Consider the following 126306-nt stretch of genomic DNA (forward strand, 5'->3'; position numbering starts at 1 on the left):
ATCAAGTTACCTTTTATGATTGCTGGTTTCATTATCGGTGATTATGTTATTAGTTGATTGGTTAATGAGTTCGATTCTAGTTGCCTGTCAGCTGTTAAAGTTGGTTGATTTTTGACGAGTAGTTGTGCTCAAACTGGGTTTTTTCTCATAGTTGAAATTTAGCTGCAATGATCAAAAGAAGATATCGTTTAATGACAAAATATTTCAATAAGAATTAATCGTAATAATTTCATTTATATCAAGTTACCTTTTATGATTGCTGGTTTCATTATCGGTGTGGATCATCTAAAGTTGTTGGGTTAATGAGTTCGATTCTGTTGGCCTCATCTGTTCGCTGTTCCAGTTGGTCGATTTTGGACGAGTAGCTGATCTCAAGCTGGCTTTCTTCTTATAGTTGAAATTTAGCTGCAATGATTAAAAGAAGATATCCTGTAATGACAAAATATTTCAATAAGAATTAATCGTAATAATTTCATGTATATCAAGTTACCTTTTATGATTGCTGGTTTCATTATCGGTGATTATGTTATTAGTTGATTGGTTAATGAGTTCGATTCTGTTGGCCTCATCTGTTCGCTGTTCCAGTTGGTCGATTTTGGACGAGTAGCTGATCTCAAGCTGGCTTTCTTCTTATAGTTGAAATTTAGCTGCAATGATTAAAAGAAGATATCCTGTAATGACAAAATATTTCAATAAGAATAAATCGTAATAATTTCATGTATATCAAGTTACCTTTTATGATTGCTGGTTTCATTATCGGTGATTATGTTATTAGTTGATTGGTTAATGAGTTCGATTCTAGTTGCCTGTCAGCTGTTAAAGTAGTTTTATTTTTGACGAGTAGTTGTTCTCAAACTGGGTTTTTTTCTCATAGTTGAAATTTAGCTGCAATGATCAAAAGAAGATATCGTTTAATGACAAAATATTTCAATAAGAATTAATCGTGATAATTTCATGTATATCAAGTTACCTTTTATGATTGCTTGGTTCATTATCGGTGTGGATCATCTAAAGTTGTTGGGTTAATGAGTTCGATTCTGTTGGCCTCATCTGTTCGCTGTTCCAGTTGGTCGATTTTGGACGAGTAGCTGATCTCAAGCTGGGTTTCTTCTTATAGTTGAAATTTAGCTGCAATGATTAAAAGAAGATATCCTGTAATGACAAAATATTTCAATAAGAATTAATCGTAATAATTTCATTTATATCAAGTTACCTTTTATGATTGCTGGTTTCATTATCGGCGATTATCTTATTAGTTGATTGGTTAATGAGTTCGATCCTAGTTGGCTGTGCGCCGCTCAAGTTGGTTGATTTTTTACGAGTAGTTGTTCCCAAACTGGGTTTTTTCGCATAGTTGAAATTTAGCTGCAATGATTAAAAGAACATATTCTGTAATGACAAAATATCGCAATAAGTATTAATCGTAATAATTTCATTTATATCAAGTTACCTTTTATGATTGCTGGCTTCATTATAGGAGATTATCTTATTAGTTGATTGGTTAATGAGTTCGATTCTAGTTGCCTGTGAGCTGTTCAAGTTGGTTGATTTTTGAAGAGTAGTTGTTCTCAAACTGTGTTTTTTGCATAGTTGAAATTTAGCTGCAATGATTAAAAGAAGATATTTTGTAATGACAAAATATTTCAATAAGAATTAATCGTAATAATTTCATGTATATCAAGTTACCTTTTATGATTGCTTGGTTCGTTATCGGCGTGGATCATCTAAAGTTGGTGGGTTAATGAGTTCGATTCAGTTGGCCTCATCTCTTTGCTGTTCCAGTTGGTCGATTTTGGACGAGTAGCTGATCTCAAGCTGGGTTTCTTCTTATAGTTGAAATTTAGCTGCAATGATTAAAAGAAGATATCCTGTAATGACAAAATATTTCAATAAGAATTAATCGTAATAATTTCATGTATATCAAGTTACCTTTTATGATTGCTGGTTTCATTATCGGTGATTATGTTATTAGTTGATTGGTTAATGAGTTCGATTCTAGTTGCCTGTCAGCTGTTAAAGTTGGTTGATTTTTGACGAGTAGTTGTGCTCAAACTGGGTTTTTTCTCATAGTTGAAATTTAGCTGCAATGATCAAAAGAAGATATCGTTTAATGACAAAATATTTCAATAAGAATTAATCGTAATAATTTCATGTATATCAAGTTACCTTTTATGATTGCTTGGTTCATTATCGGCGTGGATCATCTAAAGTTGGTGGTTTAATGAGTTCGATTCTGTTGGCCTCATCTGTTCGCTGTTCCAGTTGGTCGATTTTGGACGAGTAGCTGATCTCAAGCTGGCTTTCTTCTTATAGTTGAAATTTAGCTGCAATGATTAAAAGAAGATATCCTGTAATGACAAAATATTTCAATAAGAATTAATCGTAATAATTTCATTTATATCAAGTTACCTTTTATGATTGCTGGTTTCATTATCGGCGATTATCTTATTAGCCGATTGGTTAATGAGTTCGATCCTAGTTAGCTGTGCGCTGTTCAAAGTGGTCGATTTTTTACAAGTAGTTGTTCCTAAACTGGGTTTTTTCGCAGAGTTGAAATTTAGTTGCAATGATTAAATAAAGATATCCTGCAATGACAAAATATTTCAATGAGAATTAATCGTAACAATTTCATGTATATCAAGTTACCTTTTATGATTGCTTGGTTCGTTATCGGTGTGGATCATCTAAAGTTGTTGGGTTAATTAGTTCGATTCTGTTGGCCTCATCTGTTCGCTGTTCCAGTTGGTCGATTTTGGACGAGTAGCTGATCTCAAGCTGGCTTTCTTCTTATAGTTGAAATTTAGCTGCAATGATTAAAAAAAGATATCCTGTAATGACAAAATATTTCAATAAGAATTAATCGTAATAATTTCATGTATATCAAGTTACCTTTTATGATTGCTGGTTTCATTATCGGTGATTATGTTATTAGTTGATTGGATAATGAGTTCGATTCTAGTTGCCTGTCAGCTGTTAAAGTTGGTTGCTTTTTGACGAGTAGTTGTTCTCAAACTGGGTTTTTTCTCATAGTTGAAATTTAGCTGCAATGATCAAAAGAAGATATCGTTTAATGACAAAATATTTCAATAAGAATTAATCGTAATAATTACATGTATATCAAGTTACCTTTCATGATTGCTGTTTCATTATCGGTGATTATGTTATTAGTTGATTGGTTAATGAGTTCGATTCTAGTTGCCTGTGCGCTGTTCAAGTTGGTTGATTTTTTACGAGTAGTTGTTCTCAAACTGGGTTTTTTCTCATAGTTGAAATTTAGCTGCAATGATCGAAAGAAGATATCCTTTAATGACAAAATATTTCAATAAGAATTAATCGTAATAATTTCATGTATATCAAGTTACCTTTCATGATTGCTTGGTTCATTATCGGCGTGGATCATCTAAAGTTGGTGGGTTAATGAGTTCGATTCAGTTGGCCTCATCTGTTTGCTGTTCCGGTTGGTCGATTTTGGACGAGTAGCTGATCTCAAGCTGGCTTTCTTCTTATAGTTGAAATTTAGCTGCAATGATTAAAAGAAGATATCCTGTTATGACAAAATATTTCAATAAGAATTAATCGTAATAATTTCATTTATATCAAGTTACCTTTTATGATTGCTGGTTTCAATATAGGCGATTATCTTATTAGTTGATTGGTTAATGAGTTCGATCCTAGTTGGCTGTGCGCCGTTCAAGTTGGTTCAATTTTGACGAGTAGTTGTTCTCAAACTGGGTTTTTTCGCATAGTTGAAATTTAGCTGCAATGATTAAAAGAAGATATTCTGTAATGACAAAATATCGCAATAAGAATTAATCGTAATAATTTCATTTATATCAAGTTACCTTTTATGATTGCTAGGGTTCGTTATCGGCGTGGATCATCTAAGTTGGTGGGTTAATAAGTTCGATTCAGTTGGCCTCATCTGTTCGCTGTTCCAGTTGGTTGATTTTGGACGAGTAGCTGATCTCAAGCTGGGTTTCTTCTTATAGTTGAAATGTAGCTGCAATGATTAAAAGAAGATATCCTGTAATGACAAAATATTTCAATAAGAATTAATCGTAATAATTTCATGTATATCAAGTTACCTTTTATGATTGCTTGGTTTCATTATAGGCGATTATCTTATTAGTTGATTGGTTAATGAGTTCGATCCTAGATGGCTGTGCGCCGTTCAAGTTGGTTGATTTTTGATGAGTAGTTGTTCTCAAACTGGGTTTTTTCGCATAGTTGAAATTAAGCTGCAATGATTAAAAGAAGATATTCAGTAATGACAAAATATCGCAATAAGAATTAATCGTAATAATTTCATTTATATCAAGTTACCTTTTATGATTGCTGGTTTCATTAAAGGCGATTATCTTATTAGTTGAAAGGTTAATGAGTTCGATCCTAGTTGGCTGTGTGCCGTTCAAGTTGGTTCATTTTTGACGAGTAGTTGTTCTCAAACTGGGTTTTTTCGCATAGTTGAAATTTAGCTGCATTGATAAAAAGAAGATATTCTGTAATGACAAAATATCGCAATAAGAATTAATCGTAATAATTTCATTTATATCAAGTTACCTTTCATGATTGCTTGGTTCGTTATCGGCGTGGATCATCTAAGTTGGTGGGTTAATAAGTTTGATTCAGTGGGCCTCATCTGTTCGCTGTTCCAGTTGGTTGATTTTGGACGAGTAGTTGTTCTCAAACTGGGTTTTTTCGCATAGTTGAAATTTAGCTGCAATGATTAAAAGAAGATATTCTGTAATGACAAAATATTTCAATAAGAATTAATCGTAATAATTTCATGTATATCAAGTTACCTTTTATGATTGCTGGTTTCATTATAGGCGATTATCTTATTAGTTGAAAGGTTAATGAGTTCGATCGAGTTGGCTGTGCGCCGTTCACGTTGGTCGATTTTTGACGAGTAGTTGTTCCCAAACTGGGTTTTTTCGCATAGTTGAAATTTAGCTGCAATGATTAAAAGAAGATATCCTTTAATGACAAAATATTTCAATGAGAATTGATCGTAATAATTTCATGTATATCAAGTTACCTTTTATGATTGCTTGGTTCGTTATCGGCAATTATCTTATTAGTTAGTTGGTAAATGAGTTTGATTCTGGTGGCCTCATCTGTGCCCTGTACCAGTTGGTCGATTTTGGACGAGTAGCTGATCTCTAGCTGGGTTTCTTCTTATAGTTGAAATTTAGCTGCAATGATTAAAAGAAGATATCCTGCAGTGACCAAATATTTCAATAAGAATTAATCGTAATAATTTTATGTATATCAAGTTACCTTTTATGATTACTGGGTTCGTTATCGGTGTGGATTATTTAAAGTTTGTGCGTTAATGAGTTCGATTCTGTTGGCCCCATCTGTGTGCTGTTCAAGTTGGTCGATTTTGGGCGAGTAGTTGTTCTCGAGCTTCGTTTTTTCTCGGAGTTGAAATTTAGCTGCAATGATCAAAATAGATATCCTGTAATGACAAAATATTTCATTCAGAATTTATTGCAATAATTCCAAATATATTAGTTACCTTTTGTGATTGCCGGGTTCATTATCGGTGAGGTCTCCTAAGTTGGTTGTCTAATTTTACATTTCTTTGCTCTTTTTTTGTGTAAATAGTCCGAAAGTTTACAAGGTTTAAGATAATTTTGTCTAATTTTTACATTTCTTTGGTCTTTTTTTCATGTAAATAGTCTACTAAGTTTACTAATTTTAAATTTTTTGTAGTTTAATGTTTTTTCAAAATCGGAAATCGAAGTACAGATATAGTTGTGTGATCGGCGGTTGATTTCACATAAATTTCTTTTTCTTTACATCCGAGCACACAATTGGGAAATTCAGTTCCGGTTCATTCAATTAATCTTCCAACCAGTCTGAACCGGCAAGCAACTGATTGGGGTCAATAAAGTTGACTGCCTATTTTAATACATCGAGATTTGGAATATCTATATTACAAGGATGAAGATCATTTTGTACATTTTATGACTAGTTTATTAGTAGTATAGCTGAAAAAAAGAGCAGAATCTTGTGAGCATAAAACCCTTTCGAATATCACTTATCATAATTAAGGTGTCAATTCATAATATAAGATCAGCAATGTGGACCGGTAAGTAGATTTTGATAATAGTCAATTATTAAACAATATCTATATGAAATTCAACTCATATCGTAATTCATCTATATTCTAGATATCTAAGCAACGGTTGATTATTATAGTTTAAAACAATTCGACTAAAGCATCTATAGTCATCTCTAGGAATACCAGAGTTACAAGAAATTTAGTAATGCATAATCAATCTTATCAAATTGTTTTTATACTGTTTCCCTATATACAATTCGATTGTCAGCTAAACCATGTTCATATTATCAAATTAACTTCATCGTCAATTAATAAACTTTAAGAGATATGTTTTCTACCCATAGGTGGTGACATCTGTGCCCAATGTGTTATTCTAATCCATTCCAGTAATTCTAAATATTGCTCCTAATATATACAATGATCTTGTAATTATGATAATATAACTAACTGTGCGCTGCCAGCATTGAGCACACTGATCCTGGTCAACATGGTTCTACAGATTTAAGAAACCTTGAATCATTCCAACGCCTTGACAAATCCAGAATTATGCAAAGCCTAAAAAGATTCAATAAATCCCACGTCTAAGAGACAGAGTTTAAACACACCCTGTTTTCTTTAGATATCAACCAATCAGATTATACAGTTTTCTTATCAACCCCTACGGTTTAGATTTGAGCACTTTTACCTTATATGAAGATGCTAAATTAATCTTCATCTTAGATACCTAATCACTCAATTGATTTCCTAGCTATAATTTAAAATTGTCTCTGACAATATTTTATACGGGGCTTGATATTTCTACACGACAAGAATTTCAGATCTGGTTTCGATTGATCACTATTTCAAAATGCTTATTTTGCATCAGAGCTTTTGATATCTAGTTTGACTTATACAGAATTCCCCAAAACCTAACTGATTCAACAGATCCCACACACATATCACCCAGTTATGACGCAGGTGACATTGCTCGATACAGTCGTCTCATCCACTGCACTATTTTTTAGATAATTTTCACTTATAATCATTACATTGAATTAATTTTAATTAATCTTCTAGATATCTAAGCGATCCGTTAATTAGTAATCATACTAGCTACATTTAAATAGTCAGTTGAATATGGAGCCTGATAAATCTACATGAGTAGAATTTCAGATGTGGTGAATTCATCACTATTATGAATTCATCAGAAATTAAGATAAAAGCACATTTAAGTGGTACATTAGAAATTGACTTAAAGCCGAATTGCTATATAATCTTTATTTCCCTTTTATAGTACACTGTGTATAAGGACCGAAAGACCTTGTTATGACCGGACCTCCCTGGTGCGGTGCAAGACATGATGCTAGAAAATAGTTTGAAGGAGAGGGGTTAGTAAAAGAGAGCTATTAGCAAGAGGAATAAGACCTAAGTTTAGGATAACCTGTCAGAATAAGGCTCTCAATCTGACATACACAGTGAAATTGAAATATTCTCCCTTCCAAATTCAGGAATGTATTTGTGCACGTACAGATTTGTTTTATCTCCCTTCCATCAGAAGTAAATCTGCGTGAAATGATTTTGGCAATATGTATCAAAACTAATACAGCTGTATGAAGACACAATAGGTTCACTTAGATACAGATAAATAAATGTGCTCAGATACACATGTATCAACTACATTTTAAATGTCCATGAACCTGAATGAAAAACAATTTCACATAACATATTGAATTTACCTTAATTGTAGATATCTAATAGTAATATATTAATGAGTTATTCACCTTTGATTCTCAGTTAAACAATATCTATTATGCATAACTTGACACACAGTATGGCTTTTAGATGAATCAGTTAGGTGTAGGTAAATTTTGGCTATTGTGAAGAACATGACTAGTTGCCATAAGCACGGCAGTTGGAGATGTAAATACCGATCAGTCGATGAGACTGATTCAGATGTGCTTATACATATATCAGCTATATTTAAAATTTCAGTACTACGACATTTATATAATGGGCCTGTATTACTTACCGTATAAATAGTTTTTGATCTTAGAAATATTGAATTCATCTTAATTGTGGATCTAAGCCATTGGTTAATGAGCAATTTTTCCTAGCTATACATGATAATTGTCAATTAAACAATAATCATAGCGCAAAACAAGGTACAGAGTATGGCTGTTGGGAATGATTTTAACCAATTAAAGCTTTGTTTTATTCTAGATTTGTCAAAATGCTGAGACCTAATCACAGTTTCTAAAAGACACGCCCGCAGTCCATAGTTTCCCCATATATATTACACCAGATCTTGATAGAGCCCAAGACACTATTTTATACATCTTTCCCCCAGAAATTCATTAATGCAATGGGTAAAGCAGCATATAATATATACTGTAAAGTGCCTGAATGTTTATAAATGTATCAATATACTTTTGTAAAAAAATCTATTAACTGACGATAAAGTTTGATTGATATATATCTTTACAGGTAAAGCCAGCCTAAATGTATATGGGGCCCTAAAATATCTACACCAGAAGAGTTTCACGTCAAACATTTTAAGATATTGAATGATTGCTAATATCTAAGCGATTGGTTATCTTGATTGTCAGTTAAACAAGCCATACGAGGCCTGAAATATCTACGGTACATTTGAAAAATTTCACATTAGATATTGAATTTATCTTAATTGTACAAATCTTTTAATCAATAACTGACCAATCTTCATTTTAATTATCAGACCAAAGAATATTCAAGGGACCTCACTCAATCATTTCGTCTAATATTGTAAATATTCAAGCAATCATTGCCCTAACTATATTTCAATTTACTTTTAATAATATACCGGCCATAGAGCTTCAATAAAGTAGTGCGGAGATGGTTAGCTTGACCAGCGTCTCTATCCTCACCAGTGCCTATGCATTCTACCCTAGATATGAAAAATCAACTTAGCTTTATGTATGTATGCATTCCTGTTGCCATGCAGGATGAGACTGCCAGGTTTGGTTGCGGCAGGTCTTTCGGTGTTTGGTTCATTCAACGTGGAGTCTTTTGTGGGCACTTCTAGTGGGTAGATTTTAGATGGGCCTTTCCGGATAAACCTAAAATGAGTAAAAGAATGTTATTCTGTAGTTACACTATCCTTTCTGTATCATACATCGTAATTTACACATATATCAACTTAACTTTCAATATTGCTGAGTTCAGTGTTCTTTTTTCGCCATCTTCTGTAGTCGCCTTCAGCATCTTCTTTTTCATCTTGGGAGTCCTGAAATGAAAAAAAAGAGAAGAGCGATGAAAAACCTGGTACGGAACAAAACTAATGTCCGAAAGCTTTTCAGCTCTCCGTCGCTGGTCACATGCCGAGAACACCAGACAAAGAGCCAGCCAGGAATATACTGCCCTCTACACGCCCTCACACAGAACACGAAAACCAGGATGACGACGCCTTACTTTCACCATTTACCGACAGGGTGTGCCGGGTGACGTCAGTAACTGACAAACCTATCAAATTACCCAAGCCAAAAATAGGGCAGCGCAACTGGATTGCCCGCACTAGCACTCAAAGGAAGACAAGACTTAGCCCTGCCCGAAGCAACCCACGCGGAATCAATGAATACTAACGCTCAAAGGAAGACAGGAAAATCAATCCCTGCCCGAAGCAATCCCTTAAAAGGAATCAATGAATGCTAGCATGCAAGCGATCCCGCAGTGAATCAATGAATCTCAGCACGCAAAGGAAGACAGGGAAATAAATCCCTGCCCGAAGCAATCCCTTAAAAGGAATCAATGAATGCTAGAACGCAAAGGAAGACAAGACTAAATCTTTGGCCGAAGCAATTCCTGAAAAGGAATCAATGAATACTAGTAGACAGTCCAGCTTTACCACTCCATTTTTAACCTTTGCAATCCGACCGACTTGCCCGTCATTGACGTCACCCAGCACGCTCTGTTGATACGTGGGGAGAGTGAGGCCTCGTCATCCTGGTTTTCGTGTTCCGTATGAGGGCATGTAGAGGGCAGCCATTTCCTGACCGACTCTTTGTCTGACATCCTCGACATGTGACCGGTGAAGGAGAGCCGACGCTTTCGGACATTAGTTTTGTTCCAGCAAACGTTGAAATTCGACAGAGAAATCGGCCCTGAAAAATAAAACGGATTAAACCCTGAAAAATAGAACGGATTAGTTAACACGGAACAGCACAGGACAGTACGGAGACGAACAGTAACACATAAAACATAAAGACGTCGTTCCTCAGGAAGCAGGAACAGGAGCAGGAGCGGGAGCGCAGCGAAGATCACCAGGAGGAGAATCCACAGTAGCATGTTCACAGTGTGAGTAAGCTGAGGTGAATGGCCTATGCTTGTGTACACCGTGGTCAGCCGGTGACGTATTCAATAGCGCGTATAACTGATATCAACAACTCTGAAAAACCGCAATTGTGTCCCTATTGTTGAATGGTTTTACATTATGAAAGGTTCCACCACCGGGTTGAATACGCGCCAGTAGCCAGCTGAACAATATAGTGGAGGAACTTTAATAAGGCCATGAAATAAATAAATAACTTGATATCCAACCTGCCAACAGCTACTTCCGAATTTTATAGCCGCCGCCTGCTTTTTTTTCTTAAATTCTAGAATAATTTATAAATTATACCGACCGATAGCTCTTCAGTTAAAGATTCACACCAACACAGGTCTTCATATCAAAGAAACCGCGTAAACATTTACTAATGAAATTAGTTTATTAGTCACAACTACGTAAGGACAGTTCATGCACCCCAAGATAACTAACTCACACCATGCACGAGGAAAGCGGTCTATTTGAGGCATTGGGGGAAAACCCACTAATACATGTATTCATGATTAATCATCATTCATAGGGCCTACTGTTATCACGGAATCCCGTCAATAGACAGATTTTCATTTTTTTTAAACTCCTTGATTCAATTGAGGGGAGACATATTAGGCTTTTTTTAAATACTTGGAGCACTGAACTTCTGAAATTCTGCCAAAAAACTTCATGTTTACCACTCATAATTTGAAAAAAAAAAACAAATTGTTTTCTTTAATTTTGATACTGGATTAAACGGAACATCATCATGTAAATTTAGGAAAGTACATATTAGAATTTCGTTTCTTGTTCCAATTTACTCTTATCCCATTTTTGATTTTGGTCATAGAGTATGGCGGTATCAAATCATGCTTACAGGGTCAGTCTGTCCATGAGGATACCAGTTGTGATTAGTCAGACAAGTCATGATTAGGCATTGATACAATTCACTAAGTGAAAAAGTGCCACCTGCCACTTTTTCCGCATTAAGTGTTAAATTCTACTTAAGCCTACAAAAATCATGTCATCATTGATGCCGGTCCTCTGATAGAAGAAAAATAAACTCAAAAGAACCATTCAGTAAATGATAATAATAATATTGAGTTTATTAAATCACAATGCAATAAAAGTGGTAATTTTCAATTTGCCTCGCACAAATTCATACGCTCACTGTTGTAATGTGGTCACAATTCTCTGGTGAAATTAATCCCTTAAGTTCCTAATCTTTGTTTCTTGGTGAAATAATGTACGTTCGATATTGAACCTCGCCATCAATGACTCTCGCCTTTCTTTCCCACTACCAGAAATAATAAAAAGAAAGTATTTCTTAGTGGTTAATTATTGATGTCGAAAAGTCTGTACAGTCTTTGAATTTAGAAAATTATACAGCGAAACCACGTTGCAACCAACTTCAGGGCACTAGAAAATCTGTTAGTTATAACTCGTTATATCAAGTATGGAAATAATTGATATTGTCTTATCTGGAATGGAATTCTAGTTTTGTATTAACTGATAAATTGTTAAAACGAGGTTCCGCTGTAAAAAGAGTTCTACAGATGGTGAAAATATCTCAGAATTCATTGTCTCAAAATTGAGGTTGGAATTCCAAATAAATCTGTGACTGAAATATCAGTAATAGGGATAATAGGCTTTCAGATCAAAGGTCGAAGGGTCGAGTGAGTAAAAAATGAAAATAACAATAATTTCCAGTTGAATTAGTCGCGCACACTCCTAATTCAACTGGAAATTATTGTTATTTTCATTTTTTACTCACTCGCCCCTTCAACCTTTAACCTGAAAGCCTATTATCCCTATTACTCTTAAAATATTCATATATATATAAACATAATTTACATGAATAACATTTAAATTGACAGATTATTCAATATAAAAGTGTAAGCTCTTATAGAATAGATATATAGATATATTTACAACATTATTTCAATATTTATATTTGTATGAGTTAGATTTTTAAACATTAAAAGTGTTAGTAAAGTGTGATTGAAATAATACATGATATAAATCATTGAACTTCTAAAATCAATTTTAATAAAAAATTTAGTATTAAAATGGAAGCAAATAAGTACTACTGCCCAACATGTAATATCAATATAGATAAATCCCAAAAATCAAGACACAATAAAACTAAAACACATTTAGAGAATAAATTGAAACTAGAATATAAAGATGATATATTAGAAACTAAATTAGATGAATTAAAGAATGAAAAAGAAACATATAAATGTGATACATGTAATCAATCATTCAGTGATAAAAGATATTATAAAGAACATTTAAAATCTAAAAGTCATATTAGTATTAAGAATAATGACATTTTAAGGAATGAAAAAGGATGACGTTAGTCGAAGAAATGGAAGAGGATTCTAAAATGTTAATCAATTTTAATAAAAATATATATTATAAATGGAGGAACAATCACAAGCTATAAATATAAACAATAATGGTGTAATAAATATATATCAGAAGACATGTTATAAGTGTAAAATAAATAAGCCATTTACAGAATTTAATAAACATAAAAAAACTAAAGATGGTAAAAGTTGTTATTGCAAAACTTGTAATAAACTATATAATAAACAATATCGAGCAAATAATCCAGAAAAATATAAAGAAAAAGATAAACAATGGAGAGAAAATAATCCAGAAAAGTGGAAAGTTTATAATAAACAATGGAGAGAAAATCACCCAGAATATATGAGAGAATGGAGAGAAAATCACCCAGAATATATGAGGGAATGGAGGGAAAATAATAGAGAGAATATTAACAATTATCAAAATGAAAAATATCAAACAGATCTAAATTTTAAAATGAAAAAAATGTTTGATAAATAGATTAACACAATTATTCAGTAAAGAAAACCACTCAGTTACACTAGCACATTTATTGGATTGTTCAGATAAATTCTTCAAATCATGGATAATATTTCAATTCGATGATAAAATGAATATAAATAATTATGGTAATTATTTTCATATTGATCATGTGTTGCCTATTTCTAAATTTGACATGAATGATGAATATGATAAAAAGTTAATTTGGAATTGGAAAAACCTGAGACCTCTTGAAAAGAAGGAAAATATGATTAAACATGACAAACTAGATTTACAGTTATATTTAGAACAGTTAACAAAAGTAAAGAAATGCATTGAATTATGGAACAATAATCCAAATAATGAACAATACGTTGAATCTTTATTGAGTGGTTAAAGATTAATATATCTCAAATAAAATATATTAAAAAAACAATAACTTCAACTAGCCATTATTTCTATTTTAATTTTTAATATTTTCTTTTACAATTCTTTTCAAAAGAGAATACTTTATATCGCAAATGAAAAATACTAAAAAAACAATAACTAATACTAAAATTCTTTACAACTAACTAAGTTAGTATTAATCTAAAGAGATGCTGGTATCATTTTATAATACTTATATTTTTTTTTCTTATTAAATTTCTCTAATATAAATGTCAAAGAAATCGAGTAAGAATAGTATTGATATTGAAAAGACATTAGATGATTTGGGTATAAGTGATAATAAAGATACAGTTGTAACTAATTGTGCTCAAGTGAATTGTTATATAGATTATGAATACTATTTATATTGTAAACACTAGGATTATTAATTGCTGGCGGGAAATCTAAGGATTTCTTGGGAAAAATTTTAACTTATCAAGAACTAGATGCTATGAAACCCGATAAAGTAATAAAATATTTTAAGATTTATGAAGAAGCAAGATTAGCCCGAATAAATGATTCTATTTCAGATGGTATTGTCAAATGTTATTCTAAGTTATGTAACCAGTTAATACCAATTAATGATGAAAATAAATTATATAGTGATTTAAAAAATGACTATTTAGTTATGACTGAATTAAAAAAATGGGTTGGTTATGCTTCATTCCAATTAGGATCGGTTATGACATTAATTTCTACTGGTGTCATAACATTTTCGAATATCAAGCCTATGGAATATAAATCAGGTAAGAACGAAACAGATGTACTACAACCAAACGTCGAAACAGAAAATGAATCAGAACAAAAATTAACTAAATTAAATGAGTGATGGCGTTAAGAAAAAGGCTAGATCCGAAAAACAAATTAAATGGGCAAGAGAATTAGGTAAAAGATCTTCAGAATTAAAAAAAGCTAAGAAAAAGAAATTAACTGATATAAATGAATCACAGAAATTATCTGATATTGATTCAAATAATAATCCATCTAATTCTTCTAATGCTGGAAGTAATTATAAATTATATATTACAATTAGATTAGTAACAGTTATTATATTATCCGGTGTAATATATAAATCAAAATTCAAATCTGATGATAAATATGATTCCAATGACAATAAACCTATTATACCAGAAAATAAATCAAATGATAAAGTCATTGAAAATAAACCAAGATTATTATTAATGGATTAAAATAAGATGAAAAAAGAACAATATTTAAGAGATTTATATTATAACCCAGAGAGTGAAGTATCATATTCTAACGTTTCAGAATTATGGAATAAAATTAAATCTGATAATGAAAATGGTGCCGTACGGCGCCCACACGGTGATATAAAATATAGTGAATTAAAATCATGGTTACAAAATCAACCAACATATCAAATCCACAAGAAAATGGATAAAACTTATTTAACAAGAAAAGTTATGGTTTCATATATCGATCAACAATGGCAAGCAGATTTAATTGACATGAAGAACTTAGAAGAATACAACAAAGGATATTTCTGGATATTCAATGTTATAGATATATTCAGTAGATACGCATGGTCAATTCCAATCAAAAATAAAACTGGTATAGAAGTGACAAATGCTTTTAAGAATATATTTGAAGAAGCTATTCCAGATAAGATACAATTTGATGAAGGTAAGGAATTTTATAACAAACATTTTAAAAAACTATTATCTGATAACGATGTAGACTATTTTTCAACACATTCAGATAAAAAAGCATCTATTATAGAAAGATTTAATAAAACATTGAAAACTAGAATGTGGAAATATTTTACTGCTAATGAAACATATAAATATATCGATGTATTAGATGATTTAGTGAAAGGTTATAATAATTCTAAACATAGTTCTATAAATATGAAACCTATACAAGCTAGAAAAGAAGATAATTCAGAAATAGTTTGGAATAATTTATATGGCGCATTTGTTACACATGATTTCGGCGAACCTAAATTTAAAATAGGACAACATGTCAGAATATCTAAATATAGAAAAACATTTTATAAAGGTTATACCCCTAATTTTACAGAAGAAATATTCAAGATTAAAAAGATAATATTAACTAATTTGTTTATAAATTAGAAGATCTAAAAGATGAAGAAATATTAGGTTATTTCTATGAACAAGAATTATCACTTGTACCAAATCCAGATGAAATAGAATACAAAATAGAAAAAGTATTGAAAACAAAAACTCTTAAAGGAAAAAAGTATTCTTTGGTGAAATATAAAGGATACGATGATAAATTTAATGAATGGATTTTATCTAGTAAAATCAAAAGAATAAATGAGTAAAGATTTATTTATATTTGAACCGCATAATATGTTAGTTACTGGAGTAACCAATTGTGGTAAAACACATTTCATATTAGATTTGTTAGAAACTATTTATAAGAATCATTTTGATAATATAATATTATTCTGCCCCACTTATGAAATGAATGAAACATATAATAGAGATATAGTTAAGATAAAAAAGTTTATTATATCAGATCCTAAAACAGTAAAAGAAAATTTAGATAATTGTATTAAAATAGCAATTGATACTTATAAAGGATCAAATACATTATTCATTATAGATGATTGCGCAAATTTACATGATTCAAAAGTGAGAGAAAGTGAGTTATGTTATTTAGTTTTCTCTGGGAGACATTTTGGGATAACAACATGGGTTTTAAATCAAAAATATAATTCAATTGTTAAAGACTTTAGGGAGAATATAAGATTTCTAGTTTTATTTTATAACAAAGATAAAAAATCTATGCAACAATCATTGGAAGAAAATCAAATTATACCTACTGAATTACATGATGAATATATGAATAAATTAAAGAATAATTAAGGTTCAAAATTATTACTGAGATTACAATTTCCATATGAATATAAATTTATAAAATAACTATTTATAATTTGGAATATTATAGAAACTAATTTATATATCTATATACTAGACGTACGAGTAAGAAAGTAAGATTCTTACCAAGAAAGTAAGATTCTTAGATTCTTACGTACGTCTAGTATATAGATATATAAATTATTAAATGAATTATATAAAAATGAATAAATTATATGTTTTCTCTTAATAATAATAAAAATAGATTATATTATAACTATTTCTATACTTAGATTAATAATTTTATGTTTTTAATTATTATAAAACTAATTTATATAACTATATACTAGACTTCATCTTTTAGATCTTCTAATTTATAAACAAATGGTTTAGTTAATATTATCTTTTTAATCTTGAATATTTCTTCTGTAAAATTAGGGGTATAACCTTTATAAAATGTTTTTCTATATTTAGATATTCTTACGTGTTGTCCTATTTTAAATTTAGGTTCTCCAAAATCATGTGTTACAAACGCTCCATATAAATTATTCCAAACTATTTCTGAATTATCTTCTTTTCTAGCTTGTATAGGTTTCATATTTATAGAACTATGTTTAGAATTATTATAACCTTTCACTAAATCAACTGTTACTAATCCAATTGTAATATATAATTTATAATTACTTCCAGCATTAGAAGAATTAGATGGATTATTATTTGAATCAATATCAGATAATTTCTGTGATTCATTTATATCAGTTAATTTCTTTTTCTTAGCTTTTTTTAATTCTGAAGATCTTTTACCTAATTCTCTTGCCCATTTAATTTGTTTTTCGGATCTAGCCTTTTTCTTAACGCCATCACCCATTTATTTTAGTTAATTTTTGTTCTGATTCATTTTCTGTTTCACTGTTTGGTTGTAGTACATCTGTTTCGTTCTTACCTGATTTATATTCCATAGGCTTGATGTTCGAAAATGTTATGACACCAGTAGAAATTAATGTCATAACCGATCCTAATTGAAATGAAGCATAACCGACCCATTTTTGTAATTCATTCATAACTAAATAGTCATTTTCCAAATCACTATATAATTTATTTTCATCATCAATTGGTATTAACTGGTTACATAACTTAGAATAACATTTGACAATACCATCTGAAATAGAATCATTTATTCGGGCCAATCTTGCCTCTTCATAAATCTTAAAATATTTTATTACTTTATCTGGTTTCATAGCATCTAATTCTTGAAAAGTTATTATTTTCCCGATAAACTGATTACATTTCCCGCCAGCAATTAATAATTGAAGATGATGCTTACAATATAAATAGTATTCATAATCAATATTGTAATTAACTTGAATAGAATTAGAAACAACTGTATCTTTATTATCACTTATGCCCAAATCATCTAATGTTTTTTCAATATCAATACTATTCTTACTCGATTTCTTTGACATTTATATTAGAGAAATTTAATAAGAAAAATATTATAAGTATTCTTCAAATGATACTAGTATCTCTTTAGATTAATACTAGCTTAGTTAAAGGTAAAGAATTTTAGTATTAGTTATTGTTTTTTTAGTATTTTTTATTTGTGATATAAAGTATTCTTTTTTGAAAAGAAAATATTAAAAATTAAAATAGAAATAATGGCTAGTTGAAGTTATTGTTTTTTTAATATATTTTATTTGAGATATATTAATCTTTAACCACTCAATAAAGATTCAACGTATTGTTCATTATTTGGATTATTGTTCCATAATTCAATGAATTTCTTTGCTTTATCTAATTGATCCAAATATAACTGTAAATCTAGTTTGTCATGTTTAATCATATTTTCCTTCTTTTCAAGAGGTCTCAGGTTTTTCCAATTCCAAATTAACTTTTTATCATATTCATCATTCATGTCAAATTTAGATATTGGTAACACATGATCAATATGAAAATAATTGCCATAATTATTTATATTCATTTTATCATCGAATTGAAATATTATCCATGATTTGAAGAATTTATCTGAACAATCCAATAAATGTGCTAGTGTAACTGAGTGGTTTTCTTTACTGAATAATTTTGATACTTTAGATCTTTCAGCTTTTGCAATATGTTTGTTTGCCATCTTTTTTAGTTTTATTTTTTTGAAATTCTGTTAATGATTTATTCAATTCACACTTATTACATTTCTTATAGCATATATTTATTACACCATTATTGTTTATATTTATAGCTTGTGATTGTTCCTCCATTTATAATATATATTTTTATTAAAATTGATTAACATATTTGGAGTTATGATATTTTGATTTAAGATGGTGTGATTTATTGCTTCGAGTATAATATTTTCCACAATTACATAAAACGCTTTCATTAGGATTATATTTAGGCGCAACAATTTCATCATCTGAATTACATTGAATTCCAATATCTTTATAAGAATTATTATTATCTAATTCACATTGAATACCAATATTTGATGAATTTTCATTATAGATAATTGGTTTATCATCAAAATTTAAATAATATTATTGTCTTTTTTCAATTCTTAAGTTAATCAAATTATTGTAACCTCTAGAAAGTATTAAATCATCATTTCTTTCATTGAAAGGAGTTTCAAGAATATTTATAATTTTTTCATCTAAAGTTCCTTTATGATTTAAAACTGTATTAAATATGTTTTAAAAATGATTTTTGATTCCATTATCTATCAGTTCAATAATTAAATATGCTTTATTTGATAATATTTGATTGATTATAGAAATTTTATCAATTTTATATTGTCTTCCATACACTAAATTTGTTGCTGAGATATAATTTGTAATGTTAAATAATGAAAATAAGTTATCATTATTCATATTTCTAATATGACTTTTAGATTTTAAATGTTCATTATAATATCTTTTATCACTGAATGATTGATTACATGTATCACATTTATATGTTTCTTTTTCATTCTTTAATTCATCTAATTTAGTTTCTAATATATCATCTTTATATTCTAGTTTCAATTTATTCTCTAAATGTGTTTTAGTTTTATTGTGTCTTGATTTTTGGGATTTATCTATATTGATATTACATGTTGGGCAGTAGTACTTATTTGCTTCCATTTTAATACTAAATTTTTTATTAAAATTGATTTTAGAAGTTCAATGATTTATATCATGTATTATTTCAATCACACTTTACTAACACTTTTAATGTTTAAAAATCTAACTCATACAAATATAAATATTGAAATAATGTTGTAAATATATACTTTTATATTGAATAATCTGTCAATTTAAATGTTATTCATGTATATGATTATTTTAAGAGTAATAGGGGTAATGGGCTTTCAGGTTAAAGGTTGAATGGTCGAGTTCATTAAAAACAAATATTAAAAGTAATTTAAAACTATAATATATTTTCATAACCGTGTGTATTTCAGTTGAATAATAGAATAATTATTATTATTAAAATATATTTGATTATATGAATTTGTGTATTGTAAATAAATCAATTGGTCGCGGAGCGGAGCGGTAGCGAAGTGGAGCGACCAATTGATTTAATACAATATGCTTTTAAAATTTAAATTATTGATATCTTAGAATAAATGTTTAGTTATAATATAAAATACACACGGTTATGAAAATATATTATAGTTTTAAATTACTTTTAATATTTGTTTTTAATGAGCTCGACCGTTCGACCTTTGGCTTGAAAGCCCATTACCCCTATTACTAATATCTAAACATACGTGAAATAATCAATCACCAAATTTTACAAAACGTGTCCATTAGAAAAATGTAAATTTCAAAAATATCTAATCTGAATGGAGAAGGAAGGGGGAGCCTAACATCCACCAAATATCCTCATAATCAACCCTTTCGGAAATGTGTTTATAAACTCTACTAGGGCAGGGAGAAATAATGACCTAAGAAATTCGGTTATCTAAATTCAATATCAAACCACATTAAAATCATTTGAAAACGCGTTTAAATGAATTCATGTTCTTCCTCATCGGTTAAATAATCATCATTATCATCATTGTTATCATCATTTGCGTTGCCGCAGCAACCGCATCCACCGTGGGCATCGTCAGCGTCAGTTATCTAAATTACGCGAAAATAAAGATCTTCACCAATGGAAATAACATCTGACGAAATCATCTTGAAAATAACATCTTAAAATTGATCTACGCTGCTCGACGAAAATAAAAATCTTCAAATGTTAACGAAAATATCATCTTTCTGAATGATCTTGAAAATAACAATCTTAAAATTAATCTACACCGGGCGACGAAAATAACAATCTTTCGACGGGCGCCTTCGTCGGTATTTGAAACTTACTCGTTTGAAGCCGGACATGCTCGTAGGCATCACAGGTGAAGCGATAAATCCTAAATAGTTAATAACGGTCGTCTCTTCACCTCCTTGATTATCATTTACGAATATCTGGAAAATTAACATAATGCATAATCAACTCGAATTATACTAAAAAATATGAATGACTATTATACGGACAAATTTATTTAGAATCTTGCACGAGCTTAGTATTGTTGATATTGAATTGTTTTGTTTTTTTAATCAGTATTGTTGATTCTACTATGTTCTTCAAACTAAGAAAACTATGGTTAAATACGAAAGAACAAGTTTACTTCCGAATTGAATTTCACAGTTTAAGCCAGGTCGAATTTATAGGGTCCAGCACTACGGTTCATCGTACTAAAAAAATATTCCACTTAGAATTAAATTTAAAATCATTATACTATTTATTCAAAACTATATCTTAATTTCCTGACGGTGTTACCTCTGTCAGAGTTCATGTTCACCCAGTCCTGAGAAAGGCCGGTTCGCGGAGCTCCGTATACTGCCTATACTAAACAGCTCGCGTGAACCACCCGCGTTAGCGATATACCACTGACACTAAGGTTCTCAGTGAAAGTTCATGACGGTGTCGGGCGGCTTCCTGACGGTTTCAGGCGCTTCCCTGGCGGTTTCTGGCGGTTCGTGACGGTGTTTAGTATGACCGTGGAAACTGGAAGCTGACACTACTGTCGAATTTTGGTTTGATTTTTAACAGTTTCGGAACTACATTTTGCTGAAAGATTGAAATAACGAGCATGGCACAATCACAGGAAATCGTCGCTAGTTTTAAGGTATTTTTAACCATTATTTTTCATTTATTTCTCTGGTTTTTGAGTTCATTTTGATTAATCAATCCAATCAAATTGATTGACTGCTAGCAGTCAGGAACACTTTCCAAAAACGGCTTATTCTGCCAATTTCGGCGTTTTCCGCCAATAACGGCGGAATCAGCCATTTATGGATTACTCAGTTTTAAACTGCTTCTGCCAATTTAGCCGAAATCGGCGTTTTCTGCCATTTTTGGCTTGTTCTTAAAAAACGCCATTTCCACCGTTTTCAGCTGTTACAGTTTTTAAAACTACATCGCCAGAAACGGCGTTTTAGCTTAGTTAGTTTTACAGGTGCTATTTATAGTGCTTAGTTCGATGGGAGTCCCTATTATGACATCATCGCTTTTCTGCTGGCATACATTTGTATATTTGCGCCGAAAAATTAATCTCATTGATCCATTCCAGGCTTCAAGAAAGAATTAAATATAAATGTACGGGTTTCCGATGGCAAATGTATTTGAATTCTGTTCTTTCTTTATACCTGTATTCTATGTAATAAATATATACATACATGTATCCCAAATTGTTTCGAAAATGTTTGTTGTATTTTGAAATGAATCTAGATACAGCTGTATTGATTTTGAGTGTTGTAACGTCATCGGCCACCAAATCATTCAATCACTACCCATCACAAGTCCAATTAGCTGGGAGGCATCGAAGATGTTAATTACCTTCAATTAACCAACATCATATGCAGTCCAATATATCCCTCAACCATTCTATGCTTTATTAGGCAAGATAAGACCATGGGCAAAACTTAAAACTAGATTTTTGATACACTAGTTTATACATCCATGATTGATTTGTCTTATGAGAATGATAATTATAATAATAATTTTATTTTTATTTTTAACATATAATATTTACACATCCGTTCACCTCAGCAAATTAATTATTTTATTCCGAAAAAAAGTACCCTGTAGACACTAGGGAAAACGTCTAAGCGGGTGGGGGAATCCTCATATATAACAAGTGGACTGCCAATAATGGCTTAATAGTTTATGATTATAAAACTAGCTACGCCAAAAACGGCAGAATACGCCAGAAATGGCGAATGTTTTTATGTGTACCCATGGCAACATTTAATTGAAAACTTTATAATAGTTTTTAAAACTAGTTCCCAAATTTATTTTTAACAAAAATCATGATTAATAAACTTGTTTCATGCTGTAGTAGTTTTGAGAGTTTTCCCGGAGTTTTTGGGCTGCATATGACGTAATCATTTAGAAAAACGTGAAGCAAAACTCGAAACTTAGTGAGCTGAAACTGGCTGATTAAGCCATAAACGACTGTAAAAGTTTCAAAACTGAGTGATCCATAAACGGCTGATTCTGCAGTTATTGGCGGAAAACGCCGAAATTGGCAGAATAAGCCGTTTTTGGAAAGTGTTCCTGACTGGCTAGAGACAACTTCACCTCACGCGATGAAAAAGTTTCTTGGTTATGCCTCATAGTTAGAATTATCAGTTAACCACTTTTAAAAGAATCATCCCAATCGAAATCGATTTTGAAGAAGTCGTATTTCATGCGGTGCGTTTGTATTATCTTGATTGTTTCAGCTTGTTTTGGTTGGGGATGGCGGTGTCGGTAAAACCACTTACGTCAAGCGCCATTTAACGGGAGAATTCGAAAAGAAGTACATTGGTAAGCTTCATTAGAGCGAATGGTTTTAACCTTTGTAGTAACTGGCTTGACCCAGATTGTATAGATTTCGTCTTCAAATGTTTCCAACAACAGGTACATTTTTTCACCGAAATATTAATCAGGCAACCTAAATTCAGATCAGTATTGTCGGAAAACTATAGTGATAGAAATCTACGAGCTATGAGAAGCTGTTTGTAACAACCTAAGATAGCACACTTTATGCAAAGCTGTTGGATTTTTCTATTTTCTAAAAACTACAGTTCATTTTTGGTAGTGTAGTTGTAATAACAAACTTCCAATGTTCTCACAACCATAGCATAGTAATAAACTTAGATATTCATGTAATCACATAACTTAGTGAAAACATTTTTCAGAAAATTTTGTAGTTTCTCCAGTTAATTTTTGCTTACCCGGCAAATCAAGATGTGACTTTTACGCCAGTACCAGGGTCCGATCTAAGGAATAAGAACCACTTGCCCGGGGCAAGCATATCTGAAATTTTACTTGCCCCCTCAAAAATCTACTTGTTCTACACAAGCATTCCAACTGTTGTATCAATTGGCAAAAAGCTTCGAGACATAAAATTGCACTAGCCCGGAGGACAAGTGATAATGATAACCTACTTATGATAATATACTTGTCGCGGGCAATCGGACAAGTGCTTAGATCGGACCTTGCAGTACTCGTTCCAAGTCTGCTCAGGCCAGCTTACAGCGAATTCAGGCTTGAGAAGTACTAAATTGTTTACGCGAACACCAGGAACTATAATGTCGCAAATTTACAGCACGGACCAGATATGAAAAATTTCTAATTGTCTCAAATTTGCAACAGCACACCGGTTATTGGTTAAAGTATTGTATTTCTCGAGAAGATGCAAGTTGTAATTTAAGTTTAAGTCCATGTAAAGCAAAGAAGTCTAAATCAAAGATTTTTCCTTGGTCATGATTTCAGCAACTCTAGGTGTTGAAGTTCACCCGTTGGTGTTCAATACAAGTAGAGGTTGTATCAAATTCAACGTATGGGACACAGCTGGACAAGAAAAGTTTGGTGGACTTCGAGATGGTTACTATATCCAAGGTAAGGCAGTTACCTAACCATGTAAAAATCGGGGGGTACTTTTCTTGGGATTGAACAGGGTCCCTACAACTCCTTGATTCCTTAAAACCTCTGGAAATGCTTATGAAGGTGCTTGAAACTCCTTTAATCTGAGCAAAATCTTCCAGTATTTTCAATCGACACTTCCATATCTTTCAAGCCTGGTTTACTCATAAACAAGGCCCTATATCGTTGAATAATCAACTGTATCATTTTGAGTGCTTTATGTTCATAATTTCAGGACAATGCGCCATAATCATGTTTGACGTCACATCCAGAGTTACGTATAAAAACGTGCCGAACTGGCATCGAGATTTAGTGCGTGTTTGTGAAAACATACCGATCGTTCTCTGCGGAAACAAGGTCGACATCAAAGAAAGGAAGGTCAAAGCCAAATCTATAGTATTTCATCGTAAGAAAAACTTGCAGGTATGTAATTTTATTTGTGAATAGTCAACTCAGTGAATAGTCCCTACAACTCCTTCAAAACAGAAAATGCTTTAAAAGGTGATTGAAACTCCTTTATTTTGAACAAAATGCCCAAAACTCCTTCAATTATGCGATATACCCGATTTTTTTTTTGGTGTAGTTTGTAATGGTGCAGAAGTCTATGCCTAAATCAGTTGTGACCTGCATTTTTGTCCAATTAAGCGGTTACTGTATTAGAAATTTAGTTTAGGATAAAAATTTGCTCCGTGGAATTTCACCAAGAATCTTAGTGTCTGATGTACCACAGACACTAAGATGCGAACGACATTTTCTCAATACTCTTAAATCACTGTGACTTTAAACCACCAGAAATCCAGTTTCACCAAACCGATTGTGAAAAATAAACTCTCTTTACAAACCTCAAACATTCAGTTTTCTTATTATTATATTCATTTGGAGGTTCCTTCATCATAGTCCGTGCTTGATGCGATATAAATACAGAAATAGTAAAAATGACACCATTTTTTCACTTTGAAACTAGGCATTGTAACACTGTAGTTCGTTAGCAACAAGACACTTCAGCGATGCGTGTCTCATCGCTTAACAGCGCATCATTTTTGTATCTTAAATTTAATCGTACCAAAATCAGATTTATCGTCAAAATGATATAATGAACAAACGTAAGACATCATAAGGTTAGTGTAGATAGTTTATTTATCAAAATCGGTTGTTTATTTGCCGAGATATCGCAGTTTGAACACGGACAAAAAAGCCGACCAAATTCTGGTCGGCAACTGTACAGCGAATTTGAATGCACGCATCTGGGTGGTTGGTTACACTAGGATCGTAGAGCGACGGAGATCACTGGTGGAGACAACCACTGCCAGTGCTGGGTGAACGTGGAATTACCTATTTTACCGAGATACTACTGATTTAGGAGGATGGTACCGGATACGAGATATGAAAGTGATGCAGATGCAAATTTTCAAATTTAAAACTGTTTAGTTAAAACACACTCAATTTTCGCCGACAGAGAACTGACTGTTTGCCTCTGATTATCATCATCATCATTAATTGGAAAATTGACTCCGTGACAATCACGATCTACTGAAATATTTTACCGGTTGTAATTTAATGTGTATAAGACAAGTCTGGTACATGAAAGATTTGTTTTCCAATTTATTTGACACCGTTCTTCGTTGATTTTCAGTACTACGATATCAGCGCGAAGAGTAATTATAACTTCGAAAAGCCTTTCCTGTGGCTGGCCCGAAAATTAGTCGGCGATCAAAATCTAGAATTCACTCTAATGCCAGCTTTGCTTCCGCCAGATGTTAACATGGATGCGAAGCTTATTGAACAGTATGAAAACGATTTAAAAGTACGTAGTTAATTTCATTCGGTGATTCATCACAAACAAGGCCAAAATCATCTCTGTACATGTGTATGAACTGATGCGGTGTGCCTCTTAATTTTGTAGGAAGCGCAATCAACGCTTTTACCAGAAGATGATGAAGACAACTTCTAACGTAGAAATACTAGATGTTTCATCAATTCGCCAAACTGCAGGGTAGAATAGACAACTTTAAATGCGTCGAGTTTCTGCCACCTTGCGATGATGCACGATTTTAACGATAACTTTTGTACGGACTTAATTATGATCATCTCGTCGTCTACCCTGTTGTCACGTCTACAGGATCATCTGCGTACAAAAACATCAATTACCCGCGCGTAAGAACTATAGAGGAACATTTTAGATTATCTAATTTGCGAGAGACTGAAACAGCAATGAATGCCTTGTGTGTTTAGAAATTTGCGTTCGGAATTTGTGCGGTGGTACGTGTAGAAACAAAGTTGTTGTTACTGTAAATTGTGATTTCGTCGTCTAAGACAGATTGGCATGTCGGTTCTCAACTTGCGGTGGCTGTCATCATGCCTGTGCTTTTTTCATTCAGTGGCATTTCATATTTGTTACGACTGGTACTGCGAACTGTTGTACTTTTATGGATTTAATGAAAGTATGTAATAATAAAATAAACTGTAGTTGCCAAAGTTATTCTTCTAAATTCTGTCAATAAAAATGTTACAGTATACCATGCCTCTTAAGATTTATAGCTGACAAACAAAATATTCTGACGACTGAATCTATTTGTAGACACCAGGATTTTGATGCTGTTACCCCACAAAAAACTTTGCTTTAAGATATATGGAAATGACGTTCCAACTCAAGAAATTATATCTTCTTTGATTGAACAAGGGTTCTATATCGTTGTAGTCCTTGGTCATCCGCTGAACATCCGTAGAATAATATAGAATAATATTTGGTACTAAAAATGTAGGACTAGTAGCATTCAGAAACAAGGCCCCACTCGCTGGTTCGAATAACTAGTCGCCAAATAAGGAACAATTAAGCAACTTCACTGGGGTCAGAAAATTTAGAAGAGATCGGATAAAAACTAGGACTAGTAGCTCTCAGAGATATGGGCCCCACTCACTACGGTACCTCCTGGGGGGTCAAATCCAAAAAAAGACTATACACATGTATAGTGTTTTAGCCCTTAACCCGCAGATCATTGATAGCAAGTTTCATCTGGATTAGAAAATAACTGTAAGGGCAGTTGCAATATAAACCAACAGTTGGCGAGGAAGGATGACGATGATGGCTGTGACCAAAAATAGATAAGACCAATCATTTGCTCTGGAACTTTGAAAAATTGAAGAAAAAACGCATCAATTGTACAGAAAATGTATACATATATTAATGTACTATAGGAAAATATTAAGAAAAAGTTCAGCAGCTGATGATGCATAGATTAAACATAAAATATCGTCTTAAAAACATAACGATAAATGATGGATGGACAAGATACCTAGATCTACTAATGACAGTAGAAAAAAATCATTGTTTTACACATAATTTAACTACGTAATGAGATTCTTGATAACGTCGAATATCAATCGCTGTCGATCTTACAAGCGACGGATAACGGATCACAGTTCTTGTACAGCTGAAAGTGCGGGTTATTCAAGTCGCCATTTTCGGTAGAAGCCTGCGGATCATTGGACGGTTTTCCGGTGGTTTTAACGCACGCGCATCGAGCGTGCTTGCTGCCCGGTTTGAAATAACTACGCGGAACTCCGACCCAGTCTCTTTTGATTCCACCGCTGAAAGATGAAAAGGTATAACCATTCAAACATACGCTAACTATCACAATAACACCACACACAATTTTAGTAAAATATTTCAGCTGTTTTCAACGACATGATATGAATTTTGATCAGAGTAATCAGAGTAAACCCAGTTTGAAAATACTCAAGTAAAGGCCTCATCTAAGTAATTCATTACCAACCTTTCATTCGAACACCACACAGTGCTTCCCTTTCCTTCTGCCCAGGCTGCATTACACGGTGGATACAGATTATTGTCGTCAAGCTGTTCAGTGCGTAAACCTAGCGCTGTATCTAATCTCTTTTCAAAAGTTTTCAAGTTATTAGTAGGCTTTCCGAGTTTGTCATAGAAATGACCAACCAATTTACCTGTACAAGTGGAGAAACAAAGTTATCAAATCGTTGCCCACACTTGATGATGCGTCTCTTGAGAAAGTCCGAAACATTGTGTTGTATTTTCAATTCTTCAGAAATAAATTTCACTTAAAAGAGTTGATACCTTGTTTCTCATTTCTGCTCAGCATAAACATTGACCCGGCGGCCCACCTCTACTTGTTCATTATTTCTTTTTTCAAATGTGATCAAACTAACAATAACAGACCCGGCAGTCATAGAAATGAACCAATTACAAATTGAATTGCGATTTACAAAATCGTAATCGTTTAGGAGAAACAAGGAATCATTTTTTAGCCTCATTTTTTGAATCTTGTATATAATGGTTTTAATCTTATCTATTTTACACATCTGTGAATGGCTACACTATTCTATTATGCCACTATGATCAACGGACATGAGTCCCATTTTAATTTACACTGTGGAACTTATGCTCTGACTGAATCAACAAATCATAATTACCAGGATATACCGATAAACCAAACACCCTAATAGGTTGCAAAAGGTTGAGATGATACACAATTTCCGAGTGAGATGAATACGTAAAAAATCCCACAATAATACGACCAGAAAGAGACAAGAATTTCTTACTAACAACAAAACCATTCTCAGGTTAGGTTGGATGGTTTCATCTGTTCAAATGTTCATTTGTTCGAACTACTGGAATAATCTTATCTAAAAAATACCTATATATTTGTATTTTTCCTCGTAGAAATTCTGCCATTCGTCGAGTTGAAGCATGTCGGTATCTTGAAGTTCGTCGAGATTATCGGTGAGATCGGTGTCGAACTGACCAGTTACATACGCCCGACTCGCATCCTTCGCTGCAAAAATACACACATTTTCATTTTATTAAATGAATATGCGAGCTCATCAAACTTATTTATCGGCATAAAACATCTCAACAAATATTTTTTGGAAAAAGATAAATTGATAGGATAAGTACCTGCGAATGCATGGTATCCCCCATTGGGTCCGTAATGCTTCGCACCAGCGCTTACGTCGTAAATTTTTCCTAGAACAGCCAGGTACAAGCCTCGACTTTTGGGCCCACCGTCATACGACAAAAGTTGTTGCTTAGTCATCACGATGTCACCAGTCGTCGTTGACTCGTTGGGTTCGTCATCGCCATAGAGCAGATTCCTGCCGAGACGCGTGACTCTATTTCGATGCTCTTCGAATGCCGGAAGCAACGCGAATACGGCTAGAATGGCTACCATTAATGACGAAATCGATATCGCCTTGTAATACATGGTTTTTATCTGAAAGATTCAAGAGTCAACGTCGCGATGATGCAATGGGTCATTTTTTTATTACTTTCACACATTAGGAGAGGGTTAGTGCAATTGAGTGCCGTAATGCTGTGTACTGCAACAAGTGAATGATCCCCAAGGGCCAAGTAACATATGGCAAGGCGTATCAAGGAATTAGGCCATTCGACGTCCATAATAGGGATAAATAGATCTGCAATAGCACTGGACCAATATGGCAATCATAAAACGTGACAATTGTTGGATATCACACCCACTTTTCTTTTGACATTTTTAAGTCCAGAGAGGATTGAAACAATAAAAGATTGAATTGTTGAATATTTGTACATTGATGGGATTTTCGGCACGATTCTACGCTATTGAACTTAGTGACATCGGTTGAATTGTGGGGTTTTATGTGTCATTGATATAATGGAATATATAGAAAATGCAGATATACACATGAAAACAAGTTCTTGCCTGTACAAAGGTAAAAAATTCCATCTAGGGCAATCTTAAGACCTGCTGCATATGGCGTCACAAGCCCCGAGGCTTGTCACGCCATATTGGGGCCTGACACGCCATGTGGTAAACGTAAAATGAAAATCAAATCCTATGCATGAGATGAAACGTCGACTAAGTCTCGCGGGTTTTTCTTCCGAAGTTGAAATATTCGGTTGGATATTAATTTGTCTTAGATGATTTACAACGTATTATATATACATAATAAGAACTACATATTACATCGCATTTACACTAAAATGAGTTTTACAGAATAGAAATTGATCGTTGTTTGTTAATCTAATGCAGTGTACACACATTTTGAAACACAATTTAAACAATCATATATTTCGCCAGCATATGAAAAATACAAAAACATTACATATATATCTACTGAATGAGTTTTACAGGATAAAGATTTTAATTAACTATCTTACATTTCAATGAATCATTCATCTATTTCACATGATTTGTTGATCAATTAGTCTTAGAAGAACATGGATAATGTTAGAAAAACATATATGGTGAGCCAGGCTCCAATCTAGTGTGATCTGCAGTCATATGGCTCCTAAAATCGCTAAGCCTTCTATATGGCGTGTCAGGCCCCAAATGTTCTGCAGCCAATATGGCGTGTCAAGCCCCAAATTGTCTGCAGAATAGCTTCAATAATTGAAACATGGTTTGTCGAACGGTTTTCTATGGAAGCAATTAAATTATATCTTTAGTTTCAATTAGTTATATATTGTTCATGATTTGATAATCACAAAACAAATACTGCTAGAAAAACCGCGATTTGTCTTCTATATGGGGTGTCAAGCCCCGAATGTTCTGCAGCCAATATGGCGTGTCAGGCCCCAAATGGTCTGCAGATTAGCTTCAATTGAAACATGGCGTGAGAGGACCCGATCAGTTTTCCTATAATTGTCACTAATTATCATAAATATTCAAAGATTTATCATTCTACATGGTTTGTCAATCGTTTAGACTTAGAAAGAAAGCAAATATTGTTTCAAAAATAGCTCCTCAAATCACGCTGTCTTCTACATGGCGTGTCAGGCCCCAAACGGTCTGCAGCCAATATGGCGTGTCAGGCCCCAAACGGTCTGCAGAATAGCTTCAATTGAGATATGGCGTGAGAGGACCCGAACGATTTTCCGTACAAACAAATGAATAATTGTCACTAATTATCATAAATATTCAAAGATTTATCATTCTACATGGTTTGTCAATCATTTAGACTTAGAAAAAAGGCAAATATTGTTTCAAAAAGCTCCTAAAATCACGCTGTCTTCTACATGGCGTGTCAAGCCCCAAACGGTCTGCAGAATAACTTCAATTGAGACATGGCGTGAGAGGACCCGATCGATTTTCCGTACAAACAAATGAATAATTGTCATTAATTATCATAAATATTCAAAGATTTATCATTCTCCGTGGATTGTCAGTCATTTAGACTCAGAAAAAAGGCAAATATTGTTTCAAAAATAGCTCCTCAAATCACGCTGTCTTTCACATGGCGTGTCAAGCCCCAAACGGTCTGCAGAATAACTTCAATTGAGACATGGCGTGAGAGGACCCGATCGATTTTCCGTACAAACAAATGAATAATTGTCATTAATTATCATAAATATTCAAAGATTTATCAGTTTGTCAATCATTTAGACTTAGAAAAAAGGCAAATATTGTTTCAAAAAGCTCCTCGAATCACGGTGTCTTCTACATGGCGTGTCAGGCCCCAAATGTTCTGCAGTCAATATGGCGTGTCAGGCCCCAAACGGTCTGCAGAATAGCTTCAATTGAGACATGGCGTGAAAGCTAATTTGCAAGCTAATTTCAACAGAAGTCTTTCGGATATTATTAAACGTTTCCCCTCCGATAAAGAAACTCTGAATAAGTTCCATTCACGTCTTCCCTCTTTACCATATATCTATGGATTGCCTAAAATTCATAAAGATAATGTTCCACTGCGCCCTATAGTCTCCAATTGTAATTCTCCTACATACCGGTTATCTAAATTTCTCACGAAACAGTTATCTCCGGTGCTCGGTTCGTTCTCTCCGTCGCACCTTCGCCATAATCAACACTTACTTGAACGTATTAAGAATATTATCCCTGGCAACGACAAATTTATATCATTTGATGTTACTTCCCTTTTTACCAATGTTCCTCTTGGACCTACTCTTGATTTCTTAAATCTCTATTTGTACGACGGACTCCTTTTTTGAATTCAACAATTGTTTTTACGAACAGACATTCGGTATCGCTATGGGAAATCCTCTTAGTCCTATTCTAGCTAATTTATTCCTAGAACATGTTGAATCTGAAATATTGCCTCTTTACACTGATATTAACCCTAAAATCTGGCTCAGATATGTTGACGATGTTCTGGCTTTGGTTCCCTTTGACTTCAATGTTGATAACTTTCTTATATATTTAAACTCCCTTTACCCGTCTCTGGCTTTTACGTATGAATGGGAATCTAATAGTAAAATACCTTTTCTGGATGTTTTGATTTTTAACTGTGGATCCTTTTTGAAATTCGCGGTTTATAGGAAACCTACCAACGCTGAATCCTACCTCCATTACTTCTCTTTTACTTCTCCGGATATTAAACTCGGTTTAGGTCAAGGATTATTTCTTCGCGCTTTGAGAATTTGCGACCCCTCATTTCTACCCGATGAAATTCACCATATTAACCAATCTCTCAAAAAACTTGCCTACCCCGATTTCCTATTGAAAAAAGCTCTACTTAAAGCTCGTACTACGCATTTTAGAAATAACAACCTTAGAACTCCTACGTTGGCTACCGATAAACAGCCTATCATTGTACCGTATGTACCTTTCCTCGAGAATTCTAAAGTTTCTCTTCGGTCACTAAATAAACAACTCATCTTTAAATACAATAATAAACTTAGTAACATATTGATTAACAACAAACCGAAAACCGAATCCCTAAACTGTGGAATTTATAAAATACCTTGTAAAGTTTGCGACAAAGTATATATAGGAGAAACAGGTCGGAATCTTAATCAACGCATAAAAGAGCATAAATTAGATGTAAAAAACTTTAAACCTGAAAGCGGAGTTGCTAGTCATGTTTTTCAGACTTCACACAATTTTGATTTTGCTAATGCTGAATTAGTTTACCCTTGCAGCGATAAAACTAGAAGACATATTTTGGAATCTGCATTAATTATTGAAAATTCGAACAACGTTGTAAACCATAACAATGGTTTTTCACCCCATAATAAACTTATATCAAAATTCCTCTGTAAACTGGTTAAACTCAACACTTGATTTCCCCTTTGATTATTTGTTATTTGTTCTCTCATCAATTTCGTCTCTGACTTAACTTGTATTCACCTTTGTTTTAATTTAAGATCCCCCTAGTTTGTCTTTCTTTTTACTACTGACTTTAAGTTTCATTTATATTTATACTCACTATTGTTGTTTATAATCACCCCTTAGTTTGCTTCCCTTTAATCTATTTTAGCGTGTAACTGTTTCTACGTTAATTTTCCTTTAGTTTGTATCATCTCTGATTACTTGAATTAGTCTCTTTGTCTCTGGATTGTATATATATCTCATAATTTCTGTAGTATCTCATTATTCCTGAAGATGACTATTAGGATATAGTCGAAACGTTGAAATAAACTACTATCTCGAAGTTTCATTTTCGGACTTTTTATTATCATTGTGGGATTCTCTCCTCATGGCGTGAGAAGACCCGAATGATTTTCCGTACAAACTAATGAATAATTGTCATTAATTATCATAAATATTCAAAGATTTATCATTATACATGGTTTGTCAATCATTTAGACTTAGAAAAAAAGGCAAATATTGTTTCAAAAAGCTCCTCAAATCACGCTGTCTTTCACATGGCGTGTCAGGCCCCAAATGTTCTGCAGTCAATATGGCGTGTCTGGCCCCAAACGGTCTGCAGAATAGCTTCAATTGAGACATGGCGTGAGAAGACCCGAACGATTTTCCGTACAAACAAATGAATAATTGTCATTGATTATCATAAATATTCAAAGATTTATCATTCTACGTGGATTGTCAATCATTTAGACTCAGAACAAAAGGCAAATATTGTTTCAAAAAGCTCCTAAAATCACGCTGTCTTCTACATGGCGTGTCAGGCCCCAAACGGTCTGCAGAATAGCTTCAATTGAGACATGGCGTGAGAGGACCCGAACGATTTTTCCGTACAAACAAATGAATAATTGTCACTAATTGTCTTAAATGTTCAAAGATTAATCCTTCTATATGATTTGTCAATTATTTAGTCTTAGAAAAAAAAGCAAATACTGTTACAAAAAGCTCCTAAAACCACGCTGTCTTCTACATGGCGTGTCAGGCCCCAAAGTGTTCTGCCGCCAATATGGCGTGAGAGTACGCGATCAGTTTTCTATGGAAGCAATTAATTGTCACTAATCATATCTTCAGTTTCAATTAGTTATATATTGTTCATAATCATTAAGTCTAAGAAAAAAAAACAAATACTGCTAGAAAAATCGCGATTTGTCTTCTATATGGCGTGTCAGGCCCCAAACGGTCTACAGAATATAGCTTCAATTTACATGGCGTGAGAGGACCCGATCAGTTTTCCGTAGAAATAAATGAAAAATTGTGACTGATTATCTTAAATTAGTACAATAATCATTAAGTCTTAGAAATAGGTTTATAAATCGTTGTTTCTCTTTTGTTCATATGTAAAAATATACAAAATCGCTTATGTAAATGTAGCTGATGATCTCCTGATCGTCTCGCACCATAACGGAAACCTGTAAAAAACATATTCGAAGAATTTTACATAAAAATCTTTCGATATATATGCATCTGAATATAGTTAAGAAAATAAGTTAAGAAAAAATAGAAATTCATTACACATTGACATACCGGTACTTGAAATTATCTCATTCAGGTTTTACACGTCGTATCGGACTTAAAAACGTGGTCCGTTCGACGCGAACATACATCTTCGTTCCGCGTGAATTATATATAGTCTGCATTTTACTCGGGGCTTGTGACGCCATGTCAGATATGGCGTGACAAGCCCCGGGGCTTGTGACGCCATGTTCTGCTGATTCTTAAGATTGACTTCACTCAAAAATTCGTTAGAGTAAAATAAAAATAGTAGGACCGGCGACCTTGAGAAATTAAATCGGGGTCTCACCGTAGACTGGTTACCGGTTTCTATCAAATTTAAATCCACCTTTATTGAATAATTTACAGCCTGAAGACATATTTGCTTCCCATCCCTAAATCCCAAACTATGCAAGAAGTAAATGAGATTGTCAAGTTACCGTTTTGATTTCTGGTTTAGGTAACGTTACCCATTTTTATATCGGTTGAATAATTTGTTTTCTTAAGAAAATGCCAAAGGGCAACATTTTTTTGGATAAGCAGTCAGGAACACTTTCCAAAAACGGCTTATTCTGCCAATTTCGGCGTTTTCCGCCAATAACGGCAGAATAAGCCGTTTTTGGAAAGTGTTCCTGACTGATAAGATTCATTCATTCATTCATTCATTCATTTAAATACTCCATCCAGCACACTCGCATTCGCGAGTATTTTTTGGAGCGTGCGCGTCTGTGTTAGAAGAGAAAGAAAAAGGGTGTGCACGGAAAATCCGAGATGCTTCTGGCTCGCTCTACCAACACAATTTAAAATGAAAGTAGGCCTATGTAAATTTCAGGTACTGCAAGCTCCACTGGCCGCAATAATGAGTTCAGCTAAATCGGAATGTAAAGAATGTCACGAATTGGACTTGTTCGGAAACGATGATCCGAAAAAGGACACTAAAAAAATATCGAAACGAGGATGGCTTATATTGAGTGTGTCTGGGGTTGCTTTCGGAACATTTTATGCCGTTGCGACTCCGTTCGTGATGCCAGCTTTACGGAAAATATGCTTGCCATATGTTCCAGCAACATCGAAACAAGTCAGAAATGTGATTAAACTGCTGAAAAGTTCATCCTGCTCAACTGCAAGCGCGAAAAAAGTAATAGACCTCGGAAGTGGAGATGGAAGAATAGTTAGTACATTTACTATTGATTTCAATAGTTTTCTCGGCCAAAGGTGGATGTGCAAATGATGGGTTTTACCAAAAAAGCTTATACTCGATTCTATCTTTGTGATACTCTTTTCTAAATATTTTTCTCAAAATTATTAGAAAAATACACAATTCATGGTTTTAGGCTAAAAAGATGACACCTTGAATCCTCCTAATCGGCTGGACTATTTTGTAAAGCTGCAATAAAATGTGTACCCGGGTGATCAGTTCATTTCTATGACTGCTGGGTCTGTTATGGTTAGCTTGATCATGATTCGTTATTTAATGTATCTGGGAGACAGTTAAGCGGGTCAACTTTTTTAAGGGAAAGCAAGGTATCAATTTTTTAGCCTAAATACGCAGTAATCAAAATAAGTGAACCTTAAACTGGATTTTTAGGGCCTAAGTTTTGTCATGAACCACCATGAGATTTAAGATTTATGATTTATCTCTAGTGTTTGGTATAGTTAGTTTTGATAAGTGATTTGTTTACCCTTACTAAAAAGAAAAAGTTTTATATTGGTTCTAAATCAAAGGAATTCAATATCTGAAAAATAGCATTACTAGACAAAAGGCATCATCAATAATTGACATATGAGCTAGTCTGAACGTAAAGCACTTGCTCTCACTGTTCAATGATTACAAAAAGTCACAAAAACGTTCATCGCTTGTATTGTAGGTTATCGATGTAGCTAAACAAGGATACCAGGCAGCAGGCGTTGAATTGAACCCATGGCTTGTCATGTATTCCAAGTGGAACTCGTGGAGAGAAAATGTACATAGACATACACAATTTTACAGGAGCGATCTTTGGAAGGTGAATATTTCAAAACCGTTTCCTCGAAATTTTGCAAAACAAAAGGACTACGTGTATTTTGTTTCTTTGAATTTTAAGAAAATTTACTCAAATTTGTAGATGAACCTTTCTGGATACGGTCATGTCGTGATATTTGGTGTTGAACAAATGGTGAGATTTTCAGTATTTTCACTAGTCCACTAGAAACTTTGAGGGTAATAAGAAAGATTTAGGCTTGTAATACCTAACACTGAGATCCCAGTGTTGTCTTCGGTGTTGTCCCAGTGTGTATCTGATTCTGTATCAGATCCGTTACCAGTTTTTTCATGTTGTACAAACATCAAACAAACATGTTTTTCACTTTCATATCTATATTTTTAGATGCCTGACCTTGAAAAGAAATTAGCTAAAGAACTGAATGATAAGGGATATGTAATCGCTTGTAGATTTCCACTTCCGACCTGGCGACCTATTCAAACAATAGACGAAGGCATTGATACAGTGTGGCTTTACGAAAAACCAAATAGATGATATATTTACTTATAATTGTATGATTAAATGAAATAAATTCTACTATGTTATGTGTTTAATTCATTTGTTTGTGATATTAGGGTTCAACAAGGCAAATTCCTTTTGAAACCACCTTTGGGATCTGGTTCTGCAAGTCCAAAGTTCTAGCCAATTCAATGATAATCCATGACCCCAAGTCCTAATTCCCAAGTTGTGCGGCTAGTCAAAGAAACCTCTTGGGGCAACATTTTGGTAGGGGGGTGCGGGACCCAATATTGGCTTTCTTATCCCTCCAATGCAATGGATGTTAGGCAAAGGACTTTGAGGGAACGATGGAACGAGCCTTGTAGCTCGTCGCATATTTTAGCCCCAATTATCAAAAGTAAATAATGTATTTTTGCTATTATACTTTATAGCCTCGCACCGGTGTAACCCCGCAGCCCCCGAATGCGTCCGTGCAGCTGTCTGTACGGCGTCAACCTTCCACGGCTCTATCCGCAATAACTGAAGAACTGAATACACACACCGCATATACGGAAACTTTTACGTCCTTTTAATCAACGGTTTTCGTTAAAATTATCGATGTTTTCGTTGACGAACCAGCCGCAGGTATGTGCTTATATCACCTGTTGCATGAAATAGTCGTTATTTGAATATACAGATTTGTATAATGAAATGTTTCGAAACAGACAGAGTGAAGAAGGTAGTAGTCTGTGCCTTTTATGCTAAGTTTTATATAACTCAATACCGTATGGGCACAGGCACTTGAATATGGGCTTTGATAATGGATAAATATTTGATAATTTACCAGTGATACGTTAATCCTACTTTAATAGATCCGCCATGTTTTATAATAAATTTACCCGTGATGCAACGCGCGCCGGTCGTTTAGCTATACTATACAGAAAGGCTGGAAACGATCCTATCTCCGAAACACAGGGACTTGTCACAATTGATAGTGAATGAATAAAACCAATATCAATGACCAGGTCCACTATCCCTGTATAATATAAAAACAAGGGTGGCAACAAATTGTCAATCTGACAATGACTTCTCCACTTCAATCGACTGTAATTCCAAAAATTCTCAACCGATTCACATGAAATAAGCTTTAATACAACCTAGAAGACTTTCTGCTTCGAACGAGCCTTCAACCACCACTCTCCGACAATTATCTCACAACGAAATCACCTTTTTTTGACGAGAGATAGCTCAAAATGGAGGTCTACCGATTCTATGGTGGACAGCAAAATGGTAGTTTTTTTCACTTCAAACGATGATTTCTATGTGAGATCTTAGAGAAAACCCCAACAAACCATACATTTTTTTAAACTACGCGGTCATACCTGTACGTTTATCTCATTTAATTGTATAATCCACGCGATGGTTGAGCTCACAAGCTCAAAATCGAACAAATATACGAAAAAGTCACCTCGCACTATCGCGCTGGCGGCCATTTATCACGTGACGTGCAGGTTCGGGCTATGTCAATAGAACCGCGACAAGTCTACGTCTGTAGACTTGAAAAAAGGAAATATTTGCTAATAATACCACCCCTCAGACGAATGTTGCACTATATTTTCATAATACGGATATTTTATTAATTAACAGAACTTTTAATAAATTTTGTAATGTTTTTCGAAATCTCTAAGCCAATCAGTGCGCGTGAAATATTTAGCACGTTACTACGATATCACGTGATTAATGGCCGCCCAGTTGATGACAAGTTGAACGCTGTGTTCGTCCTCATTTTCGATTTTGAGCTTGTGAGCTCACCCATCGCGTGGATTATACAAATAAATGAGATAAACGTACAGGTATGACCGCGTAGTTTTAAAAAATGTATGGTTTGTTGGGGTTTTCTCTAAGATCTCACATAGAAATCATCGTTTGAAGTGAAAAAAACGACCATTTTGCTGTCCACCATAGAATCGGTAGACCTCCATTTTGAGCTATCTCTCGTCAAAAAAAGGTGATTTCGTTGTGAGATAATTGTCGGAGAGTGGTGGTTGTAGGCTCATTCGAAGCAGAAAGTCTTCCAGGTTGTATTAAAGCTTATTTCATGTGAATCGGTTGAGAATTTTTGGAATTACAGTCGATTGAAGTGGAGAAGTCATTGTCAGATTGAAAATTTGTTGCCACCCTTGTTATTTTATTATACAGTTGCAGGGATACTGGTACCCCCATCATTGGTCTCATCCATTATCAGTCGTGACAAGTCCCTGTGCTCCGTGATGCTTAAATCTACCCGCAGTTATCGGGACAGATGACGTCACAGCAATCCCGAAGAGGCATCGCGAATTTTCAAAAATCAATTTTGTTGCCATTTAAAATCTTTAATGGAGCTAAAACAGTGTCAATGTTTCCAAAAAAATCATCTACAATTGAAATTATGGGCGCTCCTATATTTCAGGATTAAAATTGACACTAAGGACGTACTTCGGCAATCATCGGCAGTGTTCGGCTGTCCCGATAACTGCGGGTAGATTTAAGCATTACGGAGATAGGATCGTTTCCAGCCTTTCTGTATAGTATAGCTAAACGACCGGCGCGCGTTGCATCATGGGTAAATTTATTATAAAACATGGTGGATCTATTAAAGTAGGATTAACGTATCGCTGGTAAATTATCAAATATTTATCCATTATCAAAGCCCATATTCAAGTGCCTGTGGTATGGGGTTCGTTAGATGAACCGTACATGGTTTGACTGCAGTAAATACCTTTAGCTTTTGACATATAAAATTCAAGCTCAATCTAAACAGAAATGCTTTAATTAAACTCCTTTTATTTGACCAAAATGCCCAATAAATAGGCCTTCTGTTTGCGAAGTGGCTATTCGTACGGACACGTACAAATAATTCTGTAGGCTATTTGTACGCACCCATGGGGATTACTCTGGAATGTTCGTATGGGAAGAGATAGGGTTAGGGTAAGGTGAGGAGGCTGTATGTAGTTAAAACATTCGGTCGACTGTCAGCGAGCTCGGTGGTATGATGCTGCGCTAGTAATTTACTGGCCCCGGTTCGAGTCTCGCACGATCCGCTCTATTTTTCTCTAACTCTATTCTCCACACTGTCCTTGAATTTTCTAAGAATTTTCTGAACTGAACAAATGACTGAGGGGCCTGGTCAATTGAAAACCGTGAGATCTGGAAACTTGCGCCTGACAACGGGTAACTTGCGGGTAATTTTGGGATTGTTTGTTCTGTAGATTCTGTTACCAGTTGGAGCTTTAAGTCAACTACTCAACAGTCGTGCAGCTGCGTCCAATGTTCCACAAGCGAGAAAATCATCTGTCAACAAACAAAGACAAAAGCAGATAGAAACTAAAAGGGTAAGCTATGGATTTATCTTACTGTCAATGAGTTTCTATGAATCTTACAACACGGTTAGGTTCAGGGAAAGCTATGAATTTTACTAAGGTGAAGGCAAGAAGGGTAGAGAAAACTATGTATCTTTCCTTAACATAGTTATCTACGAATCTTCCTTAAAAGGGTTATCTATGAATCTTATCAAAATGGTAAGCTATAAATCTTACCAAAATGGTACTTAGAAAAGGGTAAGCGTAAGGGGAAGCTAAGTACAATGTACGGACAAAGGGTATCTTAGGCTATGAATTGTTTAGGCATGAATCTTAATATCGTAATAATTATCATAATATGGATTTTATCTATGATTAAGTATGAATATTTTGATTATTTGATTTGTTTCTTTTTAGGTTTTGGATTGTCTGTCTTCATTGGGAATTGATAATGTCGATAGTTTATCGAACGTAACGGAGCTGGCAGTGGATCACAATGTCTCAAATCTACGTCACACGTCTTCGCAAAATTTCTTCAAAAATAAAAACGGTAATTCATTGATACGTAACGACTACCTGCTATTCCACAAAATGGGGCAACAAATGGTTCAAGTTCTGATTGAAATTGTTTTCTTCGCTTAACCCTTTAAGTGCTGACTAATCAATACCCTATTGTGCTGGAGATAATTTGAAAATTTTTAAAAATTCCACCCTAGTGTGTTGTATAACGGGAATACCACTAAAGTGCGTCTACACCGCGGCGCGGTGTATCGTTAGTTACTAGTATTTCACTATGTTTAACAGGTGCTGCCATCTTTCAATAGAATAGATATAAAAACTAATTACATCAATACACCGCAGTGCGGTGTACTAGCAAAATACATCACCGATTCATACACCGCGCTGCGGTGTAGACGCACTGAAAGGGTTAACTAGACTGAAATATTATCATACAAGCCTCCATTATTTGAGATCTGATTGACTTTTCTATTCCCATTGATTGGTTCAGATTACGTTGATTCTAAACATCATGATTTGATTTCGATTCAAGAAATTGAAGTTCCGAACATCAACTAACTAAAATTCTTTATACCCCGCTTGCAAGTGGAATCCTCAATTGCCGCAGCACCCACCGTTTAATGACGTACCTTGTTGCCTTTAGGGTTCGATGAAAAGGAGCTGAAGGTCGCGGTGCTCAGCGACCCGTACCCGAAACTATGGTGGACTCAAACATTGTTCAAACAGTTGGTGACGGCGACCGCTCAATTTCAACCGAGTCGTGGTTTTAAAACGAAACGTTCGGGCAAATCGGGTCTCGGCACGAAACAGTCCGACGATGTCCAGGATGAAAGCATCGGAAACATCATCAGAAATTCGGTAATTTCAATATATTTTAATATAACGGGATAGACAGCGGCACTCACCAGATGGCGCAACGAAACATCGGGTCATTTGTAGTGAGAATCAGTTCATTTTCGATGAAGTTTGCATGGTATTGATTTCACTGAAAATTGATTTACTATTTGGAAAAGTTGACTCGAATTGAATTTGAATGTAGAAGAAATTGACGCACGGTAACCCATTGCCACTTACGGATAAGTGCCAAATCCTCGCTTCCCTCAGTAGCCTTGCTGGTATCCCATTATGTACCTTGCATTGTCAGCGCATGAATATCGGTTAATGAATGTAGCTATTTGAACGCATAGACTTACTTTGTTAAACTATGATGTTTATCCAAGGCCAGAATTCAAAACTGTCATGGAAAATCATAAAATTAACATGGTTCCCACAGAACAGGGAAATTGGGAAAAACTTGGGAATTTTGAAATAATAATTCCCGGTTTGGAAATATTTGGGAATTTGAAAAATTTTCCTCAAATAAGGGAAATATTTGAGAAATTCATTACATTCACGTATTGCATTTGCCAAGGGCAACTATCTTCGACGATTTCCCTTGAAAATCACCTTTATCAACCTGTCTCCACTAAAATGTTGACTGTTGCATGATGACATGTGTTCATTTCCATTTGTGAAAATTGAAGAATCACCCATGATATACTTGGGAAAAACTTGGGAACTTTGAATTCATTTAACTGTGGGAACCACGAATTAAGTTTTATAAAAAAATAAAACCATTAAATGATTTAGGTAGGTCATGGAACTCAAACCGCGGAATTCGGCTTAAAAAGTCATGGAGGCTATGTACCCTGCAGGGCCCCTGGCCTCAGTTGTATTATAAATGTTTCAAGTATATTCTCATCCTGTATGTGCCCGCAATCTTCCTCTAATCGCGTCTTTTTGCATCTCAATTCAGGTGTGGGATCGCGACGCGACGAAATTAAAAGAAACCGATCAATTCAAATCGATGTTGTCGGAACTCGAAACGGCGCCGCATCTGCAAGATAAACTGAAGATCGCGTTCGCCGAGGGTTACGCGATCAACAAAAAGAAAGACACATCCGGAATTCGATCGCCGCTCGTACAACGACTGATGAAAGCATTTCTCTACGGTTTAGCGTTCTGGTGTATTATACAGATCATACAGCTTTTCAGCACAGTTGGCGGAGGTATGTCCCGTTTTCAATGTCATATTCCTGAGTTTCATATATCAGGGTTCCTACGGATCAGGGAATATCAAAGAATTTAGAATTTCACATTCCCTGCAGGGAATCTGGGCATTTTCTTATGGAAATTCTGAAGGGAATTCTGAGATTGAAGATCCTTGTTCTTAAACCTTTCAATTGCACGCATAGCCTGATGTAGGCCTATTACCTAAAACAATAGACACTAGGCCACACCTCATTTGTCTTTTCTTTTGCCTATTGTATAGTGCTTATGATAAATCAATAGATGTATTTGTCTTTTCTTTTGCCTATTGTATAGTGCTTATGATAAATCAATAGATGTATTAGTAGTTATGATGATATTAGTAATAATAATAATAATAACAACACTGGGCACTGCTGTATTGCATCATACCAAAAATGCATAAAGTAGGCCTATATTATGTATTTTTGATCATACATTAGTCTTCATTTGCTACAAAGATACTTGCCTCGTATTATCCACATTCCCCAGACAAAAATGTTTTCAATTTTCCTGATTCATAATGATGACCCATCATCATTATCAATGTAATATCGGTCCTTCCAGATCACCAGCAAATATAGTCTACTGTAATATATACAGGTATTTCCATAATTTGGTCTTTTTGAGCTTGTACAGTCGGCTATGGATCCCATCGATATTGAACGACCTCGATAATGCCTGAACAATTTTGACGAATCTCTCAAATTTGTAGTAAACGATTTGCGGTTTTTTGCAATGGCTGATATTGAATTTCTTATTGATCTGTAGGAATGCGAGGTGTCGGCTTATTACAGCGGGAACAGTATGAAATCAACCCCGAAGAAATAAGCGTTTGCTTCGACGATGTCAAAGGAGTAAGTTATACACACCTCTCTACTTCTAGCATTACTTCGAAATTATGTCATAGTATCTCTCATTACTGTAGTAGTAATTCAGTGCAGCTAATAATTTATCGGTACAGCTTTATCAGCCACACGTATGAAGTCCACCCCTACTCCGGTTAATTCAAACTTGATTCACAAAATATAAAAATCCAATAGCGAGAATGAAAAAATACTGAGTTGTTTACGAGATCTATACATTTTAGATTTTATTTCTCAGTCTTAGGATGGGATTTTTATGTCATCGTTACAACACGGACATTGAATGATTTCATATGTATACGTGTTTCAGGTCGACGAGGCTAAACAAGAACTACAGGACGTTGTCGAATTTCTGAAAGATCCCGAGAAATTCACGTCGCTCGGCGCCAAGCTGCCGAAGGGCGTGCTGCTGGTCGGACCGCCGGGAATAGGGAAGACTCTACTCGCGCGGGCGGTCGCCGGCGAAGCGGGCGTTCCGTTTTTCCATGCGTCCGGTTCCGAGTTTGACGAGATATTCGTCGGCACTGGCGCGAAACGAGTGCGCCAGTTATTCAGTAAGTCTAAGCGTGGTTTTCACTTCTTACAACGGTGCAAAGATTTGAAAAGAGGGCTGCGAAGATTAGGGTCGGTCATCAAAAACAAATTGGTCCTCCTTGATGTTTCAAGTGCTTTTCCAATTGTTTTTCTAAGAAATTTTGCAGGATCGGAAATTTGTTGAAATACATCTTGCAGTTAGGGAAATATACACTATCGTTATTCTTGGTGTTAAAAATGGTTTCAAAGTGGTAGTGAATTTGGACCAGCAATGCAATAATGAAACCTGTTGTTCCATAATGTTCACGTATGATATTTAAATGAGTGAATTATCATCTATTTTCAGCCGCTGCTAAAGTGCGAGCTCCATGCGTGATATTTATCGATGAAATCGATACAGTCGGTGCTAAACGTACGAGTTCGCAAATTCACCCGTACGCTAATCAGACCATTAATCAACTCCTGTCAGAAATGGACGGGTGAGTTATATTTATAGTATATTTTAGTCATGCATCTATCTATCGGCAGTTGATTCCGGATTTTCAGTATTTGTAATATCATTTTGAGTACCGACGTCAGAAGTACTGATTAGCTTTGTTTATTTTGCGCTTTCAGTGCATATTCCTGCGGTGCTGTGTATAAATAATCCACTGACCCTATATTGCACCTACCCCTCAAATCTATTGAAAAATTGTCACGAGGCCATCAGGTTTGAATGCCTGTCAAGAGAGGATGTCCTTTGTGGGTAGTCGTGTAGAATCTATGCCATTAATGAAGGCAGGCAGCAAATCTCTAGGTATAGCATGTACCTGACAAAAAACTTATATAATTTGCTTCTTGTTATTTTCAGGTTTCAGCAAAATGAAGGCGTAGTTGTTCTTGGTGCAACCAATCGAAGGGATAACTTGGACAAGTGAGTAGAGTAGAACCCGTTGAATTCGCATCATTCGGGACCAATGAAATGAATCTGGTTTATGGGGGAACTAAAAGTTGACCATAAATGAGATCCGGATAAAATTAAAATCCGGATAAAACTCATCCAAGGATTTGACTGCATTAGTTTCTGTTATAGTATACTGACCTGTGATTAATCCACATTTTTGTCAATAAAGAAGAGTTAACTTAAATCAGAATCAGTTAGGATTCATAATATTGTACTCCGATGAGAAAGTTAATAAGTTCGTTGGGATATTTGGAAACGTGTTATGAAGAAACCAGCTCAGAACACATTTCAATAGATAATGGTTATTTCTCACTTCAGGGCAATACTGAGACCGGGCCGATTCGACGTCGAAGTGCGAGTGTACCCGCCTGACCTGAAGGGCCGAATCGAAATCATTAAATTATATTTAACGAAGGTGAAAGTCGACGCGAATCTCGACGTCGAACAGATCGCGAGGGGTACGGCTGGTTTTACGGGTGCCGATATCGAGAATATGGTGAATCAAGCCGCGTTGAAAGCCGCGATGGACGAAAGTACGGTCGTCCGGCAGGAACATATCGATTTCGCTCGAGATAAAGTTCTTATGGGTAAATATATAGTTAGGATTATTTAAAGGTTTAAATGAAATGAGTTGTGCAGTTAATGAATTAGCTTGGAACTGTCTTATGTGTCCAATGGGCAGTTTATGAAAAGCATGTCCTTGCTACAACTTCCAGATTTGTAAGTCAACAGCTGTCAGATAGATTTATGGCATCCGTAGAATTACAGGACCCGGTTCCACAGTTGTCAGGTAGAGTTAACTCTGAGTTAAAGTTAGTTCATTTTCAATTTTTTAACTCAAATTTAACTCAGAACTGTGGAACTGGGTCCAGATGTCTAATACGATATGGTTAATAACCCTATTACGATCCAGGTTCATAATGTTTAGAATTACTATGAACTCATCTTCTTAACTTGCTACCTTTCTATTCGAAATTATCACCTAACATGGCCACCAATCTTAGAACTACCCAGTTTATGAATACATTTCTGTTTTCAAACACGAATCATCACCTTATTCGACAAAAACCAGTTGATAGTCTGCTGTATGTAGATAGGAAGAAGTGTAGGATGTGAGGCTTCCTCAGTTTGAAAATGAAAGATGTATATAACTCATTTTACAGGTCCAGCGAAGAAAACACGCATTCCCGACGAAGAAATTAATCTATTAACCGCTTACCACGAAGCCGGACACACGTTAGTGGCGTATTTCACGAAGGACGCCACACCGCTTCATAAAGTCACGATCATCCCACGAGGGATGTCATTAGGACATGTAAGTGATTGTAAAAAGCGTCAGCGGGGTAAATAATGGTTTGCGTGTTCGAACCCTGCTCTTGATTTTCTTGATTAACAGTTTTCCTGGTGGCTTCCCCAGTATTGAGTTGGAAAATGCAGAGCTGCCAACTGTTCCTGATTTTCAGTATTTTTAACTCTTTTATCACGAGAAATACAAATTTGATTGGTTTGATACACACAGAAATATGCAAGATGTTACTGAGGGTTTTACTGTTGATTGCTGATTAATTTGAACATCTTCTTTCATATTTCAATGAAACGTTACTGAAAAAAATTCAATTTGATAGATTGGCAGCCCTGAAAATGACTACCCATTCCTGATTAACAGGTTGAGACGAATGTTCGGAAAGAAAGATGAGTATCATGCGGTATATTTGTTTGCGTTGTAGACTGCATTTGTACCGGAAAAAGAGGAATACAATAAAACGAAAGCACAATTGCTAGCGGCGATGGACGTAGCTATGGGAGGACGGGTCGCTGAAGAACTAATATACGGCTCGGAAAAAGTCACAACCGGTAATTATTATTGATAAACGCCTCATTATTGTAATTCCACGCAAGTTGGGTACGACCAATTCAGTCGTTCAAACAGTCGACCTCAGTTAGTCAGTATCAATTCGGATGGAGCTTTTTTAGAACGCCTTATCGACAAGTCTACAATTAAGACACAGAAATTCTAAAGGGCATTAGCTTACTTGAAAACAGGACCGATCGACGGGTTTATTAAGGAATTAAGTATTCATATGATTTAACTGAGTACGGACAAACTCGAGGTTGACTTAACACGTATTTTTTGGACATTGTATTCAGAGTATATATTATATAGAAACTTAATTGTCAAAGAAAACTTTTTATTCATGATTTTTTTATTTATCTCAAAATTTACTGTCTCCAGCCCATTACAACCTAAGTACTTTTGGTGGACGTTCATTTACTGTAGTTGCTGCTTCCCTTTGGAATAACATTGATAACCACCTGCGTAATATTCACGATGTCAACCAGTTTAAACGTTCACTAAAACATCTACTCTTTCAACGTGCCTATACTTAGTGACTATGAACCGTTGCAGTGCGCCGGTGAACTTATCTTTTAAGAAACAGGCGCCTTATAAATGTTTATTATTATTATATTATTATTATGACAAGTACATAATTAACAATATTTAGTACAAATATGTACCGCACAACTGGAGTATCATTCTGACCCAATGGGGAAAATAAAGTTATCGAGATTGTGTATTTCCTTATAGGAGCGTCTAGTGATTTCCAGCAGGCTACTAAGATTGCTACGGCGATGGTGAAACGATTCGGCATGTCTGAAAAGGTAAGACACGAAATCTATCCATCTACCCTGGAAGACTCGTTTCGTTTGTGAAGCAAATATTTGTTCATTGTTTATTCTATTATTCAGGTCGGGGTTCGTGTATTCGAAGATGAAGGCACCGATACCGGATTATCGATGTTAAAAGTAAATGATGTCGGACCGGCTACGACTGAACTAGTCGACACGGAAATTAAACGCATTCTACAGGTAAAGAAAGATGACTGATGATTTTGTCTTCGCCACTCGCTTGAAATCCTCCTTTGGCATAGATATTTATACATGGTTGCATTGTTAGACTGATTTCCATACAAAACTTAGTGGTAGTACCTGATGAAATTGTGAAACTGCCATTGCAATGGTAGCCAAAAAACTGCTTGCCCATACCTTTAGAATAGGGTTTAATTTACCGTGGCTGAGTCTTGATGGCATCTTCAGGTTAAAACAATTCAATTAATCTTAGAAGAATGCTCGTTTTATATTCCGTTGTCCTCTGTTTTTGTTGTAGGAATCGTACGAACGTGCCAAGAACATTCTGAAACTGCACACGAACGAACACAAGATGTTGGCTAAAGCGTTGATGAAATACGAAACGTTAGACAAAGAGGATATCACCGCAATCGTCGAAGGGCGTAAAACGTCGAAAGCCCAAGATATAATGTGATAGTAGAACTTGACGAACGTAGAAGTTGTTGTCAATTTTGTTTTTATGATGGGATGAAATTTTATATAGATATAATAAATAACGTGCCGCGTTATGAGTACACTTAACATTTAGGCATTTTTCTGTATGTAATGTAATTCAAGTGTATGTTGTGCATGTATTGTTTCATCGACACATCCTTTTACGTAATTATCGGGAAACTGGAGTCACCAGCTATTGCACTACACTGCGCAACTAACAGTCAGTTTTTCAATCAACTTTGAATTGGATTTTGACCCCAAAACCCGATATTTGTCAAACGAGCCATCAATAAGGTTGACTGCTCTACATTCGGTTTAACCCTTTCAGTGCTGACTAATTGATACCCAAAAGCTGCCATCTTTCGTTGGAGACAAAAACTAGTGGAACCTCGTTTTAACGACTTCAGTTGTTAGAATTTATCGGTTATAACAAACCTAGAATTTTGTCCCTAATACTACAATATCAATTACTTTCATACTGGATATAATGAACTATCAGTTATAATGAACATATTTTCTGGTCCCCTGAAGTTTATGTAACGAGGTTCCACTGAAGTTACTCATAACATCAATAAACTCTGATGTGGTGTACTTGCAAAATCCATAATTGATTCATACACTGCACTGCGGTGTAGACGTACTGTAAGGGTTTGAGTGTAAGAACCTGATGCAGAGAAGACACGACTGTTGGCAGTTTGGCGAGTGAAATCCCTGTTTGCCACTTTTCTGTTGCTCCGGATAACCAATTTCGACATCAAATTTTCAAAGGATGTGTGGAAATTATTATTATTGGAAAAAAATTCGGACTGGTAAATCGATTAGCTTTACTTGTGGGTAAGAAAATATCTCTGGAATGATATTCTTTTCACCTAGTCATATTAAGCATTAAGTTTTTTTTTTCTAGTTTTGTATGATAACGTCTTATACCGAAACCCCTTCCCCGAAATTGTGATGATCTCAAATTATTTTTATTGACTGAACAGAAATGTATAAGAAAGTGTTCTCGACAGATTGTTTGTTATTGTACATGTATGAGAAGGGTTTTAAAGGCACAATGCATTGTCTTATTCATTCTGTAATCTTTAGATTATCAATGCCAATCGACTACTGAATTTCTCTGTAATTGTGTACATAGTAAAATGGTATTAAAGGCTGTATATATGTACTTAAAATATATCACTGAATCTGCGTCTCTTCAGTTTTCTCGATGTTGTTGCATCAACGGGGTGCAGGATCCTATAGTAGCATGTGCGAATCCAAGGGTACTTGTACAAGTCCATCAAAAATCTCTTTTCTATTTTTCCAACTAAGATGATATTTGGTCCATTTCTTTGTGGACGCCAAAGTGCCCTTTCGAGGATGTGACAAGTTCTTCAAAATTGGCCCCTCAATGCCTGAGAACATGTACACATGATACATGTATTGCCTTTTTGGACATCTAACTGCCTCGTATTGGCCTCTCGATCCACCCCCGAGTAGATCAAGAGTAGTCAATCTATTTTTTCAGGCATCACGGGAGTTGGCTTGTCAACTAGTGGATAGTAATTTCATTGTTGCCGGTACCATAGTCTTTATCTGATTGTTAACTTACCCAACATCTGAACTGAATTCCAGAATTCTACTAGAAGTGGTGAAAGCCCTAGCCTTTTGGATTTTGACCTCCGTTAATGAGTACTGGGGTAAGTAAGATAATGGTGGCTGAACCAGACAACAAGATGGCGGTCATGCTGTGACATATTTTTCAGAAATAAGGCCAATCACTGGTAAATTGTCAACAGCCCTCGTCTTTCCTGGCTATTATTTTACCTCCAAGTACTGGTTCCAATCGAGTAGATTCCAATCACAGTCAAATCACATATCGCAAATAAAAATACCGGAAGAAGGAAATTGGCAATGAATTCTTCAGTAACCAGGATATTAATGTATTTATAAGCTATTAAAACATCACTTATGACATCGGATCACAAACCCATTCGATTAGACGCTTATCACAGATAAATGTACATAAAATACATGCAATTTTACAACACGAAAAACTAAAGGGGTCGGTGAGTGTTTTTAAAGTACATTGTCAATCCTTAGAAATAAATTGAGAAAATAGAGATTATAGTTCACGTACACTTAAAAACTCGATAGTAGGTTCAGCGAATGATTTTGTAACTACAAGGTAGCATCTTAAGCACTACTTCAGTTAAGACGTTACAACATCTTTTTACAGAAATCTTCTAAATCATTCTTTATAAATGAAACATTAGGCTATGACCTTCCTTCGCCGCGCTGATCACTTTGTACTTCAAATATTCGAGCTTCTCTTTTTCAGGGACTCGACGCCAACAGTGTTGATTTACCTAGAATAAAGAATAAATAGAATCAAAGACAAGAAAACTAACTTGTAAGTTTTATTGATGCCTATGAATAATGTAATATAAATCATATAATATTAAGAACCAAAAGTGATTTTGAATATATCGATAATTGAAGGACTGGCAATCAATGTATATAAACACTATTGTAACGGTTTCAAAGCGTCAAAATACAGCCATCGCCAGTTTTACAACTACTGAATACAATTTCGCTTAAAAAGAAAATTTTTAATTTCCCATACTTACCATGAGAGAATGTATGCCATTGGCATGAAGGGTATCAACCATCTGGGCGTACGGTCCGAGCAATTGACCCGTGTTTTCGAGGAAGTGTCTTTTGTCGAGTACACAAACTCCAACCCTGAAATAACGTCATGTACAACTTCAGATCAACGTACAAACCTGGTTCCCCCATAACACCATCGAAAGAGTCTGCTAATTGCGTTAAGGGCAGATGTCGCTCGATTCAAGATCAGTTACATACCTCTTAACATCAGCTGAAGAATGCTGACTGAGATTCAATGCTTCAATCTCTAAATAAAAGAAAAGAAGAATTCTCGATGAACCGGAACACATTTTAAAGTACAGTACAACACGGTGAACGAACTCTTTGAAATGAAATTCAACTTACCATGTAATGGTGACGACAATATATTAGAAACCTCTACGCGAACTGGCTGTAAGTGATCGTCTAGCATCAGTAAATGATCTGAAAATTGCATACATGAAACAAGTTAGTAGAGGTAATCAAATTCTCGGAAGAATTCACTCGCAGAACACAGTCAGAACGTTGCGACTTACCTAACAGTACTCCGCGATGAAACACTGAGTTATGCACGTAGTCGTTACCGCCGAACAAAAACTCGAGAGGTTTCTGTAAAATGTCCCACCGCGAATAATAATCCAACGCCTGTCGCAACCACGTCAAATCTCTACGAAATAACAGGGGAAACATCAACAATAAATAGGATATTTCTTTTATAAATGTAAAAACCTTAACCGGTTGAAATTTATAACATTTTGCCATAATCCCGATGAGATTTATGGCCTTTTAAGTAGTGCAAAAGGGTAAGCGTAGTTTTGATTGTATATTCACACTTTTTCAAAGGGAAAGACACTTACCCCAATTTCTTATCGGGAACAAGGCCCTGTTTAACGAGCAACAGTAGAATCGATGATTTATGGACAATATCTTGCTTATCTTCTTCCCAAATGTCGGCAGACTGTAGATCCTGGCTGATATACGCTTGTAGTTGGTCGAGCAGACCGGGCAACCAAGGCACTCGACACCCCAACATCAGTAAGTATAAACTAGTTTCCAGCAATAAACCTGCAAAATATACGATTACGTCCTTAAACTTATCTTGCAAACATGTGATGATCTCAATATCTGGATTTCATTGAGACATTAAATAGCTGAAAAATGGATATTTCAAAGGGTATATAGCTGCCTCCAAACCCTGCTTTGTTCATTTACATCTAATTACTACTATTGATTTGATCATGTTTTCTGAATTTCTGTGATTTTCAGTCAGTTCATCATAAACAATGAATTTCATACGTGTCTAATCTAGAGGAAGTAGTTCATTGTCTAGTTGATGTTATAGTGGTAGCAGTAGGATTATCTGGTTATCATTTCAACAGATGCCCAATTATCGTTCGACCAGCAAAAATTAGGGTAACTCCACCAAAGCTAGGAAGGGTTATGAAAATGATCTATTTTTATACCTTTGTTCGGCATCTTTAAGAATTCATCCGGATCTAGTTTGCTACACTGAATATCGACGGCTGAACAGATATCCGCGTGGCGTATATTCATCATCACGAGAGGACTGATAACCATTTTCAACTGACCGATCGTACATCCATCCAATAGTTCACCTATGCAACCGTCGTCCTTCAACAAGTCGATGTACTTTGGTAACGAGCGCACCGGCGCGAAATGACATTGCACCAACAAGTCGAGGAGGCGAATCAAACCGGGCAGGTGCACGTTTTTATGAGACAAGAACATGTCGATCGCGTTGAACGTATCGAAATTATAAATCTGAAGCTCGCGACACGCTTCCAAAACGGCCTCGACGTCGCCGAGCGTCAGGAAACCTTTCTTCAGCTGGAAGCGGATCTTTTTCAGGCAGACGCGCGTGACGATCTCGTCACGGATCGCGTTGCGACGCAGCACGTTCAACAGCATGACCGGCTTCGTGAATTTGTCGCTTTCGCGTTGGTTCAAGATGGCTTCCATGACTTTCTCGATGTGCGACGTCGCCAGGTCGGGTCCGTAGATCCACAACAAGTTCGACAACTGGCGTATATCTAGAAGGTGAAGTTCTTTGAACAGATTGTTGCGCACAGCCTCGGCGGCTAGTTTATGCAGCACTTTCGTCCGTTTCGCTGGTTTCATCTTACCGAGCACGAATCCAAGGTGGACGAGTTGATGCAAACGGAGATCGTTGACGACGTGATTGGCCAGTTCGAGAAAAACCTGCAACACCGTGTGACCGGCGTCGAAACGCAAATAACTCAAATACGTGATCAAATTCAAAACGTCGCTTGCTACGTAAAACGGTCCAAGTTTCGCGACGAGCATCGTCAAAAGTTGAAAAGTCGGGTCGACCATTAGTTTATCGAGAAAAGGTTTCCGCTCGCTGGGAAGCATGTCGCGTACGGTTTTATATATCGACTCCATTGCCGACAACATGTGCTCTTTGACCATAGTTTTATGATGAAGCGAAACGATCGACAGGACGACCGACGTGTCGGGAGCCGATTTAATCGCGCGTTCCAACGCGTCGATGTAAACATGCGGTTCGACCTCGTTCAGATGCGGTATGCCGCGCAGATAGTTTGTGTCGAGCGCGTAGTTTTCCGGCACCGAGATCACTTCGCTTTCCATCGGAGTCTTGATGGTGATCGCCGCTTTTTCGGTTTTCATGTCATCTTTCGGCGGTTCGTCGGATCCGGTGCTGAAGTACCTGGGTTTCTGTAACGAATGACGAGCACCCGATTTAACCGGGCTCGTCAGACGCAACGAATATCTGAGAACCCGGTTATTTCCAGCTGCTGCGCCCTTCTTGCTGCTGCCACAGTTGAAAATGTATTTCGAACACCTAACGGTGAAAATATTCCGAATCGTTGATGATCTGGAAATAAAGATTATATTGAATTTTATGAGCATATGCCACGGATAGGCAGTAGGTCTTCTCATTGTTTATTTCGGTAATTAGTCGGTCTCTTTTTTAAACCTCAGATACGATATGTCTTGAGAATAAGATGCATAAAAGATATGTAAAATTACATTCTCCGTAAATATGGAATATTTCTGGATGTCTCGATTTCTAGAAAATAGTTAAACGACGATTAAAACTTTTTATCTTACCTAGAAAATAAAACCATGGGCGCGGCCATTTTGTGTAGGATGTTTAATGACAAAAGTTGAAAATGTAGAATATTGAATATTGATCGAAAAATCAACAATTTATTATTTAGCGTCATTCTTTGAGTCAGGGCCCATAAATTGTACACAGAAATTAAATTGCATTCATGATAAGGCTAATGTTTCATACATTAGGATCTTGACCTTGAGTCTTGAGGACGTTCCAAAATTAATGGGAGCCTGACAAACAAATTCTCAAAGTCTACGTCACGCAGATATTCTTACATAAATATCTTTTATAAGAAAACAAAACAAATATTTGTAAATGTATTGAGAAAATTTCTAATTTTCTTCGTTCCGTCATTTTCCACGAGCCTTCATCCATGTAGGTCATGTGGCTATCATGTGACCTATTTATGTTTATTTTTCGAAGCTCTGTAGTGTGACTGAGGTGCGACACAGTGAATTGCGCGCTAAATCGTCGTCGTGAACCATTCAAGCATGGAGAAGGTATTGATGAATTTAGTTTGATTTATGGTTTTACTGATTACAGGGCCTGGCAGTGGCGTGTGTGTCAGGGAAAAGATTTAAAAGCGCATTTGTGTTCAATCGTGATGGCGCCGCGGGCCTTCGCTTCCTTCATCAGCTGATTGATAGATTCACCACCCACACACTTTCTGTGTGACTTCGGCGGGCCCTGGCCTTGCATCATTTCACTCCTTTAAGACACCATCTTTTGGGCACTTGCCTATTCATTTTTCAGTGCTCATTTTACCCCGGATGCAGTTGGCCCGGAAAAGGGTAATTTCTGTAAAAACGGAAATGGTCTAACTGCAGTTTGGGTCACCTATCCACTGGGTGGCGCTAGTGTTATTAAAGAATAGTGTTATGGTAAGGTTAGGTACATAACCATTAGGGACACCTAAACTGCAGTCATACCGGTGAGGCAATATGTAGTTAAAACATTCGACCGACTGTCAGCGAGCTTGGTGGTCTAGTGGAATGATGCTGCACTAGTAATTTACTAGCCCGGGTTTGAGTCTCGCTCGATCCGCTATTTTTTCTAACTATTCTCCACACTTTTCTTGAATTTTCTAAGTCGTGCACCTCTGTACGCATGCGCGGCGTTAATCGGCCAATCAGCGACAGTTATTAGCGTACAGATCCAAGTTCCGTACGAATAGCCTCCAGAGTAATCCGTACGAGTAGCCACAGCGAATTATTAATGTAAAGGGCACTGCCACAATTTCTTTCTAAAATTTTTTTTATTTTTTGGTTTACCTATGTTATGGCTGTTGGTTGGCAGTCTGCCAAGAGTATGTTAAATCGTGGCACAAAATTTAGTGGTTATACTTACGGCGTAGTCTTTTATGGTGAAGCAAGTAGAATTGATGCGCGGAGGTCAGGCCGGTAAGCTTCGAACGGCTGATGCAATATTTTTCGAGAAAAACGCGATAAACATCGAAAATTCTTCGCTTTCTATAAGTTACTTGTGTTGACCTATATTTGTGTTTCCGACGTGAATACGGGAAATTCTCGGAATTTCCGGGAATTTCGGCACCTCTGACATAATTTTGGGAGTCACAAAATGGTGAGCAATTCATTTGACATTCGTGCCGTGCTTAGTTCGCTTCGAGTTTGTTCATTGGTGAGGATTATAATGGAGTCGGCTATCTAATTTAGCGTCTCGAATTTAGTAAGTGTGGCAATTTCTATAGTCCTAGCTTGGCTTTGACTACAAAATACATTCCTTCTTTGAAAAAGTAATAGACGATGGCGCCAGCCCGAGCCGGCGGTGATAACAACGTTTTTGGAGAGAGGCCAGTCGACAAATGTTTGGCATCGTTGTGTTGAAATGAGAGTTAATTGGTCCACACAGTTGTGTGCGCTTTTTCATTTGCTATTGCCATAGGCTAATAAGTGTGTTTGACGATGTTTTTGCGGTATAATGGCATTCTTCGCGTAACAGCGCATACACGTTAAAATCCGCGCACTACGTAAATCAGCTGATCCATATATCTAACATACGTTTATAGAAAGTGTATGTACGCCCTGTATTCACGTGTATACACTCGCGCTGCACTACTTCGCTCTCCTAGCGCGTATTATAAATACTGTCATACGCTGTCTGTTCCTAAGAAAGAAAGTGTGCTTCTCTTTTAATTTCGTTAGATACTTCGTCGATGGATACTTATCTTATTATGTATCTTAGTCAAGGTCTGGTAAAATCGCTGTTTATCACCGTGAAACCATAAAAATAATGTATATTTATGCACTATACGTTACAGTATCTGGGTAAGCAAGGGAGTGGAATGTGTCCACTAAGTTCCATATACTCGAAAGGTCTTTAGATCTTCTAGGGTGGAAAATTTTCCGTTTTAAAAAACGGTTAATTGCCAATTAAGTTTTGTTGTTTTCTGTTTTTTTACCTGCATTTTCAGGAATATTCAGTTCAGAATGTTTGAGCTTGAGCTTTTTCAGAGACCTCAAGATTGTAGGGGACTCCCGCATGATAAAATATTCAACGTTTATTTGTTCTTTCAAAAAGTCTATAAATTATGGAATGTCACTTTTCCATAAGTCAGATGAGCAAAACAGAATGAAATGAGTCCTATCAAGCACACTTTCTTTCTTAGGAACAGACAGCGTATGACAGTATTTGTGCTGCCTCATCATCTATTCCTAACTGCATTCAAGATGCTGTTTGAAACTGCTGGAATGATTGGATAGAGCATTGAACAAAATCTAAACCTAAAGGAAAATATTGCCACATTCATCAGGAATAAAATGAGCTGTCAGGCTTAAGATGAGAATTTTGGAACTGTTTAATTGGCTTCCTGGATTTTTATGCTAAATACAAAGAATTGCTACACGCAGCCAATATCAAATTTTGTGTCATGCTTCCTAGAGCCCTTATGGTTTTCTGGACATATTTAAACCAAAACTAACGGCCACGCAAGTGAAAATCAAAATGAATACATGTATAATTGTACATTCTTCTAGATAGTAGAAAGGTAAACCACTTTGCCTGTGGCAAATTATTTTTAGTATTTACCCTAAAAATAGTTGATGACTGTTGGATATTACCTCCTTGTAGGCCTCGAGGCATTATGGCCTGGGACTGAGAATGGGGGATGGGTAGATGGATTGGGATGGTATAGCCTACTGGTCTGAGGTCCGTTTAAGTTGAGGGATAGTAATGGTGCTTTTTGAAATTTTATAACAGGATCTTATGGAACACAATTTTTTGTTAGCCTATCAATAACTGTCAAGCGTAATTTTTTTTGTTCACTTCTATAGTAGACTATACCATCACACCTTTAATGTATATTTACCATTTTATTTATGTTTCTTTAATATCTATTTTAATTTTGCTCTTCCTATTTAGCCTAAACCTAAGCCACTGGAGCTGCATATGGTACTGTATCATTCACATACTTCGAAAAATAATCATTTTTCTTGGTGAAAAACTTTCCTAGGCTTTTTATCGAGTTAATTTCAATCAAAAAGTTTGAAACCAAGAGCTTTGATATTAAGAATTAAGAGAATTCGTCCTTGAATCAAATTCATTGAATATTTGGAATATCACTGGTATAAGCTATTCAAGCTATTTGTGATGTCATTCTCCTTTCAAAAGTCTCAGCACTCTCCCTTACTTTAATCGCACCTATTCTTTCATAAGATACGCATGCCAGATATTTCATGCACTTGGCACTGTCATTCAAGTTTGGAGCTTTGGACTATTTTAGCACTTTGTTCATAGATGTTTGCTCTTTCATGACCGGGTAAGATTGAGTCAAATAGGCCGATTGTTGAGAGTTGTGTCTCAGTCAACAGAAAATTTCATCTGTCACACCCAGTTCCACAATTGTGAGTTAGAGATAACTCTGAGTTAAAGTTAGTTCGTTTTCAATGAGTTAACTCAGAGAGTTAAGTCAGAACTGTGGAACTGAATGATATGTGTTTCAATATGCTTTACATAAATTCCAAAACAGCCAGAATATCCAATTCCTTGTTCGGCTGAGGTTTGGTGAAGCAGTCATCCAGTTTCAGGAACCCACTGGTCACCGAAGTGTCATCCATTTTACTTTAATTTTAGATACATGAATTTCGTGTTGAAGGCCTCGTCGCAGCAGTCTTCACTCCTTTTCATGAAAATGGGTAAGTCATTGGGAATTAACAGTAGCATTTTGGAGTTGTCAGACTTAAATCTTTAGGTATGTACTTGATTATCATTTTGTAGGCAATTGAACCTGGATTTGATTGACAAATATGTTGACCATTTACACAAAAGTCAAATTACGAACATATTCGGTAAGTAGATCTAAGGTTTTGTTATGATTCACCCCAGTCACTTCAGTTCAGTGCCTTCGAAGTTGCTTAAGTTGTGGTACAAATTGAAATGAAATGCTAGAAAACCATTTTTTGTGAATTCGATCTCCGGTCAAGCACTTGCCACTTGAATACCCTGATAATAGATTGGGTACAAAGCTAAATGTACAGATTTGCCGCGAGATGACTTGCAGCTCCAATCAGATTTCCAGGTGTATAATCACCAGGGTAATTTTCAGTAGTAAACTAAAACTTGAAAAAAAATGGGCTAAAATAAGATTTCCGATTGGCTAGACTACATCATCTTAGGTGCACGTAGCAGGTATCAGGCTCAACCCATTCAAGTAACCAAGGCCAGTTTAATGTAGTGTGAAACACTATTTATTCTCTTGTAGTTTGTGGTTGTACTGGTGAAGGGATGTCACTGTCAGTGGATGAGAGAAAATTAGTCGCGAAAAAATGGATTTCGTCGGGAAGAGAGAAGTAATGTTTCGATATGTATCTTGTTTGATGATACTTAACTAATCAATTAGATTCTTGAATGATATAACTGATATTTCCCGTATTTCAACGTAAATCTAGGTTGGATAAGATCATCATCCAAGTTGGAGCTCATAACTTAGAAGACTCGAAAGACCTTGCTGCGCATGCTCAAGAAATCGGAGCCGATGCTATTGCGTCATTACCATCATTGTTCTTCAAGCCGAATACAATAGGTCGGTTTCAACGCTTCTTTGGTATCATTTAAAATCAGTTCCCGATGAAAGTCATATTAGTATATCTATGGATAGTATATATTTGAAAGTGGTGTTTGTTATTAACTTCGACTTGAAGTCCATTCTGCGTGTTGACTAGTGATTCTCACTCTTCAACAAGACAGCGCTGTACCATAAACAATGATTTAAAGCTAAGACTTAAATTTCATGATAAATGTAATGGTTCTTCTTTTTAGAAGGTATAGAATAGAAAATGTTATTCGTGTTATTTTTTAGATGATTTGATCGATTACTGTAAGGAGATCGCGAACCAGGCTTCAGACACGCCCTTCTACTATTACCATTTACCAGCTTTAACTGGTGTTACATGTGAGTAGATTCTGAGCGAGGCGATTTCCATAAATCATGGATACTAACCTTATGATTGGGATTAAAGTTGCTTTCAATTTCATTTTGCTTTACTATTGGGGAACTGACATTGTTTCTCTGGCAGGATCACTACAATCGTTCTAGACATATTCATTCGAAAAAATCTTATGATATTTTGCTTGGATATTAGTCAAAGTTTGCCATCCCAAAATAATTGTCTGTTTGAAATAACGCTGACCAAAGTTTTGATTGTGGAGTGGTAGGTGAGTAGGTGAACAAATTATAGCATAATTTTAGGGCTAAAGAATAGATATTTCATCATCTTATTTGCACTAAACACCATATCACGAATCGAACAGACAAGTATTTCAGGATGGCCTTAGACAAACCAAACTTATTTTGTTCAATACTAGCATATGTCTTGAGTTAGCAATGTATCGTGGGTGACCTACTATAGGGGTGGATCCAGCCATAAGTCAAGATCGCCTTTTTGGTTGAGAGGGTCACTTCATAAAGAAATAATCAGTATCCCTGGAGGATATGGACGAAGGCCACATAATGAAGGGCGAAGCCCTTCATGCCAGACTCCAAAGTAACTTTGGGCCTCTGTTGTTGAATTTCCAATACACGTAGATGCAATTTCAGAACTATTAAGGATCTGTCCGAAGATAAACCAAACAGGCATTGTGATACTTCCGAATCATTTCAAGTATTGAGACAATGATCAGGTCACTCAGTTTTCTAGACCATCTGGATCCGCCCCTGTACTATGTGTAAACGACTTTCAGTCATTACCAGTTCTTAAACCAGTTCCCCGTTTCAATCAATTTGATAGGACTCATTTCATTCTGTTTTGCTCATCTGACTTATCGTCTATATCACCGCTATGCATGTTTCACTCTTGTGTTATATTTTGTGTTGCGTTGCCGTTCCGTCGCAGTTGATATGGAAGACTTTTTTCGGGGAGCCCGCAAACGAATACCCACGTTACGTGGCGTGAAATTTAGCGATGCTAATTTTGATATGGTGTGTGGCGTTATGGAAATGGATAGCATGAAATATGGGGAATTTGAGGTGTTTTGCGGGAATGATCTGGTACGAAAATGGAAAGAAAGTAGTGTCCCACCCCCTGGTTATGGGTTATGCTTAGTGTATTTTACTCTTTTTCCTCTCCTTGACATCCCAACAATCGTATAATGATTGGTTTCTGATTAGCATTTCAGCTACTAACTATTATCTGATCTCTGTTTCTGCTCAAGCTGCTAGGAGCCATCTGTGCAACAGCATTAGATATGCATGTTGATAAGTGGCTAATATGTGGCTGCATAAGATTAGAGCTAAACTAACCGGTCAACTGCCGGTCATTTTATTTAGATTGATCCGAATGATAGAACAGATCAGTAACTGCTGAGCTTTCTGAAGTGCTGATGGGTGACTTGAAAGAATATTCTTGTTCATGCATCAAATCTGCAATTGATTTCAATTTTACCAGAATAAATGACCAAGGCAGATTGGGTATGTTGGAAGAAGTGTCATTAGGGGCAAATCTACCAATGCTTGGTTTTACTGAAATCTCTTACATGAACAGGGTGGTCACTGACCTAGAAAACCTGGAAAACTCAGGGAATCAGAAAAACCAGGAAATTTGGATAATGCTTTTTGACCGCATGTTTCTTTATCAATATGTAATTCAATGAAAAATGAATTAATTGTAACATTTGAACCCTACAAATTTCTCTGATTCACATTCACTCAGGGAGTTATGTGTAGTGGGGCGGAAAATTCAGGGATATGTAAATGGGTGGAAAGTGGCAACCCTGAGAACTATTTCAAGGTGCTGAATGACAGTTATGTCTACAGAATCGATGGTTCTATGTTCCAACAATACCCTGAACCCTCACTGCTTGTACAATCGATGTTTGCTTTGATTTTCTCGATGCTCACAAGTTCCTTGCCCTCCAAAATTGCAGTGTGTATGCAGGAGTTCTTCGCCAAAGCTAAGGGTCGCATTCCCAATCTTGCCGGCGTGAAGTTTTCATCTTCAGAATTCATGGACGCAGTGAACGTATTGAGAATGGACGACGGCCATTTCCAAGTCCTTCTCATCTGTGACGAGGTAAGAGTGTTAATCGAAAGGGGTGTGGATTTTACGGTAGGTAGGTCCAACTTCTGAGTCAAGCACTCTGAAGAATCAGTAAGTAACAGAAAAAGTTTGAGGTTCAAACCATTTTCAGATACTGGTAAATTTCCAAGATTCCAATACTCAATTTGAATTTCTTTTCAATTGAGGAAAATTCAGTTTGACACATTCACTGCTTATGCTGCAATTTTCAGAAATTCAAACTGCCAGCCACTTCCCCTTTGCCAGTTTGGAAAACAGCTACGAGTCAATTAGTAGTAGTTGTATTAGTTATTGTCTCTTTTAGATGACTGAATTTATCAGCTTCAAACTAGGAAAAGACCTACTTTGAAGTTCAACGTGTTAAGCTAATTCAAGTTAAATTTGAATTAAGATATGACATTCATTTCTTTGGGTCCATCAGTGACATAGTAAGGTGGAGCAACTGTCTTTGCGCAAATTAAAGCCATCCACTTGTGAGAGGTCACTCCAGTTACGCCCAATTTACATGGTATCTAAAAAACTGTGTATCTCAAATGTTAATCTGCATATACAGCTGACTGGTCTTATGTGATTATTTTCAGTTATATCTGGGTGCGATGGCACTGGGTATCGAGTGGGCAGTCGGTTCGACGTACAACTTCATGCCGCGTGTCGTACATCGCATGGTCGAAGCATTCAACCGCGGTGACATCCACCAGGCTAAGCTCGAACAACGTCGCATTCAAGACGTCATTCGCGTTCGTAATAAATATGGTAAATAGCGGGCGGATAACACGATCATGAATCAAATTCATCTGTTTTAACCTTGAGAACCCACGAGTTCAATTATGGACCTCTCCTAATCCACCCGGGGTCAATTTTGATCTATCCAAAAACCATATCAACGTGAAAATATATCCAAATGGGATATTGATTTGGCATAAGAGTCACAAAAAAAACTAAAAAAAACATGAATGCGTCATTTTATCTTCTGCCAGAAGTATGCTTTGGTTCCCCGGGGTTAGTTAGAGACCTTATCTTTCAATTGCTATCAATTAACAGTCATATTGTGGCAAATACCGGTGGAGCGATCTTTCTATTTCAAAATTAAGATTGGAAAATTTATCTAAAGGTGAAGGAATAATATTTCTTATCACTCCTCTTATCACAAAACTTGTACCTGAAATCCTGTCGCAAAGCAATACCGATAGACCGATACTGACTCACTAAATTAAGCCTTCGATTCGAATGATTTTGATTCGAAAGTTTTAAAGAAATGTTTCTGATATATTTCTGGAATATTTACGTGTTATTCAGAGCAACTACAAGCCGGACAACATGCTACACGCCCTACCCATGGTAACATAGCTATCTTTATGAAATTTTAATCATACCGCTGTCTATCTTTCTATCATCATGCATGGTTGTTTTTCACTTCTGCCGATCAATGCACCGATGGTGTCATCTCGTAACGTCACTGAAACCATATTTTCCCAAATCCATCTCATACTTTATATATATATATATCCTCATAGTATGTTCCCCAAGACGATAAATTGTAGTACAGAAAATAACTTGAGACAGCGTATTTACATGTCATAGCTTAACTCGGGTAGAATAAAACCTGATGCATGGATTCAATGAAGAATGATTAAAATCATCCATTATTCAAGAAAAAATGGCTTCATTTGCTTCCGATGGACACATGAACATATTTTGCATATTCAGTTTTCCTGTGGTCATTGTTGATTCTTTGAATGAGCCTCTTTAGCATTGTTTAAAATCAACTTCTTGACTTTTTTCTCGGAAGATTTTCAAATCATAGAGATTTATAGCATTTCATTCCCCCTTTCAATGTGTGTGCCTGTGTGATCTAGTAATTTAGTGTTTAATTATTTCAATTTCAGTGTCTGAGGTGAATTAACATTTTGTATTATACTGATATTTTTTTCTTACGTTTAAAACTAGTCTGTGAGAAACATTTTTCCCAGGGGAGTGTTTCATAGACAGACAAAGAATTATTTGATGCAAGGGAATATACGTATTCTATCTATGTCTATGAAACTGGCCCCAGGTCTGTTGGAAATCTAGGTGTTTCATTGCTTTCTAATGATATTAATCATTTTCGATGTAGGCAAAACGGTTGCGGAAACGAAAGAATTCATGCCGCTGATCGGCTTAGATATGGGACCTCCGCGACTGCCATTGAAACCATTGAGCAACGATCTGCGCGAGCAATTTCGAAAAGATCTCGAAAACATCGGCTTTTTCACGTGGATCCAAGAACGCGTGTCGAGCGTTTCGAGTCCGGTCCGATCGCCCTCGCTCGACCAGTCATCGGGAGCGCCGGTCAAAAAGCGCATGTTAAGCCGCGGTACGAGTCTGCTGACGTCCGATTCGGACGAGCCGAGCACACCACCGCCGCACGATCACCACGGCACCCACGAATTACCGCACAGTACATACACGCCGCCGCATCATTCGTCATCGGCCGAGTCGAAACGTACGTCATTCGAACATCACGGACACTCGAACAGTATCACGTTACTGACCGAATAGAACGATGCAGAAAATCGAAGCTGGACAAAGCGAGTTTAACCACGCGGTAAGAAAATGAAGTTCGCAGTTTGCTTTATAAAGGCGACCATCCGGAGTGGAGATTAGGAATAGATCGATTATATCTATGTCTTTACATGTATGTTGTCGCTATAGAAGGCTTCGCTTCACTAACATTTGTTAATTCAGGCTATGTTCAATTATTGTGTAGAAGTAGAATAATGTACTAATAGAGTAGACCTCGCTTAATCCCGATCAGTTCAGTCCAGATTCTGATCCAACCTCAATATTATGTCTACTGATTGGATATTTTCTTATAAGCTGGATGAATTTCATCGGTTTTAAATGACCCAGATTAAGCGCGGTCTGCTGTTATAATGATAATTGGTCAGAATACTGATCTCTTTAGGGAGGAGGTGGTTTGGATCTAGAAATGTGATCGATTGAATAACGTATTCTACTCAAAGTATCAATGGTTATTTCTAAAATCTTAAGTGGAATGGGATACATGGATTATCATCATACTGCGCTATACCGAAACGAAGTGTCTTTTCTAGTGTTGTTGGTTCTAATTGGTAAATCAGGAATATGGTCATTAAGATCGGCCAATCACAGAACATTTAACATACTTCGATTGAAAGTAAGATTCCTTTTGTCAATGAGGATTTGATTATCTAGTCCATTTGATGCCGGAACTAGTTCAGTTTGCACCCGGTACGTTAAATTTGACGTGAAAATTACTGTTGTATATTATCATTACTTAGTTAACTATAGAATCAACTCTCATCTCAGGACTGTGTGGAACTGGGTGCTGGGCTGGTTTAGTCAGATTGTAAAGTTCATATTAAAACTCATCCTCCCTCGGCGAGGATTCGAACCCGATGGCATCGCTAGACTCAACCACGGCACACAACCCTGCCACGCTTGACCGGGTGCACAGGTAAATGCGCAGATTTGCCACAACAAAACTTGCAGTCACCAATCACATTGCCCCCTGCATAATGTTCGCTGAGGAAAATTTCATGGATTAACTATAACTGGAATAACCCAGGCTAAAATAAAACAGGATTTCTGATTGGTTGATAATGACATCATCTGAGCTGCACATGTAGCCGTGCACTCGGTCTGGTATGGCAGGGTTTCGCACCGTGGCGAGTCTCGATGCTATTGGGTTAGAATCCTCTCCGGGGAAGATGGTTAAACGAGGACAGTAGAAATGTGGCATTATCTTCACGGATGTTGTGCTATTAATCGTACATTTAACCAGTTATTAATGAAGCATTTAATGTTACTTTACCTCTAATGTTGTTGTACGTATGCGAAATTGATCTCATCATGAATTTGAAGTTAATCTGTTGAAATATGTATAAGTGTATGCCGTAAATCTTCCAGGGAAATGTGTGCTTATCTTCCTGCATTAAATTAGTTTCAAAGTACCGGTACATGTGTAATACTGAGTGTGCTTCTAATGCTACAAAACTTCAAATGAAGAAAGTTGATAGAACAATTATTCCTACCCAATTTTAAGATTGGATTCAGGTAGTAATGTTTTTTAAGTAATTTTTTTACCATTCCGTTTTCCTGCTTGTTATTTAGGCAAACTAATTGTTTTGAAGATAGAATAGTGTGAAGTATATAGGGATGTTGAGTAAGCAGACATTTTTATTGTTTTGACATTGATTACGAATTAATGTACGCATATTATTATTTTATCAGTATGAATGTATCTTATTTAAGTATATACAGTATATATCTATATATGGAAGAAATAAAATGTTAAGTCAATCAATACTCATTTTATCAATTATTATATCCTGTTAGTATCTATCTAATTCAGGAATCAATAGGAGATTTGAATCTTAAATCCATTGTGAAGAAATGAGCAGAAACTTCTGAAGCAGTGTAGGAAAAGGATATAACTAAAAGGAGATATTTTCTTTGAACATACGTCACACTTTTTCAGTCATTATTTCATATGGCACTGATCCAGCAGATTCTTTGAAACGATGTGCATTTTTACGCCTGGCTCATTGTCGTAGCAATTCAGAATTAGTTTCGTTTCATTTCTTTATTTCCGTGGATTATTCCGCTGTATAACGAATATGATCTGACCTAAATCGCTACCGATGATGACAAGTCTTCTGACGCATATTTCACACAAAAGCCGTAGTATTTTTCGTTCGTGCGAATGAACAGGATGGGTTTAGCTGAGCTACAACGAACTGTGGACACTGAGAGCGATTGTTTAATACGCTATTATTAGCTCGGGTTTATAGCGTCTTACGTAAACTGGTTGGAATGTTAGTTATTCTAGTTATTTCTGATGGTTTACATCTCTGTAAAGTAATCACTTTTATTATATATTGCGTAGATAGGAGGTTCAGCATAGTATTAGAAATATCCGATGGTAGCGAGTGCAATGCGCGCGTCGAAAAGAATTTCAGAAATATACCCAATACACTACACTACGCCTTGTAAAACAATAGAACATTCTGCTAACACTTTTCATCTAGATGTTTACATTTAAAAACTACTACTACATAGTAGTTTTTGGGTATGAATGTTAAAAGTCCGGCACTGAATGGAACTGAACACGCCTAGTCTAGACGGCGTACAAACACATTAAAGCGTTCCTGTAGATTTTTTCGTTCTTTTATTCAAGACTTCAAGCGAATGGTAATTGATGAATTGGGAAGCAATTTTTCATGCTAAGCCACAAGCGATTCTGCCATCTTGAGGAGAAATTCCTTACTACATTATTGAACGTTTACATTTTTCGGTGATGATATTGAATAGGAAAAGTATAGTTGTACGTGCGTTATACAAAAAAAATCTATTATGATCATCTGAGTGGCCGAAAACATGAATAGGAGATGCAATGAGCCTCGAAAAATGACACAGATGGATAATAATAACATATTCTGTTTTATTGCCTCATGCTGCCCTCTTTTAGCAGACACATTAACTTGCATAAATATGGGTTAAGGTCTTCTGGGTCAACTGAGGTATTTTGATTCTGTGTTAACAGTATTAGCTACCGCTGTCTGCCATCGGAGGGCAGCACTGATGCATTTGTTGCGTAAATGCGTAATAGTGTGACTTCTATTTTTGTACGTGTATATATGTATATAAATATATATGTATATAGCATGTCTTACATAATTGCATGAAACAAATGGGGTAAATTGAAGGTACTGACTAAATATTCAACATTCTGAGTTCAGATTTTGATATGATTAATTAGTTGATGTGACTGAGTTCAACAGATAGCCATTAAGCTGGATTTTGATGTGTTGATGACAACGCTACAGACCAAAATAGATTCTAAAGATGTCTGCGCAGAGCACGGGTACAAAGTTACGTAATTGTCGGGCCCGATATTGCGTAACCTTTCCTGCGTGGATGTGATTGATTTATACATCGGGCAGCAATCGGCCTGGATTCTAGGGGCCCGATTCAAATAATCGCGCGCGACGCGCAGTATGACGTTAGCACGTTTGGAATTTGTTTTCGATTGAAGTGAATGTCATCAAGGATGATGATGATGTAACTTAATGTCAAACTGTGTTGTGAATATTTTTCGAGACGCCAACGTTCCATACTTTAACTATACTTGGAATAATGTTTAGGATTTCGACATTAACGGATTCATGAAAGGATTAACTCGTCGTAATCATAATTTTCATAGGTTTCCGCCTAATTCTTTACAGGAGCAACCCCAGAATTGGTTCTGTCATACCAAACGCTCGAAATGTATGTATTTTCAGATTAACTACATGTCTGCCTGAGCAAAATAAAAAATTCAGACACTTATGACGCTTTTTCGCATAATCGAACCAAACGCATGGTCCTTGATGGCCACCGTTCAAATTCCCGCCATCTTAACTTCAGTTATTGCTAGCGCCACCTATATCAAAAGTTGTTTCTTAGAAATTGTTATCGACGTTATCTTTAGAAATTCATCTGAAATTGTTAAAAAATGGATTTCTTATAATATGATCAAGCCCAGTTGATGAGACCGGACTCGTGTCTCGGTTCGGTAACTTTTTTTTCAACTTCCTACTTTTTTCCTTGGTCACGTGATTTAGAGTTAGAACATTTTGTTTTGGCGGGAAAAGCTTTCTTTGGTGCGATCTAGATACTTAAGTTTAAATTTGGTGGACCCAAAAAAACTGCAGCATTGATGCCCTGATCACCAACAGAACAGATTTAGGGTTGAAATAAGTTTGACAGATCAATTCAAATGTTCAACAGTCAATGTAAGGCTAGCACAGTTACAACAATCTCCCTGGCTCCCTGGACACTTGTATACCTGTGTGTATCCCTTTTCTAGTCGGGAGGTTAAGAACTGTTTTTCAAGAAGAAAGTTACCTGAGAATGAGTTTGACCAATTGAAATCAGTGCGTTATGGACATGACAATCTTTCATTTGATTCCATGAAGATATGAAAAAATTCATTACTTCTTGTCGATATATGTTCAGTGCTAGTATTGCTACCACCTTCATTGTAAAATCAATATCGCGGTAAACGCTATTTATTTCGAGGCAACGTCGGAAAAACAGTCGTCAATAATATCCTTTTCTTATTCATTCCACGGCAAGTCAAGAGCATGCTGAGAGGGTCTGTACGCTGCTGCCAGCTTGCCAGACACAGGCGACCACTCAATTGGCATAAATCTTTAATAAATGCAGACGCAAGGTTGAATATTTTGTGACAGATTTTCCTCAGTAACCGTAACCGTCAACGACGATGACGACGATGGCAGAAGAAGCAGACGGCATTAAGATATGCGATAATAATTAACCGTTTTGTGCCCTGATAACGTACATAAGTAATTTTAATGTCTAGACATGAAGGTACCAACGCGGCTACACGGAAACAATTTCCGCCATTTTCCCCCTGATAATCGGGTTTGGCCAAACAAATTTTTGAATATGCAATATCTTTTCAATGTACGGAATTCAGCGCAATGACAGCATAGCAACTGACATTGGAGACCTGTTATTATAGAAGATTTGAGTATGAAATATATAGCAATCGTTGAATTTGGATTAGTAAATGCACGTATATATTTGATAGCTTAAATGGAGATGGATTAGTCTGAAACTGGCTGTAACCTAACCCGAATTATGTAATTTCTTTATAAAAACATATTATGGTTATTATGAATGTTATTTTACCATTTGTCTTTGATTCACAAATAATTCAGTCTTTTCAACAGGATTTTGCCATTTTTAAGTATCTCGTACTTAGATGAATACAACGGATTTCCAACCATGTTATTTGCAAGCACGTTTTTGGCTCCCTCGAAGCAGAAATGAATTTGGTCAAGGAAGAGGGATTTGTTCCGACATGAAGAAATAGATACAACATGATGAAATGTATCCGCTCAATATACGTAAACCCCTTTGCCACACAGCGAAGCGGATATGCAATCAAGTACAGTGTATACTTGTATATATATATCGACAGTTTTGTCTATGTATGGTTAATAATGAAATAACCTTACGTGTTGATATTCCTATACTTTCATTTAAATAAATTATCTTCGTCGATGTGAGGACATATTTATTGACCCAATACAATTGCACTTATTGATATAAGGACGTCTGCTGTCTGACTGTATTTAGTTAGCAACCAGACACCCAATAAAAATCGGTTTGACAAAATGTCAATGATTTATAGACCTGGAAGTCGGCACGAACAATTCATATAGGTTGATTATTCAAAGAGAAAAAAATCCCAGCAAAAGTTCGTCATTTTATAATTCGGAAAAACCGACTTTTGAACCCATAACAATACTGAAATCGTGTATTTGATCTTAGCCCAATAGAGAATATCTGTTGACTACCTTGAAAACACATATTCTCATGGTATCAGATATATCATTAAAGGTGAAATATATCGCAAACACACCTACTAAATAGGCCATTTTCTAAAGATAATCGTATGTGGTTGCCAGCATACTGAAAATTATTTGAGGTTTAAATCAAATGAAATAGCAGTCAACAATTGAAAGTTGTACTTTGTCCCTCATAAAGGAAACATTGACAGTTCAGGTGACTTTGATCAAATAGAAGCTTGAATTCTATCGTGACATTTGATTTATGGTCAAGATTCTTGTGGTTAGATTGACGTGTTTGCGGTTTTGAATCTACAGTCGCTTTATAATTCAAAGCTTTTTTATCAGATGCAGATATTTTTCAAATGAGAACCATGGATACATGATCAGACATGTGCCAACAATTATTTGGAAACATGAAGACTATTTGTTCCAAAATATTTAAAAATTGAGAACAATCATTCTGGCCTCTTCAAAGGCTGAGACAGATTTTGAATTCTGGAAAGGGAAGGAGGATGTGGAAGCCATGTTATCATGTTGTGAGGAATATTTTGGCTGACTGGGGTGTCTGAAATTTAGGAAAATTAATACTTTTTGGAAGCATTTTCTCCGTCAAAACAAGAATATTGCCAAAGCAAGTAGATTTTTCATACCATAATGTGACTGAAGGGCAGTATATAAGGCCCCTTTTTTATAAGAAATGAGCTCCGCGCAGCCCCCTAAATCCACCTGATAGTTTAGCACGCTATTGAGCTGCTATTTTTCAAATTTTTAAAATCAGAATTAGTTTCTCGTGAAAGCTGAGAATGCTCATTCGATGCGTTTTTGAGATTAGAGCTTATTTTGACGATCAAATTTGATGAACCAAGATTGTCTAAAAGCGTATACTAATGTCAGATAACCAACTATAACTGCTTTTCGAGAAAAAAATAGTCATCGCTAATTTTAGACAAAACGTATACGTTCATTCATGTCGAAAAACTCAGTTGAATAGGAAGTTATGTTTTTTAACGTAGGCGTATATCATTCATGCAAGCTATACATTTTTTCCATGCATTTAGCTATTTTATAGAAGGCCGCGTATACAATGATTCTGTTCAAGAAACAAGCATACGACATCGCGACGCCATATTTAGAATAAACATGTGATGTCTTATGCAGTCACCTTAGAATTTGCCTACGTTGCATATTTATATCCTTTAAGAGCCATGGTAGCCAGGCCAGAAATTTCAAATGTCTCGTTCGAGGAGGCTTTTTCAGAGCTACTGATATCCTAATTTTCTGCATTTATTAATTGCATTCGTCCTGATAAATTCCGATATATGCGTATACAGAAATTTGAAAGGCATTACTGAGTGTTCGATTGCATATTTTATTGTATTTCAACATAGGGCACTGAAAACACGCGTTCTGTGTTCTGCGATGTGTTCCTTAGGAAAGAGTCAGCTCATAGCTATCGAAAGAATTTGGGATTTTCCAAATATTCAGTTGTGTGAGTTTCACGATTGATACTCAAAAAATCTTTCAAATAATTTTCATCATATCACAAATATGGCTTGAACCCCTCTGAATACCATCTCTCAGAATTGAAATGAACATTTGTATTGAAGGCATTGTTGTTAGCAGCATTTTTGAAATCAATGTTAACCTATCTGCAATGATATTGATATCAAATATAATTAGAAACAGCGATATGTGGCCTAAATGATTAAATAACCAGTGTAAACCAATCTGTACATGATGGTCGTTGTTTTGATAAGCAAACAGTTTTTGGGATTCTCCATTTGTTTGAACGCAAGATATGTTTTTCGCCGTACCGGTATAAGTTACCGATGGCTCACAAAAAAAGTTGCAGCCCAATTACATGTGTACATTTGACAGTCTGTCCGTTTGTGTAGTATTTGAGTAAATTGGGATAATTTATGTGCCATTTAAAGTCGTTAGTTCCTCCCATCCCGTTTACATTATAATGCTGAATGCCGGCTGATCATGCACCCCGTATAAGGCTATTTTCTGTCACTCATATTTCATACTGCACACACGCGCACGTGCAACTGTGAGTATACAAAAACGTTCATCGACTTCAACAGTGAATCTTTAAAAACATCATCAATAGCCACATTGTCTAATGACACAATATAAAATCAACGATAGATTATTCATACAATCCACCAAGTTTTAATTCATCAATCCGTCTTTGATCTCAACCGATATTACTAACAAATGCAGCTCCCACAAGCAAGGGCCATCTATTTTTTGTTACAAACGTCCCATAAATATATATTTATAATCAATCCAGGGATTTCTAACTGCCTTTAAAAGAAACAGCATAGCTTACCTGTAAAGAAGAAAAATATTCCCTGTTCACGGGGATTCAGAAAAAAGCATTTGCTTTACATAATCGGATTAAACGCCTAAAGCCGAAATAGGATACATTTCTTGTCTATCATGTTCATGGTATAGATTTCTCCTTTTTTCATGGATTTTCATGAGGATAAAAGCATTTACATCAAATGCAACCAGAGTACCATATTCGCTGTCAGGATTTTATGATCAGAATTTTTTGGTTCCGGCCATGAAAAATGGGTATTTTCCATCTCATGGCATACTTCGATGGAAATATGATATAAAATTGTGTACATTCTATTATTTTTTGTTGTATCTAAAGTTTTCTAAGTTCATCTATGAATTATGGGTTTTTGATAAGCATTGAAATTGTTGTGACCGTTTTTTACATTTTAAATCGAGTGCTGAGGTACCTTAAGTGAAATACCAAAAGAAGCATGTTCTCATTGAAATATACCCCCAGACATCAGGCATCAAATTACTTGCATACGGATATGCCCCATACCATCATTCCATTATAGATACCTAGGTGAAGATCCACTGGGTATTTTGTATTATGGTCGGGAGTTTTTGAGGTCCTTCAAATTTTCATGAAGAAAAAAATTCAGGAGTGTATTACCATAACCAGTAGGGTTTTATGTGCTCTTCAAATGCCTTAGAACCATCCCACCTTCAAAAAATCTTGGAAGATCTCCAGAGCCTGCTATGTATATTGTGTTTTCCATCGCTATATAATTTCCATTTTAAGATACTCGATCGTGCCCGACAGATATTGTCCAAATATGGCTCTGAGTCAGCCTCTTATTCCAGTTTGCCTTTTCAGGTTGAAACTACAGCCCACACTCACACCTGCTTTGGAAGGATGTCTTCAAAGAATATTCTAATTCTTTTGACTAATGATAATTAACATTACTGGTGTATATAGGTTATAGGAAATTGGATATAGGAAATCGTAATTTCTTAGTGTTCATTTTCATATGAATGTTCCCATGAAGTTGACAGAATAATTTTGCACCGTTCGATCCTTTCTCATAGAGATGTTGCACAGTTTTGTTTGTACTGACAGCAAGGTCTACGTGACCCTGTCACTGACTTCTAATTAACAACTGTCATCATGTCTGTGCAGAAAATGTTAGTATTGAGTTCAGGCACCAACTTCATGGATATTTGAAATTTCCTAATCATACGACATCATTAGGAAGTAAGTCATTAAGCCACCAGTCATTTGAACAAATATGGATTAAAAAATCAGAGATTTGGACAGTTTAAATTCTCGCAAGTGGATGTTATATATATTATTGGGAATCTGTAAATATTTATTATGTGCTTTGTTACTACAACAGTTGTTCTTTCATGCATATCATTCCTTAAATGACAGCAATTCGTGCCAAAAAATATTTCATAGCACTTCCGTGTATCTTTATGATGGACTTGTTGTGTCTCGAGAAAACTTTAACCCTTTATCTTGAAAATAGTTTTCTATATCAAAGTTTTCATGCCGTGGTGCTTACCGAACTAAGACATTTTGGATATTTTTGACTGTATGATCATTGCTCTCTTTATTAAGTAGCTGCCGTTGCCTTATTTTTTAGACATTGGATCTTCATTTTGTGCCTCGGTGCGTATACATTAAAAATGTCCAGTCAGTTCGAGAAATGAGACCCGGTATCTTGATCGCGAACACACAAACACTGAGGGTTCACCTAGTACAAATATTATGAGAATTTTACACTCATTTTAGTGTCTGGCTGCTTTATGAAAATCTTTTCCTCGCGGAATACGTGTTAAGAGTTGAAGACCCATTATACTATACATACCCCTGGCCGCCGCCGCCGCCATCATTTTTTGAGAGTGTTAAGGAGCGCTTTAACATTCTCGTAGCAGTGCGAAGGATTTTCTCATAACTACTAAAAAACTACCCATGAGTGCATGAAAAAGATGTCACTTTCATCTATAAATTGGATAGGTATCGTTTAACTTTCATTTCATTACAAGCTACAAATGTAAACTGAAAAATTGTCCATGAGCTCGGATCGGTGATCTCACCTGGTCCTGTATCATTTCTGGTGCGAATCCAGCGGGGGTGCTTTGGAACAGCAACCCTCCTCCCTCGGCAAAATGTCCTTGTTGGCTAAAATTCCTATTCCGGAGTAGTGATGGAGCAGGAGAGGGGACAATTTTGTAAACATATGGTTTGGTCAAAAGCAATGTCTTAAAATGCTTAGAGTGCATGAAAATGTGACTAATTTTCAGTAGACGGCCCCTTTGAAAATCATGGATCTGTCTCTGCACTTACCATTTCCATCGAAAATTATGATATGATAGGCTACATGAGTTTGTATTTGGTAATGATCCTGCATGGCTAAGATGATTGTTACACTATATGTAGGTTTTTGTAGATCGCAAAGTATGGTTTCATTTGATTCGAGTTATTTGAAAGTCTAGGCATCATTTCATCATTCAAGTACTGTGACAAGGCTAAGATCAAAGGGTTTTACCATTGTTGTAAGTCCGGGTTGGAGCATGTGTCTGACATGTTCTGACAGCACATGCGTTTTCATCCTCAAACACTGGATGAACAAAAAATGGCCATTCCATTGATGTTCAAAAGCAACTTTGAAAACCGAAGAATCCTGGAGATAGCTTTGGTCGGTATCTTAGCGTGGCATAGCTTCTTCACACATCTTGAAGCGAGTCTCAATTTTTAGGGGCATTTCCTGAACAATTTTCTAACCGGCTAGGAAAGAATCTAAAGCGGGAGCTTGGAAACTCTAGTTATAACTGCCGGCAAAATGAAATGCTCATGTTTATCAGTTTTATCAAAAATGTATATAAACACTAGTCTTAGTGAATTTTAGTGTATACTGAAGTAATAAATAAGGAAGCATCATTTAAGCAGCTATACATTTTGATAATTTTGAAAGCATCCACAATGCTTTGCTAAGAACTATAAGTACTATATTCTGAATTTCAGTACAGTGTTGAAATAATGATAGTGAGTCATCCCGATCCCACAAAAAAACAGATGTTTGCTAGATTTTCGTAAGATTGTATCGATATTGCATTTTCATCCTATTATCATTTGAGCTCTGATTGAAAATGAATTTAGAGAAGCCCCATGTGTGTGGTGCATGTACATATTGACAGACTTGTTAGTTGTAAATCGCACTCATGTGATAAAAAGAGCCCACAGTGACTTAATTAAACTTCTCTCTGAAGAACCCCCTTTAGTAAGTGGTAACTTAATGGAAATTTTTCACAGCATTTCATATTCCTAGGGGCTTCAATTCCTCGGGTATCTCGAGGCTTTATGGGTGCTTCCCCTCATGTTCAAACTGGTCAAACGTGGTCATAGATATAGATATAATTCTGTCCATATTGTGTCATCTGTCTCAGAGAATCGATCATGAGCCCTCAGACTGATGACGTGGTACGCTTGTTGTCACGTCACTGCATGTGTGCGTTGTGTCTGGCATGTTGCTTTGATCAATACCGTGCTTTATGAAAACATCTTCCGAGACATAAAATTATAATCGATACTAGATTAGACAACATATGACTATTTCAAAAATATCTACCGACGGTATACGCTGCGATTTATGACAATATCAGTTGATGTATATACTTGTAGATCCAAACAAGACCGCATCAACTACCTGTAAAGGTATGAATCCAGGCAGCCATTTATCTGATTTTGATATGTATATAAGGAATACTGCAGCCATAATAGGAAATAATCACCTGAAGCTATAGCCTGCGTTGGTTCAAAACAAATGTCCAAGGACTAATGAAAGGTGGAAAATTATTCACAATCAATCCTTGGCATTGAGAAATTGAAATTTTCAACAAAAATCTTTATAAACAACACCCATCATTATATCGTAGAATGCTTTGTAGTTCGCATCAGGATAATTATGATTTAGTTTCTATAAACAAATCTCTAAAATCGTTCATAATTCGAAACCATGAGACTTCTTCAATTTATACTTGCAAAATGGAAACCTTTACACTTGCAAAATAGAAACCTTTCTGAATGTCAAACATTATATATAGCGCATGAAGTGCAGTGGCATTGAAAAAAAAATACGGAAGATAATTCATGATCGTCAATCATATATATATCAGTGTTTTCAATAAGAGCCAGGTCCCAGGTCTCAGACTGGCCCAGAATTTCTTATTGAAAACGCTGTATATTCAGCAGGTCATTAATAAGAGCCGGTCTATCACTGAAAATGAAATATACGTATAATTAGAAACCAATGATTTACCGTGTAGTAGCCGGGGTACATTTGATAGCGGTCATTTCGATAGATTCAAGGAGTCTATAATCATTTTACACTTAGCATCCAGTTATGCCATGTATCTTGTATCTAGTAATGAAATAATCTGCCATATCAGTTTATACATTGTGGTTTGTGTGGTTAACCAAATTACCGTTTGACTGTATAGGTGATCATTATGTTGGTTAGATGAAGAAAAAGTTGTTTTTTTTAGTTTGCGATTGTGCATTTTGCTGTAGGGTAGGTTTAAACTTCCCTTTATATCTGTAAGATAATAAATACCATTGGTAAGAATATACCATCATATGAAAATGGTGGGTGACAATTCACTACTGTTCAAATTTATAGAGCATCAAGGCATCAACCTTTGAAATATTTCCTTACAGATTAGATGGTGTTTTCTAGTTACACAATTTTCTGACAAATGTTCGTTGTAATAGAAAACTATATATACAAATACGTGTGACACCATACTTTGTACATGTAGCATGAAAACGATCTAATAAAAAATCTAAGATATTCTTTTAGAATTAGCATAAGTCGACATCTTTTCGAGTCAAGTTCATATCAAATGGAATTACTCACCGAGGAACATTCTTTTATAGGAAACAGACTCGAATGATTGATGAGCAAAAGTTTGTTCAATACCTCAAACTTTCGGTCGATAATTACCGTATATACTTTTCATAACGCCATCATAGAAATAATCAGCCTGGGACTCGGCCATCTATTTCATTTACTTGTACATGAATTTAGAAATGAATAAAGATCGTGCTTCATTCGAAAATGACTTTTACCATTTCATCTTTGATCACCTGCAAGTTTAAGCTGTCAGGTATTACATTACAATGATCTCGAAATTCATCGCCATGAAATACGATCTAGAAAAATATTCGCACCGGTACAGGTATCCTATATAGATCTTATGCTGTAATTTGGTACGCCAAATTTCACACCAAAACAAACTTTGAAGGACTGAAAAATAGAAGGTTTTTGATTTATAAACTCCTTGTCGAGCTAGCAGTTTTACAAAGCTGTCATACGACTCATCCCAGTCTGATGTTTAATGTTTCATCATGAAATTTGAGTGATTGAAAATGCCTACACGTAAACATCAATTTTTTATCGAATGCCAAATGGCTGGCAAATTTTTCTCTCCAGCTCACTATATAGCCTACAAAATGGTTATTCTTTCTGTCTGGCTGAGGAACCCACGTCAAGCCAGTGTGCGTTATCACCCCATGTCTGGTTTCGAAGGCTGTGATTGGCCCTCGATTCAGCATGCGCTGAATCATCGAATTGTATTTAGTCTGTGCTGGTCTAGAGCCGGTGGTGTTATTATGATCAATTCGAACTATGTCAGAAACCGGAGCTCCTAACCCCATTTATCACACCGACCCTCATTATAATACAAGATATTCAAATGAACGAATAATAAGTTTCCTCCCATGGAACAGGGCTGTGCATTGGTGACTGATTATAGTGGAAACAAAATTTCATATACTGTCTGAGCATTTTTGCTAGGACTTGTGTATTAATTTTTTCCATTTGTGAATGCTTATTTCTGGTTATGACGATGTAAATTTAAGTCTCGATTCTATCCTTTTCAAACCCAGTCAACCAGATATCTATTTGAGAACTTTATAAAAATTTCCTTTTAATCAGAATTAACCATTAGAGCAATGCCTTTAAGCAAAAATACATGCATTATTGCTTTTAGCATTATTTGCTTCTTTCTGATGTCAGACTCCCAAAAAACTGGTCTTTCCTGAAATGTTCTTTGATTCTAGATAATTTTGGAATTTTACCCCATCAAATAGTCCTTGGCTCGGACAAATTTTTTCTAAACACAATATGAAAAAATTATCTTTATAAATCATACTATTGTTTCAAACATTCTAACCCTCCCACTACACCTACATGTCTGTTTGATTTTGGAAATGAAACTTTATCATCAAGCGCCTATCATTGTTGACATTTGTTAAAAAGCTATGGTTTTGATTACTCATATCACCTTTTCTTTATTTTTGAAACTAGACACTATAATATTCTCTATTTCTGAAATTAGAGACCATATTTTTGTAGTCGGCAAATAGAACGAACAAACGCACATTCAAAACGAATAAACCAACAGAAATGATTAATCCAAGCCATTTTATGTGAATAAGAAGCTTATCGATCACTTGCCAGTTTAACAGTTTATTTATTTATTCGTCTATTCGTTTAAATCTAAATTTCTTGATATTTTACGGGTTGGTTCAGAGTATGAAGAAGCCATAATACATCGAGCATTGATTCAAACGATATCAATTATAGATGAGAACGTTGTTTACCTTCCATGAAGTTTTGTCATGAAAAAACTATGAAATGACCAATTTATCTCCATTAGATGAGTTTATCCCCATTACATTGCTGTGTGTATTCATAGAAAAAAATACGAAATCTGTCTAAACTATCTTACTATAAACCTATTCCATTCCCTATACGTAAAGCAGGAAAATATTCAAGAAACTATATATCATACTATATTTCTCAATTTGTTAAGCTGTTTATATGTTTAGAAATATTTCAAGCAGGAGACAAGAATGCTATTTACTGCTGTTTTGACTATTGAAACGAAATATCTCGTTCAAAAGCCTCAATGATAAATAACCAAAAATATATATGATTATAAAATTGCGTTTACCGTGGAAAGCACATTGGAACAATTTTTTGTAACATCCCCTTCTTTATCATTATACATTTGATCTTCAACCTTTTTAGAAAATAATTGTATAAATTCGTTATTATACATTTTGAGTCTCAGCTCGATATTTGAAGAGAATACTCACCCGTAGGGTTTTTGTTCAAAGAATCGAAGTTATCGGAATGTTTTCATTTTGATGATATCAATTATCATCAATCGTTGAGTTTGTGTTCTTCATTCTAAACAGTCCAAAAAGCAAGTTGAAGATCATTGACATAGACTTTTTGATATTCACAGTGTTCATATGTAAGAAAAACTCCATTGCCAGTAGCGGTGTGTAATGATATCTGGTTATCTGAAATTTAAAACATCTCACTTATCTTCAGCATGAAAAAAAGGTTGAGATATCAAATCCTATTCCTCCTAGACATTGTTATATCTGGGGGGAAATTCTTTAACCAATACTGTCTCATTATGTCGTTCGGAGAAGACAGAATCTCTTGAGTTCGTTTAAATATGAACATGTTCGTCTTGCCTACCAAAGTTAACAAGTTCGGATACTAACAAAATCTGTGAATAGTAGAATTTCTCTAGAAGACCTTCTAAATCTTAAGAAGCCATCGTGCGGTCTATAGGTTACTTGTGGATTTTGTGCTTGACATGAAGTGATCGGTCTTAGGAATCCTGATTGTGGAACATCTATATCTCTAAAGCATTGAATTCTGATTCAGTACGCCTGATGATGGCTCATAGTTTTTAGCCGAAACGTCGCTCAAATATATATATATTTCTATTCAAGAACTTTGCAATTTTTGGCTGAATTATTGTGGGATTTCTCGCGTTTGTTGAAAATGTATTTACATTTTGAGTCAGACTCAAATTGTAGTCATTCCGAGAATGGGAAGTCTGTAAGCGGCAACTTTAAATTAGGGAATAATACCATAATCATTATACATTTCGTACACATGGAGTTTTGGAGAGGAAATAAAAATCTTCATCAGGCAGGAGTATATGAATGTGTAAAGTATGATTATCATATCAGTATCCACAAACAATATTGAACAACAAATTCTAAATGTGAAGACAGGTGAGGCGGATTTAAGACTTTGCTTGAAGGTTGAAGGTTGTTCCACATCAATTGAAATATTTATAGATGTATCCGTTCAACTTATAAACTTCATGTATATGTAAACTCTGATAATTCTAATTAGGGCTGAATTATTTAAGAAATCCGACGTTTGAAATTTTGAATGTGAAAATATCGATATTCTTATTCTACTAAAACATTTTATCCAACAATGATCAGTATCTTGTATGGTATCTTGTATCGGTATGATCAGTATCTTGTTTCTCATATTTTGGCCGCAAAGCTTAAAATGATTTTAGCATTCGAACGCTTGCGATTCATCGAATACATTTTTCTGATGATCATATATATATATATATATATATATATATATATATATATATATATATATATATATATATATATATGTATATATATATATATGCTGTTGAGCATTTGTACACATTGGTAGAGATTTATTTGGTTCATTTATTCAGCATTAGACCTTTATTTTACACAAACCTATTTTTTGTTTGTCAGATCAAGTTGAGGACAGAAACGCTTGTGACCACAGACAGTTATTCACCAAAGGGGTGAAGAAATAGAAATGCTCGTAACCACAGACTATTTCTCATTATACCGCAATCAATGCGATATCAAAACACTGCTAAACGCTGGTTTTCCTTATGATAAAAATTGGCATTTAGAGACTGTTCCGATATCAAGAAATATGAAATTCAGCGAAAATTGTCATGAAACCCTTCTTGTCTATTTGACATTGACATTTCAGAAGTTTGTATTGTGTCCAACATTTCATATTCCATCATATCATATCGGAGAGGTCACCTTTCTGAATCATTCCTAAAAAGCGTTTATTACTTATTTGCACTGAGTTATTGTGTCCAAGATCACTGGAAAAATTTAAGTAATGCTATAATTCTATGCAAAATATTTCAACAATTCCTTACAAGCAAACAACAAATGTTCAATTTTTTCATTTCGTCAGGAATTGTGTATTCGGGTTGATACTTTTTCCCAAATGAAGTTATGCATGAATTTCTGACTTGATTGTTTAACATCTTTCAAAAACCGGAAGCATCTGTTTCATGTACGTTCTGTAATGAATTTGCTGCTTTGCCATTTTCTCCAGCATATGGTTAAAAAATATTTAATGATTAAGCAAACTACTCTTTTCCAACTTGATACCACAGGAGCACCGGAATGAGACAAACATTGCATCGGCCACCACTTGAAAAATCAAATGGATTTTAATGATCACTTCTATTTACTCACTAAAATCCTCTCACTCATCAGTATAGCCATGCTAATACATGATTACAAGATGTAAGTATATCTATCTGTTTAGGGCACAAGAAAGTAGAAAATAACTCACACATATATACCTGATTAAGCCTACTGACTGTATAATGATATATGTGTCTCGTAATAAGCCGGTAAGACTGGCAGAAGGTCGATCAAAAAATTTTGAGGTTTGCCCAAGTTGTTGCCCCAACCTTTATCAAGGAGGCGGTTCAGGGTGGTTCAGGCACCCCTTTACCAGTCGGTTTTCTGTTCTTAAGCTTGGGGCACAAGCTTATTTTTGCCTGCTCACAAGGATTGAATTCAACAGCAAATTGATATGCCTGATACAAGTGGGCACATGTAGCGGTCAAATGTTCCAACAGTGTACAAAGCTTAGTGGGAGAGAGTTAACAAATCACATGATATCAATAATGCATCCTATTGGTTGATAAAGATCAGAATTTCGCCGAGTGCAGGTGAGAAGTAAATTTTTCAAGCGATTTATGAATTTGCGCAATCACGCAAAAAATACGCTCATGTGCCCCTTACATTTACATCCCTCATTCCTGTTAGAAAGGCAATTGATCTTGGTGCATTTAACAAGTTTCTAATAAATTATTGTAGCCCACTTCGTATGTGTCTGTTAGAATATCAGTTGATTTTGCTATCTAATCAGTCCTTAAAACTTGTTGTTCTATTTGTCCTTCAAAATTTCCTTTTTCTCGATGTCAAAGCTTTAGTTCATAAGTATTTTCGTTCTTGTATCGGCAAATGTTCTTTCATCTCTAAAATCAATTATTTTGAGGCTTGTTTAGAGTAAAGTCTACTTGGCAGCGTAGGGACAGTAATATTCACAGTTGACCAAATACTTAGTTCCAAGTCAAGAATCGGTGTTGAATACCATTTTATGATGGAGTGTACTTTTTTGAAAGTCGGTATACCACAACAACTATATCAAGTTTCCATAATTTAAGAAAAAATGAATCAGAATACCCAAACACCTAAGCTAGCAGTTTTTACAAAAAAGCCACATAGCCTCATCTAGCCATCGTTGTGCATGAAAGGAGTAACTTGACTGTAAATGTAACTGGAGTAACTGTAATTGCATAACTGTGATTAACTGTCTATCTTTTTGTATCTGTGCTCGAAAAAATGTATAATTTCTGGAGCAATAAATTTGAATCTAAAATCTGAAAAATCAGGAAAATATATACATGTAGTTACCAAATAAATCATGGTGCAATTCACCTTACTTAGTTGACCAGTAATAAGTAGGGGATTCTACTTTGAGGTAAATTCAAATTCGGATAACACATATATGCTCTAGTCTCATAAGTAGTATTGTTATACATGTTATATTTCCTTCTTTATAACTTATGAAAATACAGTCTTCTACATACCTATTGCCCTTGTTTTTGTGTATTTGATACTTTTCTGCCACTTTGATGTAATTCATCTGCCCGTTTGCTTGTGCTCATATTTATATGTAGATATATCATACATCAGTACATATACGAGGTAAGATAATGGGACTACAATTTCACATCAAACATCAAACAATGAGTATATACGGTATATAAAACGATATGCTTGTACATTTGATAACGTTTTTGATGTATTTTCTTTATATGTAGCATTTCATTTCATTGTTATTGTTTATACATTGTATCGCATTGTATTGCATTTATCAACTTGTTTCGACGATTTCCAACCAGTGGCGATATTCAGGCATGAACATATTATGCAGTTCTAGTTCAAATAATAAGTCAACAAAATAAAACGAAGAAACGTTTATTCTTTCAGCTCTGATCAAAGGGTCTCAGACAACCGGGGAGATTTTTGTGTAAATCTACGCAATCAAAGGAATACCCGATAGTTATTTGATATATAGCCAATCTAGACACCAACAGAAAAGCAGTTTTTGTTTGTTTTTATTCTGCAGCAGGTGGCAACAGAAAACATAAAACACTGATGTTTTCTCTTGTTTCGTTCAGGTTTGACCGAAACAAGTGAAAACAAAGGGTTTTCACTTAAGCTTTTTTCTTATCTTGAAATAGGGATTGACCCTGTTATTTATTTGATTGGTAGATTTCGTTTGATTTGGTGTCCTTTTACAAACCCACCACACCAGCCGGGAATGAAACAGAAACAGGGGGTTTCACTTTCATTTTAATGTTTCCAGCGCATGTCTAGCTTTGAGGGATCTCCGGACTTTATTCACACCTTAATAATGCAATCCAGCGAGCTCAATTCCAAATCTAGGTTTAAAAATAGGGATTAAAACTTGATAGCTCATGGTAGGAATTAGAAAACGGAAAATATCTATGAAGACAAGATGAGGTTGATGCTGCAGTATGTGTTCATTCAATTTCACAGTTGACAATTTATTGGTACTGTTGATGTATCAAATCCATCTGTTAGTTTGAGCGTTGAAAATGATTGAAAAAGAATTGGGGCCAGTTCCATAGTCGAGACTTACGACCAAAAGTTATCTTAAATCTTAAGACTGGTCTTAAGTTGTTTGATGGCTATAGAACTAAGATGGTCTTAGACTAGTCCATGGCCTTAGATTCTCACTTTCAGAAGTTCTACCTCATATAGGCCTATGGAGCTTGCTATCTTAATCTTATCAGGTTAATTCAATTGACTGCCAATTGAGTTTAACCCCCAGTTTACAGTTAAAACTAGTTTATGATATCCTGTCTTCTTTAGTAATTGAAATTACAATCTCTTTTGGCAGTTAGAAAATAAAACGAAAAATTTGAGTTGTTGAGTAACCAATGAACATTTGTCTCTTTGAAACATGAGTTCCTTCCTTAATCACGCTGTTTCCTTTGTTTAAAAAGTGTAAAATTGTAGTGGAAAATAAAGATTTGTTCACTTTCAATTGACCCTTATGGCAAATAACGAAATAATTGGTTTTGAAATACCCAGAAATAACGCGCAATTCATTTCACCGCATGTATGTATATTGTTTTCCTTTGTCCTGACTCGGTAAGTGGATCTGTAATAGTAGAACACAGAAATATGACAGTAGATAAACAGACATCAGTGGGACTTGTTAAAATCATATTTCTACTCCGTCCTGAGTCTGGGGAATGATGGATATTTATGTCTTGTGCAGAACATCTCATGAGATCAACAAAAAGATTAGTATACTATGAATGGCTGCGCTGTAATGAACATTTTTAGTGAAAAACTAGGATTGGGTTCTCGACTGGTACAATCATGTATCCCAGCATATAAACTACTGTGCGTTTTATTCGGGCTCTTCCTTGAATTTCTTGATTTGAATGCCCTCAGTTGTAATTTCAGCAGCACTCAGGATATTTGCCCTAGCCCAATATGTAAAAGATGCGCCATATACAACAAAACTAACCATTTACCAAAAAGAAGGTTGCGATGTAGGCTCATAAAATTTTGGCCATGTGTTGAAAGATGACTCCCAAAAATCTGTGTAAATTCCAGGACCATATTTAGCAGGGGGAAGTAGTTGCCCCCCAGAAATTTTGGAAAAATGCCCTTTTTGCAAATAATATTGTTATATCCTATAGAACTGTCCTCTTTCAGGTATTTGCCCCCACCCCAAAAAAAAATAAATTCAAATTTACGGCCCTGGGTCCAGTTTCACATAAAAGTTTAACTCTTAAATGATTTAATTCCTTAGTTAATTCAGTTTATCTTAAATCGATTTAGGCCTTAATCCTTTTTGTGAAACTGGGTCCTGGATTCTATACTAAAGGGTGCTTTAACGCACTGAGACACCCCTGCATCAGCACCTGGGTCCTGGCTAAAGCCTGTTTCAATAGTATTTTGAATCATTGAAATAATTAAATTCTTACCCTGGGCCCGGTTTCACGAAAAAGTTCAAGCCTAAAAAGGTTAAGTTTGAATTGTTGGCCTCATTGAAAACATGAAGTAACCAATAGCGATTACATCAAAAAATTTGAGTTTAACTGTTTTATTCAACTGGGTCCTGAAGAGGATACACATGATATGATGGGCTTTCAGGTGTTGTTTGGTATAAAACTCATCTCAAAGCTCATTTCAATGAATTCAATGAGATGCATATATATTTCATTCCCTCCTCGAGCATAATGTAGCTGTCTAGACATTTCAGTCTACAAATCAAATATTAAGTGTTACGTGTCGCGCTGTATTATATTCAAGCTATTTTTTCGAATTCTTTATATTAAGTTATCTTAAAAAATTTTCTAAAATATCGAAGTCTGTCTATCTCTGATAACAAAAAAGTCATGGATCATTGTTGATAAGCGCAACCCTGGTTTTAAAACCTACTATCATCATACGTGTAGCCATTTTTGATCCAATCCAAAAACCGCATATACATTCTTCAAATCTCTACCTATGTTGACTGGTTCTTCTTAAAAATCTACGAGCCATCTTTCAACAGTATAGTCATTTAAAATAGAGACTGCTGTTTTTGCTTAATTAATTGAATCAGTCCAAGGTTGTTCACCGTCTGGCCCAGATATCCAGGGTTGCAGGTCTAAACAAAGTTTAACTCGACAAGATTTGTCAGGCTTTAAGAATCGATGCTTGTTGAATTGGCCTTTTTTTCTGGACCGTCCGTGTGGATATCAAAAGACACACAACACCGTAATCGAATTAATTCTCTCATATCATCACCATGGCAACTATTTAATTTCCTCAATTCATATATTTGCGAATTATGTGAATAAAATGCAGCTTTTTCATATCTTCATATATACATCTTGTGATCGAGTATGAATAATTAATGATTCGACATTAATTCTGAACCAGCACGGAAACTCGGCACTTAACAGATTCGGATGATGTCCGTCTAGACAAAATGTTGCAGATTCATTAAAATTCATGAAAATTGGCCTGTACACGGCTGCGTAATTAGTGTTTTCCCGTTTCTCAAACCTGAAGTCAAAAGCTAACATTTTACAAGCCGATCAACCTTGATCAACTAGATCATTGCCATGGCAACATAAATTCAGAATTTGATTTGCGTAATATATCATCGTCGATGATTTTTTTTTTACAAATGATCGCGTCTCCCGCAAAATAATCACTTTAACGAATTTACGTTTCATTTCTCATACCGCTGAGACAGAAATCCAGTTATGGCGTCAAACATGCTTTAAAAATATATATTATCTAACAGCCTGGAGTTCTATTGTAAGTGATCAGGTTACCACGCATGAACCATGTACCAAAACGCTAGTTTATATGTCCATGATCATACTTATAATTGTGTCCTGTATACTTATAATTGTATTCTTCTGTATGCTTTGATTTGTTTAATTCATTTTGTAATTCAATGGAAAATAAAGTTGTTGTTATCATTATCATAGCATATGTACGTTAATTTCATCAATCTCACGAAACAAAATGGGAATGTACTCTTTTGATGATTTTCCGAATCAACTAGTCTCTGTCGGACTAGTAACTCTTGACTTCTACAGGGGCTAGTTTCTCATGGTGGAACCTCATCATAATGAACAAGGATATGATGATTTATCGGTCATAGTGAACTTAAAAATTTGTCCCAAGCAAGACAATTTCAGGGGTGCCAACCACTGAAAAGTTCCATCAGTTAAAAATTGAATTCTAATCAGTAACATTTCATTGAAATATGAAAGAAAATGTTCACATTCAGTAATCAACAGTAAGACCCTCAGTAATAACTTTTTGTATGCAACAAACAAATAAAATCAGTATTCATCATCGTAAAATAGTATCAAATACTGGAAATCAGGAACAGTTGGCAGCTCAGCAATCTATTTAGGTTCAAACTGGATAAAACAAACATATTTTGTTGTAATGAGGTTCCATTGTATAACCCATTTAAAATGTACGTATGAGGATTCCTATATTCCAGGGCTAAGTTTCATAGATGTGGAAGAAAAGTAATCCCTAGGAATATTTTGAAATTTGTCAGTTATAACCATGGTTTCTCATTGTTACTTCCTATGGCGGTTGTCATCCGGATTGAGGATTTACCCCTAGGGATAACTTTGATACTCAGTCTATGAAACCGGGCCCTGGTTTTTGATACCATGGTAATTTTCCCTGTCTCTTGGGATAAATTTGATAACCAGTCTTTGAAACCGGCAGTAGGATACGTTAGTTCATGTATTTATGGGGGTTGACAAAAGTCATCATCAAAATTTGTGTCAATATCATTCTACACCAATCTTCTACATGTTGACAAATTCTTCTGAAGGAATCAGATTTTGTCAACTCGTTAAACTCAACCCAATACCAGCAGTGTACCCAATCTAGCACGGCTGCAGATCCAGTAGTACCACTGGAAGCATCTACACCATATTTTTGCAAAAGAACAGCAATTTTCCATTAATATCTCAATGCTAATATTCATCTTAGTAGTGTAAAAATGACGAGCAATTATCTAACTTATTATTAGATAATTGCTCCTAGCTTCAATGCATTCTCATAGCTGCTTCTGGGTTCAAATTCGGGGTTGGGTTTTCCCAGAGGGAAAGTTGCTTTTCTATTCATGAATTCAAAGTACTCCAATCATGCCCAGAATGCAACACATCCTGCACATCTGATTTTCGAAAAACTTTCTGGGTTGGATCCACAGAAATTCCACCCATGTTGATTTTTGCACCTACCCGAAATGGTGGATCGGCTACTGCAGCACCTACAACTAAGTTCCATTCGATTAACTACAGTCAAGCCTGTTTAATCCGGATCAACTTAATCTGGATTTTGGTCTAATCCGGACAATATTTGCATTCCATTTGTTCATAAGTAAACAAGAAAATGACTTCCCCGCGGTCCCCAAATCACCCAAATTAAGCGGATTCTATTGTAGACAGTTTTTTACTAAGATGAGATAATGTACCTTCAAACGATGGGTAGTTCCTGTAATGCCCTCAGTTGGTAAAATATCAGCAGGTTTGAACTTTTAAACAAATTAGATGAATTGTGTCATTTAGTTGTTTTTGTTGTTTTTGTTGGTAATAGGTTTCAAATGTCAATCAATATTTCGAGTTAATCAGGATCAAAATGAATATTTCTGCCTGGGCCAGTGTCACTGTTTGGCTAGGTTTTACCATTGCGGATCAATAACTCCAAGAAAATTGTCCAATTCATGTATTCATTTCCTCTGTAGACGGATAACAAGTTAGTCCAACAGCGACATATCCTTAATTTTTCTATTGGTCAGACATCAGACAGATTTCTTTCACAAAATAGATAAATTTTTGGAATTTTCAAAAGATCCATGTTTTTCGTTATGTATCCAACATTAGTCGGACCTGTCACACTTGTGGCGACGTCATTGTCCAATTGAGCCCAGAACGCATCAGAAAAATGTCGGGGGACCCACAGTCATTCTCCGGGTTTGAACTTTCAAACAATTCAAATGAAATTGTCATTTTGATCAGTTGTTTCGTTTTTCTATCGGATATAGGTTTCAAATGTCAATCAGTATTTCAAGTTAAACAGAATCAAAATAGATATTTCTGTCTGGGTGTCACCGTTTGGCTAGGTTTTACATCTTTCGCGAGCAATAACTCCTGGAAATTGTCCAATTCATGCATCTATTTCCTCTCTAGACGATAGATAGAAGTTAATCCAATCTTAAGACGGTTCCTTTGTTATACGGGACCCAGTTCCACAGTTGTGAGTTAAGATTTTACTCTTAGCTCATCGAAAATGAACTAACTTTACAACTCAAGAGTTAACTCTAACTCATGACTGTGGAATTGGATCCTGTAGTACAGTAGACTCCAAGTCCGATATTCTGGCCCATGATATGGATTATGTTGACATATTTTTACACTAAAAGGATCCAACTCGAGCGGAGTTTACCGTGATGGGAGTTTACCGTACGATAGGCTTTGACTAGCCTTAAATCTAAACCTCGACTGAAACTGCCCCTGGTACTTGATTTAACCTGAGGATTAAATGCTTAAAAATTGCAGACTACGCATGTACCATGGATAGTATCATTGAAAAACCACGGAAAAAGATAAATCTCTAAATATTCCCTTTGGTTAAAGTAAGTACCAGTCTTTAAGCTAGTTTTTATTACAACGACTCTTCAAACGATGAAAAAAACAAGAACGGTGTACTTGAATATGAAACTATTGAATGAAACTTTATTTTCAGCTGAAAAATTAATGTCGATACATATACTACTTTCATACAAAAACTGGCAAAAAAATTGCTCAAGATTATGTGACAGCAATGATAAATTCATCATAGTACATACAACCATATACATGTAGAAGATTTATTTACAATTCTCCACTCAAAGGATATTTCTTCAATCACGTTATAACATATCGCTTATACAAAACACAGGTAATGTGGCAAAAGTAAAACTGAGTCATATGAGACATGAGAAAAAAGACCTCAGACTTGACAAAGACAGATCTGAAGACAGGCTTCGATCGATAATATAGAAGTAATACAAAAATTTAGTAAAAACCATATGAAATAATGCTTCAAAAAATCTATGGTAAGGATTATACAGAATAGAAAAACATTACTTAAGTACTAGTCGATATAAATAGGTAGTATATGTACATATCAAACAAGATCTAGAAGGCTTCAAAAGACGATCAAAATAATTCTACCATTGTTTAACTTGAAAAAGTCGCAAAGCGAAATGTACTTCGATCGTTTCTTGCAAATTAACAACGCAAAAATGAAAGCCCCGCAGCTTATGAAAGACTTGATTCGTTCAGACACATCGCAAATATTTCCCCATATCCTCTTTTCATTGACGAAATTGTACGAAATCGAGAGAAAAGTCATCGAATTTCATTGTGTCATCGCGACGGCCCGTGCACGGACATGGTAGTCGTCTCTGGCAGCGGAGGACTTGTGACCGTAATTAACGATGCACCTTGCTTCAGCATGCGCAGTCACAGACAGATAACTCAACTACACAGTCGGGCTGCGCAGTCTAGAAGCAGCAGTGCGAGATTTTTATTATGCAAATGGACACATTGTCTGGCTTCGGGAACAGGAGCGATGGCTGGGAACGAAGTCATGGTGTACAGACGCACAGCGCAATTGAGTAACGAGCTCGGCAACCAGATAACAGTTTAATGTCATCGATTTTTGTGCGGGGAAAGATCATCAAAGACCTTTTGAGCACTTCGCTGTCCACGCCGATAACAATCCGGCGCGCGCACACGAACTGGCCTTGGTGAAAAAATCTGCCCAGAACGCGGTCTGTGGTGACTGTCGAATATCAGCGACAACGGAACTCCCAAATACAACAAGGCACTCCGACAACCTGCAGATGTCGCTGACGAGAATCGAATGTCCAGAGACCATGTCATCGCATCGACGAGATTTCGTTTCTTTGATACGTGCCCAACAAGATCTCAAAACCATAAAGTTTCGTATTCGGATACGATTAAAGGAAATGGCTTTTAGTATAATGATAAATACATGTTCTCGCTCACCAATGAATACATTTTTAATGATTACAGTTACAGAGAAGTTTAAAAACCCATACAGTGTAAGTAAAATCAGCGAATAGAATAACCGTAATGGGTTGAAAAATTCCGTTGTCGGCTTCTTCGCGATATCCATTAATATACTATATGTACACAAACGTAAATGCGAATGTCGTCAATCTCGTTAAGATTTCAGGAGCACGGAGGTCGCGTGTGCGAGAAACCCGCCGCGAGCTCCGTTAGGCGTCGACCTCGCAGCGATAAACGATACAGGATATCAAAAACCCCAATCGCGCGGTTGAACTACTTACCACTCGGATTAAACGTACCGAGAATTCACGAGAAATATCTTCAATAGTACTAAAATCATAACTACGTACTGAAATGTCATCGTGCTAACTGAACAGCAGTTGAAACGACGATGATAAACAACACTTAATCATCGACAATTTTCAACCGATCAAATATTGACTTTATCCCCGCATGAAGAACAAAAGCTCTATAAAATATATATATATATATATATATATATATATATATATATATATATATATATATATATATATATATATATATATATATATATATATATATATATATATATATATATATATATATATATATATATATATATGTGTGCATATATACACATTGTCTGCGCGAGGTAATAATTGATAAGCTCCAATCTGCCTTGATCTTCTTGATGTTTGCCATCGGTTAGATTAAACCTACGACAGCAATTATTGCTCGTAGGATGATTATCATTATATAAGTTTTGATCGGGAGCAACAAAATTAAATGGAAGAAATAGATACGACTAATGATAGTAATAGAAATTAATTCTTCGAAGAGAAAAAGTGGGCCACTCGATTTTCGAATCGAAACGCTCGCCTCGTTAGAAAGAGTATCTTCTTCCAATCGGGAGCGCTTTGATAACTGTAAACAAGATCGAACTGACGAATTGGCTTATTATTACGTATCTATAAACGCGAGAGACACTTTTGAAAGATGCAGACAGGATGAGACAGTAGAGCGTCTGATATATGGAAGAAAATAATCTGCCCTCAGACGGTGAAATTACTTTCATATCGATTATCAAAAGCACACCAGACTCGAGTACGTCATTATTTGATTCCGGTGGAAGTCAATTCACCGGGCTCACGTTATATCAACTATATCAAGACTAGTTTCCGGCCCGGTGTCTGAACTAATGACGGCAACTGTTGGGAAATGTCTGTCATGCAACGCAAGCTAGTGACGGCCATGACATACAAATATAACTTCAATGCAGCAATCACGGGTTTTCTGCGCTGTTGCGACACCATGCACATATTCAAAATGAACTATAATATATGCACTAAAATATAGCATCGTTGATTCGAACCCGATGTAGCACCACTGCACTAAGTCATGTGTGGTTGATCCTAGGATGGAGTACTCCTATTGTACAACATTGGCTGCTGGATATTGGGATCGAATTTCATAGTGAATATAGGTGAGACAATTGAATAAACCTGGACAATACTGGGGTACTTCATCGGTTGATCCAGTCCAGGGCAACTAATCTTATAAACCGCAATCACACCAGAGCTTTTGGCCCAAGCCAACCACTTACATGGGTGACGAATAGGCTAGTGCCTGTTTGACAAAAATGTAGGACCAGGCCATACCAAATACTAGCACAAATCATTGCGTTTGAATGAATGCCGGTTTCAGAAGTGACTCACCTAGCTTTGTCACACCATTCTTTAGTGTTGAGTGTCTGTTTTATGTGCTAACACGTTCTCTAATTAGGCACAGGCCAAATTCGAATAGGGTCTAATCTGGGCCAAATCGTCTTCATGCGATCGTGGCTACATAGACATACCGGTAATACAGGAGGAAAGCATTCTCATTCTCTAAGCAAGTTAAGCTGACTGGGTTGAATCTACATGATGGACTCTGTGCAATGAGTTTAAAAAGATCAGCAGATACTTAGCATCAGAGCCTAAATCACTAATGCATCATACAGTTGACATCGCGTAAGTTGTAGTAGTCGGGATTATCATTATGTTGACGACTTATCCAAACAACGACTTAAGAATTAGAAATAAAAATTTGGACTGGAAGTAGAGATGACCTGTAAGGGATGCCATGACTTATTCGTTGATAACTTAAGTGACTTTGAACTAAATCTAATCAGTTTGTTTCAAGAACCTCTGTCGATATCAAAGTTGAAACTGAAGTTAGGTCCCTTTTCAAATGTATGGCTAAGTCTAGATGATTACATGCAGTCACTTGTCAAGAAAGTCCAAAAATTGGCTTGATTCTTAATGACAGGTTTCATCCGAGACGTTTAGCGACACCCAAGGCCGGTCTCTGGTAACACATCCAGGAATGAATCTCTCCGTCTCCAAATCAGAGACGACTCGTAGCTAAGCCGGGTTCGTATGAAATATGGCACGACGCAAATAATCGTTGCTGCGACAAAACAATCAATTCCGTAGAAAATCAGTCGCCAGATAATAAACATGTTGCCTGGCAACCTGTACACTCATTCCAGACAAAAAATAATATAACACATGCCACGATGCGATAATATGACGTACGTTCGGTGTTGAACAAAACTACGTGTTCCAGAAAGTACTACGATCTGAAAAACGTTGAAGCCTTTTTAGTTAAAAAGCAGGGATAGTGGGTGCAGGGCGTACCACCCTCTAGAAATGTCTACAATATTGAAACCTAAACAAGTTTAAATTCATAAGCTTGTTCTCTGTAATTCCAACAATGAGTTGACATTTTCCGATGGCCAGTAAAGGCTATATATACTGCAAGTGACTACAGGAATACTAATCTAACCCATAACGGTGAAACTGGAACCATCTATGCCGGAATATCTGCTAGTCCGTTCAAAAATTTGAAAACATCCTAAACACATAATAGGCTGATCTTGACTCTTAAAAGGTCAGATCTAACACTAGCTATACATATCAATTTTATATTTCGTGTCTTCACAAGGAGATATTGACGACTACAATGTATATTCTATAAGATTGAAAATACTTGCATCGATAACATAGGTCTATATATAACGGAGGAAATATACGTCCACACTTGTGGTTAATTAATGAGATCTAATACTCTTAAGTGATCATTTTGACGGTTTCTGTGAGCAGCTCGGAAAGACATCTGATTTTTTTTACTATTGCGTATGAAAGCTAGCACTATGTATACTAAAACTAAAGCTACGCATCGAGCTGATTTTGGGACATCAATGGCTCATTCACCATTCAGTACCAAATATCTTCAATTTACACCGAAGATATTTACACAAGTAACTGAAAACTGAGTTGATGCAAATAGAACAAAAAACATATATGACAAAATGGTCGGGTTTTTTCACTGGCGTTCCTGTCGAGTCCGATGAGGAGCCCTGTTGAGTTTGGTGAGCGCATCAACAACAAACCAGCTAAATCAATCATTCTTCTGATGTAGCTCTTATTGAATAATGAATGAACCGCTAAAACATACCGGATAAAGACAACCAATCGCTTATTAAGCAACGAGAAGTACCCTACCGAGTCGAACTCGTGTTTCATTAAACTGAATACTTATTAATCATGCACTGACAGGAGCAGCCACAATCCCTCAACCTACCGATCACTGATATAGGATAGAAAAGTAAAGAAAAAAAAAACAATAATTTCAACCTGTGAACCCTAATGAGAACTCTTTGAACCCTAATGAGAACTCCATGAACCCTAATGAGAACTCCACGAACCCTAAGAAGAACTCTTTGAACCCTAATGAGAACTCCACAAACCCTAATAACTCCATGAACCATAATGAGAACTCCATAAACCCTAAGAAGAATTCCATGAGCCTTAATGAAAACTCCATGAACCCTAATGAACTCTATGTTCGACTCTGGCGAGTGAGGATCTGCCAGGAAGGCATTCAGACTCCAACGTCGATTCAGACATATTTGAAAATCAACTAAATTCTGACAAGTTGTCGCATGAAAACGTACGCCATCTAGCGGGATAGCTGGTGACACGGGTACCTCATTGCTGCAACCAGTAACCAGTAACCTGCACTCGGCCGCTGCACCTCTTATCAAATTAGGTGCATGAAAGACTTCAATAATACCACTACACTCAATCATAATGAAGTGTACCTTACCTGTTGGCGACTGTCTGACCTTTTACAGGAGACACCAGCCGTACAATAGGCAACACTTGTGTCTAGGTTGTCATCAAATTGACGATATATCAGTACAAAATACCATCAGAGACTTCACTCGCATCGGAAACATTCAGTAACTAGGTGGCTACCAACATCATTATGAACAAGAACATGTATCATTACGACCATTATGAACATGTACATCGAACAACGAAGCAACTTTCTCCGATAAGCAATGACCGCCGACATGATATTTCGATTAAAACCATAAGAAGAATAGGTTTTCCCGAGAAAAAAACTACAGACTCCGCCTGTATCAGAACTTTTACTAAGATAATCCTTCAAAGTGCTCGCGAATGCGACTTGATCGCAAGTAGATTGATAGAGACTGCGATCGACTGCTTTAGGTTGATTCCGGAAATTGAGCTAATCTCATCGCAGTGGGTGACCAAGTACATCAATTGATCGAATAATCACACCGAAGATAGGTCGAATAATTGCGCTTCAATGAACGTGTATTCGTATATGACCACGCGCAATTTTTCTCAGACAGGTGTTCCCGGAATCAGAGAAGGAACGCAAACATTGCTTGCCCATCTTCATGGCCTATAGAAAGGAACAATGTTTGTTATTTGAAATGGCAATCTACAAACATTTAATCCATGTACGATGGTAAACAATGAAAAATGCCGGCTTTGATGCTGTGATTACAATAAAAAGCTACAAGGCTTCGCTGATGAGAGAGACAAAGAAAAACTGTAATAAGCACTAGCATCAAAATTGACAGACTGCACGAAATGTGTGCAAAAAACTATAATCTAACCTATCGCGGTAACGGTTTGAATACAATTCATTGATCAGCGTATATCATATTCGGCGAAAAAAGAAGCTCCGCAGACTCGTCGTCATCGTATGAAGCATTTAAAATCGAATCAACGTCGAACGCGTTTAAGCCAGCGACACTCCAAGTGCACTTGAATCAACTGTGTATACATGACGAGAATGTCTGGGGCAGCGGTGCAGATCTTTACCGACACCGACGAATGAAACGTGCAGACTCAGGGTTCGAGTGAGACTGCGACAATTCCCCTCGCCACTCCCTTTCTGCCCACGTCCGCAGAAAGCATCGATATAATTCAATCGCGGATTACGCTTTTTTAATACGCGCAACTTCCCGAAAAAGAAACTATCCCAGCAAACTAAGGACCGGACCTTCTTTTCTCTTCGTGGAAAATTCCGTCGACAATTCCGTCGACGCGCACGTATACACAGCGAACTCGAGAACACGTCCTTCGACGTTACATTCTTTTCTTTTTTTAAATACAAAAATACGCAACACCACGAAACAAAAGCAACGAACAGCGTTTTACAGACATCAGGCTTTATAGCGATACCCACCCATTTTCCGACGCTGTGCATCGCGCTGAAACCAATCTCCCGATTCCAGAGATCCTAGCCTGGGAATGTCATATCCCTAATCACAAGTTAGGGTCTCAGGGAAAGGGCTAGTGGTTGCCGTCGCCGAGCGACGGGTCGTCGGATATTCCAGCCCAGTCTCCTGCCCACTGGATGTTTTTCATGTCGTCGAACCGCACAGGAATAAAGCGCCTGTCTGCCACTAGTGGCAGCGCGATCGTTCCAGACATTAACTCTTCCGCTATTCAGTCAGTCTGAACGCAGTGAATCAATACCACAGCCGCAGTCTGCTGCCTTGCGCGCTGTATGTTTTCATGTTTTCGTTGTATACCTTTTAAAACACAGCTGCTATTGCATTTTTATAACGTTTTTATTGTTGCCGCTGCCGCTGCCGCCGCGCTATATATTTCTATACTTGCATAGATTTTAATAACCCTAGGCAACAACCAACGCTATATCGGAGGATTACGACAGAAACTCTCTCCAAGTATGCAAGCTTTCTTTAATAACTTCGCCATCAATCCTGAATTGAAATATTGTTGTATCAGACTAGAACTAAACAACGTTGGCCCTAGTATAAAGCTTAAAACGAAAATTACACCCATTACCATATTTCCCAGACCAAACAAATCAATACCAAATACATATAACTAGAAAGTAGTTGAATTCGCCTGTATCATTTACCTCGCATAGAGTGGTGGTGGTTACTGGAGGTTGAGACTTGCTTAACACCATAAAAAGGGCGTCGTCAAAAAGGGCACAATTCTATCGAAGATGAATCAGAAAAGGACAATTCAGTCAAAAATGTGGCCCCGCTATTGGATTGTATCTTTTGACAATGACATTTTCTCAGGTACGCTGCCGTTTTTCATATCAATTAAACCGGACAGGTAGAGTTACCCGCAGAGAGAGAGACCTTCGACGATCTCGAATCAGACACTTACGATATTTATCTAATTATTGTTATTTTTTCAGTTGCCCGGACAAGCAGGTAGTTAATAGCTATACGCGGCGTTTTCTCATCGATCAACGTCTAGCGTTCACGGCGAATCAATCATATAACATTAAGAGAGCCCCCCTCGACCGACAACGTGTAATACTAACGCCATCAAACATTCCAATTCCACCCGCGGGAGATCTCTGGCCGCCGAGGGACGACCAACGCTGCAGCTTCCAGACATACAAATAACTGCTTATACGTATATAGGCATGAATTACGTAGTCCCACAATGGAATTTTATACAATAAAATTCATCAAAACGACACCACAACATTTTGGCTGTTGACTAACAGCTTGCATCCAGGCTGCTCGTCGACAGAACGTTTTAATTCAATCATATAAAATTCCTTTGTGGGACTTCTTGATTCAAGTCTACATGGATTAGAGAGTTTTATTCGACTACTAATGTAGGCATTTTTCAAACATACACAACAGGGCCCAGTTGCTCAACAGTTGGTGACAGTTAACCAGTTGATACCGGTAGTTGACATAGTGACCATTAAAAGTTCATTGTTACTATGGTATTTATCCGCCGGTTATCTTTTACCAACTTTTGAGCAACTGGCCCCTGCATTTTAACGTCAACAATGCCATAAATCCCGCCACAGACCAGTTATCAACTGTTTTCCATCATTGGAGCTATCAGTCTCATTAAAACAGGAATTGCTTCAGTAATTGAAAACGAAACAAAAAAACCCAGAAAAATCAGTGAAGCTCATTAAACCCCTGGGACTTCAGACGAAATATTATGAATGAAGCTAATCTATATGATCGGGAGAGCATGCGATGTATATCCTTACCGTGATGAATACTTTTCGTAAAACCGACGAAAAGAGTAAAATATTTGAAACATGAATAGAATATCTATATGATGAGCTTGCGATGTTCAGGGCTCCCCCAGGGAAAGCTAGAAGATTGTACAGTTCTCCTGTTTTGATGTTATGCCAACTATACAACCTACTACCTCATGCTGAAGGCTGCCAAAAAGATCCTCCGATCAACTCTCTCTCGCTCTTCCGCAGCAGACATCCTTCGCAAACGCGCTAACCACTCTTGTTTATAAATTAAGTATTAGAAGTTCAGGATTAAATGGTTTTTTTCCTATAAGACAGTACCTGAAATACAAGTCGACAATCTGACTGTTCCCGACAGTACGAATAAAATTCATCGCTCGAGTAAAGCTTCATCGAGGTTGATGTCAATTGGAACGGTATTCGATGAATTGAATAAAATACCGACAACAAAATGGCTGCATTCGTATCTTACAGCCGATTCAGCATCAGCCTGTGATGAGACGTCTAGACTCGATGCGGAAAAATTAAAGTTCTTGACATGAAGAACGAGATTGACGCTCAAGGCGATTGCGCTTATTTCTCGAATAACACCCCCCTCACAAAAAAAAAAAACGTTCACCCATTTCATACCGACCTAATGTCTTAACAAAACTCCATATAACACGGGATCGTGGTATGCCGATATACCCCATATAGCAACACATACCCATAAATCCGACCTTGTGGGTTCTGTAAGGCTTACAAGTTCGGATCTACGGGTTTATGCAGCTTGGTAAAATTCTGATCATCGTCGTCGTCCGATGCACCGTCGAAGTCACCTCCCGTATTCCGCAGTCGAATCCTACAAAGACACGAAACAGAATAACGAAATTAAATACTTGCGATACATTCAATGATTTAATGGAATAGTTAACGGTGTCGGGTTTCCATCTCTCAACCGTGTAGCTATTAATAAAAAATTAAAAACACCGGACGAATAACGAAATTCCACCGTCGGGGAAAGTTCGATGAAAGTCAAAATATTTCCGCGAACATTTCATTGAAATATGAGGTTAATTCGGTTTTTAATCCTAGGTAAGAAGCTCGGTGAAACCGTGGACAATTCCGTCCATTCAGAAACAGCCTTGCTGAAAGAATTAATAATTTCAATCTGATTCGGCTGATGAATATACGTCCCGCGGAAAACATGTTCTTCAAATTTCCCATACAAAGAAACGGATTAAGTTACGACCCCCCCCCCCATGGAGATAAATGGTACTACGTGATTACAGTGTGGTTGCGACCAAAAAAGGCGCTGTAAGTATAATGAGCAATGCGACTGAAGCATTGCAACACAGACAGGATAGCTCTAGGTGTCTTACGCTAGACATCTGTAAGACCCCTAAAAATTTTCAGTGCCTAGCGTATCAGCGTTTATAATTTTGTTGAAAGAAAACCTAAAACAGTCTAATTTCTATAAAATAAAAGCCAATTTTGTTGGCAATTCTGGTAAGGTGTCCTTTTCACATCGATTTTTGGTAAGACGATCAGATCTCGCATATAGAGAAATTCATCTTGAAATCCTGCAAACGTTATACTCAAACTGTGAGAGATATTTAGGCAATGTTAGTGCTTGTACACGCTTACTACCACCAGAGCAATAGTCTCGATATATCGCAAAAAGATTTTCGTCGAAATCCCTCTCAACTACACCATGCGGCACGTATGTGCAGCCAATATGTAAAATTGTGCGAACGTGAAGGTCGATGGGAGCTTACACACGCAGAGCTTCGTCTGTCAAAGTCACTCGGTGCAAAACATTTCAGAGATGATGAAAAATGGTTGCGAGAATTAAACGTTTTGCACGCTGGCATCTGCATGGTGGTGGCGGCGGCGCTAGGTGACATGTCAACGATCGTTCTCGTTTCACCCGTAGAAATTACGAGTGAAAAAGCAGGATAATAACCATCGTCGAGCAGACAAGAAACATCAGAACACTGTATAACATACGTATTTTTATAAGTAAAATTGATAAAATATTTGCGTAAACACTGCATTCGCTGCTACGTTGTATATTGCCATTTTGTATATTGTAATTTTCACTCACATTGTCTAAATTGTCGACCTTGAGTTTGTCAAATAAACAGTAACTGTAAAATACCAAATAGACTGATGCAAATGCAAACGTCTCTTATATTCCGTCGAACAATCTAGCTAGTTTTTAAAGACTGCGCTTGATTAAAATTTTTTGATTCGAAAACCTACACGCCAAACAACATTTACGACGAAAAGAAAAAGGAAAAAAAAATGCGAGATCAACCAACGCGATGATCGCTCGCAACTCGGTTTCAACTAAATATGATTAATCGGAACAATTTTAAACAAATTAATCCGCGCAACTGATGATGCCTGCAGTTAAAATGATTTAATCCGGGACGACTAAAAAATCCGCCACCACCGATGTAGACATATTATGTATCATCCGTACTGGAATATCAGGAAGATTTTTATCAAAGACACCCACTCTACTTCTATTTACAATTTTGCATAATGGATTATGCTTGTAATTAAAAATGAAATCTTTATGGGGGGGTCTTGTTACCTCCACCACCACCACTGTGTCGCGATCGGCAATTTCTCTTTCTCCGATCAATTCCGTAAGCACGTCGCATTGACGCAAGAAAAAAACAACACTATCACCGGCCAGTACACCGGTGGCGTATATACCGAGTATTACCCTACCCATAGCACTGCCGCCGCATTCTAACCACTCATTGTTTGATTGATCGATTCGATTCCGCTATACACGAATAATAAACTGAAATTTTAACGATATCTCGCCGACGAAAACCTTTTAAACAGATTGATTACTATCGGGGCTTGAAAGAAACAATTAGCTAGATACGCAGCAGCACAGGCTACATGAATCCACGAGCACTACTACACTGACTAGTAAAGCAGTATAGCACATGCACTAACATTATTGGTAAATAGGCCCTCAGGTCGCCCTAGGACAGGTATAACCCGATTGGGGAGAGCACTCAGGTCACTATAGTAGTGATCATACCAACATTTTTGGCCCTGGCCAATTCGACCTGTGCCCAATTCCGGATGGAACAACAGTTCAAATGGACAGGGGCGAAATTTTCACATAGGGCCAAATTTTTGCGACGCATGAATTGCTGCCACTGGTTCCTGAGGTGACTCGCTTCAGTTCGTATAAGCATTGATCAGTATCGGGTGAGTGGTTAAATTTGACTCTGAACCGTGAACCGTGCCAGTTTGACCCGGGTCAAATCATCTCCGTGTGACTAAAGATTACAAGCAAACCGGTCAGAGGTCAACTTCCGCAAGTCGCAGAGCAGCGGTCTGGTCGTCGCCTACACGGTCACTGATCGTTAGAACAATTAACCACTTTATTGATACCAAAACGTCTCAATGAACAGATTGGAAAAATAAACCCCCTGCAGCACCTTCGAATCATCGTGGTCGGTGTCCGAACCCAGAAAATATATTTCGTCCATGAAACTAATCAATATTTCAACTTTCGTGTAAATAGTATACTATCGCAAAAATCCTTAACAAGAATACAGTGTTGAGAATCAGTATCTAGAAGCCAGTGTGCACAGAATTTCAGGGGCAGGCTTCTGTGATTTGACTTCCTTTTCCCCTGACTATTCCCCGATTCGATCAGCAATTCAATCAAGAATTCAATTAATTAACAGTCAAATACTTATGACATTGACAGAAGCTGTTTGATTTTATGCGAGATCTAACAATGTCAACAAATTTCCCCGATTTTTCCGTGAAATTTATAGCTTTTTTTCTGACAAAATTCCCTGACTATTCCCAGATATCCAGGTAAGTGGCCGCCCTGTATTTTAGACAATCATGTGATCGCAGTCCAGCTGCGATACGGCTGCAACCGGTCCAAATGCCGGGCATTGCTTAATGTTCTACTTGTTCAACCCATGGCGACTGCTGATTTTTTTCGTTGTCGTCAGTAGTTAAAGTGTTCACAGGTCAACGCAACTCGTAACAAATCCCTTCAAGGTGTAGTCGCCAGTCGGAGGCCAGGCCGAGGACCCCTTTTAAACGCCTATCTCTATATAATATGAAAAATGCCACCGCGTTTGTACCTAGTGTACGCAAAACTTTGCCCATTTCAAACCGGCTACCCTATACTGTGTCGGGATAAGTAGCCAATATTGGGTTAAAACCTGCCAACCCATGGAAGCATTGACCTCGATGAATGGCCCTGGAACTGGGACAGCCTAGTTTCCGTGAATTCAGGTCGATTGGTCTCGAGCAGGAATATATCAATTTCTTGCCATTAAAAATCACATATACAAATAATTTGACTCAGTGCACTTTGTATGTATTGTCCAGCATGCGTCATATCAGTGACTACTAGGTTCATATCGTTATATATCCAGGTAACGCACTATAAATACCATAAAAAGAATATGAGCTATGACAACAAAAAGTGAAAATCATACATCTTTAAACATTTCTCAGCGGGAAAAAGTTCTGCCATCGTCGCATCTTTGCGAGGAGACATTCAGTGGAAAAATTAGACTGCCAGAAAAAATTAAGTAGAGTTTTTATCAAACTGGCTTCGGAAAAAATGGCTTAGTGAAATTAAATAAAAAATTAACTACCATTCAATTGATTTCAACAAAAAATTAAATGCTTCAATTCCTTGGACATGTCACTTTACGATATTAGCTCAATCTTGAGTTGATGACCAAAATGTGTAATTTCAGAATCAAAGATAGCCACCAGTCAGTCATCGTGGATGACATAATGACCTGGTTTGGTCACATGATGGACCATTCATATTTCACATACTCGCGCCAATCGGCCATCTTGGACCTGATTACCATAAATCCTGATGACCATAAATATTGAACACATGCAAGATTATTTGGCCATATATATCCGAATTTGAAGACGGTTGGTCAAAAATTGTTTTCTGTAGTGTTCACAAGAAACCAGTCGGACGCATGCCAGACTACCATTAAGACCCAGGGGTACAGCATAAGCCCGCATGGCATTCGGCCAAGAAGGCTAAAAGAGCATAGGTCGCTGCCCATGAAAAATCACAACATCTGTGTACCGTGTATGATGCTGGCAAATATGATATAGATGATTTCCTACATGGTATTGCACATAAAATCCACTTTTGAACTTAATGATTTACAGAAAAACGTTATTCTGGATTTGTTATGTATTTCAATCGTTCAACTCAAAATATGCCTTGTGAAAAATAAACAATGTCGTTAGATATAAAGATCAATGTTGATATGAACTAGTAAGTTTCATCTCCAATTCCCAAAAATTATCCTTGGCCATTTTTTCCTATATGCATCGTCCTCTTTATCTTTGTGGGGGAACAAACATTCGGCGGAAATATTAGACGCCACAAAAAAATAAACAGGTATTTAAAAAGCTTCGTGTTTTTATCGGCCTCAACGTCCAAGGACGTCGTCAGCCTCGTATATAAATAAGTATTAAACTGTCATTCGAGCACCGAGTGAAATTGATTAAGCGTTATTTGATTATACTACTTCTACACGGCAAATTATATATAGTGTACACAAGTTGACATTAAAAAAAAAACAAAACCATGTTTCTGAAAATAAGCGGCCCGGTGTTTACTACAGGCTAATGTTTGCTGAAACGAGTTCTTCTTATGACGAACACAATGAAAAAGTGAATTTCAGCAATCATGGCCGAATGCAGTTCTTAAACGATCAGAATTTTGATGAATATGTATAAATACATCGAGGCTGTTATTCCTCGTTATTCTACGATGAACGTTGGATTAATCCAATTCTGATTGAATGAGCGCTGATGGTCTTTTGAGTTGCCATTTAGTTGCGCCCGTTCGTACTGCCATTTATATATAAGGGGGACCAAGCCATATATACACGCAATCATAGAATCCTAATAAAAATCATATCGATCGTTAAACGCTGGAATGAATTAATCAGCGCCTGAACGCTGGCTGCGACCCAGACAGTTGAGGTCATCGGGTGGCCTAGTATGTGCCGTATTTTTATTACTGTGCAAATCCAATACAGCAAAACCAGCGCACAGACTAATCAAAACAGGTGTCTGCCAGGAAGTTAACAACGAATTTGTAAACAGGGGGGGGGGAACAGGGGGGAGACAGTTTGCACTTGACAGTATACATACATATATATTTCCTACTGCAAATTGCTTCTATACATTACTACTCGCTAAAAAATCAATTAGCCACACGCCATATAATCACAATATTAGCTGTTACACTCTCATCAAAAAACACCCACACTCTCTCAGAATGACTGGGGAAAGGTAACCATCGTACTCCAGTGACAGAGCTATCGTTTACTGTTTAGGTTTATCAACCTTGGGAGAACGGTTGTTGTTACTCGGTTTCAATTCACCGTTGATATGGTTCTATGTATTATCATGCACAACATGATATAATAATACTATAAAACTACGTACTGACAAAATGTATGTTTAATGTTTTTGTATTTTCGTATCTTATCGGGTTTGATGGTTCTTTCTATTTATGCGCCATCATTGCCGCATACGGAACTGATCATTCTAAAAACATTGAATTCATTAGTAATGAAGTGATCAGGGAGGGTATTTGAAAAAAAGTGCTTTTTAAGGTCTCTTTGGATAATGATCCCCGAATATTCTGTTTACCGCCTACACTCGGCTGACGCCGCCATTTTTCTTAGTCACGCTATTTATTGAGCGAACCTGACATATATATATATATTCATTAGAACACCATTATCCGCCGCCGATTTTTTTCTGTTTGTGAAGTCAAAAGATGATGTTGCTATGGAAAAATTACAAACGTTTATTTTTCTTTCCATATCTATTGCTAATGATGAGGGGGCACGAGGTGAAAAAAATCAAAAACGACATTTTTCTATACTAAGAATTCGAGAAAAGTTCATCGTCGGATCCGTATCAAACTAATAGAGAAAAAAAAACATGGCTCAACGCATATAACGAATACGAACACAGTCAGCGAGTATTTTCTACAGCATTGTAGAAAACAACGGCCAAGGAAGAAATGGCAGAGGAAGATTTATAAGAATCAGAGATGAAACGAACGGGAACCTTTTTTCGGGATTGATAATTTTTTTTGGCCGCGACGTTTTAACTGCCGAGCTTTGAAAAGAAAACGCTGACTTTGAGCATTATTCAGTATATACGATATCTCGTCTCGTTTCTGGTATAGAGAATGAATCGATTGAATAATAATAATACGCCGCCTGCTTACAAGGGCACCGTACACTCAGCGCTGACAGACTGATTTCATTTCAATCATATAGGTTTTAATCGGCTGTCTGTACTAACGATGATCGTGTCGACTATGAATTTACGACTGTCTAGACTGTAGTCACACAATGCAGACCCAGATATCGATGACGCAGACGACAACGACGATGGTTTATGAATTATAATCAATCGAGTATACGCGTTAGCATGGGCGTCTGCGACGACCGCCGATTTCATTCCGAGACCAATCAGCCGACAGCGCGGGTCCCGTCGGCTGTTCATAGTCAGTAAGTAATTACCAACGATGGATTTAAAATCTCCAAGTAACGACGACGTATATAGACACTGATCGAGATCGTAATGTCGTCAAGCCGATGCGACGACCATCGCTGTAACAAGCCACCCAGCTGGGTACATCAAGTGTCTCTATACCCTTCTTGCACCGACAGTCCTATGATATTCTAGTATACACGGAATATTACATGATCATCAGGCTATTCCAAATGACTACTATGATAAGTTTTGCCAAAAATACTGGTTTTGCCCAATTGGGCAATTTCAATGTTTTAATTTACAAAGCCCAACACAGGGAAACACGGAACAGAAACATGTTTCCAAATGTTTCCCTGAATCAGTTTCAACGCCCATATTACATGATCATCAGGCTATTCCAAATGACCACTGTAAGTTTTGCCCAATTGGGAAAATTCAATGTTTTAATTTTACAAAGCCCAACACAGGGAAACACGGAACAGAAACATGTTTCTGAATGTTTCCCTGAATCAGTTTCAACGCCCATATTACATGATCGTCAGGCTATTCCAAATGACCACTGTAAGTTTTGCCAAAAATACTGGTTTTGCCCAATTGGGCAAATTCAATGTTTTAATTTACAAAGCCCAAGACAGGGAAATACGGACACTGGAGACAGAAACATGTTCCCGAATGTTTCCCTGAATCAGTTTTAATGCCCACGATGCAGGAAAACATGGAAACAAGGAATCAAACATGCTTGATCTCATTGTTCCCGAAACACACATGACACAGGGAAACACTTGGAATGTTTCTGTCTCCGGTTTCTGGGTTTCCCTTTAGATGCTGGGCTTTATGAGAAACATGGTTTCCGAGATTTTGATTCAGCGTCTCGATCTGTTTCTCCGTTTCCTTGCGTCGCATGCGTTGGGTTATAGGGTTAGATTTTGACACTCGTGGTACTGAAGGTGAGGGAAAATTAGTGTATATATGTTGACAAATAATCAGTAAGTCATTAGAACTAAACTTTAAACGGAGTCATGTGAAATCTTTCTAATTCTTTTTTCAAGAAGATGATTGCTGATAAAGCCATGTCACCATCTCTCTTTTATCAAAAATACATAAAGATGTTCATATATAATGTTATCAGAAACTGCACTTTTTTCTGTAGAGCGCGTCAACTGAATTTCTATTCAATTTCAAATTTCACGATGAAATATCCCGGATCTCTCTCAGGAGTTTTTTAGTCGAATCACTCGTAACTGAATCCTTCAAAACAAAACATTCATTTAAAAATGTATTTTCAAAATCTGATTGAGCTTTTTCATTTGTCGAACGACTTTTTTGAGCTGCACTCGAATGAAATAAGAATTCCCTCGCGACGGTGTATATGTCATACCTGTGTACGTCACTAGTCACAGAAAATACTTTTTTATTCACGATGCCGATAATAAATAAATCCATCGAGCCAGACACATTGCAATTGATTTCCTATACACACCCTCTGCGCGTATCTCGTATCAATTCTACACGCAGGATCAAATGAAATAGTATATATATATACGTAGTCGAGTTTGTTGCAGATTGTCGTGTTTCTGAACTTATCTCTCGATGCAAAGAAGGCTGTGGGATCGTTAAAAAATTAGAACACTATTCTGAGAAGAATATTCGATCAGACAAACAATCAATCAATCAATCAATCAATCAATCAATCAATCTTTTCATTATTGAAGTAACTTGTAGCGGAGCTAGTGTTCTATAGATAAGCAATTATGTGGTATTAGCTGTAAACTTATCAACTGTTTATTCTAACACAAAGACCAAGAAACAACTGATCAGCGAATCATTCCTCCTTAGTGGGGGGAGGGGAGGGTCATGTCATCGGGCAGATGAAATAACCATATGTGAAATGAAAATGAAGTACTTGTACGACTGATATTTCTAATTTAATGGATGGGAAATGATTGTGTATACTACGCTTATTGTTTTGTTGGTTTGATCGTGAAGGTCCGTCTTAAAGAGTCCTGACATATTTGGTTCTCTGGTGGGATCTGACATACGATGATGAAATGAATAAAGAACACTAATATATGTGTGGTGAAGGAAACAAGACAATTTACCTAATACTGAATACTCTTCCTTACTCCCTCAACTCGGCAAAAGTCTTGTTTTACCAAAATTTTATTTGGCAAAACCTTACAATAGTACCCAGGGCCCGGTTTTATAGACTGGTATTACCCGGGGGTTAACTCAATTGAAAATGAATTAAGTTAGCCCCCCGGGTTAAAGTTAATACCAATCTATAAAACCGGCCCCTGGTTCTTATCTCAAACTCCTGTCATCTCAGTGTGATATTCCCAGTCCCAAGTCCCGACGACGCTATTGAATTAAGGCAGAGCCTGCTAATGAAATGAAGTTTTCGAAAAGATTAGCAGTACCAATGGGATACCGGCACTCACCACCAGATGGCGCAACAAAATAACGGGTTATTCGTAGTAGTGAAAATCAGTTGAACTTGATTTTCAGGTTTCCAAATCCGAAACTATCGAACGAGTAATCGGATAGATATTCAAGATTCCCTTTCTCACTCAGTGCATGGTATAGATTTCACGGAAAATTGATTAACTAATCTGAAGGAAATGTAAAGAAGAAATTGGAGCGCGGAAACCCAGTGAAACTAGCGATCCTTAGGAATTATCGTTTCCGTCAGTAACCTTGTTGGTATCCCACTGTATTTTCACAATTCATTTCGCCATATCGAGCCTCCGGATACTTCATTCAGATATCAAATCTTTGACAAAATATGGCAGAATATCGACTGTACAAATAATTTCTGGGTTCGAAATACTACTGATAATCATTGCTTCGCTTGGCACGAACGTAAAATACCTCACGATTATACGCTGTATATGGTTAACCCCGGTTTACTCATACTTCGTAAAAAAATATTTGATTCGTCATACGACTAGCTACGATTTTTTAAATTGTGGTCGTGCCTCGACCGTTTCGTTGAATTTGATTCGCGCCCGATCACGTGAGGCGAATTCCCTCGAAAAACCGCAGAATCTGCCGCCACACGCGCAAAGTCAAGGTAGGCAAATTTCGCAGAATCAATTTTTTTTCACAAAAATCCAAATTTAGAACGTCCCTATCTCACAGCTGAAACACGTCGCGCCGCGAACTTCAGGGATTTCAACCGAAAAAAATGAGAACTGTCTGGGGGGAGGCTAGAGTTCACTGAAAACGACATTGCCGATGAATCCTTGCTAGTCGCCCGATTCATACACAGTTACAGTGACGATCAGTTCTCAATTCGGAAGCGCGAAAAGTTAAATCTACGAATATCACCAGATACGCAGATCGCTTCCCCCAAAACACCCCGAGATTAAGAAAGAAAAAGCTCACCAAACGAAATAGAAATCAACCTTCAGGGATCATCGGTGAAATAGGTCAGCTCCCGCAAGGAAAGAAGATGTCGATGTCGATGCAACATCGAAACCATGCCAATTGGTTAAGATATTGTTTCAAGGAGATCCGTCTGTCTTCCATAGAAAGAAAGCGTTAGTTCATCCGTTTATGAAACCCTCTAAAAACTTGCTGGTAGTATCATGCATTTTAATCGGCGCCTTTTTTTCAAATGTTTTAATATCGGAAAAAATTACCGCGGATTTAGCAGCTCGTATATCTAAATAGCCTCACCCATGAGTCGCCTTTTTCTCAAAGAACGTCCTACTATAATGGCTTCGCTGCGCTTACGGAAGGAACCGTTGTAAGGCTGCAAATTAAGAACACGAGTGTAGCCCTACGCACCCGCAGCATAATTTATATCATCCGAAGAAATCATAAGTAAGATTGAAGCCTTTGTTCCGGTTTAAAGCATACATACACGCGAGCTGCCGAGAGGGAAATGATGTATTATTGCTCATCAGTCTGAGCGTTCGTTACACACATACCTAACTGTCTGGCGTGTCAGTACAAACTGAAACTGATGCTATACATCCAGTCGGCTGTACAACCCGGCATAGTTGAACTATATATCTTTTATACGTCTCGAAGAAATGTTTAACACGCGATGTTGATGATAAGCGTTTATTAGACGCGTTTAAGTTCTCTAAAAACGCAGGCCGGTGGCAGGGGCGGATCCAGGGTCAAAGTAAAGAGGGGAAGGTGTCCACTCGGGAAATTTAGGGCCTTTTCTGAGCTTCGCCGCAACTTTGTAGTTCATATGTACACACAATATTTTTCATCTATTTATCTGGTATTCTTTTTTCACGAATTAAATTACGTTAGAAAATTATCAGCGATTTCTAATGATCGTCTAGATTTGGTAAAACAGCTTATCATTTCAGTCGTTCAATAATAATTTTGATCTTTCTTCAGAAAATATTCAGTCTGGAATATTTGAGGATGGAATTCTAAGCCACCTCAATATTTAAGAGGAGGTGTCCGGACCCCCATGGACACCCCTGGATCCGCCAATGAATGGGCATCGCAAATAAGGCAATATCTGGCTGGACCCAGTGCCACAGGTGATTGTTCAATATCATTTAAGTAAATATCCACAATACATTACATATTGTGGGTTTTTTAGTTGGTTTGTTTTGGGGTGCCACTTAAATGATGAACAAACCAAGTAAAAACCCACAATATGTGATATATTGTAGGTATCTACTTCATTATAAAGAACTATCACCTGGCTATGGAAAGCAAACCAAAGCCAACTTAGAGCGACTGACCAACTCCAACAAATTCATCAATCTGTCCAGCTAGCAATTTCTCGGATTTTAAGACAATCGAACGCTTACCTCTCAGTGGAGACACATACACACTTAATATGTAATCCGCATCAGTAATCCAATGTACTAATCCAGCTATGAACGTGTTAATTCGAGTTTCGCACTAAATATTCCGTGTTTGCGACTCGCAGATCTTTACGTTTATACAGTTATTTTATGAATAGATCCAAAGATATATACATATACATATATACATAAAATCCGATCTGAACATTTCCATTCCGAGTTACGGCGCTTCAACCGGGATCGTCCACTTTAACCAAATAGTAGCCTCTTCTGCGAATCCTAATATAGAAAATAACATAAAAATGTAGATGATCTCAAATCAATCAACGTTAAATTTAGTTACCTTACAAAAAACACCGAAATACATAGTATATCAATTAACATATCGGGCCAAAACTTTCTTTTTTTTCTAATTCATCTCATGCATCTGAGGCGCTGAAAACATTAAAATTCTCTTCATCGGTCTGGAATTAAAAAACCCCATCCTCTCATTCAATCATTGGCGAAAAAAGAATTTCGAAAAATAATGGCCATTCACCGAGACGTATTAACAGGCTTCCAGGCACCCAGACTATATGGTATATATCGGCTTCAAAGACAGCCATTCATGCCGGAGTTGTGACTACGCCCCACTAGATTCGCTCGCACTGTTCAGTGCACAATCTAGACGAGATCGATAAATCGAGACTGCACAGTCGCCCGCGCGCGCGCTCGCTCGCTCTCTCGCAATCGTACAGTTTGAATTTATGTGTCAACTGACTCATTCAATAAAAAACATACTGCCAGCGCGCACTACTATCCAGTAGCCTTTCCGGTGTATCATCATACAGCACCGGCCTACGGGGGATATGTGAAAACTAATTTCAAGTGGAGCGAGAGAGAACGGCTATGGCACGTCAGTCAGTCGAATGAGCGTTGAACAATGTCTGGGTCCAGCCTGATTTGACTAACAATAACCGGGTGCTCAGCCATTATCTCGCTGCTGCTTTCAGGAGGAGTTACACGATCCTATCCCGATGACCCATTTACCTCTGACGGGGGCAAGTTCGCGCGTCGCCGCGGCTAAAACCGGCCTTGACCCTATTTCAGTCCGCGCGGCTCTAGACAAGCTACTTTTAGATGACTAATGCAGAACTGCGCGGCCATATATAATTAGCATGCTGAGTCGGGGTTGTGAGCATGTACTCCAGGGTTCGTTACATGAGCTGCGCCATCATTTTTACACCCGTGTAAAATGAGCCTAGTATTTCAGCACAAAAGATCGCAACATAAAATCCTATAAAACGACCAGATTAACCACAAAAAGAACACAAATCCCTTAGCATGAGCGGATCGAGGGGTGGAACTTCCCATTGCCGATTTCGTCAAGACAATGATCGTCTAAGATCTGCAAATTTGACGCCAAACCTCTCAGAAAACGCATTTTTTTATAGGTATTCAGCGGCGGATCTATGAAAATTGAAAGGCCAGGGTCCAGAAAAGATTTTATTTCTCTTAATAGCAGACCTGTCACAGGCCTCTATCAGGGTCCCGACCTCTGTTGAAGAAATACATGCGACTTTAAAAACAATTTCTCAGACGATGAAAATCAAATCTGCAGGTTTCAACAAACAATCTCTCTCTCTTGACAGATAGGGCAATCTTGACGGGAAGACACTGGTCCAGATCCCCGAGACCAACCCCCTCCCCATATATCAGCCGCTGGTACTTTTTTTGAGTTGTCCAAAAGCCTCAAAATTAACGATTTTCACGTTAAAAGTTTACGACGACCAATACGAAGGCTTGTTCGCGACGGATTTCACCGGGCATATGGAAGAAAAAATCACCATAGGAGACCGTCATTGGAATAAACAGCTTACCTTCATTGTATCATCGAGTCAAAAACGTAATCCTGTCCTTCACTGAATCGGCGCTTAAAATCCGTGAAATAGGCTATCAGTGACCTGCAAAATAAAACACAATAATCTCTACATTACATTGGAAATTCAAAATTCTAAAATGTAAATAATGTTAAGAAATACAGTCGAATTTTTTCTCCATATCGTTGAGGACACTGAATTAAAACCTTCCCTTGCTGACGGCGACAACAACGCATGCACACACAATCTCTACAGACAGAACAAAGCCACAAACAGGCCAACTCGACTTATATACTCGTTTCATCATCATCGCTGTTCAGTGACTTTGAAAAAAAAAAATTCCAACTAGTCTCTTGTCGAGGTTATAAGACATTCTACAAGGTCGCGATTGAGACAAAACCGAACCGAAAGTAAGTACGATAACAAAGAAATAGTGCTGAATGAAGTTCGTTTTTCCCCCTCAAAATCCAGGGTGGCAATAACGTTAAACAACAAGATTCGATATAGTCGTCATGGACATCGTTCACGAAAACGATAATAATGACGTCCAACGTTCAATAACGCAAACAAAAACATTTTTTCTAGGCTAAAAGATATGCGCCGAATACTTTTTGTTTTTCAAATATATCTGCAGCATGCAAATTTATATGCGAGCGAGTTTTTAAATGCGAGCAAGTCGAGGGTCGCAGACGAACTTGACAATCTGTTAGAGCCTAGACCAGACATAGATTGACATTGTTTCGCATTTCAGCCCTCGCTCCATTTATATGTGTGTACACACACACACACACACAAAGATTAGGAACAACGCCAGTTTTTTTTCCTTTTGGCAAAACAGTCAAAACAGTCGACAGAGCATAGATCTATATGGAGAACCCAAATGAAGTGAAAATTGCATATTTAGGCGGCCGACACGTAATTAGATACGTACGTGTTTGTCCGCATTCGATGATATGTACGCGTTACTTTTTAAAAACGATTAGCACACCCTGCAGCCGGCAGAAAATTATTCACGCTATTATTACATGCGAGACATGCGTGGCCTCGACATCTTATCGGGGTGAAATTGGACGGGGGTAAAGAATACGGTTAAAAAAACTGAAAAACCGTGGAGTGGGCTTATCTCGCAATGAGAAATTCTCTTGCGCGCCGGCTTTATAGGCGGGCACGCATGCGCGCTATCGCATTCTTGCGATTTTGCATGTCATTACCCCGCGATGACTTGCCGGACGTCCTTGTACATCATCCATGACCTTTTCATCAACGGGGCGAAAAACATCCAGAGCATGCCAAACAATATTCTCATGCAAATATTATATAGATATATATATATATATATATATATATATATATATATATATATATATATATATATCCCTGGTAGCGGATAATACAGAGTAATGGTGTTTCGTCTGGCCCCCATGCTAAGCGTATACACGAACATCTTTTTTAGAACATTACGTATGTCTCTCTCTCTCTCTCTTGGATTGAAATTTCTTTTTTTTAACACGAACCTGTCAATCATTTCGGTGTATACACACAGTCTAGCCTCATTATACAAATGGTTCAAATACGAGTTCTATTGAATATTGAAGATGTCGACTACCACACCACAGACGGGGTGTTCTATTTATAGAAAATACTCGGTATTAAGTACACCAAGTCCGCCACATATGACATGTATGTTAGCTACCTTTCTAAACGGCGACGCTCGTTTCTTCAACGTGCACGTTTCGAAATTCCAGACCAAAACACGAATTCGTTACAGTATAGAAAACGACATTGAGGATAATAACTATCAACGTAAACTACGATTAAATCGACTATTACCTAATACGTTACGCGCGCGGGCCCCGTACTAACGACAAGTACTACTACTACTACGACGCAATGGCGACCCTCACATCCGCGGACTACTGAATGAATGAAATCTCTCTCGCGTCTTCGAAACTCTTCCCTCTCTTTATCTGGACGGATCTTCCATAATATTTCAGCTCACCACTCATTCGCAGACAGTTTTCCTTTCACGAATGTGAACCTCAATAAAAAAACACCTATACGTATTTAGGTCAGGCCGTCTAGCCGCCGGGTGTACTACTACTATGCCTACATTCATAGGTATTCATGCTATATGCTGTAGCGTTACATTGTGTTGTGTATGATGGTGCTAACGCACACTACAACGACGACGCCGGCCATGCTGTAGTTTTCGCATACACGTTTTTCGCGTTGGTCGCCATCGCTGTGCGCATCTTCGGCGCGCATCGGCGGCGACAGCAGACGCTTTCTCTCCTCCATCCGCGGAAGATAACGGAATTAGGCCGTATAGTGTCTTACAATAGAATCGAGACAAAGCAGCAGTCGTCGTAGGCTGTCATTCGAAAAACGAACTTCACAGATTTCTTATTTCTCGTTGAACTCTTTTCAAACGAATCCTGTCCTGAACGTTCTGCTCAAGTCCAAAAGATGTTTCAGTTTCAAGGGCAGATCTAGGATTATTTGAAGGGATGTACCTGGGCGCTTAATTTGAAAAGGGCGGATTTGCAAGGCAAGGACTGCCAGCCAAGCATTGGCGGGGGTTTTGGTGACCCTAAAACAGGAAATTGAAGGACAAAAAAAATGGGCTTTTCCGGCTATTAACAGAGCAAATTTGAATTATTTGTTTTTTTTTCAAACTTTCGAAAAACTTTCTCGAGTTAAATGCTTCAAAAGGGCGAGTGGGCATATGTGGTTCATAAGCAATATCATACGGCAGATTTCGACTTCATAATAATTCAATAGTTCAAAACTTTTCATTATTCATTTGAACACACTGTTTCAGCTGTGCACTCAGACAATCCTCATGACAACCCACTTCAAGCCGTTTTTCTATCAATAACATTATATGCATTGCTCCACAACAGGGAAAATAACGCATATATTCATAAAGGCCTATATATTATGATACTTTAAAACGAGCTTTGATGGATCGAGTTTCAAAGTGACCTTGACACTTGTCATCCTCGAGTTAAGGGCGAAGGCTGGAAATTAGAGTAACCAAACAAAAAAGACCCGTTGCAAGAATATCTACTTTCATTTCGTTCCAAATCACAAAAACCAGGTAATTAAATTTGCATTTGCTTAAAACCTGCAGACGTAATCAAATTCCGATGAACTTTTTCATCAGGAATAGAGCTTAAATGCAACTCGCATTTAGGCCGCATATGATTACGCGCTTATCTGTTATGGATTACTGCCGCAGTGGGGCGATATCAGACAAATGGCCATATTGAAAATATTTCAGCCGATGATATCGGCATCGATAGGCCGGGGGGTTAACCTTCACTCCATCATTGTCAACCGGGTCTCCAACAAAACGATAACGACCGCTGCCTCAATGAGACGTCCACGCGATTTATCTCGTCTATCTCATCTATCTCGAATTGCAGACATTGTAATCTGCGTATAAGAGTCAACACCTCAGTCGAAGACGATGACATCGGCGGCATTTCTCGATCTCATCAACGTCATTTCATCGTAATCACCGTACGGCGCACGCGGAGCCCGCCGATAATGAAGCGGACGAGGATTTAGGTTGTTTAAGAAAAACGCGAAATGTCTGAGATCTGCCAGCCTATCAATTACCACATCGGGGACAACAAGTAAATTTTCAGGGTCACGATTAGGAAAAATTGAAGAATAAGAACGATCTTCAAAAGGACAATGGAAAATTTTTTCAGGGACAGCAATAGATTTTCTAGAAAATCGAACAACCACCAGCGTGAACAGTGATGCATTTTCAGGAACTGTCCCTACTAATCAGGGACAGTTGGCAGCCCTGGATTGGGTGAAGTGTCAACCGGAATGACAGGCGATGGGCGTCACCATGACGTAAGTGTACACCTAAATGGAAGGAACGATGCTATTTGCGCTAAAACAAAATAGATACCTAGTTCAGGGATAGCTTTTACGATACATATGTACGCGAAGTACTCTCCCAACGCCATCGCAGCTTCGATAACCGTTATTTCTTTCAAGGTCGCTTCGAATTATTGAACTAGTTCTCAGACATTGGTAATCGCTCGAAGTGGAGGTCGGTGTTCAGCTGTCTCGAGGGTGCGCCGAGGTTTCGATTTCGAGAAGGTATGAATTCAAACGACGAAACAGAACTTGAAAACGATGAACATTTTTAAGCGAAAAGCGCCTGCCTGAAAGAACTCCTATGGAAAATCTTCGAAATCCAGATACTCGTGTACCTGGCGACATATTAACGTGTCACGATTTCTTGTTAAGATCGCCATGAATTAAGCCATAGAATGCCATATAGAATTATGCCATACATATATATTCTTAGATCTAATACATGCTTTATACACGTTTTCAATATCAATTCAATTTCTAATTGTCGCTTTATTCGAGCAGAACTTAACAACGGGTACCCGGCCCGACCATCTCACGCTACAACGGACCTCTGCATCGTAATCAAAATATCATAATCGAGCATTTATGCAAAGGGCCATATGTCTCGGCGCCACAACGAGTCATAGACTACTTCATAACGAATATTCGAGACACTCGGCGGTTTGTTCGGGGTTGATATTGTCGAGACGACGGAGAGGTATATAGAGTGTACAGCGCATTAAACAGCGTATGTCTGAGTAACAGGTTGCCGAGACATTCTGATCGCCCAATCAAATGTAATCAGATCGAGCTAGACGACACTTCCTGTAACGTTCGCAGGAAGTCATTCATTTTCATTACAGCTCCATTTCTTCGGCGACATTAAGCGCGCGTGAGACAGATTTCTGCGCTTCTCTCCTTCGGCGGCAGCGCGAAATGCATCAGACGTCGTCGACAATGGAGAGCATGCGCGACTGACCGCTGTACGACCTGTAACGCAATGATTCTGATATCTCTGCTCGTTAAACCATGGAGTCCATGGTTAAACCATGGACTCTAAAACGAAAAGAGTCCATGGTTAAACAGACAGTTACAAATCCAAGAGAATCGAACGTAATAAAAATGATTATACCCTGATCGTCGAGTTATAACCCAGGCCTCTACAACCACCTCCCCCCCACCCCACTTTTCATCGAAGAAAATTTTTCATATTACATTTTTCCATCGTTAATTATCTAAGCAGTTCAGCATTCGAATGAATTTCGGTATCTTTTAAAATGGCCAGGAAATGCATCTCAAACGCTCCCCCAAAAAACTGCTTGTAATCCACCTAAACCTTTAATCGCACCTTCCCCCCAAAAAGCGAGGCAGCTCTAAGCCCTGTAACCAAACCAGCTCAAGGCCCTATATCCTGTACCACTATGATTTCAATATCATTACATCCATTACGTATACATTTGATAATATTAGAAAATCTGATTAATTTTTGCTGACTAAAAACAAAATGTAATTCGTTACTTACCATGTGTTACACTGCCACAACTCCACCTGCATCCTGAAGGCTTAGTTAATACACTACATCAAATATTCATACAGCGCCTCCCTACAAAGACATATACATACATACATATATGAAAATAATAAAACACGATTCTCATCGTCATAGTTGTCTCGAGTCAACATACATTTCCATATAGGTCTGCAGTTTCAATCGATGTTCAAGGTTTTGCCGTTGTTTGAAAATGCAAAGCCTCGCGGCTAAATAGATATGTTCTAAATGATGGGAGCACATCGGTGGCGAATCAATAGACGACGCGCGTAGAGGAGACCCTCGTGAAATAATTGGACATTTTTGGTACAATTGGAAAATCGGATACCCAACAATGGGTACGAACGTTCACCCAACATAATGGGTATGAATGTACACCCAAGATAATGAGTATATATCTACTAACATCCAACATTATTGGTATAAATGTATGTACTAATACCCAACATAATGGGTATGAATTTCTACCCAACGTAATGGGTATACATGTAATAACACCCAACATCCAACATAATGAGTATGAATGTCATGTACTGACGCCCAGCATAATGGGTATGAATGTACACCCAACATAAAGAGTACACATGTACTAACACCCAACATAATGGGTATGAATGTATGTACTCATACCCACCATAATGGGCATACATGCATACCCAACATAATGGGTCAACATGTACTAACATCCAACATAATGGGTATACATGTATACCCAACATAATGGGTATACATGAAATAACATCTAACATAATGGGTACAAATGTATGTACTAATATCCAACATAATGTGCATACATGCATACCCAACATAATGGGTAAACATGAAATAACACCTAACATAATGGGTATAAATGTATGTACTAATATCCAACATAATGGGTACCAATCTATACCCAACATAATGAGTATGAATGTATCTACTAATATATGGGTATCAATGTAGAAAATAACAATGTCAATATATTCTTATATCATATACATGCAGTGGTGTCTGCCTTTTCCATAGTTCGGCCCTTAAGCACTGCAGATCGGACAATCCATTGAGAATCAGAGAATTCGAAAGTACAGCATAATTCAAAAAGATCTTTGTAAAATTCAAAGGAATTCAGATACTGTAGACGTTCACTAGATATCGCACACCTTAAGAATACACTACAAATATAGTACAACACGACCAATTAATGACTGCTGACAATTGATTTAAATATCACATGTTAGATAATAATAAAACTAATCTAAAGCCTGTAGGCATTTGAAAAATAACGACGTCATTTCATGGAAGCACCCATCTTTTCTGGAATGGTCTATGCTAAAAAACTGAATTAGAATCAGCGTGATATACCATATGTATCATGGTACAGACATTATATATATATATATATATATATATATATATATATATATATATATATATATATATATATATTATACATTTATAATGTATGGAGACTGTACAGACACTCGCCGAGTCATAATTAACTGATCTATTAATTTGCTGGTTGCGCCACGAGTGTATTATACCTATCAATTGAACGATTATTTATGATTGTTTTTTATCATATATTTACATCGACTACCAGACTGCTCGGCGGCATCGCTCATAAAAGAAACTACCGCGCGTCCTCTTTCGTTGGAATAACAACTCACCAATTCTCAGTAAGTTCTATCCCCGCCGATGACAATTATGACTAAGCTCGAATTTCAGCCGAAATGACACAAACAACAACAAACCTGCATCACTGCGCGGAATGATTGAATCCGTTTCGTAGATCACAATGCTGAACTACGCGTCTCAGCGGTTCCGTTCAGCCATATTTTCGGCCAGTAGAAAATGGTAGAAAGCTGCCACCTGACCAAGGGTCGTCACTCTTAAAATCCGGATTTGCACGAGAGTCTCGCATTGTCGATGACACCTGGCTATTGTCAATATGGCCTTACCGTCACCTTTGAGTTATTGCGATGTACTCAGACAGTATTGTTATGTCTGAAGAGTCACGTTATTGTGGACAGCCATAAAAATGTCCCGTCTACAACACGTGTTCGCCCCTAACCACACTGACCAAACACGTTCAACTCCGTCCTAACACCGAAACCACCATCCATGCCGATTGGACGTGTCCACAACAATTGAAAAGACTGTATCCCATTCGAACTAATTGGATTTATTCAATCTTCACCCCCTATCTCGCCAATACTGATTCATTGACTGGACATCTATCTCTTCCACACCAGATATGTTCAATCCCGTCCAAACCAATTGGACAAGTTCAATCTCCGCCATACCAATGGGAAACATTCAACCACACCAATTCAATTCCGATTCAATTCTTCCACACCAATTCAATTCTTCCACACATGTTCAATCTTTTCCATACCAATTCAATTCTTCCATGCACCAGATATGTCCAATCTCTTCCATACCAGTAGGAAATGTTCAATCTTGTCCATACCAATTGGACAAGTTCAATCTCTTCCACACCAATTCAATTCCTCCATACCAATTGGACAAGTTCAATCTTGTCCATACCAATTGGACAAGTTCAATCTCTTCCACACCAATTTAATTCTTCCACACCAATTCAATTTCTCCATACCAATTGGACATGTTCAATCTTGTCCATACCAATTGGACAAGTTCAATCTCTTCCACACCAATTTAATTCTTCCACACCAATTCAATTCCTCCATACCAATTGGACATGTTCAATCTTGTCCATACCAATTGGACACGTTCAATCTCTTCCACACCGATTTAATTCTTCGACCCCAACTCAATTCTTCCATACCAATAGGACAAGTTCAATCTTGTCCATACCAATTGGACAAGTTCAATCTCTTCCACACCAATTTAATTCTTCTACACCAATTCAATTCCTCCATACCAATTGGACAAGTTCAATCTTGTCCATACCAATTGGACAAGTTCAATCTCTTCCACACCAATTTAATTCTTCCACACCAATTCAATTCCTCCATACCAATTGGACATGTTCAATCTTGTCCATACCAATTGGACAAGTTCAATCTCTTCCACACCAATTTAATTCTTCCACACCAATTCAATTCCTCCATACCAATTGGACATGTTCAATCTTGTCCATACCAATTGGACACGTTCAATCTCTTCCACACCAATTTAATTCTTTCACCCCAACTCAATTCTTCCATACCAATAGGATATGTTCAATCTTGTTCATACCAATGGATTATAAATTTCATCCATACCAATTGGACATGTCCAATCTTGTCCATACCAATTTGACATGTTCGATCTTGTCCATACCAATTCAACACATCCTTAAAACAGCTCTGTGCATGGACCAATCAGATTGAGTCATACATATGGAACTCAGAATATTGACCAATCAGAATAGTCTTTGCAACTCATATATAACTTGGTATACTGACCAGAGTAGAGTATCAGAATATACAACACGATTTAGATAGGTTGCATCAAAACGAATAATATCATTTGAACATGATTCAGATATCATCAAAAATTCATAATGAAATTTTCATACCATAGATAGGATTAGTAAGGATTTCTATGTGTCCTGGATTGAACAAAAATCAACAGCAGTCAATATAAGACTCCCATCGGTGGGCTTTGCTCATTGACTAGAAATAGAATGAGAACTGCTTAGTGTGGTTAATGATTCTTATTGAACAATAGTAAGTACTGCATCAGCAAAGTCTTAATGCTCTTTTTGTAAAGTCAATTTGACAAACGTTGTGCAAAGATTTAAGTAAACTTCAAAAACTCTAAATTTAGAAGACCAACTCGTCATTGAATGCTTACGGTCTGAAAGCTCTATCGATATCCTTGTGCAATCATTACCGAACAAATGAAATAGAAAATCTGGCTCGACTCGGAAAGACCATCCTGATTCCCGGTATTGCAAGGACATTGCGTATAGAGAGACATTGGATTTTTAATAACAAGCGAAATCAATGTAGCATCGGAGTAAAATTTCATGTGAACCATCGACGTTCGGTTAAAATTTAGACTTAACGATCATGTGCTAGAATTCACATGGTGACATTCGCTTGTACTGCGATGGCAAAAAGCAATTTCATTCGAACAGATTAGAGCGTTGTCACGGGGCCCGACGAGGCCCCACTTTCACAACATGTTACCAGCTTCATCAGTTGAATGACGAAGTGACTGAGTAAAGAAAAAAACAAACCCCCATGAAACAGGGGGGAGGGGGGTATCTTATCTTATGAAATCATCTTGAATGTTGAAACAAATTCGGAATCAAGTCTAAATGTTAGGATTACTGTAACGAAAACTTGGTATAACCAACAGCACAACTGTCATCTTTTATGGTGGCCCTACAACCTATTCTGGCCATTGGTCCACTGACTGACTGTAAACTATCTGTAGGCCTTTACGTTCGATATTGAAAAAACCTGATAAGAAAAATCACCAAGAAATCCAACACGACAAGAGATGAAAAGTGGAAGTTCTGCAATACATATTATGTAAGAAGTGGGAACACACATGATGGATGACGGTTATCAGCTCAAGAGAACATTCAATTGGCACCTCCATGACAGTAATGAATACCTGGATCTTCAAAAATTATATGAAATCATTTTGAAAAATAAAAAACGGCTTAGAAAAATATGAAAATAATAAGAACTTACTAGAGATGAGGATGGCGTGGAAAAGACGGCCTGACGGAAGAGAGCAAACGGTCGTGTGCGCCAACGACACAAACCCGGCGCCAACGTCTGAATCCGGATATCTGGGGACAAAATGGCGATGGTAGCGGCGCGGCGCGAAACTTATCAATTGGTGCTACGGGGTTCCAAAAAGACGCGTCTGAATAAAAACCGAACGACGATCCCGAAAAGCGATCACAAAGTGAGTCTGACTTGAGAAAGTTTGGAAAAAAAAACTTCATCAAACTTTAAACAAATCGATCCAGTCCATCAAAGAAGTTGTTCATGCGCCAAATCGATACACCGATCCCATCGCCTGATCATCACCCCAACTGTCCCAGCATTGCATGTACATGCAATAAATTAACCATTCATAAAAAAAAAAACCACTCACCTCATCGCCGTATTAAAAAAGTTAACCAAACTTCACCATCGACGACTAAAAATGAGGAAATCGTCAGCAAACGCACCGATCAAATGCGCCAAATCCGCCCGAGAGTGGCGACGGCGGCGAGCGCGCACCAACCGAGAGCGCGCCACCATGTTCGGCGGCCCCAAAATTTCAGGGCAAGTCGAGACTACGGGGTTCACTCGACGTCGTCTGAGCCGCAGCGATTGGCCAAATAATAATCACCAAAAAATACGAACATACCCTCCATGCCGTCGATTGTGCGAGCCGCGCGAACGCCAAAAAATTCAAAAGGATTTTCGGCGGTGAGACACCTTTTAACCGTCGGCGGATGGATTTTTGAATCTTAACGGACATCCGGTGACGAGCTGGAGACATCGCCGCATACAATAATGAATAATGGAATTTATGTTGTTGCTCGTGGTGCCACCATAAAATGGCGGGACGAACGAGGCGTTCTGATTGGCTAACCTGAATGTCGCCGAAAAAATAACTCTCGCATTTTTTAAACACGATCAACAAACTATCATTATCTGTATATATATATATATATATATATACACACACCAAAGTTATCAGCTAGCTTTAAAATATACGTATAACATAGTGTGGGTATATACATGTATGCTCGTTCTGATTGACAGTACTCTGCGGATCAGTACCAATCGCAAACGACATAGTAAATGTATATCGCAACAGTACTATCCGCCGACAACCAATCGTAACAAAGAACGGCTACGAAACGGAAGAAGTGCTGAAATACCGGGACGGGGCGGACGACGAACCTACCTGAAAACGCGTACGCGCGTATCGTATCCGAAATAAAAACCGAGATGAAACAGCGCTGTAATCCGGAAGAGGCGGCCGATAAGGAGACTGCGCGAACTCGCTATAAACCGAATACGCGATAAATTATCATAATTATCCACGAAATTGACGACGAACGATGAACCCGGTAAAAATTTGGCGCGCCCCTCGCTCCCGGCGGCGTTACTACGGCCAGCGAAAAAAGCGCCGGTTTCCAAAATGTTTCCAAGAACAGTCCGGTTTTAGTCGAGCCTACGGGGTTCACCACCAGTCTGAGAGCAGATCCGTCTCGCGGAACACAATTGGCCAAATTTCACCTTCCCCTCTGTACCATCGGTTCGGTAACACAAAATGCAATTGCCAATATCCAACGACATCGACACCGTCGACCGATTCAATCCGCGCGATACAGACCGGAGGATTTATATACATCAGAAACACGCACACAATGCTGCTGGGAAGTACACACACACAACGTACATGCAAACGACGAACACAACGGCAGCCGGCAACCAAAATAAAAAACCGTACGCTTAAAAATGGCGGTTCAGCAATGGCGGGAACTACTTCATTATCGCCGGTCGAGATGCGCGCATGTGTAGTGTGTCATCGTAATTTACATGCCGGTCTACTATAATGATATGTACGCAGACACGAGAAATAGTAAGGCTCTCTCCGGTTACGACGTGCGGGCAGACGAGAATTACGTTCATCATACTATAGCAGCCGCAGTCGCAGGCGACCGACTGGGGCTTTTTTTTCCTTCGAGAAAAAAAGGGAGACCCCGGAATTGTTTGCAAAGCACTTCATACATCGGTCTGTCGTCGCTCGATAAAAGAATATCTTTGGCAAACGCTACTTCTACTATACATGAAAGCAGCCGTATTGAAAGAGAACTGTGTTAGCTGGCCAGACATACTTGCGTATAAAAATATTGCGTGATAGACAATTAACTTCCGAGAGACCGGCTCTAACACAAGAGTTTGTTATAGCACGGCGATAAAAAACGCATAAAAACGTTCAGGACTTAGAATGGTATGACCTCCTTTTCGCGCACGCCGGAAAAAGGTGTCCGAATTCGAAGCGCCCGTCACCGGCGCCGCATAAAACTAAAAACGCCATCAAAAAGAACAACACGATTATAGGACGAAGTCGTACGTACCCAAAAAACGGCCGCGGCCCGGCGTAGATTCCGCGCGATCGGCGACGTCCGTTTTCGGCGCGGAAATGGCGCGAGCGCGCGCTCGCGGGCGCAACGAGAGCGGGGCCCGAAAAGGGGAAGATCACGCGAGAAGAGACACACACCAGAAACGTAAGAGTGCTACGGGGTTCTCAGATGCTTTCACAATACCGTACGGATTTAAAAAGTGGAGCAAGTCAGCAAAACTTCTCGCTATATAATAGATCAGACTCCCCCCTCCCCAAACAACAATGGAAACTATATCGACGTGTATATATATATATCCAACTCAAAAAACTCGAATAGGACACCACCGATCGAAACGTTTGTTTAAAGTTTGAAGAAGCGATTACGCCATGCTCCGATTGAAATCGGAAGATAAAACTTTTCCCCAAATCTCGAGAACAG

The 126306-nt window shown here is 37.0% G+C and overlaps 6 protein-coding genes and 2 long non-coding RNA genes across 18 annotated transcripts; 4 read left to right on the forward strand and 4 right to left on the reverse strand.

Moving 5' to 3' along the window:
* Positions 1-11582: 11582 nt before the first annotated feature.
* LOC141906727 (uncharacterized) lies at positions 11583-21440 on the reverse strand. The gene is made up of 3 exons (XR_012619408.1): positions 21269-21440; positions 20809-20913; positions 11583-11673 (listed from the first exon to the last, which is right to left on the reverse strand). It is a non-coding gene; the product is annotated as an uncharacterized LOC141906727 (long non-coding RNA).
* Positions 21441-21567: 127 nt separating this feature from the next.
* Positions 21568-26902, forward strand: LOC141906726 (GTP-binding nuclear protein Ran-like). Of its 2 annotated transcripts, XM_074796032.1 has the most exons (6): positions 21568-21617; positions 23215-23299; positions 24251-24376; positions 24636-24823; positions 26034-26204; positions 26304-26901. In XM_074796032.1, exons 1-6 carry the CDS (start codon positions 21582-21584, stop codon positions 26349-26351), a joined length of 654 nt encoding a protein of 217 aa, XP_074652133.1. In that variant the 5' UTR covers positions 21568-21581; the 3' UTR covers positions 26352-26901. The 2 variants fall into 2 exon arrangements, with proteins under 2 accessions (XP_074652133.1, XP_074652132.1); XM_074796031.1 differs by lacking the exon at positions 21568-21617 and having other exon boundaries at positions 23252-23392; positions 26304-26902.
* Positions 26903-27622: 720 nt separating this feature from the next.
* LOC141907324 (neuferricin-like) lies at positions 27623-30164 on the reverse strand. Its single transcript, XM_074796929.1, has 5 exons — positions 30115-30164; positions 29331-29646; positions 29071-29208; positions 28174-28360; positions 27623-27988 (listed from the first exon to the last, which is right to left on the reverse strand). The coding sequence occupies exons 1-5, from the start codon at positions 30136-30138 to the stop codon at positions 27778-27780; spliced, it is 876 nt and encodes a 291-aa protein (XP_074653030.1). The 5' UTR covers positions 30139-30164; the 3' UTR covers positions 27623-27777.
* Positions 30165-35345: 5181 nt separating this feature from the next.
* Positions 35346-37537, forward strand: LOC141907264 (ATP synthase subunit C lysine N-methyltransferase-like). Of its 5 annotated transcripts, none has more exons than XM_074796863.1 (5): positions 35346-35467; positions 35840-36178; positions 36876-37013; positions 37113-37163; positions 37374-37537. In XM_074796863.1, exons 2-5 carry the CDS (start codon positions 35867-35869, stop codon positions 37521-37523), a joined length of 651 nt encoding a protein of 216 aa, XP_074652964.1. In that variant the 5' UTR covers positions 35346-35467; positions 35840-35866; the 3' UTR covers positions 37524-37537. The 5 variants fall into 5 exon arrangements, with proteins under 5 accessions (XP_074652964.1, XP_074652962.1, XP_074652963.1 ...); XM_074796861.1 differs by lacking the exon at positions 35346-35467 and adding an exon at positions 35539-35549 and having other exon boundaries at positions 35695-36178; XM_074796864.1 differs by lacking the exon at positions 35346-35467 and adding an exon at positions 35627-35758.
* A 468-nt stretch (positions 37538-38005) lies between these two features.
* LOC141907272 (ATP-dependent zinc metalloprotease YME1L-like) lies at positions 38006-49162 on the forward strand. Its single transcript, XM_074796872.1, has 15 exons — positions 38006-38111; positions 40715-40837; positions 41222-41354; positions 41967-42181; positions 43119-43371; positions 44162-44247; positions 44567-44810; positions 45137-45269; positions 45641-45703; positions 46052-46320; positions 46897-47048; positions 47461-47587; positions 48321-48394; positions 48482-48601; positions 48900-49162. Exons 1-15 carry the CDS (start codon positions 38085-38087, stop codon positions 49053-49055), a joined length of 2175 nt encoding a protein of 724 aa, XP_074652973.1. The 5' UTR covers positions 38006-38084; the 3' UTR covers positions 49056-49162.
* A 1827-nt stretch (positions 49163-50989) lies between these two features.
* On the reverse strand, positions 50990-54837 carry LOC141907065 (uncharacterized). Its single transcript, XM_074796633.1, has 8 exons — positions 54818-54837; positions 53167-54581; positions 52561-52768; positions 52240-52370; positions 52070-52147; positions 51923-51971; positions 51685-51799; positions 50990-51423 (listed from the first exon to the last, which is right to left on the reverse strand). Exons 1-8 carry the CDS (start codon positions 54832-54834, stop codon positions 51313-51315), a joined length of 2124 nt encoding a protein of 707 aa, XP_074652734.1. The 5' UTR covers positions 54835-54837; the 3' UTR covers positions 50990-51312.
* Positions 54838-55223: 386 nt separating this feature from the next.
* Positions 55224-100442, forward strand: LOC141906758 (N-acetylneuraminate lyase B-like). 6 transcript variants are annotated; one of them, XM_074796097.1, is made up of 12 exons: positions 55229-55324; positions 58203-58232; positions 58914-58975; positions 59058-59128; positions 59542-59629; positions 59729-59862; positions 60139-60231; positions 61172-61326; positions 62935-63106; positions 63650-63691; positions 64467-64937; positions 100297-100442. In XM_074796097.1, the coding sequence occupies exons 1-11, from the start codon at positions 55316-55318 to the stop codon at positions 64889-64891; spliced, it is 1281 nt and encodes a 426-aa protein (XP_074652198.1). In that variant the 5' UTR covers positions 55229-55315; the 3' UTR covers positions 64892-64937; positions 100297-100442. The 6 variants fall into 6 exon arrangements, with proteins under 6 accessions (XP_074652200.1, XP_074652198.1, XP_074652197.1 ...); XM_074796096.1 differs by lacking the exon at positions 100297-100442 and having other exon boundaries at positions 64467-66664; XM_074796098.1 differs by lacking the exons at positions 61172-61326; positions 100297-100442 and adding an exon at positions 62202-62347 and having other exon boundaries at positions 64467-66664.
* An 11206-nt stretch (positions 100443-111648) lies between these two features.
* On the reverse strand, positions 111649-124032 carry LOC141907582 (uncharacterized). The gene is made up of 4 exons (XR_012619515.1): positions 123897-124032; positions 118809-118889; positions 113408-113491; positions 111649-111827 (listed from the first exon to the last, which is right to left on the reverse strand). It is a non-coding gene; the product is annotated as an uncharacterized LOC141907582 (long non-coding RNA).
* Between the last annotated feature and the right edge of the window lie 2274 nt (positions 124033-126306).

This window comes from Tubulanus polymorphus, chromosome 6 (genome assembly GCF_964204645.1).
Source record: "Tubulanus polymorphus chromosome 6, tnTubPoly1.2, whole genome shotgun sequence".
Taxonomy (NCBI): domain Eukaryota; kingdom Metazoa; phylum Nemertea; class Palaeonemertea; order Tubulaniformes; family Tubulanidae; genus Tubulanus; species Tubulanus polymorphus.

What these genes read in the sequence shown, in the direction of transcription:
- LOC141906726 (XM_074796032.1), top strand. Translation starts at nt 21,582, where the DNA reads ATGGCACAATCACAGGAAATCGTCGCTAGTTTTAAG. An exon ending in AGATGGTTACTATATCCAAG is followed by an intron (nt 24,377 to 24,635) that starts GTAAGGCAGTTA and finishes TCATAATTTCAG; the next exon opens with GACAATGCGCCATAATCATG. An exon ending in ATCGTAAGAAAAACTTGCAG is followed by an intron (nt 24,824 to 26,033) that starts GTATGTAATTTT and finishes GTTGATTTTCAG; the next exon opens with TACTACGATATCAGCGCGAA.
- LOC141907324 (XM_074796929.1), bottom strand. Translation starts at nt 30,138, where the DNA reads ATGGAATTTTTTACCTTTGTACAG. An exon ending in AATTTTTTACCTTTGTACAG is followed by an intron (nt 29,647 to 30,114) that starts GCAAGAACTTGT and finishes TGAATCTTTCAG; the next exon opens with ATAAAAACCATGTATTACAA. An exon ending in GGAAAAATACAAATATATAG is followed by an intron (nt 28,361 to 29,070) that starts GTATTTTTTAGA and finishes CCACTTGTACAG; the next exon opens with GTAAATTGGTTGGTCATTTC.
- LOC141907264 (XM_074796861.1), top strand. Translation starts at nt 35,813, where the DNA reads ATGAAAGTAGGCCTATGTAAATTTCAGGTACTGCAAGCTCCACTGGCC. An exon ending in ACAGGAGCGATCTTTGGAAG is followed by an intron (nt 37,014 to 37,112) that starts GTGAATATTTCA and finishes TCAAATTTGTAG; the next exon opens with ATGAACCTTTCTGGATACGG. An exon ending in TATTTGGTGTTGAACAAATG is followed by an intron (nt 37,164 to 37,373) that starts GTGAGATTTTCA and finishes CTATATTTTTAG; the next exon opens with ATGCCTGACCTTGAAAAGAA.
- LOC141907272 (XM_074796872.1), top strand. Translation starts at nt 38,085, where the DNA reads ATGTTTTCGTTGACGAACCAGCCGCAG. An exon ending in TTTCAGCACAGTTGGCGGAG is followed by an intron (nt 43,372 to 44,161) that starts GTATGTCCCGTT and finishes ATTGATCTGTAG; the next exon opens with GAATGCGAGGTGTCGGCTTA. An exon ending in CTCCTGTCAGAAATGGACGG is followed by an intron (nt 45,270 to 45,640) that starts GTGAGTTATATT and finishes TGTTATTTTCAG; the next exon opens with GTTTCAGCAAAATGAAGGCG.
- LOC141907065 (XM_074796633.1), bottom strand. An exon ending in CTTAAAGATGCCGAACAAAG is followed by an intron (nt 52,769 to 53,166) that starts GTATAAAAATAG and finishes TATATTTTGCAG; the next exon opens with GTTTATTGCTGGAAACTAGT. An exon ending in TCTTCAGCTGATGTTAAGAG is followed by an intron (nt 51,800 to 51,922) that starts GTATGTAACTGA and finishes ACGTTATTTCAG; the next exon opens with GGTTGGAGTTTGTGTACTCG.
- LOC141906758 (XM_074796097.1), top strand. An exon ending in ATTTCGTCGGGAAGAGAGAA is followed by an intron (nt 59,630 to 59,728) that starts GTAATGTTTCGA and finishes ACGTAAATCTAG; the next exon opens with GTTGGATAAGATCATCATCC. An exon ending in AGCTTTAACTGGTGTTACAT is followed by an intron (nt 60,232 to 61,171) that starts GTGAGTAGATTC and finishes GTTCCGTCGCAG; the next exon opens with TTGATATGGAAGACTTTTTT.